Below are 121,896 nucleotides of genomic sequence, written 5' to 3' on the forward strand. Positions count from 1 at the left end.
GCCAGACTGGAAGTTTCAATTCAGTGACACATTAATCAACCCCAAATTAATTCATGTCAGTTGAAGCAGGGCAGGTGTGCTTGCTTTTTTTCACCCACATAATCTACAGTGATAAACCAACCAGAGGGTGGCAGTGATGTACCAGAGGGTGGCATGGGTGTACCAGAGGGTGGCAGTGGTGAAACAGAGGGTGCTGTGAACCTGTGATGATGAACCAGATGTAGAAACAACATAGTCGCGGCCGTTGCTAGCCGACAAGTAAGTTCGCAATTGCGAACTGGCACAGAACCCTCGCGAACTGGCAGAAATCCTTGCGAACACAAAAAAAAAAAGAAAATCCGCAAATTCGCGAGAGTTCGCGGATTTTGCGGATTGCGAATCCGTAAGTACGCAAGTTCGCGGATTGCCAATTCGCAAAATCCGCCCATGCTTAGTAACCACCCCCTTCCCAGGTCCCACCCATATGAGGGACCTAGCAGGTAATCTAGCCCCCAGATTTGGAATATAGGTGGGGGCAGTGCCAATGCACATCAGATTATCCTGACTGAAACTTATGAAACGAAACTCTGGACCCTTCGACATCCTACTCGATGTAGAAGACTGAAGAATCTCCCTTGTGGTCAAGGAGTGACCACCCTGTGCAAACAGGCACCATCCAGCGCCTCTATGTTTGCTTTGTTGCAGTTCCCGCCGGAACTCGAGCGACAGAGATCGACAAGACCCAGCGTGCCTGCCTGCTAACAGCCCGATCCACAGTCCCTGCAAAGCTGAGACCCGTGGAGGCGACCTGAAGCGTGGGAGCGGCCATCTTGGAGGAACAACGAAGCGCTGACCGTGCAGCTCCCGAGGCTCCCTCGAAGCTGTGCATTGGAGTTTGAGAAGCTCCAGCCCCGAGCAGCTTTTGCACCGAAGCTTACCACTCCACACTCCTCGAGTGCTGCGTGGGGCCCTTTTGCCTTTCCCTGCTCGACGGGTTGGTCCGGTCGCTTGCCCGTTGGCTTGCGCCCCAGTACAGACGAACCTTTGAATTTGCTCTGCTAGTCTGGTTGCTCCAGACTGGTCCTCGCTCCCCTGAAAAGGAGCACCCGATCTGACCTTCCTGGTCCGGTCAAGAACCGATCTTCGAATCCTGCGTGGGTTGCCTTTGCCAAGGCCTGTTGACTCCGATCTTGAAGCCGACACCGCCGACAGCGAGAGCCTTCGTGGGACAGCTCGTTATTCACTCCAGGACATCCTCGGTGCCCCAGAGTCCACGTGGCAGCGGAGTCAAGCTTCACGACATCAACCTGATTGCGCCCGACATCGCCTGGTTCCTTCCTGGTCACTGGCTAGTGACCCAGACTCTGTCCCCTCTGCTTTCAGGTACTCTACATCTTCGATCCACCCTTGGATCGCACCGGACACTTCTCTTCTGGACGCCTGCAGCATCTTCATCTCCAGGCACCATAGATCTTCGTGACGAAACCCGACACATCTTCGCACCTGTGCACCCGCTTCCTATGGGTGAGGTAACTCTTGAACGCCGGTGCTCCTGTAGTGGTTTACACCTCTAGTGTCTAAGTCTAAAGTTTTGTCCTTCTAGTCCAGTCGGAAGACTCTTAAAACTGTAACTCGATAACTTTTACGCACCATTGACTTTGCATTGGTGCATGCGTGTGCTTTCTGCACTGCACCCGAATCCCGCGGGCTACTCCCGTCCTAACTGCTGTTAGTCCAGTGTAGTCCCAGCGATTCCCAAGGCCCCAGGCCTTACCACTGATCGATTAGTGATTGTTATACCACTTTTTTGATATATGGTTTGAGTGGCCACCGGCCCTATCCATAACTGTGCAACTTTCATATGTTATATTGTGCTTTTGTTTAAACGCTTGTGCTTCATTGCTCATAAAGAGTAGTGGGGATTATTCTGAGAATAAATACATATATTTTTATAATATATAACTTGTGTGGTGTCCTTTCATTTGATATTACAGGATTGCATATGGTAAAACAGCTGGCTTCACATGCCCTCTTGAGTTAAGCCTTTAAGGCTGCTTAGTCCATGCTACCCCTAGGATAGCTTGTCTTTTTAAGGTTGACTTACAACCATCACCATAAGGGATTGTTTGGACTGATACAAGGTGCCCACAGAACTGTGGACATCATATAACAGGCCAACTTCTCACAGGTAGGAAATGTGAAATATGGCATTGATGAATGTAGATGTCGGCACTATTAGGTGGATATTTGGTCTGATTACATATTCTTTTATTTAAAAGAGGAATACAATATATCTGTGGACATTGACAGGTATTTTTTGGTGCTGTTATTGGGAACAACAATTGAGGTGTTAGATGCATGTTTTCTTAGGGAGTATACTTGAGAGATTTTTATGATGCCACGCTTTACAATGGATCGATAGTTTAGTAATTTGGCTGTATTTTTACTGGCCCCTAGTTGTGATCGGTAGCTGAATTGCGCATGACACAGTGACTCTAACCATTAACATCCTTTGCATTGTACTAGAGTCTTATTTGTATTCTGTACAGCACGGCTTGGTATGGGATGGTTACCTTGATATGCACGTAATTACATTTGAATATTCGGCATTATGTAATTTGATATGTATTGTTCTAATCATTTAGAAGCCAATATGCGTGGGTTTCCACTTGCATGCCACAATATAAGTTTCAATGTGATGCAAATGCACGTGTCACCATAACAGTGTTGTGTGACACTTATGTACCGTAGTTGTTCTTACAATAGAAATATTTTATGTCTTTTTACCCATGATGAAGTTGTAGGTAGGTCTGGTCAGAGTTTGAGGAGTTTTACTCAGCGAAACTCCATGAAGTGCCGGAGTTCCGCAGTGGCGGAGTCTATTAAGTTGCGCTGCTCACACTGATTTTTAGTACCAGGATTTTGTCCAACGCTGTAAAAAGTGCACGAACGGCACTAGGCCTCGCGCAAGAGGGCGCTGCTGCTTTCTGCTGCTCGAGTAGACATTCTACTCGAGCGGCAGCTTCCTCAACACGAGCAGCAGCTTTCGCAACGTGAGTGGATACAACCTGCCGCGACTGCCCTCATTGAGAAATCTCACTGGGGAGGGTCTAGCACCTAATCTTTTCTTGCAAGCCACTTAGGAGAAAAAACTTTGCTCCCCGTCACTTGGCGGAGTTTTTTAGAACTGCACACTCAGAGCGGAGTGGGCAAAATTCTGCGAACTCCTTCAACGGAGCGGAATTCTTCGCCCACACCTAGTTGAGCAATGAAACACGTGTAGGCTAAAAGAAGGTGGCCAGAAGGCTGAAAATAAAACCACTAAAGAAAATCTGATGTTTAAGGATTCTATATTCTACTGTCATTTACATTTTGTGTGTGCTTAAGGCTGTGTTAATATTGTCTGTTATATTGACTTAACAACAAAATAATAAACAGTGTTTTATTTTACAATAGACAGCCATGTAATACTTTTATAAATGGTGTGAGAAGTTGGCCTGATGTATGATGTTCACTATTCTAGTGAGCACCTTGTATCAGTCCAAACAATCCCTTATGGTGGTGGTTGTAAAGTCAACCTTATAGACAAGCTATCCCAATGGTAGCATGGACTAAGCAGTCTTAGGCTAAACTCAAGAGGGCATGTGAAGCCAGTTGTTTTACCATATGCAATCCTGTAATATCAAATGAAAGGACACCACACAAGTTATATATTATATAAAATATATGTATTTATTACTAGAATAATCCTCTGTACTCTTTATGAGGGCAGAGGCACAAGCGTTTAAACAAAAGCACAGTTAAACATACAAAAGTTGCACAATTATGGATAGGGCCGGTGGCCACTTAAACCATATACTAAATAAGTGGTATAAGAACCACTTCTCGAACAATGGTAAGGCCTAGGGCCTTGGGAATCGCTGGGACTACACTGGACTAACAGCAGTTAGCACGGGAGTAGCCCGCGGGATTCGGGTGCAGCGCTAAAAGCACACGCATGCACCAATGCAAAGTCAATGGTGCGTAAAAGTTACAAAGTTACTGTTTTAGAAGTCTTCCGACTGGACTAGAACTTAGCCACTTAAAACTAGGACACTAGAGGTGTAAACCACTACAGGAGCACCTGCGTTCAATCGTTACCCCACCCACAGGAAGCGGGTGCATAGGTTCCAAAGTGTGTTGGGTTTCGTCGTGGAGTTCTATGGAGCCTGGAGATGAAGATGCTGCAGGCAGCCAGTAGAGAAGAGTCCGGTTGGATCCAAGGGTGGATCGAAGATGTAGAGTACCTGAAAGCAGAGGGGACAGAGTCTGGGTCACTAGCCAGTGACCAGCATGGAACCAGGAAGGAACCAGGCGATGTTGGGCGCAATCAGGTGGTTGTCGAGAAGCTTGTCTCCGCTGCCACGTGGACTCTGGGGCACCGAGGATGACCAGGAGTGGATCACGAGCTGTCCCACGAAGGCTCTTGCTGTCGGCGGTGTCGGCTTCCGGATCGGAGTTAACAGGCCTTGGCAAATGCAACCCACGCACAATTTGAAGATCGCTTCTTACTCGGACCAGCAAGGTCAGAGAGATGGCTCCTTTTCAGGGTAGCGAGGGCTAGTCTGGAGCAACCATACTAGCAGAGTAGTTTCAAACATTCATCGTCGTAGAGGCCACTAGCCAACGGGCAAGTGACCGGACAGACGCGTCGAGCAGGAAAATGCAAAAGGGCCCCACGCAGCACTCGGTGAGTGTGGAGGGGTGGTCTTCGGTGCACAAGGGCTGGGGCTTCTCAAACCCCAATGCACAGCTTCGAGGGTGCCTCGGGAGCTGCACGGTCAGCACTTCGCGGTCTTTTCAAGATGGCCGGTCCCACGTCTCACGTCGCCTCCACGGGTCTCAGCTTCGCTGTGGCTGTGGATCGGGCTGTTGGATGTCTGGGAATCCGGTTCTTGTCGATCTCTGTCGCTCGAGCTCCGGCGGGAGCTGCAACAAAGCAAACCGTTGGGCGCTGGATGGTGCCTGTTTTCACAGGGTGGTCACTCCTTGACCACAAGGCAGATTCTTCAGTCTTCCACATCGAGTGGGATGTCGAAGGGTCCAGAGTTCTGTATCAAAGTTTCAGTCAGGATAACCTAATGTCTATGGACACAGCTCCTACCTTTATTCCAAATCAAGGGGCTGGATTACCTGCTAGGTCCCTCATATGGGTGGGACCCAGGAAGGGGGTGGTTACACCCCTTTCCCTTTGTCTAGTTTCGCGCCAGAGCTGGGGCTGGAGTGCCCCAGGACCGGTTTGAACTGGGCTATGCATGGGACACCTTGTGTGCCCCAGGCAGTGTCTAGTTTCACTCGCCCTGCCTGCCTCAATCCACTATCTCCTGTCTGGGGTGGTGTAACACCTCCCTGTGACAGGAAACCTTTTGTCCAAGCCTCCCCTGCCAAGTTTCGGTCAGCAGCAGGAGGCCAGCCTTGTGTCTGTGGCAGCAGCATCCATTTTGTGATGCTGAGGCTCTGGTTAGTTTAAACCTCATTTACTGTTACCCACATGTCTTATCTCTCTAGAAGATTGGAATGCTACCCCCTTCGCCAGAACTGGTGAGGGGGTAGTATTCCAAAGTGTATGACACCTTACACGACATGTTTTGATAAAGCCAAACCAAAGTTAGCAATAACCGCGAGGATTATAATGCACTTAAGAGTATATGGTATGGCAATATCCCAGAACAGCTATAAGGAAATGGATCCGAAAGCTGCAGACAGGCTCAGCTCATGCTAGAGCACCATCTCACATAAAACCAAGCACTCTGCCTCCAGGATTGTTAAGGCCTGCCATAGGAGTGACTTATAGGTGTATATGTGTCCAGATATAGGTTTAGATATAAGTATACTATATCTAAGCAAGGGGTGATTACACAACCTTGCCCCAGCTGAGTGATCAGCCAGTTGTGTCAGTTTGGATGGCCAGCCAGGGGTGGCAAAAGATATGCTGCAGCCCCTGGTAGGCCTTGGATGCACCTATGCCCTGGGTACCTATAGTACACTGTACAGGGGCTGATAAGGTGACCCAATGTCCAATTAGTTATGCACCTAGGGTACATGGAGTCCATTTTAAAGAGAGAGCAGATAGCCTGGGGCCCTGATTAGCAGGGTCCCAGGCCAACTAAGTCGAAAACCAGCTAAACACAAGGCAAAAAATCTGGGGTAACCATAGTCAGGTATCCACCCTCCTACAAATGGTCAGTTGCATGATTTACATGATACGTCTTTTGATGACCCAGCTCGTGTTTTAGCTCAAAGAGCCAAACCTTGCCTTGGGCTTGGCTCCACGTTCCCTACGAATTTGATAGATTGTTGGCTTCTATCAGGATGGCCACAGATTTTGAGGCATACTGTGTGGCAGCAAGTGTAGATTGAGTTGTTTTGTGGGCTGGAAGCAGATGTAGGGTGGCACTGCAAGGTACCACAATGAGGTTTAGGGGCACTGCCTGGCAGAAACATGTTTAAGGACACTGTGGCACTGCAGGTGGGAACAGAGCACTGAAGGGTGCTTTTTGCAGATGTGGGGACACTTTGGGGTAGCAAAAGAAGGTGTTGGGGCACTGAAGGGCAACAGCATATGTAGGGATGTGGTACTATGATAACACTAGCAACGCATTTGGGGTTACGGCAGTGCAGTACCAGATGTTTTGGTCCTGCTAAACTGCGTCAGGTTTGAATATACTGGAGAGGTAACAACAGATTTGGAGTTTTTTGTGCAGCAGCAAAAGGTAATGAGGAATGCACTGTGCTAAAGTAGCAGCATTAATGTATTTATATGGTATTTGTATAGCGCACACCTAGCCAAGAGGCAGCCGATGTGGTGGGTGAGAGTGCATGACAGAAGCAGATGTTGGAGAATGTGGGGCTCTGTCCTGGCAGGGGTGTAGCTTCCATCAGTGCAGCAGGTGCAGTGGTACCAAGGCCCAGAGCTTGATGGGCTTACTGAACCCTGAGTATTGCTATAATTGTCTGTTCAAATAGCAGCAGTGGACTTTCTTTTCCTTCCTTGGACTAGGGCCCAAGCCACGGCTCCTATGCCATTGTCCATGTTTTTTTCCCTTTTCATTCTTCAAGTAGTAGTTCTGATTTTATAATGGAATCTACAGGACTAAAAATCCCAGAATACAACGAAAACACCTGCACTGGGAGAACTACTCCCACGTGGAACTGGCAACCTTCAGAGTTCTGGGCTGCAGCATGTATGAGGGCGCTGGGGTTCACAATATGAGGAAGCTGGGGTTCACTATGCGGTGGGGACGCTATAGAGCAGCGGATGTTGACAACACTGAGGGCAGCAGGAGAGGTGAGGCAGTGTGTGGTAGCAGCAGGTATTGGGTACAACCGAGCAGAAAGCAGCTGTGGGAGCAGTGTGAGTGCAGGAGCAGATAAGGGGGCACTGTGGGGGTCACCCCGATGTACTGAACACTGAGGCGTCTCCCACCCGTCCCCTCTCACACTCAGTACCCCTCACCCACACACACGCAAAGCAGTCAGACCAATAAATAATGCAACAGCTCTCCGCATGATGGAGGAGGCAGCTGGTATGAATGCAAGGCCAGGATCTGGACAGGAGCTTCCTGTGTCTGACATGCTTTTCCCTAAATCCCTGATATTTCTGCAGATTATGAGGCGAGACGCATTTAAACAACTCCACCTGGGAATCAGACGAGGCAACAGAGCGGCAAGACATTTCCGTGACTGCCGTACATGCTTGGACGACTCTCTCTATCGTCTCCTCTGGGTTCTTCCATGTGTTTATCTACTCTCGGGGAGATAGCGGCACAAGCCCAGGATCATGTGTATTAGTAAAGTTAAAACAGTCTTGGCTGCGGCTTAACGAGTGAAGCGGCTTAGTTCAGGGCGCCCACGTAACGCACGCGCGCGCGGCCGTCAGAGGTGCGCGTGGCGCGTTGAAGGCAGCGCGTGCCAGCCCGAGGTCACGCGGGGGCGGGGCTGGACTGTAGATAACACAAGGGTACGAGTCAAACCATAGCAGACAGCTAGCAATGTGTCACGGGGACTACTTTTAGCCAGTGCTGAGTTTTAAGCCAACTGCGCTAGGTATTCTGGGACTTGTAGGCCCGTACTCAGAATGGAAAATAAGTATTGCTAGTCTCAGAATGCTTAGTGTAGTTGTTTGAAATACTAGACTGCCTGATAGCATGTTCAAGTGGTGACACCACAATTTACATAAATTATTCGTCCCAGCATGCACCTCCGTGGGGCTCCTCTTCTTGCTTGACATTGCGCCACTTCTTTTATTATGTGTGATCTATCATTCAGCGCAGGTGGCAGGGTTGCATGGGATATACTGACAAAGTAAATACCCCCCAATCAGCACACTCTCACCATAAATTAGGCGGGATTTAGATAAATACGGGCTTTAACTGTGCGGTCGGCTCGCTTCATGTCCAGTTCCATAATTTGCGGCGATTGATTGATAACCATTATTTGCTGTCTTCGAGGTGGCACAGGGACCGTGCCTTTCCTCGTGGATCTACAGGCGCGAGGGGCTGTTTTTCTACAAAGGATGTCGAAATCCCAACGCCCGATGAAGCCCGCACTACCAAAGGAGCCTGTGATCCAACTGGACTTGTAAGTACCAGCAAAACCGTTATGCGTGTGTGGGGGAGTGGGTGCGAGGGTAAGAAGTTAACGTGATATAAGGGGATGCCCACCCACGTTGTGGGTCCATGTGTCCTTGTTGGGTAAGGATGTGTGTTATGTTGGAAGTTATATGCAGGTGCGTTGTGGTGGTCAGGTTTATGCAGGAGTAAGTCGCAGTCCTAGTTTTTTTCTCCCATAGTGGGAATTGTAGTCCTGTTTATCTAATTATAAAATCAGACCTATAAGTGCCAGACTGCAGTGCAGGTTAAAAACACGCCTACCATGCTGCCTCATTCTAAGACTTTTGTAGGTTTTTAAAGAGGGGTGATAAAAGGCGGAGAAGGCCCTCAGTCAAGGCAAGGGTCATAATCATAAGTCTTCTGCTGGCCTTCGTCCTATTAAGGAAAGGAAAAAGTTCTCTGAAACCACATTGTTTTTCCTCTGGCAACTCTTACACAATGTTGCCAGAATTCTAGTGTCCTAAAAACGGTAATCTGGATAATTTCCCGATAACCTATGTAAGAAATGTAAATAATTCATTTTTTAAATTACATGTGCATCTCTTCACGATCTTCCTCCTACGCCCCGCAGTCGCATATAGCCCTGGTTGTATCCTTGGCTTTCTGATAATTTTGTTTTTGCCAATTTAAATGCTGGACTACAGACCCCAGAATGCACCTTCAACCAGACTGAATGAGCCGTTAATGTGACAATGGAGATCCACTATCTGTTGCTTAGGCTAGTCCACGCTTTCAGAAATGGCACAAAGTGTATCATTTAAGAAATGTTGGTCTTTTTTTGTGTTCTATCGGTTTAGCCTTGCAGAGGCTATGGGTGGGCGTGCCAAGGTTGCCCTGCCGTTGCAGGCGTTTGTGTCCACGGCGGTGTCAACATTAATCCTAGGTCTGTCTGTGGCTTGTTTTTGTTTTTGAATATCCGAACACCTCTGAGTTGGCAAAGAGGGGGGTGGGGGAGAGGAGTGAGGTCATGCGCTGGTGAGGGGGAATGCGAGGTGGGGTGGGCAGGCCTAGGCGCGGTTTGTTATAAAGCAACAATATTCGAGAAGCAGTATTGCGTATTTACAGCCTGTAGACGGGTTTAAAGTGCATGTTTTGAGCCCATCTGCCTTCATGGCGCGTGAAGCAGCGAGCAGACCAGTTCTGTGCCGAAAATGTGCCTGGAGGAAAAGGGCCTCTGGGTACTCAGGTGACGTGACAGGAAGGTGGTAAGCCACAGGGGCAGAACGCGAGGGGGTGAGTGGCTGCAGGTGAAGAGGGCAGAAACGGGCAAGGGAGAGGTTAAAAGGAGAATGGAATCTGTGGGAGTAGACCAAGCGGACGGGGGAAATGTGAGAATGGAAACTGTTGGGGGTGGGATAAGTTTGCAGGGGAAGAGGTGAGCAGTGGTGCTAGAACAATTTTCAAAGTGGAGGTGCTGGCCATCCGCCTCACCTCCGTAGTATCATCTTTATTTGGATTATGACAAAACCATGAAAGTATGATTAAATATAAAACCGAATACATATTACCATTTTAGATAGTATAAAAATTATATTTAAAAAAAAATGGAGAATCCTGCTCACATAAATATGTTCCCATAATAAGAACGATCTGTACAAGGGGTGATATTGGATAGTGCACTTTGGGGGATATTCTCAAGAACTTGTGATAACTAGCGCAAAAGTAACAACGCAACACTCAACATCGCAGTCTATCGTGGAAATGTTTTGCTGTGTTAACTAAGTATTCACAACATGGCGGTAACATGCGATAGTCTCCAGATAACGCGGCAAATGACCGCGTTAAAATCAATGCCACGCCGCAAATATGCGAAACACAAAAAAAGCTGCAATGAGGCCAATCGCGATACAAAAAGCAGCGAAAACCAGCGGCAGGCCTGCAAATCCCACGCATCTGGCGGGAAAATGCACTATAAAAGCAACCAAAAATACACACCAAAAACATTCCAAAGTGCGTAGCAACATGGATGCACCCTGACAGAGTGCAGAGGTGAACGCGAACCCCACAGACCACCATCAAGGAACGGGGTCAGGGAAGGCCAAGGAGAAGAGGGAGAAGAAGACTGGGTGCAGTCCGCAGGAAAAATAGATCTGCGTCACAGAGGCGACAGAACACTACCATCGACTGACCCACAATTGGACTACCTTGAATGCAGTCGGAGTTTCGGAGGTCAATGGAAGAGGCCAAGAGGCGCAGGCATGATGTTAAAAGCCAAGCCAAACCAAGCACAAACCCGCTGCCAACAGGAAGGCAGCAACGGCGATAGGAGGTGGGAGTCCTGCGCCACAGGAAGAGCTGAAGGAAATGGAGGCTACAGTCATTAGGAGACGGTGCAAGGAGGTTGGAGTACGAACATATCTCGAGAGGACCTGACACAACATCAACAGGGTGAGCAACTACCAGGGACTGGGGGGATGGGGTAAGATGGGCACCATGACACATATGCACAACGATGTGTAGCACACTGCACACCCACAATTACCAGGATCGTATCCCTGATCTCCGTGGCACACTGCAGCACACACATAGCAATCACATCACATCCCACGACAATGTGGCACAAAGTGAACACCGACACAGCAGAACAGGGGACACAACTGGGTCCCCTCATGCGCAGAAACAGGCCATTCACATTGAACAGAGCAGGAATCTGTGAGATGCATATGTACATGTACAACCTCCCATCCGTCACGTAGTCCAAATGTCCACTGTCCCCCCTCAAATTGCCCGCACAGCCAAACAGTCACAATGTACATTGTCACACAGTCTGCATGTCAACAATAACAATGCACCAACATAAATGTCAACACAATGTCAACATGCATCTCCCCTTCACATTGCAGTCGGACAAACACCTCCAACAGGGCAGACCAGACAACCCATCAGTGATGTTGGAGACGACCACCACACCTTCGACACCGACGCCCTACAACAGCTCATGGTCATCTCAGGCAACCTACCCACTGGAGCAGGGCAGCCAAGTAACATAGAGGAGACCCCAGACCCTGCACAGACCACACAGCAGGAATCACCCGCCACCACGGCTGTCTCCCAACACTTCACTGAGGCACACATCGCATTCCAATGCCAGGTGTCGAATGCCAAAAGGAGGTGTCCGAACAGGTGCGAGTGGGGTCAGACCTTATGGAAGCTGAACTACATCACATACGGGGTGTCCAGTCCCATCAGGGACCACTTACACCCCACAAATGAGACCCACAATGTGACAGAGACACATGCATTTGCACATTTCCTGTACTGAACTACGCCCAGTGCCCCGGAATTACCATCCACACACCCACGCTGGTACTCCATGCAACGGCCCAGCACACCCCTCTTACGTATCGAGTGGCTGATGACAAAGCTACATCTCCAAGCGCTAACCCGCTGCCTGCGATGACATGGTTCGTGTCCGTTGTACACAGCACAAAGTAATGTTGTAGGGCCCGGGGCCCTCATGCACACATCACGACCACACAGACACACACAGATAGTTTTTGGAACTGGCTACGTGCACGTGCACCCGGCCCCTTTATTGGCAGGGTCACATGTACAGTGACGCCTGTGTGGAGTGAGTGTAAGCCAGACCTCAGGGAGTTGTTGGTGCTGGCAACAAATACAACAGTGAACACTATGAATGCGGAAACAGAAAACACTAGCATTACAGAGACAACTGCGGAACTTCATGGAGGTAGCCGGAGCAAGTACAGAGGTCACACAATGGGCAAACAGAAGTGTCCGTGAGTTGCAGTGCACTGAGAATGGGGCACCAGAGCTGAGCGCGCTCATGTGACTAAAATGTCTACGATTGTGTCCCTTTGGGACATTCCTGATGCAGCTGTAATGGGGGGTGTCACACCTGCATCATCTGACTCATCATCGTCCCAGGTCTCCCACACTGCCTGTGATGACATTGCTGCGTAACTTCTCCACAGCACAAAACTCAATCAGTAACTATCTTTGGGTTTTGGCGCACTGAGTTAGTGGCATCTGGAGTGCTGAGCAGGGGATCATGCAGAAGATGGCATCCACGACAGGTGTGAGCAACTCTGCCAGTACAACAGTTTCGACACTGGCAGTTGGTGGTTGAAGTTGGTCCTGGCGGTGGTGGCGGCGTGTGTCTCCTGCGGTGATGCTAAGTCCGGGCCGGTCAGGACTTGATTTGATGTGTGAGCCCTGGTGGACCGCAGTTGAGGCCAGAGTCAGCAGACAGCGCAGGGCCACAAACACATGGCGTTGACGACCCAAGGCCATAGTCTTAGGCCATCCAATATTTCAGAAGAGAGGGTCCCTGACTTGAGCTGCACTGAGTTAGTGGCCCTGGATGCACACCAGCCGGCACATGCACCCCGCCACGGGACAGTGACTTACGGTGCACTGAGGTAGGGCCACACGGACTGAGACATCAATGTCCGAGGTGAATATGTGCGGAAGGCTGTGGGGGACAGTGGAGGGTGTCCTCGAGGGCATGATACAGAGGGCAGAAGCAGCAAATGGAGGAGTGGAATGCTGCAGCCTTGTTTTCACCACCATTTAGGTATCCGCTATATGAGGATGATAACAACCCCAAGTCCATAGACTCAGCTACCACCAAAGTTCAAACAGCGAGTGTCCATGAATGACGGTGAACAGACTTTATGGCACCAGGGCTGAGAGGGGATGCAGTCTGCAATGGGGCTGGTACAATGTTATGAACACGGCCATTGCTAAATCAAGACTCCGTTCCAACTGTGTGACCCACTCGACCGCAGTATGGGCCGAAGGCATTGCCAGCAAGGGGCCACAGTTACGTGTGGTTGTAATGCTATGCACAGTCGGTGTCCCTACATTGAAGGGAGTATAGTTTTTTAAACTCCGCATTAACATGTGTACTCGGCCATTGCATGATCAAGACTCTGTCCCAAATGTGTGACCTACTCGACCGCAGTGTGGGCCGGAGGCAGCGGTCCGCAGTGGCCCACAGCCACGTATCGTTGGCTCGCGATGCACAGAGTAAGTGACACCAGGGCAGTTGTCGGTAGTGTCTAATCGCCTCCGTATCGATGATCATTTTTCCCTCCTGACTGCAACGCGTCATAATCTTACACCTCTCCTTGCGTGCAATGATATGTACTTTGCCATTGAAGCATCGATGCTCAGTTCCAATTGTGTGACCTACTCGAGCGCAGCGTAGGCCGAGTGCAATAGTCCGCATGGGCCCACATACATGTGTGGTTGTAATGCTATGCACAGACTTGGTGGCCCCACATCGAAAGGAGTATAGTGACACAAAATCTACCATAAATGATGATCTCTGCCATAGTGTAATCAAGACTCAGTTCCAAATGTGTGACCAACTAGTCCGCTGTGTATGCCGGTAGGGTACGTCAACGAGAAAGGAGTACTGCGGGCCTTGCTCACGGACGCCGTGATGGTCGTAGCAGGTTGCCAGGGTTGCGGGCCTCGAGCTTGCACCGGCACGTGATGGGCCCTCTTCGACACACACCGATGTCGGCAGGTGAGCAGTGAGGCCTGGGTGCCCAGGGGAAGGTAAGTCTGGTTCGGGAACCAGCGTCCTGGGGTGCTGCAGGCGCACAGGATCACGGGCAACACCACTCACAGTGTCGGCCTCGTGGCGGGCTGAGGAGCGCCGCCCTGGCAGAGACATTGGGCATTCCGGAAGAGGACCACGCCCTGAGCTACGTACTTTTTATTCACAACCCTAAGCTGGCCTGGCATACGCCGGGCCAGCCCACTCCTGCTCATGCTTATATGGGGGGGGGGGGTGGGGGGGGGGACATAACAAGCTACATTTCTGCGAGCTTCCCCAGTGGCTGGGGTGACATGGTTGCGTCCTCTGTCCACTACACTCAATACACCAGCGGTGTACGTCGACATGGATATGTTTGTGGTCTGCATACTGCAGTCTGGCCTTCACATCCACGCCACACTTGGCAATGGGTACATTCTCATTCATGGCTCACTTGCCTCCTTCGCACATGCCTGGTTCCCACATCTCCCCACATTCAGCTATTGTGGGCCTGCGGTGCTATGATGTTGACGGCTCATGTACATGGCTGGGCCAGGTCCCCACAGTAAGATGGGCTGTCGTTTCTGGTGGGTGGGCATGTTATTTGGCATGTTGTATGTGAGTTTATAACGTGCATTCCCAGTGTTGTGTGTTGCATGATTGTGGAGTTGAGGTGTGTGTTGTGTTCATTTGATACTTGTCAATGAGCAGTGCATTTCCTTAGGTGCCATCCTGGTAGTGCTGGTTGCTGATGGACTGTCTGGAGATGTAGGAATCCTGCACACTGCCTGGGTTGTTGTCGTCGACATTGGTGGAGATTTCCTGGGGGACCGCTATTGCCTGCACATTGATGGGATGCGTGTGCTTTCTGTTGCAGTTATTGTGTGCAGTGTTGCCAGGGGGCACCAGTAGGAAACGTGCAGTCAATTGCACCCAAAACGTGCAGGAAGCCAGCTGTGGCATAGATGCTTGCTTGGTCTCCAGCTGTTCCTGCGCAGTGTGTGGGAAGTATAGTAACTGGGGTACAAAGCTAATGATGGCATCCATGACAGGTTTGATGAACTTTGATTGGGCTGGCTGTGAGACTCCTCCGACTCTGGCAGTTGTTGGTTGGAAGGTGCCAGAGGCCAACTGGTGCAGCACCGCCAGGAGGTTTGTCTGAGGTGGTATGTTGGTTGTCCCTTTGAGCCTGTGGTGTGTAATGTCATTCTCTGGTGTTGGGTCTGTGAGGTTGGTGCATTTTCAGGGAGTCGCTGTCTTTGCCTGCACTACCTCCGTGTTCCGGGGGAGGCGGGGCGGTGGGGATCCGGGGGGTGGGAGTGGTCCTGGTGGTGGCGGTGGTTTTTGGGGCCCTGTTGGGTGTCCAGGCTGCATGAAAAGTGGCTCCATGGCATCTGTTGTACTTCTGGTGTGGCTGTGGGCTGGGCTCTCTTTTCTGGTGCAGGCTGTGGTCCGACTTTACCCCAGGTCAAAGCAGGTGTTAATTCCCTGCTGCTAACGCATCTTATCGCATGTTTTGTGGTCTTCTCGCCGATCTGGCTGGTCGTTGAGAATGTTGTGATGTGGTGTTGTCGCAGCGTTTTGCACGGGAACGCCTACTCTGCATCTCATTAGCGATAGTTGCGGGGGTCATCTGTGGCGATGATTTTTGTGGCTGCTTTCGCAGGTGAACTGGTGCTATGGGCTGTTAGCACCGGCTTGTGAATGGGGTGATAGGTTTATTGCGACTTTGGCTGCGATAAAGTGACAATAACTTGGCGATAACTACTTGAGAATATGTCCCATTGTGTTCATGATAAAACCAAGCACAGTATACAAAAATTCACAAGCTATCTGGAAGTCACCAGGGAATGTAACTTTGGAAAAAAAAAAGGTTTTTATAGTGAAAACTCTACTGCAAGGTATCCGAGCGCTTTACACGAGCTTCGTTATAGACGGACACATTCATTTTGTTGAGCTTCAGCACAGAGATTAAGTGATTTGCCTAGAATCACAGGATGTAGAGTCCCTACCGAGACTCGAACCGTTAATCAATTAATGAAAAAAAGCACCTTATTGGCACTCCTTTCAGGCTCTTGCACATAAGATCACTAACTCATAGGGCTGAATTTTTACTATCACACCGTGGCATGTTCTGCATCTAAGTCACTATGCAAATAACAAATTGCAAAAAATCAGCCATGCAGTTGTCGCTTCTAAAGATTCGAATGGTGGGCCTCATTTGTCTTCTGGACAACATGCAACAAATTGGAACTCATCACCTCAGTAATTCGTGGGGATGAGAAAGAGCCAATTGTGTTTTTAAAAATGTGAATTAGGAGGATATTAAAGACTTATAGCCCGCCGTAGTGGGCTATACCGGCTATTATAGGCCCGCGCCCGCGCCAGCGTTAAAGGCCCGAGCCAAAGGCGAGGGACTTTAACAAGGGAGCAGGACTTTAATAGCCAGTATTGCCCAGCTACGAAGGGCTATAGGAACATTGTGCCACTAGAGGGCAGAATGTTCCAACAAATAAAACAAAGACCTCTCTGAGTTTGAGGGGTTTGAATTCCCTCGGGCTCTGAGAGGCCTTTGAAAATAACATTGGAATGTTGCTTTGGGGGCCTTTACCAGCCAGTAAAAGCATGGAGCACTCCATTGTCGTCAATGGAGCTCCCAACATTCCAATGTTCTAATAAATGTTATAGACCTCATATTCTCCAGAAACGTCATAACGGCAAGCTACAGCGCTAGAAACAACCACTGAAACCGCAAATCAGTGTAAATAGGAAAGAAAGCATTTTTTTTTAAGTGTGGCTTAAATGCCTTTTTTAAAGGCAGAGCAGGAGAGTTATGGTGCCTCAACACAAATTGGCACCGTGATGTGGATCAATAATATCCCAGTGTCCTTTGCTGATTGCTCGATGTAAATATTAGAAATATGGGAAGTTTTTAGTTTTTTTTGCCAGTGAATTTCGTGTATTGTGCCTTAAGGTTGTGAAGTGTCCCCATTTAACTTCTTTGTGCCTGAACAATGTGTTAAGATTTTCCTTCTCACTAAATGCTATGAAGCTGGAAAAGCTTAGAAGTATATTGTTCTGCAAGTTACCTTTTGCATAGCTTTTCTATGGGCAATGGAAAAGGTTAGCTGAATTTGTCTATGCAAGTTAATCTTTTGCTGGCTTTCTTAACGCATTGTGCAGGAATATAACACTATCCTTTTTCTGGGAAGTATTTTCGGCAGACCCCATTGTTAGTTACAAAAGTATACCTGTGAGATTAGTGGTAAAATTGAGGATTTTCATGCATAAGGTGGCCAACCGGAAAAACTTTAAGAATGCTGTGTATTTCATAGAATTTAGCAAAGGCTCCAAAATCAAATGTTTTGCACCCCTAGAAAATATGTAAAATAATTGAGGTTATCAGTTTCACTTATGTTTGTCTTGCTGGTTTGTTAATTAGAGCAGTGGTTCTTAACCTGTGGTCCGGGGACCCAGGGGGTCTGCAAAGCCTACGAAGGGGGGCTGCAAATGCTTAGAAAATGAAATAACAGATTTGTAAAGTGTATATAATTAAAGAAGTAAAATGTACAATTCAATACTTTAAAACTTTTTGTAAATTTGAGGGACTTAAAACTGTGAGCGTAAAATGTAATTTATTTCCTCCAGGTAAAACTTGGGAGCAGTGGAAGTGCATTAAACAAACTGTGGATGGTCAGTGGTGTCTTTGAATTTAGAAAAGCTTCAAATTTCCTTTTTAAAATGACAATTTTGATTACAAAAAATAAATATATGTATCATTTGTCTTTGTTTGATTAATGCTTGCTGCTGTATTTGTAATGCTAACAAAGGGGATTGATTCAGTTAAGGAAAGTACAGAGGCTGGAATCCAAATACATATGTGCAAACACAAATTGTCTGAGACCATGAATTAAACAAACGTATCTTTTCCCATACGGTTTTTTAATTAACGTTGGGATGTATACATCTATATTTTTCGTATTTAATTTGCAAAACAACCATACCCATCATCGGCAAGTTAGACCCAAATCTTCTCAATATGTACAATTAAACATTGAAAAACTTTTTGTTTCTAAGGGACAATGTGTCTAACAATTATATACAGTGAACAACTTAAACATATAGTGCTTTGTACATTCAAAAAAAGTGCATCAAACACATACAAATTCTTCAGAGGTACATATACAAAATTGAACTTTGCGTCCAAAAAACAGTCCTATTAAATTATAGACAAAGGCCAGGGCAGGGTGCTATATTCTACTGTCCTCAAGCTTTTACTGCTTTTCTCGCCAGGGGAGAGGTCCGAGAAGTTTCTCGGAACACGAGAAAAGACCCTAGGTTAGGGGCTGGTTTAGTCTAATTTTGGGACCTGATTTCAACTCGGTTCAGCCGGGAACCTCTCTCAAAGGGGGCCAATGCGTTTCGACCTTCTATGTGGCACTTCTTTTAATAGGGCCACATGGAATCCAGTTATAGAATCCTTGTGCTTCTTGACTGTGGCGTGGGCTCATTTTCTCTTTTCTCTTCACGGGTCTTTTCTCGTGTTCCAAGAAACTTCTCTGACCTCTCCCCTGGCGAAAAAAGCAGTAAAAGCTTGAGGACAGTAGAATATAGCACCCTACCTTGGCCTTTGTCTATAATTTAATAGGACTGTTTTTTGGACGCAAAGTTCAATTTTGTATATGTACCTCTGAAGAATGTATATGTGTTTGATGCACTTTTTTCGAATGTACAAAGCACTATATGTTAAATTTTTTCACTGTATATAATTGTTAGACACATTGTCCCTTGGAAACAAAAAGTTTTTCAATGTTGAATTGTACATATTGAGAAGATTTGGGTCGAACTTGCCCGATAATAGGTATGGTTGTTTTGCAAATTAAATAAAAAAAAAATGAGAAAAATATAGATGTATACATCCCAACGTTAATTAAAAAACCGTATGGGAAAATATACGTTTGTTTAATTTATGGTGTCAGAGGCAATTTGCGTTTGCACATATGTTGCTGTATTTGTTGCACATTGTTTTGTGGTTCAAATCATTGAAAATACTTAAGCTGGGGTCCCAGGCTTTCATTAATGACTCTATGATGGGGTCCCAGATTCCAATAATTCAGTGTGGAGGGGGGGTCCCTGTGTTCCACTATTGATCAAATGAGGGTCCACTGAAGTCAAAAGGTTAAGAACCACTGTATTAGAGCAACCACAAAACCACTTGAGTGCTTTGGCACAGCCAGAAAATCAATTGTGTGCCCCAGAGGAGGAACTATGGAGCATTGAGGAGCCTAAAGTTTCTTCTCACTCTCTGTTCTGTGTGTAAATCCAACAATCCCTATGCCTCCAGTGCAAACCAGCATTAGCAAAGCCAATAGGTCTTGTCTTAATAATGCAGGTGATGAGCTGTTGGTTTTACCAATGTTTGCAAGCATTGTTTAAACAAGCATTTACAATGCAATGGTCTCGGCATTATTAAAGGTAGAGCTATTGGCATTGATCCTGATTTAAAAAAAAAAAAATCATAAATAAATGGCATTGTCATTTACATTGCCAATAGCTTAATCGTTTGCATATGCGAGACCTATTGCATTAGCACCCACACACAGAGTAAGTAGTAGAGTGAGTAGTTGATAGTGAGTAGGAGAGAGTTATTAGCAAAGAGAGTATTAGAGAGCGAGTAGTAAAACGTGAAAGAGTGAGTATTATATAGTGAGAGAGTGAGGCAGGATATAAGTCCCTTGTAGGTTTATATTAAACACAATCGTTTTCTCAAGCACAGTGCAAGTGCTATACAGGTGAAACCTAAAATGAGTACCAGGCATTAGCAAACGATCACCTCAATGGAAATGTACAGATTTGTTTAATCCTGCACTTTGGCCCTGACAAATTTGGTGGAAACCGGATACTGTAAAATATTTGTTCACAAACCGATGCACTTTCTGCCCTCTGCCCTCTGCCCTCAACACTCTGCCTGACTCTGTCATAAGAGCTGTATGAATAATAACAGCTGTGAGCCCGTGCCTGAGGTGCATCATCAGAGCTGTGTGAATAATAACTGCGTCAGCCCATGCCTGAGGTGCATCATCAGAGCTGTGTGAATAATAACAGCGTCAGCCCCATGCCTGAGGTGCATCATCAGAGCTGTGTGAATAATCACTGCTGTGAGCCCCGTGCCTGAGGTGCATCATCAGAGCTGTGTGAATAATAACAGCTGTGAGCCCGTGCCTGAGGTGCATCATCAGAGGCAGAGACCATGTATCGGGCGGGGTAAAGAAGGAAAGGGGAGCCTGCAAGAGGATAAGCGGAACAGACGCACAACGAGGGGGGGGGGGGGCATGACATGACCATCTTTCTCAGAGGCGAGGCAGAAATGCCTCGGAGAAACGTGCTGCCATTTTGCGACTGGGGGGCGTGTTTTTTAGGTTTGAGTGACGGATGACGTCACAGATAGAAAGAACCTAAACACGCCCACGAATCGCAAAAAGACGGGGCTTAAAGGGAGTGACGCCCCTCTCCTCCAATGGCTGGCCAGCATTTACTAGGCCAGCCAATGAAGAAGAGGGGCGGGTTGCAAGCCCCCTCTAAGTAACATAAAATCGCCGGCTCCGCCCACTGCTACGCAGTGCGACGGTCCTCGACCTAAAAAGGAAATTTCTAGTCTATAATAAAGTCATTTGCTGAACTCTATTACGGCCGAGAGACTACCTTGTCCCAAGATCTGGGACAATTGAAAACTGGTGTGGAACAATGCTTATCAACAGTATCTGGGGCATTACACTCTACACAGTGGAAAATGACCATAAAGTTCTTGGAAGACCACCGCAGCCGGGGGCACTGCCACTGCCGATCATAGCCAGACTACTTAATTTTAGAGACTGAGATTATATGCTGCAGAATAGATCACAAGAGCAACATGGGCCCGGGACAGTCGAGGGAAGCAAGGTGAATGTCTACCCATTTTTCATCAGAGCGGTACGACCACATTAGACTTTAATGCCAGTGAAAAGACATTTGCGCAGCCTCACTCTGAACTACGCTCTGCTCTTTCCGGCAAAGAGGAATGTCTACACCGGAGGCATATTTTTTTTTTGTCTCCGCACTAGTGGTCTGGGACTGGCTAGAGGCAGCGGGCCTGCATTGGAGAGAGGATTCCAAAACAGTGCAAGTGTCAAAGAACCAGGACCACCTGTCGAAAGATCAAGCTCTTTAGGAGAGAGCCAGGTATGACCGTATGTCCAAAAGGGTCCCCCTTGATCAGCAAGCAACAAAGGCCTAGTCTTGGTGGCAGATTCAGGAGTCGGTGACAGGATTGAGACCTTGACTGAGGAGGCAGATGACCTCACATTGCTGGTGGTTACCCTCATGACAGCTGACGGAATAGCTGAAAGAACCAAACTGGGCTAAATGGTTAACATTCCCAAAGACTGAGTACCACTCATGCTGGGCGATGAACCGCCACAGGAGAATCAGTTGGACTATTGGCCTGTGGGGCTGAGTCCCCCATGCCAAATGACACATCTACTGTTCTAGTTGAGAGACGTACAGCAGGTTTATGGGAGGGCGGCTGGAGGGGTAGTTGCAAACTCGCTGCAAGAGATGACTGAGTAGGAAGGGACGTTGAGGGGGGATTTAGGTGAGCACACACTGACAAAAATAGGGAAAATCAAGAAGTGTCCTTCGAGAAGGAACTGGGCAACCCTCCACACAAGGAAGCGGAGTCCGCACAACGAGACTGTAATATCGTTTAAAATTCTATCCTATAATATGAATGGGCCGGGCAATAAGCTGAAGAGGGGAGTAGTATTGAAATACCTGGCCTGACGTACCCCTGACATTATCATACTGCAAGAAACCAACCTGTTCAGCAATAACTGCATCTTTTTAGGGTGGGGCAAATAGTGTAGTCACATGAAGGCTTTTCTATTGGTTCCAGAGACATTTGCATACTGGCCAACGAATGTCTTCAATTCCTGTGTTTAAGAGCTGGGTGGATCCCGAGGGTTGCTGGGTGGCAGTGGGGACATATGGCAAGGGAAAGAGCTATGTGGCATCAGGCCTGCAGTCGGTCAGATTAGTTATTAGATTTCTAAAACACAACATTTAAATGAACTGTGACATGATTTCAGAAATGGCAAATCCCAAATGAAGCTTATTTTTTAACTCTGAAGTGTGCAGGAAACTAATACTTTAATGTGATCACAACAAATCAATACTCTGTCAGAGGTCTTCAAACTTTTTGATGCCGAGACCCCCTAGTAAAAAATGTTTAAGCAAAAGGACCCCCTTCTGACAAAAATTTCTAGAACTTGGTACTCCTCATCAGCAACCATAAACACCCCTTATTCCCACAGCAAATAACTGTTACAGTGGTGAAATAATATTAAACCGTGTAGGAAACCAAAGGTCAGTGAGCGTGGGGGTTTAGTCAAAGTTGTAGCTAAAAACAAAGGGCCTAATTTATGAGGAATTGGCGTAGGGCAGCACCGTAAGTCATCTTGCTGCGCTGCCCTACACCAGTGTGAAAGGGCAGGAATGCGCTGTATTTATAAAATACGATGCATTCCTGTCCTTTTCCCTTGTGTTGGCACACAACTTGCTGCCTAGCACCAACAGAGCAGGATTACTTTTGTACAGGAAGGGGCACCTTCCTTCACAAAACAATCCTGAGATGTGTTTTCCTCTTTCTATGTGAGCTGCAGAATCCAGCACACATGGAAAGGGAACAAACGACGTGTCCTCGGCCCTATCCAACCCCCACCGGATGGTATTGTTTAGTTTGCCTTGACTTTGCATAGAGCGTGCAGTTGGGGTGGTTTGGATTGGTTTCACTGTTAGTGCCTGTTCTTGGGGGGGTGGGCAGCGCAGTGGGTGGAGGGGGACGGTTTGGGGTTGGGGGTTGTTTGCTTTGGGGAAGTTGTCTGCTGATGGGCCTAATTGTTATAATGGGACTACCAAATGTTGCTGTTTTGAATGTGGCTGACCCTGCTTGGCGGCTGGGGGAGGTGGGCTGCTTTGAGCGGGATTTTGCAATGTTACTATGGGTCCGGCTCCTGACGTGAAATGTATAACCTGGAATGTTCGGGGATTGCACTCTATGCAGCGTAGGTATAAGATCCACTCCTATTTGGTTCGTAGGGGAATACAGATCGCCTTCCTACAGGAGACGCACCTCACCAAATCCGAGGGGCAGGCGCTACAGCGTAGGTGGCGTGGGCAGCTTTATTATACCACTTACTCAGCCTTTGCGTGGGGGGGCGTTGATTTGGGTTAGGGCCGGGGTTCCATTCCAAATGATAGACCTCTTAGTAGACCCTGGAGGCCGTTATGTTGCGGTACGTGGCCGTTTGTATGGCCGGGAGGTGAGCCTCTGCAGCATCTATGCTCCTAACGTGGAGCAGGCGTCCTGCTTGGAGACTTTGTCCTCCGCCCTCGCCGATTATCTCACGCTGCCGGTCTTGATGGGGGGCGACTTTAACTCTGTTGCTGATGTGACCATTGATAGATCTCATCCTCCGCTGCCTTCGTCCCTGATTAATAAACTGGCCGAGGTTCGCGCCCAATGGCAAGACAATTGGGGAATTATCGACGTTTAGTGGGCGCAACACCCGACAGATAGGGATTACTCCTATTATTCGGCCCTGCACGACCTCCATGTTCGGTTAGACGTTGTCTTTTGTAGTGCTGGCCTGGCTTCTCTGGCGCTTAGCAGTGTGTACTTGACACGCACCATATCTGACCATAATCCCCTTTTGGTGAATTTCTGCTGGATGGCGGAACGCCCCAGAATCCCTCACTAGAGGCTGCGCCCCGAGATGTTGGAGGACCCGGTATTCCGGGCGGAGCTTGGCGAAGGGGTAGAGCACTACTTTGCCGAAAATGCGGGCACTGCCTCGACGGTGGCCCTAGAGTGGGATACCTTTAAGGTGGTGGTCCGGGGGGGTTTGTATCGCTAAATGGGTGGGGGTTAGGAAGTTGCTCCTTCAGGAGATCAAGACGGCTGAGCTGGCCCTGCGCGAGGCTGAGAGGGCTCATTCCTATGGCTCTGGGACGCGTGATGACGTTCTGGCTCAAAAGGAGGTGGTGGCGGGGGGGGTGGAGCAGCTTAGATGCTTTGATTATAAGGCGTTTGTGGCCCGCACGCGGAGCGGGACAAGGTGGGCACCTTGTTGGCTTGGCTTGCGGACACCGCCCCTAGGTGCGTGCCTATTCTGGCGCTGGCCTCCCCCGCAGGTCGGTTGGAGCATGATCAGCAGCGCATCAATGAGTTGTTCCGCTCCTTCTATGCGGACCTTTACACCAGCCGCTTACGGACTAATGAGCCATAGTCCCAGGCATTCCTTGAGGGTTTGGAATTACCTACATTAGAGGAGGAAGAGGCAGAGGCTCTTGGGCAGGAAATTACGTTGGCCGAGATCCGCTGTGCCATTAAGCAATTTGCGCGCAATAAAACCCTTGGGAGCGATGGCTTGCCTATCAAATTCTATTTGACGTACGTTGACCTACTGGCTCCGAGACTATTGATGATGTACCGGGAGGCTCGGAAGGCGGGGAGGTTACCGGGGTCGACTAGGGAGGCCATCATTGTACCGCTTCTCAAGCCTGGGAAGCCGCCAACCGACCCTGCTGCGTATAGGCCTCTCTCCATGCTCACTATGGACTACAAAATACTGAGCCGGGTGCTCGCCATTATGCTCCTTCCATTAATGACGCGGCTGGTGCATGCAGACCAGGCGGGTTTTATCCCGACGCGCAATACTGCCAGTAGCGTCCGTATGCTGATCGGGATCCTGGACGAGGGGTGCGAGGGGCGGGGCGAAGCACTGGTTCTCTCGGTTGACATCGCTAAGGCGTTGGATAGCCTGGAATGCCCCTATCTGTTCTCTGTGATGACGGCGTTCGGGCTTGGGACCGGGTATATTGGTTGGACTAAAATACTGTGTTCGTCGGCAACTGCTAGAGTTAGGGTGGGGAGAGCTGTTTCTTCCTCCTATCCTGTGGGGCGGGGCACTAGAAAGCGCTCTGATATCTGCAAGGATCTTGTTCGCGCTATATAAAACTTTCAAAATAAATAGACAGGGCTGCCCGCTCTCCCCACTGTTGTTCGCTCTCGCGATAGAGCCGTTAGCTGCCCGCGGCTGGGAGATGCATACCGGGGTCTTCAGCTCAGAGGCCGTGAACACCATATTTCGCTCTATGCGGATGACCTCCTTATGTTTTTGGAGGATGCCGGGGACACCCTGAGCGGGGCGTGGAGTCTTATTGATCGCTTCGGGGACATTTCGGGCCTGCGGGTTAACTGGGCAAAGACCTGTGTTTTCCCAGTATCTAGTACATGCGGCCCGCCGGCGTTACCACCCGGTCTAGCGTGGGAACCATGGTGCCTTCCTTATTTAGGAACACGGGTGTATCACTGTGGAGCTGGGTGACGGGCGGACCGGAATAACAGGCGGGGAGGCCGGATATAGTGAGCTATAACAGGTGTTTTTATTCAGCAGAAGGACAAAGTCACAATGAGGGAGGGAGGCAGTGTAGAATCCAAGGGGTGGTGGGCTGATAGAAACGGCTGTGGACCAGGCTCGGCGAGGTTGTTGGGGATCAGGTCCTGCTTCTCCTTGTTCCGCCAGTAGTCTCCTCGGTGTGGTACTGGGGCTCCTTGGAGGCTTGAAAAAAGGAGAGAAGCGTAGGGCTTTAATCTGAGTACTCAATCAGAATACCCCCACCTACACCGGGGAGTGAAAGGGTACTGAGAAAGGCCAGTGAGGAGGGGACGGTAAGGGGGGAATGGAACAGGCAAGGAAGAGGTGGGAGGGATGAAGGCGGTCAGGTGCTGGGCAGTGCTCGGTCTTTGTACAGTGCGCGTGAGAAAACGGTAGATACACTCTATCCCTGTGCTCGTGCAGTCTAAGGAATATATACAAGGATATTTACAATTACAGCTATATACAGGAGGGGACACGGAGAAAGGGTAACGGGTACTCACGTGCCCCGCCGCAACTCTCGTCCGAGTTGCGGCCGCTCTCCAGCTTCCTCCTGAGGACGCCACCAGTCCTCCGTCCAGACGTCCTCTTCCTCGCTTCGGTCTCGCAGTGCTGCTCCTCTCACTCTCTGGGGTCCGTCGCTGTCCGCTGCCTCCTGCCACGCGTCGGTTGCTCCGAACGCCTCTCCTTCGTCCTCGGGGCTTTTTCTACCTTCCGGGTGCTGGTCTGGCTGTCCACTTCCGGGGTCAAGGTCGATCGCTTCCGGGTCGCTAGGGGTCGTCCCACTGTCACTTCCGGGGTTACTGGCGAGTGTTTCCGGTCCTTCGAGCTCCGGTGTCGGTACCTGCAGGGGACGAGAAAGAGAAGGTGTCCTGGGTGTCCGGGACGTTAAGTGACCGGGCGCGGGGGACAGGACCCCCGCGCTCGGACTTTGTTACGCCGAGGTAGGTGCCGCTGCCGCTCCACATCCCCTTTCCCTAGCTGTCTTTTTTGTAGGGGAACCAGGAGGTGGGTATCGGGACAGATAATCAGCGTTGCCCTGTTGCAGTCCTTTCCTGTGTAATGTTTTGAACCTAAAGGGCTGTAGGGAGAGGAACCACCGGAGTACTCGGTCATTGTGGCCCCTATTGCGGGCCATCCACTCCAGAGGGGCATGATCAGTGTAGAGTTCGAATTCCCGCCCCTCCAGATAGTACCGAAGGCTTTCCACTGCCCATTTGATGGCTAGGGCCTCTTTCTCTACCACAGCGTAGTTTACTTCACGGGGAAACAGTTTCCTGCTGAGGTAGAGGATAGGCCGTTCGACCCCTGTGGAATCCCTCTGTGAGAGCACCGCCCCTAAGCCCTGATCAGAGGCATCAGTCTGCAGTATGAATGTTCGGGTATAGTCTGGACTGACTAACACTGGTTCGGTTATCAGGGACTGTTTCAGTTGCTCAAAGGCGTGGACCACCAGGGTTGTGGGATGTCTGAGTAGTTCTTCTGTGTTCGTGGTTTTCTTCAACAGGTCGGTCAAAGGGGCCGCCGTTTGGGAGAAACTTGGGATAAACCTCCTATAGTACCCTAATAATCCAAGAAAGGCACGGAGTTCCTTCCGGGTTTGTGGGAAAGGGATGGCCTGAATGGCCTTGATCTTATTGTCCTGAGGCCGGATGAGCCCTTCCCCTAACAGGTAACCGAGGTATTTCACACTCTGGGCCGCTAAGGTGGTCTTGGAGGGGTTGATGGTGAAACCATTGTTCCCTAGAGAGGTGACAACGGCTCTTAGATGTCGTAGATGCTGTTCCCAACTATCGCTATAAATAACGATATCGTCAAGGTAGGCCCCGGCGTACTTGATATGTGGTTGTAGCACCAAGTTCATGGCCCTTTGAAATGTAGCCGGGGCTCCGTGAAGTCCGAAGGGCATCACTTTAAACTGAAACAAGCCCTCAGGTGTGGAGAAGGCGGTCTTGGGTTTGTCGGCTGCTTTGAGGGGGATCTGCCAGTACCCCTTGCAGAGATCAAGGGTACTTATATACTTGGCTTTGCCTATTCGTTCCACCATTTCATCTACGCGGGGTAGGGGGTAGGTGTCGAAGGCCGATATCTTGTTCACTTCCCTAAAGTCTATACAAAATCTAGTGGAGCCATCTGGCTTGGGGACTAGAACAATTGGGGAGTTCCAGCTGCTACTGGAGGGTTCTATGATGCCCATTTTCAGCATTTGGTTCGTCTCCTCTTTGATGATGGCTCTACGAGCTTCGGGGATGCGGTAAGGCCTTTGCCTCACTGTCTTTCCTGGTTCCGTGTGGATGGCATGTTCCACCACCGTGGAGTGTCCGGGTAGGGAGGAAAATACGGGTTGCACAGAGAACAAGGTCCGTCTGAGTTCCCGTTTGTTCTGTTCTGGAAGGTCAGGATCTATGCACTCTTCGAAGGGAGGGGATGTTGCACTAGACAGTACAGGACGGGGTCCCTCCCACTTCTTTAGGAGGTTCACGTGATAGATTTGGGTTATTCCTCTGGTGGGTTCGGTTTCTACTTCATACGTAACAGGGGTCACGGCTCTTAGAACAGGGAAGGGGCCCTGCCACTGCCCTAGCAGCTTATGGTCGGAAGAAGGTAGTAACAACAACACTAGATCCCCAGGATTAAATTTCCGGGCCTTGGTTCCCTTATCGTATTGGTGTTTCTGGGTGTTTTGAGCGGCCACCAGGTTCTGCCTCACGATGACCCTTATCTGTTCTAAGTGGGTCTTTAGATTGTCCACGTATTCAGGAAGGGGTCGTGTTCTGTCAGGTTCGGCTTCCCACGCTTCCCTAGCCATATCCAAGAGTGTCCGTGGGGCTCGGCCATACAACAACTCATAAGGAGAGTAACCAGTACTGCTTTGCGGCTTGCACCTGATGGCAAACAGCGCCAGGGGAAGCATCTCCTCCCACCTTTTGCTTTCGAGGCCTAGGAGTTTCTTCAACGTCGTTTTGAGGGTGGCGTTGTAGCGCTCCACCAACCCATCTGTCTGGGGGTGGTAGGCCGAGGTCCTGATCTGCTTGATGCCTAAGTGGGAGCAGACCTGGCGCATAAGGGAGGATACGAAGGGTGTCCCCTGATCGGTGAGTATTTCGCGGGGGAAACCCACCCTCGAGAAGATGGATATGAGGGCCTTGGATATGTTTTGCGTTGTGGGATGGCGTAGGGGTACCGCTTCAGGGAAGCGGGTGGTATAATCTACCAACACAAGAGCATACCGACAACCGGTTCGTGAGGGCAACAATGGTCCGATAATGTCCATGCCTACTCTTGTGAAAGGGACATCAATGAGGGGGAGGGGTTGTAGAGGAACCCTGGGGGGACGGTAGTGGCTGTTTCGCTGGCATACTGGGCATTCCCGGCAATACTGTTTGATTTGTCCGTGAACCCCGGGCCAATAAAACTTATCTAGGATCGTGCGTCCGGTTTTCTCATCGCTGAAATGACCTCCCAGCAAGTGGCTATGGGCCAGGAACAGTACTTTATCCCGGAATAACCCGGGGATAACCAGCTGGGTTGGCTGTTGGGGTCCCCCTTTCCTGTAGAGGAGCCCATTTTTACGGAAGAAATAAGGACCTACATGCAGCGGGTCCTCAGCGTCCAGAGCACGGGCCCAGGCTTCCTGCAACACCGGGTCTTCCTGTTGCGTGGCGCGGAATTCCCGGTTGGTTTCCCAGGCATGCACATCTACTTGAGCAGGAAAGGCCATCGCAAACTCTCTTTTTTCCTTTTTCTTCTGTCTTCGGGTCTTGGTAGGTCTGGTCATCGGATTCACAGGAGAAAGTTCATGGGAGAAAGGGGCCTCGGCCCACCATTTCCTCAGGGAATCGGTTGTGTCTTGGAGCAGACAGGGAAGTCCGCTATAATCGCTGCCCAATATCGCTTGTTCAGGGAGATTGGGAATCAGGCCCACCGTTAGCAGACTGCCCGCGTCTGTGGGGTGTTGTACATGGACTCGGGTGGTCGGATAGTTCTTGGTGTCGCCATGTACACACGTGATAGCCACGTTACCGGTCATTGGACCGACAGGATGGGGCAACTCCTGGGGTCTTAGAACGCTTTGTCGGCATCCCGTGTCGGCCAGGGCCATCATTCCGTGTCCGTCTATCCGCACCGGGCACCGAAATGGAGGAGGGGTGGTGTCCGCGGTGAGACATGCATAGTTTCTTGCCAACCCTATGTCCATGGGTTCCTCCTTTTGGGGGCAGACGCGAGCAATATGCCCGTACCCACCACAGTGGTAACATTGAGGTCCCGGTGGGTGGGGTCGAGGCAGGATAGGGTATGGCATCAGGGGAGCGGGGTCAGGTTTCCTGACCACCTGAGGGGGTCGTGGGACCCGGGGATGGCTTCCTGGAGTTAGGCGGGAAGGGTGTTCCTCCTTTGGTCGCTGGGTTTCCTGGGCTCGGCTGTAGGCGCTGGCAATTTCTACAGCGCTGTCGAGCGTTAGGCGAGCATGTTGGCGTACCCACTTTTGGGTGGCAGGATGCAGGGAAGCCAAATACTGTTCCAAATATATTTTGGCCAGAATGTCCTCCTTGGTGGCCGTAGCAGGTTTCAACCACCGATTTGCCAGATCCTGTATACGGAAGGACAAGGCCCGAGGCGTTTCTTGGGGCCCTTCCCTGGCTTGACGCAGCCTAACCCTATAAGTCTCGTCATCTATTCCCAGTCGTTCCAGGATGCAGGTCTTGATGTCGGCATAGGGGGTTTGTCCCTGGATGTTGGCTTGCTGGTAGGCAGCTTGCAGCTCACCTGTCAACAGGGGACCCAGGTAGTGGCCCCACCGATCAGCGGGCCAGGCCGCCGCCTGGGCTAGGCGCTCAAAGTTTGTGAAGAAGTAGTCGGGGTCCTCTCCGGGTACGTACTTCTGTAGAACGACTGAGGGTAGGGAGGTGGCTCGTCTTTGTTGCCCCATGACTGTAGTGAGTTTCTCGAGGGCTTGGTCCTGTGCGCTTCCCTGTCCCTTCAGCACGTCATGTAGTTGGCCCCGATCATCTTCGGCCGTCTTGAGGAACTTCTCCATCATTTTTCCCAGTTGTTCCTGGCTTTGCGCCAGTTGCTTGACAGCGGCCTCCATGCCTCCGGGGAATCCCACTTCTGACACCACTTGTGGAGCTGGGTGACGGGCGGACCGGAATAACAGGCGGGCAGGCCGGATATAGTGAGCAATGACAGGTGTTTTTATTCAGCAGAAGGACAAAGTCACAATGAGGGAGGGAGGCAGTGTAGAATCCAAGGGGTGGTGGGCTGATAGAAACGGCTGTGGACCAGGCTCGGCGAGGTTGTTGGGGATCAGGTCCTGCTTCTCCTTGTTCCGCCAGTAGTCTCCTCGGTGTGGTACTGGGGCTCCTTGGAGGCTTGAAAAAAGGAAAGCGTAGGGCTTTAATCTGAGTACTCAATCAGAATACCCCCACCTACACCGGGGAGTGAAAGGGTACTGAGAAAGGCCAGTGAGGAGGGGACGGTAAGGGGGGAATGGAACGGGCAAGGAAGAGGTGGGAGGGATGAAGGCGGTCAGGTGCTGGGCAGTGCTCGGTCTTTGTACAGTGCGCGTGAGAAAACGGTTAATATACTCTATCCCTGTGCTCGTGCAGTCTAAGGAATATATACAAGGATATTTACAATTACAGCTATATACAGGAGGGGACACGGAGAAAGGGTAACGGGTACTCACGTGCCCCGCCGCAACTCTCGTCCGAGTTGCGGCCGCTCTCCAGCTTCCTCCTGAGGACGCCACCAGTCCTCCGTCCAGACGTCCTCGTCCTCGCTTCGGTCTCGCAGTGCTGCTCCTCTCTCTCTCTGGGGTCCGTCGCTGTCCGCTGCCTCCTGCCACGAGTCGGTTGCTCCGAACGCCTCTCCTTCGTCCTCGGGGCTTTTTCTACCTTCCGGGTGCTGGTCTGGCTGTCCACTTCCGGGGTCAAGGTCGATCGCTTCCGGGTCGCTAGGGGTCGTCCCACTGTCACTTCCGGGGTTACTGGCGAGTGTTTCCGGTCCTTCGAGCTCCGGTGTCGGTACCTGCAGGGGACGAGAAAGAGAAGGTGTCCTGGGTGTCCGGGACGTTAAGTGACCGGGCGCGGGGGACAGGACCCCCGCGCTCGGACTTTGTTGCGCCGAGGTAGGTGCCGCTGCCGCTCCACAATCACACACAGGCGGATCTCTTCGAAGGCAATATTGAGAGGGCAATGAGGGGCTTGAGAGGTAGCATGCAGTTCTGGGGGTCTCTGCCTTTGTCGGTAATGGGTCGGGTCGCGCTCCTGAAAATGGTGGCGCTTCCTCGTCTTTTATACTTTTTCAGGACTTTACCGATACAGATACCGGCGGCATTTTTCCGACAACTCCGCTCGGCAGTGAGTAGTTTTATTTGGGGTGCAGGACGGCATAGAGTAGCGTTGGAAACGCTGATGAGGTCGCGAGAGGAGGGGGGCCTTGCCTCTCCAGAGTTTGAATTCTACTATCTGGCCGCGCAGTTCCAGGTTCTCACCCAGGCGGTGGCACTGGAGTTTCGGGGACCGGCGAGGGAGTCCATGCCTGACGTACCAAGACACGTCTTGTCCTTTGTGATATTGCAGCAGAGACTGAGAATGGTTGACTTGTCCATGGTGGAGAGTACCCTGCGATATTGCTGGAAATGGTATCATAGCAGAATTGGGGTGCTGCGACCGTATGCGCCCGAGATACCGCTGGGCATGTGCACAGCGCTACCGCACGGCGGCGACTGGTCTGGCGGACTGGGAGGAGCCGGGCCTGCAGATGGTGGGCAAACTGTATGCAGATGGCGCACTGTTGCCGTATTGTGAGTTACAGGAGTCTTTTGGTCTTCCGTGCGGTCACTTCCTATTGCATGCGGCTTTGAGTGCCGCGCTGCAAAAACATTGGGGTGTTGGCCTCTCTGAACCCCCAGTAAACGGAACATGTCAATACGTAGTGATGGCGGCGGGCACGCACAAGGCGATTACATGTTTGTACAAACGAATGTCGGGGGACGGACTTGCCCCGTTGCAGAGATTGCAGGAGCGGTGGGCGGCGGACTTAGAGGATATCCCGGATGCGGCCTGGTCACAAATTCTTCGAAGGGCATGGAAGGGAACCAGGAATGCCAGGTTTCAGTTGATCCAATTCTTCGTGTTACACAGGGCGTATCTTACTCCCGCTAAAATTAATCAATACTTCCACATTACTACAGCGATCTGCCCCCGATGCCGAGCTGAAGGAGCGGATCTGGTCCACATGCTGTGGACTTGCCCACAGCTGGGCACATATTGGGTGGAGGTGACGGGATCACTTTGCAGGATAACTGAGCGGCAGATTGATATGGACAAGGGGGCTTGTCTCTTACACTGGTTCCCGCATACTAGTAAAAATAAGATAACTAGTAAGTTCCTGGACTTAGGACTCATCTTGGCCAAGAGGGAAATAACGTCGCATTGGAAGGCAGCGGTCGGCCCTAGCTATGTTGGGTGGAAGGCTGCACTATTACTGTGGGCGGGCAGTGAGAGCTCAATCAGGATGCAACAGGCGCATAGGTCCCATAGTGATAGAGTGTTAGAGGCGGCAAGGGAGTGGGAGTCCCTGGTGGCGGAACTCCGGATGTTGGATGCGGATGCTGATTCGGATTCTGTGACATCGGCGGGGGAGAGGCAGGCGTGAGTGGCACTTCCTGGGCTGGGAGGAATTAGCGCAGTGGTGGATTCCTGTGGCATGAAAGGTTTTGGGGAATTTTAGGATAGAACATGTGGTGACCCATAGATCTATCGCACACGAGAGTAGTCCGTTCATAATACTTTTTCCTGATGTAGTAGCGCCAGCAGCAGGGGTGGGGGGGATGGGAGTTGCGGTTCATCAAGAGGGAACACGAAGGGGGCTTGATTAGGAACTCAGTCAGACTTCCAGCCGGAATGCCGGGGATTGTGGGGTATGACATTACGGTGTCAGGTTGCGGAAGGATTCTATGTTGTGGTACTGGGTGCATAATTGTCGAAGTTTATTCTGACAAGGAATGTGGAATGCTTTGTATTTGTATAGGTCCCCCTTTGTGTTTTGTTTGTGTTTTATGTTTAAAATATTTTATTTGGTGCAACATAAAGGGACAAACATACAAAATGTATGAGGTATCATGCTAGTGCGGACCAGGCCATGCCTATAGCGGTATATCTGCAAAGGACAGTTCGATCACGGGCCAGTCCGCCTCAGCACTGACGGATATTCATTGTTGCAATGATAAAAGAACCTTCCCTCCTTAAACCCCCCCCCCCAACCCCAACACCCGGATCCCCAACACCCCTACCCCCCCTTCCCACCCCCCCTTCGTCCAGTGCGCAGGTCATCTCCCAGCTGTCCACCTTGTTCGCCCTTAGCGAGGAAGGAGGGTCCCTTATTTGCTCAGGAGGTCGGTGCTGCAGGACTCGTGAGCCTCAAGAGGCGGAGGTATTTAGGACAGGTGAGTTCCTTGAATTCAGTGAGCAGTAAAGAGTGGAACGGTTGCCAAAGATCGTTAAATTGCTCTGTATCCCCCGCTACTGTGAGCGACAACTTCTCCATGCCCAGTACATGCCATAATCTATGTAGCCAGCCCGTGAGAGAGGGTAGTGTGGTAGTGCGCCAGTGTGATAAAATGTTCTGAACTGCCGAACCCAATGCAATGGCTATTTGTCTGCCCCTGCGTGATCTGAGGGGATACATCAACCCATTTGGAAGCCCTAACAGGGTATATGCGGGGAAGCGCGGCAGTTCTGTGTCAAAGTGTAAATCAATTTCATCTAGCACTTCCTTCCAGTAGGGTCCTAGGAGCGGACAATCCCATAGAATGTGTGTCCGTGTGCCCCGGTGTCCGCACCCTCTCCAACAGGTGTCGTCCCTGCTACGGTCCATTTCATGGAGCCGCTCCGGCGTATAGTACCAGTAGGTGGAGACCTTCGTCATCGTTTCAGTGAGGCCCATGTGGTATGCCGAGTGTCTCGCCCTGTAGGATATCTGCTCCCATTCTTTGTGGCTCAGTGACCTGCCCAATTCTCGCTCCCAGCGCTCCCTACCCGGGTTGTATAGGTGCGAAGAGAGTGGTTGCAGTAGCCGATAGAGATCCGTGATCAATTTCGTGTCTGATGTACGTGTCATAAGCCATTTCTCATATGGGAGTAGTTGTCTATCAGCCGAGTCCCGTACCTGCGGGTGTAATGCCCAGTGACGAGCCTGCATATAGCGGAGTCTCTCGGATTCAGGGAGTGAAAACTCCTGTTGAAAGTGCTGGAAGGGGATGATTCCTTCTGGGCTATACATATGACACAGGGCTCGACATCCGGCCGCTCGCCAGTGAGTAAAGGCCCCTTTTTCCATCCCTGGAGTAAAATCCGGGTTATCCACCAACGGTGTGAGTGGTGACGGGAACGTAGTAAGGTTATTTGCAAGGTTGGTGGCGTCCCAGACCCGCAGGGGCACTCTGGTGACAAAGGAGGCATACAAATTCGCGGGCCGGTGAGGCCGGCGTAGAAACGGGACTTCCTGCAGGGGTCGGCCTGCCACTGCCTGATCCTGGAAGAGCCAGTGCTTATCTGATTCCCACCTGCTCCATTCATACAAGATAACGCAACTGTGCTGCTTGGAAGTACTTGCGCAGGTCCGGTATTCCCAATCCACCCGCCTCTGGGGCTAGCATGGAGAGTCCTGCGCATCCTGGGCTTCTTGCCTTGCCAAATAAAGCGCGAGAGATCTGCCTGTAACTGTGGGATCCACCCGACCGGTGGCTGGAGCGGTAAGGCCCGAAACCGGTACAGAACCTGGGGTAGGTCCGTCATTTTGACAGCAGCAATTCTGCCTAACCAGGACAGAGTGCTGCAGTTCCATCGCTCTAGTTCCTCCCGGATTTTCGTGCCCAGTGCAGTGTAATTAGCCGTCACCATGGCCGGTAAGGTAGGGGTTAGTTGTATCCCCCAGATAAGGCACCAGCTCCGACTTCCAGAGCCTGGGGTATCGGCCCCGCAGATAAGATTTAGTGGCTGGGGTAAGGGAGATGTCCAGAGCCATCTATTTCTCCATATTCATTTTAAAACCCACGACCGCTGCAAAGGAGTCCAGCTCCGTAATGCATGCCGGAAGGGCCGTCCGGGGCTCGTCTAGCGAAAGTATAACGTCATCCGCGCAGAGCCTTACAGCGTGAGTAAAGCCCCCGAACCGCACCCCTGTCACCGCCGGATTGGTACGCACCCGTTGAGCGAATGGTTCCATATATAGGGCGAATAGCAGTGGTGAAGCGGGCATCCCTGCCTGGTACCTCTCTCGATGTTGAAGCTCCCAGAACTGTAACCATTCACTCGTACCACCGCAGTCGGTAATCTGTAGCAATTAAGGATCATGGAGCGAAACTTGTCACCTATGCCCGCCTTCATTAGGACCCGTTCGAGATAAGGCCAATGCACTCGGTCAAACGCCTTCTCGGCGTCTACCGCTAGCATCATCCTCTCCCCAGGGATCCGGGAGGCCTTCTCCAAGAGGTGAACGATCCTCTTGGTGTTGTCCACTGTCTGCCTCCCGGAGACAAACCCCGCCTGGTCCGGATCTATAAGTCCCGGTAGATGGGGGGGCTAGACGTGCCGCAAGGATCCCTGTGTACAATTTAAGATCCACATTCAAGAGGGATATCGGCCTGTATGAGCCACAGTGCATCCGATCCTTCCCAGGTTTGGGGATAACCGTGACCGAGGCCCGCAGTAGGTCAGGTGGAATGGCCCCGGGAGCAGCGAACGAATTAAAAAGGCGGGTGAGGATTGGGGCCAATGTCGTGCAGAACGTTTTATAAAAAAGCGAGGTGTACCCGTCCGGTCCCGGTGCCTTGCCATGTTTGAGTCTGGCGATGGCGGAGATGACTTCCTCTATCCTAATTGTCCTATCTAGGTGCTCTGCCTGTGAGGAGTCCAGGGAGGGCAGGGTGACAGAGTCCAAATATGTGGACATTGCCAGTTCATCCGGCGAATCTCCGGCATATAGATCAGCGTAGAATCTGCGGAACGTTTCAGCTATGTGGGCGTCTTCCGTTACAACCGTCCCTGAGTAGTCAGAGATCCCTTTCACTTGCTGACTCTGATGCGCCACCCGGAGCCTATTAGCCAGCAGTCTGCCACAGCGGCCCCCCCCCCCCCCCCCCCGGTGTAGTATGCATGGCGTAGGCGCAGCGCAGCGTACTCCGCGCGCTCCAAATCTAGGGCCGACATGAGTTTTCTCGCCTCCTTAAGCTGCCTCCATATTCGGGGGGCTCCCGTCTTGCGGTGTATCTGTTCGAGCTCACAGACCCGTTGGGTAAGTTCATCCCTCTTGGTCTGACGTTCCCTATTTTCAGCAGAGGAAATCGCCAAAAATTCCCCCCTAAGGACTGCCTTCAAGGCCGCCCATTGCGTCGCTAGGGTGGTGTCAGGGTTATCGTTGTGGGACAGGTACTCTCGGATCGCTCCCTCGATTCGGTCAACCACAAGCTTCCTGTGTAGCAGAGTGTCGCGGAGGCACCATGTTCTGGGAGGATTAACCACCGGCGGTAGAGACAAAGTGGTGGAGACCGGGGCATGGTCCGCTAGAGACAGCACTCCCAATTCCGACGCAGAGACCAAAGCCCGTACCGGAGTCGTGACCAGGAGATGGTCTAGCCTCGCATACGTTTTGTGGGCATGGGAGTAATACGAATACCCCCTATCAGTGGGATGCATATGGCGCCAGAGGTCGTGTAGGTCTACCTCCGCCAACTGTGCCTTACACCCAGCTGAGAATTCCCCGACCTGCGGGGAGCGTTGCGCTGATCTATCCATGGCCGAGTCAAAGACCATATTAAAGTCTCCTCCTATGATAATGTGCCTATCCTGCGAAGCAGTAATGTCCACAAGCACTGATTGCAAGAAGCGTTCCTGCTGGTCATTAGGGCTATACAAGGACCCAATTGTGTAGGCGATACCTCCAATTTAAAACCGATATGCCAACAGTCGACCTTTGTGTTCTGCATGTTTGTGGAGGATTTCCCCCCCTAAAGTGTCTGGCCACCAGGATTGCCGCCCCCGCCGTCTTAGTGGTGCAAGAAGAGAAAAATTGTGTCGGGAACTTATGTGAGTGCAGTCTGTGAGTGTCTCGGGATAGTAGGTGTGTCTCTTGAAAGAGACAAGCCTCAGCCTGGGTGCTTTCTAGGAGAGACAGGATCGCCCGCCTTCTGACCGGGTTGTTAAGGCCCCTAACATTAAGGGTCACCACCTTAAAATTGCCGGGAGGCATAGGAGAAAGTGTAGGTGAAAGCGTAGTATCCCCGCCTGAGCGAGGCAAGGTATATGAATGTCACCAAAGCGCGTAGGACCTGCATAGTGCACTGGACGACCCACCCCCTTCCTTCCAACCCCCTAGCCCCTACCCAAAACTTCCCCTCCCCACCCCTCCACCCCCCTCTCCCCAACCAAACACCAGAAACTCCCCACCACCCCTCCCCGCTTTCTCTGCGGCTTCCAACAAATCCCAGAGCATCATAAACCACCCCAACATTCCCCACCTCCTCCCTCCTCCTCCTCCCCGCAACAAGTCCCAAGTTCTCATAGTCCCAGTCCGGTCCCTCAAGGACAAGGCTGTGGTTGGTTACTGAAGTGGACATCCCGCCACTGCACTCCCGTCCGCACCCCCCCCAAACCTGCGTTATAGAAAGGCTGCGTCGATCTCCCCCCGGAGTCATCTTAAGCTGTCAACGCGACATCATTAGTGGCCGTGTCCCTGGCTGCCTCCTGCACCGCTCTGTCCATGCCGGACCGGATAGTAGGCGAATCTGGGCGGGCGGATGAGGCAGAAGACCGGCGGTCTGGGACCCGCTGCCAGCCGTCCCAGGTGGTGCGTCTGCGACGCGGTGTGTGTGGATCTTCGTCCGACACGGTGATGCCCAGTACCTCGCATGTGTCCTGGAGGGAACGGAGCTGGTGCAGGGTGCCGTTCCATCGGAAGATAAGCCTGAAAGGGTGTCCCCATGAGTACTGTGTTCCATGGCTTCTCAGAAAGTCAGTCGCAATCTTAAATGTCCTACGTTTTTGGAGCGTAATCACTGATAAGTCCTGGAAGAGTGCGACCGGGTGCACTCGGAAGTGCAACGACTGCTGCCTCCTAGCTTCACGGAGGATTCGCTCCTAAAGCGGGTAGTCCGGCAGGAAGGCTAGGATGTCTGGTGGCGTTGCCGAGGTCCGGCGCGCCAGGCCCACTCTGTGCGCTCGGTCTATTCTGATGGGAAAGTCCTCCGATTCCCCCAGTATTTCCCTGAATATGCTCTGTAGATAAGTGGCAACGTCCTCCCCTTCTTCCTTGGATGGCACTCCCCGGACCCGGATATTGTTCCGATGAGACCGGTTCTCGAGGTCTTCATTGTGCGCCTGGAGGTCCAGTTGTTGATCACGCAAGCGGAGCACTTCCAGCTGCAATTGTTCGATCTCTTCATCTCTGGAATGTCCAGCTCCTTCCATGGTAGCCACTCTCTCGCCCAGGCTATCTACTTCTCTCCGCACTTCTCTGACTTCTCCGGCTACCTCCTGCTTCAGCGTCTGGAAGTCTTCTCGTAGGGAACTGAAGAGAGATTCCAGGAAGGATCTGGTGACTGGTGGTTCCCTTCCCTCCGCTTCCAGCGGGTTTCTCGAGGGGCCCGGCGAGTGTTGCCCTTTGTCAGGTTTCGGTGGCCCTCTGTTCAACATTTCGGGCAGTGTCCGTTCCCCTGTCTTAGTCCCTCTGTTGCTAGCCATCGCTGAGGTTGGTGGTGCGTGGGCGGAGCTGCCTGGGTGGCAAGGCCGTTGCGAGGAGCGGCGGTGTGCAGGCTAGTGTCTGACCGGGGGGGGGGGTCGCCTCTTCGGACTCCGCTATGCAGCCCACCTCCCCTGGCCGAGGTTGTAGACCGACATTTCCTTCTGTAGTTTCACCAATCCTCCCCAGGTGCAGTTCGTCGTTTTGGGAGGCTGTGTTGGTGCAATCGGGACCTCGGAGTCTCCCGTCCCTGAGGACCGAGACCTCTGGCCGGTGCTCTGCGTCTCCTTCACGTCCCAGCTGCACCCTCTTAACAATGCGCAGTCGGGTCCCCTTCAGTGCTGAGGCCGTATCAGCAGGCCGCCATCAGTCCCTGCTCGTTGAGCCCTTCCAAATGTCCTCGTCGGTGTCAGCCTTGTGCCCCTGTTGTCCCTGTGGAGTGTTGATAATGTCACCCCGGGCGCCCGCTGTGTTTCGTCTTCTACCGGTACTCAGGCCGGTCTTACGCCTGGCTGCGCCCTAGCGAGGCCTAGATCTCCGGGTGGCCCTGATCTTGAGCTCCCTCCCCTCGCCGGCCGCTGTACATCAATGTCCCATGAGGCGCGTTCTCCGTAGCTCTCCCAACCGTTGCAGGCTCCTCACCTGTCCTCCCCTGGTGGCCGGGTCGATATACGCTTAGGTCGTGGCGGAGGGATCGGCCCGTTTCAGCTGTAGGCCGCGTCCCCGGCCTCGCGTGATAGCCTCACGCCGGTTGCGTCACTTCGGTGCTCCCGCCGGCCCTCTCCGGTCACCCCTCGGGCCCAGGGACCCTCAGCTCGCTGCACACCACTGCCACCGGGGGCCTAATTGGGACCGCAGGGGCCCGTTGTGCTCCGTCTGCCACTGGCACTCAGGTAGGTCTAGCGCCCGGCCACGCCCCAGCGAGGCCTCGAGCTCCGGGCGGGCCTGATCCTGGGTCTACTCCCCCTTCCAGCAGCTGTGTGCCAATGTCCAGGACGCTCGATCTCCGTAGCTCTCCCCACCGGTGCCGACTCCTCACCTGTCCTCCCCAGGTGGCTGGGTCGATATACGCTCAGGCCGCGGCGGAGGGATCAGCCCTTGCCGCCTGCAGGCCGCGACCCCGGCCTCGCGTGTCAGCCTCGCGTTGGCTGCGTCGCTCCGGTGCTTCCGCCAGCCTTCTCCGGTCGTCCCTCGGACCCAAGGTCACGCCCGAGGCTCCACCAGCACCACGTTCTCCAGTCGATAAGGCCGCTGCACTCCGGGCTACCGCAGTCGGGGTTGGAGGACCTTCCCGACCACCACCAAGCCTCCGCGGCAGGCCTCTCCCCCGCTCCGGCCCTCGTCCAGTCGGCGCTCTGCTATCGTGGTCCCGATGCCAGGTTCAGATTTAAGGTGAGCAGAGGGTGCTTCTCCGTCCCAGCAGCAAATGACCAACAGATCGGGGGGAGATCTGCGCTATTTCGTGGCTTAGGGGTTCAGGGTCGGGAGAGCTCGCAGAGAGTGCGACCGCTCACTCCGCCATCTTGGCCACGCCTTGTTTGTGTTTTAAAACAATAAAAAGATTTACAAAAAAGAAAAAAATGGAAAGGGAACAAACGAGGTGAAATTTAAACATTTCTCCCCATTACGGCTACACTGGGGAGACGTCTGTTTTTTGGAGCTGCCTCAGGTTTACGTGATTTTGTAAATCTGGGGCAGCATCAAAATTGATGGGTGTTGCGTGGGAACTGTAGGTAGTGGCTGTGCACTGCGAGGTCTATATGGTCAATTTAAGGCGTGTGCTGTGCTCCTTGGGATTACTCCCCGCTCAGGAGTATGACAATAAAAGTGGACAGCACTAGCACGAAATGTGTAAGTGTCTCCTAGGGCACTGGTAAGTTATGGCTAGAAAAAACAGCTAATGTTGTTCAAAGATTTTTGTCAAAGTTTTTTCATATTTTTTGTCTTCAAAAGTATTTTATTCATACTTGTAGAATTCGTTCGATATCATTCCATGATCACATTCATTGTAATCCAACGAGGACAATATATATCCACCATTCTTGTATTTCTTATATCCAAGTTAACGTTCCTTCCAATGCATTTCGGCCATAGGGCCTTCATCCGGGAAGTCTGTGAAACAGAAAATATATCTGTCACTCCTTTATACCACGCACAAAAAATATATCAAACGTGTATATAACTCTCATGTATATATCCGCTTATATTTCATTTGACAACACAAGCGTATTTTGAATAAACAAACAAAAATAACTGTTGCAGTTTAATAGCATAGACGGTCAAAATGCTACCCAATAGTTCATGGAACTGTTTATGAATAATAAAATTCACGTATATCACTAAGAGGTCTTTAAACGATCAACATAACGGGAAAACGCTCGGTTAGTTAGGACGTTGTCAAGACTTACGCGCTTCTATATCTACGTTGTTTCGCTCCACATCGGCTGCAATGTGAAATGTTTTCCGGGAGAATATTTCTCGTAGCGTCTTATGGCACTGTCTTGGATTCCACCATCGGCTCGGAAAAGTTCGCGTGTGACGCGTTGGGGGTGTGGTATAACGTCAGTTACGCGAGTGTTCCTTAAAGTGACCGTGCAGTGAGGTTTGAATGTTCTAACACGGCAATTAAATAAAGCATTTCAAAGTGTGCAACATTGTGTTAATAATAGGATACCTTAATACTGTAAAGGGTAACCATAATCATGCGTTAAATACAACCACTTTGTGAACAAGTACTATCTAAGCACCTTAAACTATAATGAAATAAAAACCAGACCGTTAGATATCGGTTACTTAGCTCAGCACAAACCGAAATTTAACACTCTGTCATATAGTTCATAAATAACAACTAAATTCTGTCCGTTCATTAATCCCATTCGGGCTCATGGTCTGTAAATGGTATATCCAGTAATTTTCGCGTTTCAAAAGGTCTTTTTTTATTGTCTCTTTCTTCATTTCTCTCCACAACTTCCAGTATACAAGCCTTGATTTGGTTCACTTGGTGATTATATTCAATAAAGTGGGTTGCCACTGCTGATTTTAGGACTTTAGTTCTGATATTACTTTTGTGCTCTGTGAGCCTTATTTTAAATTTACGTTCGGTCTGTCCAACGTACGCTTTCCCACATGGGCACTTCATCATGTATATTATGTTTTTCGTGTCACAAGTAGCATTAACATGTAACTTGATTTTATTTCCTCTCATGAGATGCGTAATAGTACTGCCTTCCATTATATTATTGCAGTTACTGCAATTTCTGCAAGGAATAGTACCTTTGTATTTGATGTTGGACTTTGTCATAGTGGGGCATGTGGTGATTTCTCCTAGGTTTCTCGCTAGAGTGTATGCGAATAATGGTTCATCAGCAAAGCTATTGTTAAAGTCTGTTCAGTCTGTAATAATCGCCAGTGTTTTTTAAACAATGGGCTCACCATGGAGAATTTGCTCACGCAAGTTATTTTGGCTTCCTTTCTAGTTGTGAATGCTGCAAGTAATGTTCTTCTTTCTTTGAGTTGAGCTTTCTAGTGCTGATTTCAATACTGTTTCTGGATAACCTCTTTTTCTGAATCGTTGTAACATGATTAGTGGGAAAGCGTACGTTGGACAGACCGAACGTAAATTTAAAATAAGGCTCCCAGAGCACAAAAGTAATATCAGAACTAAAGTCCTAAAATCAGCAGTGGCAACCCACTTTATTGAATATAATCACCAAGTGAACCAAATCAAGGCTTGTATACTGGAAGTTGTGGAGAGAAATGAAGAAAGAGACCATAAAAAAGCCCTTTTGAAACGCGAAAATTACTGGATATACCATTTACAGACCATGAGCCCGAATGGGATTAATGAACGGACAGAATTTAGTTGTTATTTATGAACTATATGACATAGTGTTAAATTTCGGTTTGTGCTGAGCTAAGTAACCGATATCTAACTGTCTGGTTTTTATTTCATTATAGTTTAAGGTGCTTAGATAGTACTTGTTCACAAAGTGGTTGTATTTAACGCATGATTATGGTTACCCTTTACAGTGTTAAGGTATCCTATCATTAACACAATGTTGCACACTTTGAAATGCTTTATTTAATTGCCGCGTTAGAGCATTCAAACCTCACTGCACGGTCACTTTAAGGAACACGCGCGTAACTGACGTTATAACGCACCCCCAACGCGTCACACGCGAACTTTTCCGAGCCGATGGTGGAATCCAAGACCGCGCCATAAGACGCTACGAGAAATATTCTCCCATAAAACATTTCACATTGCAGCCGATGTGGAGCGAAACAACGTAGATATAGAAGCGCGTAAGTCTTGACAACGTCCTAACTAACCGAGCGTTTTCCCGTAATGTTGATCATTTAAAGACCTCTTAGTGATATACGTGAACTTTATTATTCATAAACAGTTCCATGAACTATTGGGTAGCATTTTGACCGTCTATGCTATTAAACTGCAACAGTTATTTTTGTTTGTTCATTCAAAATACACTTGTGTTGTCAAATGAAATATAAGCTGATATATACATGAGTTATATACACGTTTGATATATTTTTTGTGTGTGGTATAAAGGAGTGACAGATATATTTTCTGTTTCACAGACTTACCTGATGAAGGCCCTATGGCCGAAATGCATTGGAAGGAATGTTAACTTTGATATATGAAATACAAAAATGTTGGATATATATTGTCCTCGTTGGATTACAATGAATGTGATCATGGAATGATATCGAATGAATTCTACAAGTATGAATAAAATACTTTTGAAGACAAAAAATATGAAAAAACGTTATTGACAAAAATCTTTGAACAACATTAGCTGGTTTTTCTAGCCATAACTTACCAGGGCCCTAGGAGACACTTACACATTTCGTGCTAGTGCTGTCCACTTTTGTTGCGTGGGAACCCCATGCAAAGCCCATGTAACCCCTAGTTGACGCAGAGTAAGGGCGCGCAGTGACTTGCGCTGTTATGTCTTATATCTATGAGGCCATGCAAAGACATGCAGGTGGCTTTGCACTGCCTCATAGTTATGGTTGAGATGCTTGCGCTGCCGGAGCCTCAAAAAAAAGTGATGCTCTGGCGATGCAACCCTTTCATAAATAAGCCCCAAAATATTCTGCACTTTTTACAAAAAAAAAAAAATATTCTGCACAGTTCTTTAGGTCTTTTTACATATAAAATAATGGGCAGCCTAAATGAAAAATACATTTTTAAAAGTGATAAATGCACTGTAGTATATTATGAAACCTCTATTTGGTAATGCACTGTAGAGATCTGTGTAACCAGAGAGACACCGAATGAAATCTTGATTGGTTTGGAGCAGTGGAGGATAGTGATGTGTATTTTTAGTGCTACGAGGTCTCAGCCGGTGACAAATAACTGTGAATATGTAAGTCATTATTTTATACTTGCATTACACACCGTGTAAGACTGCTACAAAATGCGCAAAAAGGTTTACTATAAAACGGTGCTTCCAAAATATTGATTTTAGTAATACCAGTCCGTATGTAATGCAAAATTATTTTTACCTAGCTGTCACTTAAGCACCTCCTTAGTGGTACTAAGGGCTGTGTAAATGCAGTTAAAATTAAAAGCACGCACATCACAGCCCAGTTAACTCTTTGCACTACTACTCAGAAAGACCCAAATCTTTGTCATCCTAAAACTTGGAGTGATTGCATCAATTAAAGTCCGAACTGGCTCCTAAGTACCCTTTACACTTGCAGTTTAACTATTAGCGCACATTTGCATTTCATTCAAGCAAGCAGGCATCCTGGCAAGAAGGCTTTTTACACACAAGACTCATTTGATGAAACTTCAGCTGATAACGATCTAAATTAGCTGCCCCCTGACGGCTGTCTTTTTCCAAATGAAAGCAAACCTTTTGAATTAGCAGGCACAAGTGAAGCTGGGGAATGCGGGACCCCCTTCCCTGGACTCCACAGCCCCCCTGGGGGTTGCACCCCACAGATTGAAGACCTCTGCTCTAGGTGATGCCATTTCCACACATCGTTTGTACCCTGCATAGTTTTAGTAAAACTGTAGGTCTGGAAATGTAGTGGTCATTTCAATTGGAAATGTGTTGTCTGTAAAGGCAGTGTGCTACCACTTGATGCATTCTCCACTCTACCCCACTCCACCCTGCACCACTTCACTGCACTCAATTCTGCAGTACTCCACTTTATACAACACCATTCCACTGCACTCTGCCCTACTTTACTCTATGCCACTCTACTTCTTGCCAATGCACTCTACGCCACACTGCACCCCTCTAATCTACACCACTCCAGTTAAGGCCCCTTAACTTTGCTCAACTCTGCGCCACTGCACTTTATGCCAATACACTATGTCAATGCACTCTACGCGCCTGCACTCTATGCCAATACACTGTACGCCTCTCTAATCTACTTTTTCTATTACTCTACCCTGCACCACTCTGCCCCACTTCACTCTACCTTGCACCACTATGCCACTCAGTGCTACACCACTTCACGTCACTCGACTCTATGCCACTGCACTTTGACACTTTACTCTGCAACACTACACTCTATGCCACTCTACTCTACGCCAATGAACTCTACACCACTGCACTCTACAACACTACCCCACTCTACTCTACTCTGTAGCACTCTGCTCTATGCCACTGCTCTCTACAGGACTACAACTCTATGCCACTGCACACTATGCCACTCTACATCACGCCACTCTCTGCCACTTTACTTTACTTTGCACCACTACACTCTGCCACTGCGCTCTACTATGCAGCACTCTAATTTATGCACCTGCATTATATAAATCTGCGTTGTACACTGATTAATTCTACGCCACAAAACTCTATACCACTATACTCTACAACTCTCTACACCAATGTACTCTACTCCAGCCCACTCTACTCCCCTGTATGCCCCTCTACGGTATTTCACACTGCCCCTCCAATACTAGACACTCTATGCCACAACACTTTACTCTACTCCCCTCTACGCCACTAACCTTCAGCCATGCTGAACAGCAGCCACGCTGGTGTACAACATGGCTACAACACATTGTGCTTCCTGTTGCATTTTGTTACTAATGCTGTGAGAAGGTGGCAGAGTTGTTTTCCAAAAACGAGAATGGTATTCTGTACGAAGTGTGTTTTCAAGAGCTGATCTCAAACATGAACGATAGGTGGCAGTGTAAGCCAAAAATGCATTCGAATTGCGTTTTGTCACTCCAAATATTCCTTTTGGTGTTTGCTCTTGAGTTCATTTCAAAGGGAGAAATAATAAATCGGCTTTCCGCATTGGTGCTTCCTACACTGCTTATAGATTTTGAAGCACTTGTTACGGTTGGGTTGAAAACGTATCGAATGAGAAGAAGAAACTTTTATTGTATAGTTAATTAAAACCATTACAAAAATACAGATATGATAATATACTAAAACACACTGATGTGAGAATAATAGAATTTAAAATTGGTAGTAAAAACAAATGTCTTTCTGGGGTAAAGAATAACAATGTCCATGGTCAAGATTTTGCCAATGATCTTTGCTTTTTCTCAAAATGTTCGATAAATTTGATTGATCTGCAAATTAATTGGGGGTCTGTGGTACATAATGTTTGTATAATCGCAGACCTACAGGTACGTGTTCCAAACTGCTTGAACTTGGCTTTCAACCAATTCCGACGTTCCTGTATGAGAGCCGGGCAGATGCAAATCAGGTGGGTAAAGTCTTGCCTTGCTGCACCCCATAGCTCGCACCCTTCACTTTCTTAGGACTTCCACTCGAATGCTTTTGTTTACTTACCACTCTTCCGTACTATAGCGAACAAAGACATGTCACACAACACCCTTAAACTGTAACCAGAGCAAGGAAATGTAAACATGTGAAGCCCTTTGAGCCTTTTAAGCCCAATCGGCGTTGCGCGCCTGGTGTGGCTTGTCCCGATTTTGTGTAGCCCTGTAAAAAAACAAATACACACATGTACATGCGCACACAGATAAATAGTAACTGTCTGTCACACATTTGGAAGCTACGCATAAATAACATTAGCTATGTGGCACGACCTCTACGCTAAGCCCCCATCCCCACTCTGTCTCCCTATCTAGTGCACCATACAAGCAGTCGAACTCCTCCTACGCTGCCTGGAAGAAAAACACTGTACTTAGAAAGAGCACACCTTCCAATTCTCCTTTCAGTATGAACTGACCTTTGTTCCAAAAACATGGACATTTGTTTAAAATTAAGGAAAGCCTCGAACACCAGGACAGTCCTCTGAAACCGGACTATCCGTGGAAATCCGGGACGTCTGGTTACCCTACTGTGAATGCAAACTGGAGGTGGAGAGGGTGAGCCAGCTGTTGGGGCGCGAGGATGAAGTATGACTCAGTGGAAGGTCAGAAGGAGAGTCGCTGCAGGGGAGTCCATATGAGGGGCAGTGGCCTATCACCGGCCCCCGCAGTGCTGGGGCCACCGAGCTGCAGCGCAGTACTCGGGACTGAGAGCTCCGTATAAATCCTCTCCATGTACATTGCAGTGGAGCCCCTTCAACTTTCGTTACACCACTGGTGAGGTGGGAGAGGCAGAAGGTGGAGGGTTGGAAGGGACATGTAAGGCTGCAGGCAGAGAAGCAGGACAAAAGTCAAGGACAACAGACCACTGCAAGTATTGAGGTCAGAGAAAAGATGTAGCTTCAGGCAACAGTTACTTTGTTAAATGCAAAAGTTCTTGGCCTCACGGCATGAGGCCACTGCAGCTAACGTCACCCTTTGCCCCTGCCACCGCTGCCAGTGGCAGTACAAACACGCCTACAAACCATGACACACCGACAAGTGACAATTCAGACTATTCCAGGCCCAACTAAAGCAAGAAGAATGGCTTGGGTGGCAAGTTTATAGTCTTTTTAATGTATATTGAATTAATAAACACTGTGCAACCACCAGCTCAAAATAAGCACCCAGTTTAGTGGGTAAAATGGAGAGGGCCGTTCCACTGAAGAAATATTAGATGATTAAAAGAAGTGCGTATCCTTCTCCCTTGAACCCTACAAAAGATACAAGCAACCTTCTGAGTCTGCAGTTGTAACCCTGAGGCGAAGCAGCACATGAATCACTGAGCACAGTGTCATCTTAAGGATTTTAGGGGTCCTCTGTAAAATATTTTGAGGGCCCTTGTTTGGGACAACTTAAAATTGTATTACCCGTTTTTGCGAATTCAAGCCCTATGTTGCCTAACAATATTGGATTCTACATTAGAAACACAGATTAAATACAGATTAAATACAAAATACATTGAAGTGAGCTAGAAAAAGTTTACTTTCCCAGGGGGCCCTGGGCAATTGTCCACTCTGCTGCTACATGAATCATCTCTGACTTAGTGGTCCGGTTGCAAGACGTGCATAGTCTCTTTGCATCAATCTCTTCTAGTGTAGGAAAAATTTACCCAAACGCTTTCATCTTGAAGTATCTCGTCTGATGTACATCGAGCAAGGTAAAATATTCCCTCCCCTTTTTAGGTCTCGCCTGCGACGCAGCGCATGCGCTGCTTCACCTTGGCGAGATCTATTGTGGTTGGTTTTGTGTCCGGCTTCTGTGGAAGCGGGGTTGATGTCCGCCCTGTTGGCATTAGGCCCCGCCCACCTGGACTGGAGATTTAGCTTGTGCACGGCGTCTTTTGTTCGCGCACGGCATCTCTTCCAGACACGCGTGTTTGTTTGCATCGTGCTTTCACTGAAAGTGCGATGCAAATATAAACAAGCAGCTTTCATTAGAGGCAGCATCATGGCCGCGCAGTGGCATGATCCGAGGCGCGCATGATGATCGGGCACTGCGGGGAGACTGCACACAGTGCTGCACAGCTGTGCGCCTGCCGGACCCCCTGCCCTCTTCATACCGACTAAGCTACCGTCTCCCGGTTTCATTGTAAAAATCTCCCTCTTTTCAAAATTGTCATGTATGAGATAGTAACCCGCCGAGGTATTTTGATCCCTCAAACGCCGAGTACCGTCTTTGTTTTTACTGATTTCTTTTCCACCGCCGACCTGCTAAGGGCGTGGTGGCCAGGAAGCGTGCTTTCTCCCAGGTTCGCTACCATGTCGGCTGTGCTGCTCGTCAGTCCGGGGCTCAAAGCCCTCCCACTGCTACCTGCTGAGACATTTCTGTGCCAACTTCACCCTTCCCTCTGCCATTTAATTCTCTGCTGGTGCCATACAATTCTTTAGTGCCTCGAAGACCTGCGCCAGGGATGTGAAAGTACAGTGCGAAGTCTGCTGCACCCAGACCCTGCATGAGGACTTTAACATTAGGTGACCAGCTCATTGACCATATGTCGGCAGAAACTACGTCCTATAGGGTAAGGGAAGGGGTAAAATATTTATCCTGTAAAAGAGGGCTTGAATAAGTTTACATTCAGGAGTTACGAGGCAAACGCACTAGCAAAATGTAGAAAGTCTGTGAACATGCCTAATGCGGGAATCCCAGTGTAACTAAAAGAATAGACAAACCTAGATGTTAAGCCGGCAGTGGGCACTGAAAAAGTACATTCTGTCCTCCATTGGTGTGAAATCTTGAGGTAACTCCGACTCCTGTTTGGAACTGTCTGGAAAGGCACCTCCGTGTCATTGTCTTCTCTTAAAGTGTACTTAGCGGTATAACCGCTTGGGTTGTTATAGGAAGTTGGTACGCCCCAAAGCGGTGCCGTGCTACACTAATTGCAAAAGGCGCTGCACAATTTGTGATAAAACAGACAAGACCTACTCTGCCAGGTTTCTCACCCAAGCACTTTGAATTGTTGCTGGAAGGTGCCAACCCCGATTCTTCCACTAGGAGTCCCTATGACTGAGATCTGGCCACAGACCTGTCATGGTACAGAAGGAATCTTACTGAGCCCATGTCCCACCGCGCCCTCACAAGTAAAACGCTTCTGTTTGTAATACGGCACTAAAACACATAAGCGCACCAGGAAATTGTCTGTGAGCACATGAAGTGGCCACCCATGGATTCCGGTCACTGCATTCGAAAGTGGTGCATTTCACAACAGCACAAATGTTTAATTATTCTGCCTTGGGGTCTCGCATACGGGAAGTGCAGCATGTGCTGGGGGTGTGGGTTGGGGTGGAGAAGAATTCCAGGATTGCACTGAGCAGCGCCACCTGCCAGCGCGTTCCGCAACTGCTAAAGGCAGGCTTTTTAAGTCTCATCAGAGCCAGCGCATGCGCTGGTCTGGCGAGACATTTAGTGAGTGGGCTTTAGAAATCCGACCACAAGCTTTTGCTTGTGGCCTAAACCTTGCGGTTACGTGCGTGGGCACGCACACAGCTGCCATATGCCTTTCATATCTCTTCCTCATTAAGCGAATTGCTCAAGCGCATCGCTCGTGGACTTCAAGGCTCAAGCCTGCCCAGCTGCAAGAGTTGTCTTCTGTGTGTGCGCGTGTGCACTCCCCTCACCCCTCGCATTTGCTTTGCAACCTCAGTCTGCTTTGTTCAGCCTATTCCTCTGTGTGGTGAGCAGGGCCGGCTAAATGCATTTTTGTGATAAATTGCGCCCACACAATTCCCGGGCTTGTTTTCACAAGCATCTGTTGTGAATTCTTTGCAGACCGCTTCCCTCCGTCTGCTTTGTTCAGCCTATTCCTCTGTGTGGCAAGCAGGGCCGGCTGAATACGTGTGTTTTAGCGCTTGTTTTTGTGGCTATTGAGTACTCCATACTAGTGTATCTGCTGGCAGTCTTCTCCCTGGCATGTTAATCGACCACCCGCCGCCGTTGTTTATAACGAACCCCCTGCTGCTGCTTTTAAGAAACCCCCCTGCCGCTGCTTTTAAGAACCCCCCCCACACTGCTGCTTTTAACCTACCATGTCTTCCTCCCTGCTCTCTAATGTTTTACCCACCCCCTGTGTCAGCATCTCCCATGCCCTCACTCCAGTCCCTGAAGGCGCCCCTCCCCCTCCCCCACCACAGAGCACGTCTCATATGTTGGTACCTTCTACTCCACTCTGCTGGCTGCCTTGTCTGTCCTTTCTCCCTCTCACACTCAGTGCCTGCACTTTTCTTTTACAAGTCATCACTGTCGCTGTGTTAGTTCAGTGAAAAATGCATATTTATGGCCAATGACAGTCAGATCTGAACCCACCCACTGCCCTTACGGGAACTTCTTTCTTTTGACCTTCACATACATTTTGATCTGACCATATTTCATGTTTTCAGAGATGCATATTGCTGCAAAGGACCCAAGTACAGCAGCGTACTTGGGAAAACGATGTGGCTTATAGGCATGAGCTGCCAACTTTTAAAGTGGGGAACCAGGTTCCTGTCTGGCATCAGCTCACCATCTTGTGATTCTGGGCAAATCACTTAATCTTCCCATTACTAAAAAAAAGCTGACCCTGTGTAATGTAATCTGGAGCTCCTGTAAAGTGCTCCAATGCCCTCAGGCCAAAATTGCACTATATAAAACTGCAAAAAATACATTCTCTTGTATTGATTTCCCATCTTCTGGCTTCCTTGAGTACAATTTTTATCTTTCCATTAGAGTTTTGACTTTCCTTTCATACAACATGTATTTGACTGCATAATCCAATACATATAATTCTCCCAGCGGATACAAAGGTACCTGAATCTTTTTAAGTCATTCACAGCCATGGCTTTCATAGAGAACTTTCTCTGATTAAAATACCTTTCACCCTCTCATACTGCCACATGAGCTAGGAAAACCTCAAACAACATACTCCTCTCTATGGGATGGTCACGATAGATGGTAGACATATAGGAAGAATGTTGGACATATTTAAGGGTGTCGGCATAGAATCCTCTTAAGAGCAGGTATCCAAGTGATAGAACTAAATGTAATCCGTCGTGTTTGGTCGTGACGTATGCACAATCATAGTTCACTCACCAGCTCTGTTCTTTTGTAGTAATTCGGGTCTGCCACTAGGTAGCGCCTTAAGGTTGCGCCTTGTTTCCTATTACGGAAGTGCCAGTGTTTTATCTGAAACGCTCCCTGGGAACAGCTGCACCTGGCTCTAAAGGAACTTTAACCGTTCACCTTTCACCATACCTCTGGCTTCTGCACTGTCTGGCCACACTACAGAGTGCGTGCCCCGAGCACAAGCTGTTTTCTTCCACAGCAGCACCTGCACATTCCAGGAGGTGTATTCCCTCATCTGCAATGGATTGATCCTCTCTGTGCTGGCACAGAGCGTGCATAAGTCAGTGCCAGGGCACTACAATAGCCAGCATTGGCATTGCCAATAGGTCTCGCTTTTCTGGCCTTATATTTAGTTATGCAGCACAATATCCTTGGTGCAACATAAACTGTTGCATGGCTAAACACTTCTAAGGTACAAGGTTTAGCCATGCAACAGCTGATGTTGTTGCACCAAGGATATTGTGCTGCAAAACTAATTACTTATAAGGTCACAAAAGCGAGACCTATTGGCTATGCCAATGCTTGTTTTTCACTTATCTCAGGAAACAACGTAACAAAAAAAAAAACACATCTTAAGAATGCTGAGCCGTTCACACGTTTGTATGTCCAGGAGCAACGAAGAATTTGAAACAAACCAAGGCCCTGTGAATAATCAGATCGATTAATATTTTAGCTACAGCGACCTAGCCACAGCGGGCTAGCAAGGGGCTCTTTTTAGGTCTCGCCTTTTCCATTCCGAAGGAATGGGAAATGGCGAGAATTCAAGTGCTCAAAATACTCGTGAAACCACGGGTTTTTTCGTGCGGTTTTCTTCGAGTTCACGTGGCCACAGGCACGCGCTTTTGGGCCATAAACTTTCATGGCCATCTGTTCCCCAGCTCCAGCACCTCCCCTCTCTCTCCCTGCGCACACCCTTTACTTGCATTTCTCCTCCCCCTCCCCAGCCAGCTTCCCCCAGGCCATGTTCCCTCCCACCTTTCCTCCTCTCCCAGCCCTTTGATGCTTCCGCCGCACTCCAATTGCTCCCCTCTCCCGTGGCGTTTGTAATCCTGCCCCCTGCGTTGCCCCCTCACTCTCACACTGTGCTCGCATCTTTTTCTTCTTTTCATGTGCCGGGGTTTTTATTAATGTATGGGCTTTTTTTATTTGAGGACGCATCTTTGACAGAGGAAACGGATACTCCACTCGGACATACTCTCGTTTATAACATTACTAGATCCCACCAGATTTTTCGAGCTGATTTACCCGTGACCGGGATCTTACAGTCTTGCAGTCTGAAACTTCCAGGGTCGACCAGCTCTCTTAACTGTCCATATCCAGGCTGCCACCAGCTGAGAAGGTGCAGCTTTCATTTTACAGACAGGATCCCGATTAACTCAACATTGGTTCACCCACCACATTAAATTAGTGTTGCTCTAGAACAGGGTTTGTATTCATCAGTCATTTGCTTTCTGCAGCCAATAAATGCTTCGCTATTCTGACCGACACACTTTGTTTGGCTGAGATGCCGACACTGCTCCAATGCTACCTGGTCTTACATATTACGCCTTCCTCTACAATGTGTTCGGCCAGTCGGTGAGCTGCCAGGCGATCCGGAAGTATAGACATCATAGAGGCGAACGTCTTCCGTAACAAAAACAATAACGGGAAAAGAACCTTGGGTTGAATTTTCCAACTGTCCGCGTAGGCAGTGGACAACCGGGGCCAGCTAATAATGGGCTGGCTGTACCTATGTCTGGGCGCTGACAACAGACCCGTAATGATGTTACACTGCCACGAGCCACGACCTGAGACTTTTTTTTATCTCATGTCCCTACGTCACAGCCACAACCATTCCCCATCCTGACTGGGAGGGACCACTCATAAAACACCCCTTTGATTATTTAACAGGGTGAAGTGAACCCAGCAACACAAAACATAACAGCATCTATGGTCATGCGATACCACTTCCGGTTAAGTCATGTCAGTGGTTATGTGATGTCACTTCCTGCTGCATCATCACTGTTCAAGGATCTGGAGCCTGACTCGCATTCCCAAGCGGTTGTGAACGTTTGAGAGCTATGAAGTCGTTTTAATATCAGTTCCGCTCATTTGCAGGTTGGGTTGAGCATTCCCCGCTTGCATAATAACTCTGTGCAGATAACCTGCAGAAACTTTGTATAATTCAATTAACTTGTTTTCCAACATGCTGGATATCAAAAATAAATCAAATACAGTGATTTTTCAGTTTAATGTATCATCATTTTTTAAATTGGTCTACTAAACACTAGTGATTCTTCACCATCATTTCCTTATATTTTAATATTTCCTCAGATCTTCACGTCATTGCCCATGTTTAGATGGCGTCTCCCCTTGCCTCCGAGAGCTTCAAAGGGATCTGCTTCCCCGCCCACTGCTTCACACTTCACGGCCTGGCGGCCGTGACTCGCATCAGGTCTGCAAAGCTACGGCCAGCTGCTGGGCAGTAAGGTTGCCCCCCCCCCCCAACCATGGGAAGTCCCTCCAGTAAAAGGGCAAAGGCATTTAGGGGGTCAGCCCCTGATTTTCAACACTGTTCTCTATCAAAACGCCAATACTTATTGTGGGTTTTATTAACCTGCCTTTAAAATATTTGTTTTGGTAAAAGTTTCCATAACAATTATGCTGAGATTTAGTTTGTTATGCAAACGCCAGATATGAATTTCTGCCCTGTTTTCTGTGCCACAGTTTTTCAATTTTTCCACTATTTTATCTACTTCGGACCACTGCCATTATAAATTACAATCACTTTTATTTAAGTATTAATTATTTAAAAAAATTAAAAGCCATTGTTATTTGTAATATCGATACATCTAAGTCACGTCAATACAAAACATGTGGCATTACAAATGCTAAAAGTGTCACATTTGCTAAAGTTAAAAGTATTGGCATTGTATATCACAAAACATAAATATAAAATGCCATTTACAAAACCAATAGCTCCAACTTTCCTACTGCGAGACCTATTGGCAACGCCAGTGCTTGTTAACGTTACCATTGCTGGGGAGGGCTTGCCGCCATTGGACTGCCTAGCGCCTAACATCGTCATTGGGGCCCTGACAAGAAATGGCTTAGTGTGCTACGGCTACAAGCTTCTGAAGGAGTTGGAGGATTCTGTGGATGGATTGTAGAGCACTACTGTTGCCAACAGTGTTGCACAAGGATAAAATGCAGTAGTACTATCGCGACATCCAGTAAGGAACGTGCTTAAAATCATGCACACGCCTTGATGCTGGCATCCGTGCGCGCTGCCTGTGTGGACGTTTAGGTGTGCGTGATAACACAGACACAGGATATGTCAGTTATAAATAAGTATGCACACGAGCTCTCGTATACATTACGGTACAGTCAGAGAAGCTAAGTCTGCAGTTATGGAGTCACGGCTGAAATAAATTGCCAATAGGAAACGACTCCCTTAGTTACTATGAACATACTTGTAGTTACCCAACTGGGTCACTGAAATTGTGCGGCAGTGGAATACCAAATTATGTGGCAGGGATGACCACTTTATTCAGCGAGAACATATATTATACAGCACAATCTGCAGCAGTGGATATTTGGTTCTTTTTGCTATTTTAGAAATGAGTTCAGAGTGTGGTACATTGCTCCACATTAGTGTCCGTTTAGCATCTGAATACAGCAGTCAGCAAGTTAAAGGGCATTAGTTCAATTTTGCAGAGGCCTGCTCCTACACAGAAGCACAGCGGGCGCTTTTTTCTTTAGCAACTTTTCATCTATTTGAGAAATAAACGTTTTAGTAAAACTGCAAGATGTTCAAGTGGTCTATTGTATTTCAAATTCATAATTGTGTGCGGGGGTAAAAGCAGCGGCCACAAAATCTCATATGTCCTGTTCCCCAGCCTAACACACATTTAAACATTTCGCGGGTCTAGTAAACAATGGATGAGAAAGTTTGTTTACCTGGACATCACACTGGTATTTGTGTGTTTCTCATAGGTGCACAAACACGTAATTAGGCTGACAAAAACATGTATATGCAAGCTTTCAAGAAGACCCACACTTCTGTGGTCGAGCTCCAAATTCAATCATTCAGAGCTGCAGCAGAAATGATATGCACTTAGCGTCTGCTTGACATTGATTTGCAGGATGTAGCAGCATCTGGGGCGAGTACACAGAGGTGGACTGTTGTACTGTTGTACAGGGAAGCTGTTTGGGGTCGCAATTGTTGAGTGAGGTGCATACCAGCTGGGATTCACACGTAGTTAATGTTGTGGACAGTATGGGTGGGTGCATAGAGAAGGGGTGTTGTACTTGCATGCATAAAATGGTTTAACCTAAATGCTGGCCTGGGTACACAGGGGGGGTGATGTACGCAGCAACTGGTGCGGTTGTTCAGAGTTGGAATATTGTACATATCAGCTGGGGTTGCTTTTTAGAGACCGCAAATTGTATATAGCTCTTGCAGTGTAATCATGGAATTAGTGTTGTACGTAGCAGCCAGGGTGATCTGTAGCGATAGAGTATTATACATAGGTGCTGGGATCTAGACATACAGGTAGTGTATTGTACTTTGTACCTGGGGCGATACATAGAGCTAGAGTGTCGTCTATAGCAGCTGGAGTGGGTACATAGAGCTAGAGTGTTGTACATAGCAGCTCCGGTGGGTATACAGAGCTAATTGCTTTACATAGTAGCTTGGGCGAGCATGTAAAGGTAAAGTGTCGTCCATAGCAGCTGGGGCATGTATGCAGAGCAAGACTGTCGTCCATAGCAGCAGGAGTGAATGGGTAGAGCTTGAGTGTCGTACATAGCAGCTGCGCAGGTTCATCTCAGGTCTCTCTGTTCCTCCCACTGTCTGCAAAAAAAATTCTAATCAATAAAAAATCGCAGTGCACAAGTCTGGTGAGGTGACTCGGGGAGGCGGGGGTGAATAGGCCTGCTATTGAAATGCGTGCATATCAGGGCTTACTGCGCCAGCGAAGTTTTACAAAATCCTCGAATATTGGCCTTCCTACGCAGCGTTGCTACTCTCACGTCGAGTTCGCCCATCAAAAGCAAGAGTTACGTTTATCCTAAAGCTGCAGTTGAGCAGGTATTCTCAAGCGTATAACGTGAAACTCTGCTTTTCGTCCATTTAAAGTGAGACATAATGTGTCATGGACTTTGGTTTCTAAGCGCCAGGGACCATGTTATGCAAGATGTAACACAGCACACCAGCCCACCTTGCAATGGAATGAACAAACTGTGTTATTGCACCTGCTCCTGTCACAGAGGCGTGCATGCGGAGACCATGCCCCTGTAGGAAGGAATCCTTTGCATTACACCATTTAATTAATGCTTCACAAAGGGGAAAAAAACAATAACATTTACAATGCTAATAGCTCAAAACAATGTAATTGCGAGACCTATTGCATTGTAAATGCTGGTTTCCTGTGTTCCTGGGTGGAATTGGGTCCAACTGACATTAAACTACTAGAGTAACTTTCTAGTTTATCCGGTCGTGCACGGCAGCTGGACATGGCCACCCAATAAGGTCGATGTAGTCATTTGCATCATCCTCCATCTTTGATAGGTACAAAGGCTTACTGTATCCCAGAGTGCATAGGCGAGAGACTCTAATGGACAAACTTGTAAACCAGTGTAGAAATGGTCTATTCTCATTAAGCGTACCTTCCAAATGCTCATGTAGAAGTACACATGCCATGAATACATGCACAAAAAATTACTTTGAGTTAAATTGTTCATGTTTTCCCTTAACAACATGAAAACTTCAAACTACTTCTGAACATGTACTGCTTCAGTTTATGAATGGGTTGGATTTCTTCCATTCCGGAGATCCACCCAGGAGCACAGTCCGTCTCGGTTTCAAATCACTTTGGGCGTCAGATGTCAGCAAGGGATAGGGGCAGGGCTCTCTTTGGTGCCCGGTTCACCCAGGTCATTAATGGGTTTCCCTCAATCCACCACATGAGGGATAAGGGTGTTTGGCTAAACAATGGTAAGTTTCTGGTGCTGGGTGACTGCGGTTTGCCACTCCCTCCCCTTCTGGACAAAACTACCCTTGCCCCCTATGGGCAAAGTCGCCATTAGCAAAATGTTGGTCCTACCAAGACTTCTATATTTCTCTATGGCTCTACCATTTATTATTTGCAAGGCCTTCTTGATAGACCTACAACAGGTGTTGACAAACTTTATTTGGGGCAATGGCAGGAGATGGGTTGCTCTTCAACTATTTGCCCCTTTAGTTGAAGGTAGCCTCTGTGCCTCTGATTATGAATTCTACTATGCTGCAGCACAACTGCTGTGGCCCATGCGGTGGCTTGCAGGAAAGCCATCTCCGAAATGCCCTGGCATTCTGGATGAGTTGGGAGTAAGGCCGTTGTTACATAGGCTCTTTGACACCATACCCCCTCAGGAAACAGATAGTGTGCTGCTGCGGAAGGCGTTCTGTCTGGAAATCTTTCTCCAGATATGGGCACGCGCTGTACACACCGTGTGCCCAGTCTCCTGATTTGAGCCGTACCAGAATGTGCAGGCTTGAGAACCGCGCAACAAGTCCATGACTGGACAGCAGTGGGACTCCTAACTTGGGCAGATGTAGTGGCTGAGGAGGGTTTCTGTGCCTTTGATGATTTGGCGTTAGATCATGGGCTGGGACCGGAGCTGTTTTTACTGAAATCAGTCCTACAGAATGTAATGCGCAAGACTTTGGGATTTGACCTGGACCAGCTTCTCATGAGGGCACCTCTTGAGATGACCTAGGGGAGGGAGGGGGAGGGGGGGGGCGGAGGGGGGAGTTTAACATCATGAGGGCCATCACACACTTATACTCTGCATTGTGGAGCAGACCGGCTGCGGAATGTGCGCAGCTACAGGATTGGTGGAAGTTGACACTCTGACAACACAGACAAATAGCAGGACTAAAGCTTGCAATCGGTCAAGCAGGGAACACGGAACGCATGGTTTCGCTTTATACAATTTAATTTCCTGCACCATGTAAATCTCACCCCACAGAGGATAAGCAGGATGTCCCCGGTGCTAAAAACATGTCCAAGATGCAAGTCTGCTGATGCTGACTTCTTCACATGGTGTGGTTCTGCACTCTGATTCATCTCTTTTGGGAACAAGTGTCACAAGTGGTATCAGAGGTGAAGAGTAGTTTGCTTCTGCTAGACCCACTCAGGTACTTGTTTTGATACTGGTCACATAAACAAACCAGCATTAAAAACGCAATAGGTCTCTCCTTTGATTAAGTTAAAGCCATTTGCTTTGCAAATGGTATTGTATAGCAAAGCAAATGGCTATAATGTAATATAAGGCGAGACCTATTTCATTTTCAATGCTTTTTTAACCGAGCCATGTCTAAAGAAAGGTCTGCGGCCGCTATTAAAGTGAAATCGTGGTATGGGGCGCTTTTACCCAAAAAGCATTTGTTGATCAAGTTGACAGATGCTTTTTTTTGTGTAAGTGCCCCGTAAAAGCAAGCATGGCGCACTGAATGTTGCAGGAACGCATGTCCTGCCTGCAGTAAGAGAAACACATGAAAGAAAATAGTGCGTATAGAGTAAATAAGACTTACTGTGCAACAACAAAAGTAAGAGGGCCTGTCCTCATGGGAGGCTACAAATGAAGACAAGGCGGTACTAAGGAGGTACTAACAAGCCTATTAACCAATCAGAAGCCAGCAATTAGGAAGGACAATGACAGAAGTCAATGACAAATACAGTTGGAGAGTGGGTGGGGCTTCAAGTACATACTCCAATACAGCATGCTTCGTAGATCAGCGCATGCGCTGCCCAGTCTCGACCTAATAAATGAAAATAGAAGAGAAGTAATTTGAGAGGTTAGGAGTAGATCACAAAGGAGTAAACCGGAAAAAAGGTGGCAGAAAGAATGAGTTCTTGAAAAGGAGGGCAAGATAATAATTCGAAATTCAAAGTATGGAGGACATGGGATGTGGGGGTAATAGCTGGAAGAAATGAGAGGAAAGGTAGAGGTGTCACTTCTTTTTAAATAACTTTTCAAGCTGTGGATAGAAGCATCACAGAATTTGAGAGCGGCGCGAATATTGTCGGGGTTGGGAACTTCATTTGCCTATACACAAGTGGGGGCACTGCGAGCATAGACAATTGCTCGTGAGTCAGGTTTGCGGGGTGCCTCTCATGGCACCCGAAAGGCTCCCAAGCTTCGCGCCGAACCACTGGAGGATTGCAACACACTGGAGGTGTAGGCAAAGTGATGGGGAAACACCGTGCAGGACCAGCGCAGCCGCCGTGCCCGGAGCAGGCATGCTCAAAGTTTGTGGGAGGAGAGGGCTCTGAACACGCTGGTCTGAAGATGGTGGCGATCTGTGCTCCATGCGGGAGACGGGCGCTATTTATCACTGCTGCGCCACTCTCGGACTGATGGTAGAAAAAGACCTGCATGCTTTAGTAAAGAAAGGAGCAACTGTCTGTCCGTCGCCATCATATGAAACTGTTCAGCGTGGGGTAGTCACAAGCCAACGCTTTAAAAACAATTGCGTAATATGTGAGGGCAGAAAACAGGCAGAATGCGCTAGTGTCTAGGAGGGCATCCTTATAGCGCCCACTTGATTAATTAAGTGCCGGGTGGTTGTCATCCCATTACCAAACTGTCAGACACAAGTATAAATACTTGTAGAGCTTACATAGATACACAACACAAAGGCAGAAGTGGGGCGCATGCAGCTGAGCGGCAACAGGTGCCACACCAGGGAGACGGCGCTACTCCGAGGACCAACGCCGCTCACAACACTGGACATAGTGACCACAGAAAAAAACACTCCGGCAAAGGAGAGCGGTCGGGGCTCACAGTCGGTCACCCCGAACCAGCAGGCTCATACCGGAGTGACCTCGCGCTTGGATTGGAGACCCTCAGCGCATTGTCGGTGTGCACAAGAGAGGAGCCTGGAGGCTCTTATTGTTTGAGAACTCGTGGCGCTACATACAGTGATAGGGACTGCACAAGAGAAGACGTGAGGTCTGAATTGGGAAGAAACTTGGCAGAGGGAACAGCCAGTGCATTTCCACACCTGCAATTCTTCGTCCTGGACTGTACTCCCAAGCAGGCAGACAACAGAAAGCTACCCCAATACGCCGGTCCAGCGGGTGGAAGCTGCCGGGTCGCTAGGGCGGTGCTTCTTTCTACACAATCTGCTACAGGTGGCGCCTTGAATTGCTGCCCAGCCTAGTGGTATCTCAATACTGCCAGAACCTGTGGTGCCCACCACCTTACCACCCTCTACTGGCTGTGGTACAACACCACCCACCAACAGTGGAGACATGGAGGCAAAATTGGATACTAGGTATGGAGGGGGGCGGGCGCTGCGGGTTGGCGATCTTAACGTGCTCTGTAATTAAAATGGGTCCATTCCAGAATTATGCTTGAAGGAATGCAGAAACGTTGTGAATTGATGAATGTATTGCTCTGAAAAAGGGGGGATTTTTTCGGGGGTGGGTTTGTTCTCCTCTTAAGTGTGCCTTCCTCTCCAGCCCTTGCTTTACTCTCACAATGAGGGCCGGACTGGCCATATTGCCAGCTGACATTTCCCAATAGGCTGCAGACCAACGGCTGCTTTCAGAGTATGGTGGAACACCGTGACTCCACCATGCTCCAGAACCCATGCCTGTCTGCAGCCTTCGGCCCTGCGTGGTTAATTTAAGTTTCCGGTCCAGCTGCATACAAGTTACCAATCATTGTTCCCAGGTGCCTTAGGTTTATTGGTTCGATTGAAAGGAACCGGCTTCATGGCTCAGAAAACGCACCGGGTTGTCGCCTCAAATCCCAGGACACAGCGCGCTCCCATTCAAGATGCTGTTAATAGCCGGTGAGAATGAATGCCTTGGGTGGGCCCTGCGATGTTGAGGCGGGGTGCCTGACCGAGGGGGGGTGCCTGACCGTGAGTGGAATTCCCCAGGCCATTCTAACCCTGCTCCAAGGAACTAACGCTCAAGATAATACACTGCGTCTGCAGCGTAGATAGCAACATTTTCATCAATTTGCAGTGGATGGGGTAGGGCAGGTTAAATTAATTTCTCCTGGTAAGGGGATTATTTTACGACTGTTCTTCCTGCTCAATGTTTTTCCCGTTCATCTATAATGGCGAAGATTTTGCCGGATTTGTTTAATTTAGAGCATGCATATAGTTTCGTTCCCCTGGCATGGTCTCATGGACTTGCCCTGGCCTCAACCCTTCACTAGGTCAGTTGCATCCAATTTATCAGACCGCGCTAATCCCATAATCCGGCTGTCTCATTTCAATTAGAGGTGAGGGGTACACAGGGATTATCTACTCCTAGGCCGAATTAGCGAATCTGCTGATGAGATTGCTCCGTGGGTTAATGTGTGTGTTGCACAGATCTCTCTGTAACCAAAAGACCACGGGATTGTATACGGACCACGCCTTCTGCTGACTAAGAATGAGATGTATGCAAAATCTGCAGGTTATGGGGTGGGAACCCGGCCAGTCAAACTTCTGACATTGATAAAATGAGCTGTGCTGGTCTGCAGGTTGCACGGACAATTCTTAAATTTGACATTTATCCGCGCCGAGCTGTTTACCGGTATATTTCTCAGGCCCAGCACGAGGTCGGCTCCGGAAAGAGGAAAGTGACTCCGCTCAGATTAGCGAGTTTGAGGTCAGTTGAAAGGTCGTGCGCAAGCTGGGTTAGATTGCTAGTGGGCGGGATGTGAAGCGATGGAATCGGATGAGATCACATGGAGAGTCGGCAAAGTAGGAGCTGGGCTCCGGAGGAGCCCCAATTCAGCTCTGTACCGTCAACTGTAGATACTAGACTCCCTCAGAATTCTGAGAAAATTAGAAGGATCCCAGCAGGTACGTTTAGTCCTTTTTAATTCTTCTAGGATTGCTAGTGTAGCTAGGACTTAATGTGAAGACTGAAATAGATAACCAACAAACCGGCAACATCTAGAAAAGAAGCGCTCGACATGACGTTGACTTTTCTCTTCTCTGCCGTCCCACTTGGACGGCCTGGCCTGCTTTCCTTCTGGCCAAACACATGGCCCCATAAAGATAAGAAACCTTTTACGCTAGAAGGAAAGCAGGCCAGGACGTCCAAGTGGGACGGCAGAAATAGAGAAAAGTCTACGTCACAGAATGCTCTTTCCCAATTGCTGGCCACCGTTTAACATAAATGGTGACGTCGGCCAATGGGAAAGAGGGGCAGGGCTTAAAGCCCGAGACTCCAAGTTCCTCTAAATCATAAAATCTCGCCAGCGAGGCTGCGCATGCGCAGCCTACGCAGGCGAGACCTAAAAACAAGGTTCTGTTGAGATTTCAGAATATAGCACTAATTTTGGATAAAAGGTGCAACACTATAGCCTGGAAGTCAGCCGCACCACTCCCACCTAAACCGCGTTCGGGCATGCTCTGCTGAGAACCTGCCAAGCTACTAGTGCACAAACAGCTGCGCATGAGGGGGGATGGGCTGGATCCATTGGAATGTTGGGACACTTAACTGGAACAACTTGAGGCAAGGGATGACAATTGTCCCCCTTGTGCGCCTAGCCTCTAACCCTGGGAGGCGGAATGCAGGTGGGTTTCCCCTTCTTGGCCGAGCCACCAGACCCCTCACTTCAGTTGGCATGTTGGGTAGCCAGGTGTTTGATCCCCTTCCGAGACCTCTTTGGGGGAGCGTTTGGGTTGAACTCTCAATTTGTTGTAAAGCATTGTCGTGAGTACTGAAATATTCGATGGAGCTGGTGTACTACTGGATTGTGCACTGAACACACACATCGGTGAGGTGTTTATTGTAGTTGATAAAGTTATATACAAATGTGCATACACTTGTGACATCTGGTAAACTGTTTGCAGAAATAATATACAAAAGCAAACATTGTGCTCTTGAGCCTCTGCTGGCACTGTTCTATCTTTACTGGGCCAGGCATTTCTAGCCCATCCTCATGTGCCTGTCGGGAGGTGGGGGGTGGAGATCCCTAGTAGCCATGTATCCGGTGGCTGATGCGACTGTACTGTCAGACTGCCTTCCTCTGCCACAATGTGAAGTTACTGTATGCCATATGTGTACATTTGTTGATTGCATCAACAAAGCGTAAAATGCAATAAAGATATTTACTAAAAAAGTTTCCGTTGCTGGCTCCAGAAGGATCTACTAAAAGGAGGTCCTGCCACCCAGTCATTTAGATAGCTGCCTGTGTATGTTTACTCGTAGGTCACTTGCTAAGCTTTGTGACTCCACCACCATGGGAGGCGGCTGAAATGAGAAATATGAAGATGAGGTCATTAAATGCAAGTGTTTTAGGCGGCATGACTGAATAAAAAGGCCGACTTGCTCGTGACTGGGCAACCTCTGAATAAGCATCACCGGATGGTGTTTAGATTACTTCTCTTCCGGGTCCAATCACCATGTCTGTCGTTTTGTTTGGCAGGAAAGAAGAGGATGATGTCTTACACACACTTACGGCCCTGGAGAAGCAGATGCTGGAGCTGATGCTCGAGAACTTGGAACTGAGGCAGGACCGGGATCGAATGCTAGTTGAGGTGGAGAGCCTGTACCGTCGGCTCAGTCCAAGCCGCCACACCATCAGCCAGGATTCCCAATGCTACAGCCTCAGCATGAGTCACGACAGTCGAGGAGTAAGTTGTGTAGGTCTTCCCTAGCTAGGGCACACTAGGTCTCGCATAATATTGGGTACACATGCACCTTAAAGAGTGCATGTGGCTCCTAACTTCCTGTGACCTGTAATATGCTGCATCTCCTCATCTCATGTCTTATTGAGGCCCCTCTTACCATGTCTTCTCCTTGGTGCCATGCCTCCTACATTGTTCGACTACTTCATACCTTGTATCATCTCAATATTCACTCCGGTCTTGTCCCACTTTCCTATAAACGGCATCTCCGAAGGCAGAAACTAGATCCTTCTCTCTCCTCAGGTTTCCTTGGACCTCAGCAGTCAAAAAGCACAAGCTGAAGATAAGACGACTGAGTGTGTTCAGGAGCAGGCAACAAGCGGCATCAAAAGCCAATGGCGCCAACTGAGGAGACACATTGAAAAGCTACGTGGACAAGGTAGGAGCATCAACGCGTTCGTACCTCTGTGCATTATCCCTCCCTATCTCTTCAGTTGGTGTATGCTTTTCTCAAAATATTCTCTTGGGTGTGTCCCAGCATCGCTGTGTCCTTTGAGACCCTATTCTTTTGGTCCAGAACCAATCTGAGTTTAATGGACCATATTAGTAAATACATTCATTTACCACTGGAAAGCAAGAGCCACCAAAGCTATTTTAAGGTTGGAGAAACTAGACTCTTCTCCACGTATGTCCTTCATGTCACAGATCAGAACTGAATTAGGCCTAGAGATTGTATTGAGGTGAGGCTCAAAGATCCTGTCCTAGCTGATAATCTTACGTCCTTGAAATTTCGTACCTCTGCTTCTGACCATTCTTCTATCCAAATCAGACACATGCCTGTCTGGGTAGAAGCCGGCTGCCTGGGAAGAAAGGTCTTAGGGACCAAGGAGGGGGGGGGGGAGGGGGGAGGGGGGGGGGGGGGGGTCAGGTCTGAATAGGGTTGACTGACTAGTGTCCCGCGATGGGGAGTCCAGTTTCGAACAGGTAACATCTCCGAACCCAAGAGCTGAAAATGCATTAGCAGCACCAGATAGCCCGGGCACTGTTGGGGGGGCCACTGTCCTGTTCCAGAATGCCCCCTGGCAGGACAGGGCTTCTCCAACCAGAAGGGTGATCCAACTTTTAACAGAACTAATGTAGCAAGCTTGAACATTCTGTCATGGAATGTAGCGGGTTTAGAGAGGAAATTGAAACTCCCAGAATGGCATAACTTCGTGGATAAATTCGAAGTGTGCATATTCCAGGAGACATGGAGCTTAGCCCCACTCCATAAATCAGGCTATACTTCCTATTGTATCCCCGCTATTAGCTCAGGCAAAGGCCGTCCGTCGGGAGGCCTACAAATTTGGATAAGAACAGCCCTTAATTGGGTGGTCAGACCACACACTGGAGTTTCTCCCGACTTACTTCACCTGACCATCAAAGGGCAAGGCAGGGGCCCGACAATTGAGCTATTTAATGTCTATGCTAGAGGGTGACCTGGTGCCCAAACCTCTCCGATCATCTCCACCATCGAGAAAAGCTTGGAAACCATATTGCCCCCAACAAACATAATTGTAGCTGGGGACTTCAATGTAACCTTCGAACCTTTGAGTTCGGGTGACCAAGCTGGAATTATAGAAGAGGATTGTAAATGGGGCATCCCGTCCCTCAACCTGGACCCAATTAAGAAATGGTCACAGCGTGCGATACAAATTAACGCTCTCAATCTGGAATATGATTTGAGAGCTGTTAATGGCAGATCAAGCTCTGACCAAAATGGAGCTTTTACTTTTAATAGACTCTGGTCCCCCTCCAGGATAGATTACATCCTTTTGGACGTTTGGTTATGACAGGATCTGATAGATATGGAAGTTGTGCCCACATTGGATAGCGACCATAACCCACTTTGCCTTAAAATGAACAATATTTTGCAGTGTGGGGGGGGGGCAAAGAAACCCAACCGCCCCGATATGGTAAGCAGAGAGGTAATACCATCAAACTGTAAAAGACGCCTCAAGTGGAACAAAGTCTCACATCAGGTAGGGCTATTAGCAAGTGTGAGGGAGGAAGTTGTGTCCAAAAGCAGCGAGCTAATGGCATTGTATAATGGCCTGGGGGAACCTAATGATTTTAATTTTAAAAGGTTTTATCAAAAGACAATAGATAAGCTGAGTTCGTTCTTTATCACCGAAGGCAAACCAGCCAGGAAACATGATCATTTAAAGACTTGTAATCCCTGGTACACTAAGGATTGCAGGGACAAAAGGGCGGCCATCGCACGTAGTATTAAGTCGAAAGATCCAGCTGCTGTCAGAATTGCCAGGAAAGAGTATGCAAGGGCTTTGGTGGTGGCCAAAAGATGTTGGGAAGAGGCGCACTGGCAGGAACTGAAGACCGCTGCAGTGCAGAGAGATCCCATTGTATTCTGGGATTTAATTAATCGTAAGGACAGGATATCAATGGACCCCATGCCCAATCATATCACCGGTGCACAATGGCAGAACCACTTTGCCAATTTATATTTGGGCGAAGCAATATCCGACCCTCTCTCCACTGAGACCAGCCTGAGCACCAGGGAAGCCAACGGAACTACAGATAGGTTTGACCTCCTGGAAGTGGAGCAAGCAATTCATAGCATCTCTCCTGGGAAGGCAGCAGGCCCAGATGGACTGCCTGGAGACCTGCTCCTACACGATCCCATGCCCTGGGCCCAGCTTATTCTCCACATCAGGAATTTGATAGTTAGAGGGTTCGCCATCCCGGACTCCTGGAAGGGAGTCGAGGTGGTCCCAATATTCAAAAAAGGGAATAGAGAGGACCCTACCAACTACCGGCCAATCAGTCTTATAGATGTGATTCAGAAGGTTGTTGGCAGGGTTCTTCTCTTGAGGATCAGAACCTGGTTGGAGGATGGCAACATCCTATCGCACTTTCAAGCAGGGTTCCGGCAAAAGGTGGGAACAATGGACCAGGTCCTCAGATTCTTCATGATCTATTGGAAGTCAGTCCTCCTGGGCAAAGGGAGTTTGTATCTGGCTTTCATAGATCTGAAGACTGCTTTCGACCTGGTCCCCCGGGGTAAGCTCTGGCAGGTACTTGGACATCTGGGCATGCCACCATACATTTTAGATTTTTTACAAAGGATGCACATTGACAATTTTGCAAGAATCAGGTGTGGGGCCCAAGGGGAGCTGACAGAGGATCGCGGTAGATAGGGGGTACGCCAAGGCTGTGTGTTGGCCCCCACCCTATTCTCAATATTTATTAATGGGGTGGTGGCCCACCTTAACCAGGAGCCGTCTGACGCTCCAGTCTTGGCAGGAGAGAAGACACCCACCCTCCTATTTGCTGACGACACTCTCTCCAAGTCTCATGTGGCCTACAGAAATTACTGAAGAGTTTTGACTCCTTTTGTAAAGAACAGGGGCTGATCATCAACACTAGCAAAACCAAGCTGATGGCTATCAACCCCTCAAAACGTTTCAGGAACAACATCACCCTTGACGAAGTCCCACTAGAGATGGTTGAGTCTTTTGACTATCTGGGGATTAGAGTCTCAAAAAACATGAAGTGGTCCTCACACTTTGATAAAATGCTTTTAAATCACAAGCGGGTGTCTGGTGCAATCGCCAGAGAACAGTATCTCTCGAGTAGCAGACCGGTTGCACCAGCCCTCGCAATTTATGATGGGAAAGCCCTGCCCTCGGCCTTTTACGGGGCAGAGCTTTGGGGTATGGAGAATATCACCGAATTAACCAGGTCAGAAAATAGATTTTTAAGAAACCTTGTATTACTTCCCACCTCCACCCCTCTGAAGCCTCTGTTTTATGACACTGGGAGGAGGCACATTCAGGACATTGCCAGGCTTCGTCCTTTGCTTTTCTGGGCCCGGCTTAAGAGGACGGAGGAGCTTTGCATGTATGCTGCGGGGTTCGACGAACTAGTGGCGGCAGACAAGGGAGGCAGGATAAAATGGCTGGCTGACTTGAATCACCTTTTGGGCCTCATCGGCCTAAGCGAGGCATGGGCGACCCAGATCCCCCCTTTTAAGTCGGACTTGAAGCGGGCATATTGGGACTGGGTGTCAAAATGCGAGCAATCTTGCCAGCAGACAGGGTAACTCACGGAGGGATTCTTTGAATTTAAAAGCATTTGCAGACTAGAGCCCTATCTCGACTTTATACAGGTCCCTAGGGACAGGACTCTGTATATGAAGCTGAGATTTGGCACCCTACAGGTTAACTCAGTGGTATCCTCATGGAAGGGGTCGTACTCGGTCCCTGCACCCTGTCCTAGCTGCGGCCATCCCGATGAGTCCATTTCCCACTTTCTCCTGGCGTGTCCTGCCTACACAAAGGCCAGAGAAAAGTGGCTTAAGCCAGTTTGCAAAACACTAGGCCTCATGAGCCATGTAGCTGCCCTACGCATCATGAAAACAGACACCTCTTCATTGACACTGATCTGCGGACTAGCAAAATTCCTAGGGTGGGCCTGGTTACTCAGACTAAAGGCGGTAGGCAAGAGTCTGGCAGGCTTCCAAATGGAGGTTATGGGATGAATGATTGACCTGTTCCAATAGCACAAGGACTGACCTGATCTAACTGCACAATGCAGGGGGCAATAGGCGGGTGTCGCCCCCTGACCATATGAAATGGTGATTAATACCCATGAATGAAATTCTTTTAAAACTGTATATTCTATGCTGATTTTATTGGATCTAATGGATTAACTTTTTGATATCTGTATTGTGCTTCCTTTTTAAACCATGGTTATACACTGTATATTTGCAATGCTTTTATGATAATTTTTTTATCGAATAAAGCTTATCAATCAATCGAATTAGGCCTTGTGAACTTGATCGAGGAATTTCATATCTTCCGATTAAATGGGAAGTCCTCATTTACTAGAATACTTGTTTCATGATTTTTCTTGTCTTAGTGACCTGTGAATTCACTCTTTGGAGACCTGACATTTGGATTTTCTCACTGCCTACTTACCTTTTTTTTCCAGTGCCAGGGGCAGTTTCTGTTCTGTAACGAAGTTACACTTCAAGTCCTATTGGTCGCTTTACAAAAATATCCAACAGACCACTATCTTTACAGCCTCGTTGACCACTTTTAACTAATTCTACACTTGAAGGCCATCCTGTTGGCAATAGTTCAGCACCAACTAGTGTTTTTACATTGGGAGACTGCTCCTTCCCGAGCAGAAGGCTGATATTAATTTAAAGCATTAAACAAATACCTTCAATAGTTTTCATAGTCTCTTCTCTTTAATTGTAACTTAATATTTATGGCCAACATTTCCTTCATAGTTGTTTTGTGTCCATACTTTCTTTTCTATGAATTTCGAGCATTATGCTTTTTAGATACAAATCACATTTTTATGGCTATCTACTAAATAAATTAAAACCATGTTTAATCAGATCTCATTGAGCACCTTTCTTTGATATGAATTCATAAGATATTCATAGGTTTCTATCCACAAATAAAACCTTGTAAATCAGAACAAATGCACGGGTGTTTCTGCGAACAGTGGAAAATCTCACCTTCTGTAGCGGTGCTCTTCCATTAGGAATACAAACCGTTGTTACAGGAAACGGAAACCATTTTCTAACACCCCCCCCCCCCCCCCGGGTCGATTCAGTCTTTTTCTAATGTTCTGTGTAGTTTCTGCTGCTTTCAATGTTGACCGTACTTTTGCAAAACAAGTAAAGTAAATATCTTCGTTGGGAGTCCGAGTCCTTGTTTGCTGGTTCTCATTCTAATATTTGATTTATGTTCAAACCAATAAATCCCTTTCAGTTTTGATGACCCTTGTGGGCAAATAATTGTCTACATGGCCTCTGTGTAGCAAGTTGTAAAGCCTCTTGCAGCATATGTTTTCTTGTATGTGGATGATGCACGTATGGACCAGTCATCGTTTTATTCCAGTTGACACCCGGTCAGTAAAGTTTCCTTCTGTTGGTTCAATTGGTTCAGTTTGTTCCACTGTCTTAAGAGGATTGAGGTGGCATTCCTAACTCTTTCAAGTTCATCTATTTTTATGCAAACCTAGTTTTCTTTACAAAATAACCAACTTAAGGTAACTGAGTCAAGCGCCAATGGTTCATGTTGTTGAGTCAGTCTCCTTGCTCAATTCTGAATACTTAGCACCTTATCCCTAAGATTCAACTGGCCAGTCTCATTGGTTGGCTTGAGGTTGGGGGCTTGGGGCGAGGAGTCTTTGTTCCTAGACAATGCAACCAGTGCAGCCGCACCTGACGCTGTGTTTAAAAATATCTCATTGGTTTAAAAGCAACCACTGCAAAGTTCCTTTTATGTTGGACAGTTTTCAGGCAACAATAAAATGTCAAAATAACTCTGGTAATTAAAGGTCCTGCTGGAGAGAGACTGGAGTTTGTCTAGTGGCAGTTCTCAATCATCATAAAGTAGCAGAGCGGATTAATATGCCTGCTGCAAAGAACGTGTACCATGCAGTTCACGGAACTGTATTTTCTGTGGATAGCTCAGTGGGGTTACTACTTTTGTCTCCTAGATTCCATTTTTACTTGCAGTTCATAAGTTACAATCCTAATATAGCACAGTGACCTATGGACTGCCATCAAAGAGCTGCAAGCAAACTGCATGGCATAGGTTGGACGATAATGTTTTTCCCCCAGTCTTTCATTATCTTAATGCTGTTAATAGTTCGATTGAGCAGAAATAAATTCTTGTTAGTAAGCCAACCCCAACGGTACATTTTAACCTGTTCCGTGCTGCCGTCGGCCACTCCCCAGTGCTGCCGTCGGCCAATGGCCGACGCGGCCCCGCCCGTTTTGCGGAAGTGCCACACTTCCGCAAAATTGCATCCGCCGTTAAGGCGTTCAATACAGAGTTTGTGCTTCTCCAGACCAAACATTCTTAAAACATACTCCCGACCAGTATCTGACACGTGATTCCTACACCTTGTACTCTTCGTTGTCTTATGACGTTTCTTATAGACTAATTTATACACTTGATGATTCATTGTCTCTGTATAATGTGTATGTGATGTAAAGTGTTCTGACACCATACACTGGTATGATTAGCGCTGTGAAACGAATGAAATGCATGAGAGGGGCTATGGAGAGAAGGGTACTGTTGGAGGGATAGAAGAAGGAAGAACACCAGAAGTGTTAATTGGGAGCTCTTAGTAAGGGATGAGTAAAGGAGAAATGGAGGAGGGAAGAGCTTGTAGAAAGGGATTGGGAATAAAGAGAATCAGAGTAGAGAAATGAGGGTTAGGATGAGCCAAGAGAGAGATGACATGAGGGAGCATTTAGTAGGGTTGTTTGGGAGATCATCGTGGCAAACTGATGTTTGAGGTGAGCCAGGAGGTGTAGAGGAGGGAGTCTAGGAAGGGTTATTTTGGAGATAGTAGTAGAAAGGGTTTGGGATGAGAGAGAGAGTAAAGCGTTCAAGAGTCATTTTTTTTCCTTTTCGTGTACAATAGGACTACAATAATGAATATATAGATGATTCCATAGTACAGGAATATTTTTGAAAGGAATAATATATTGAGATGTGTTTTGTTTTTGTGGAGTAATGAGAGGAGGTATTGATGTAGTGGTTTTCTGTGAAGGATTTAGATGTGCAGTACTGCTGGTGAGTGGTATTTGAATAGTACAGAGGGTGTGGTGTGTTTTGGAAAAGAGTTTGTAGTGTGTAAGAGGGGATGGACAAGTGGTAGGAGTTCTTGTGTTCGATTTGATCCTAGGAATAAGTAATGTGTGTGGTGGAGTGACGTGCAAGGATTGTATGGTTGTGTGTAATTGGTAAAGAGAGAAGGAGGGTGTTGGACCAGGGGTCACCGGTCCGACTAGGGTAGCCTAGCACAAAGTGGAAAGGCCCAGCCCCAAGGCATCTGTGTTGTACTTGCGTCACACTCAACACAGCAACCCAGCGCACGTCCACTCAAAAATGACACCACACCGTTTTTAGAAAAGGTAGAAAAGCTTTCTTTCCTTCCACTTTAGTTTCTAATTTGCATCTCAGATAGAACCATCAAACACAGTTTTCTCACCATTAAATTACCTACTTTTATAAATACATGACATAGCAATTCTTTGATATCTTATCAACTGTACTTAGTCCTCTCAATAATAGCAGAATAGTTATAGTGATACATTACCATTGAGGACTCGTTCAGTTCAGTTCTTTATTTCGATGATTAAAAACCATCATAAAAATACATAATACAAATCCACACTTGACATATTACATAGTATTTCTGAACTTTACAATATTAAAATTTAAAATTGTTATTCATATAAATCAAGGATAAAAACATTTAATTCATTTCATCCTAGATCAGCCCCTGGTGTTTCGTAATTTGACAGCAATTTTTAAAAAGCTCATGATAGAACACAGGGTACGCGTGTCAGTTGCTTTTTGCAAGAATAATAAAGCAGATTTAGCATGAACGATTTTAGTCTCTTAAAATATCCACAAGGAACCTTTGGCGAGGAGTTCTATAAAAAGTACATAGTAATACAAAATGAAGGGTGTCCTGCGGAGACCTATTGTCGCAGCCACCCTTCTGCTCAATTGTTAAAGTAAAACCAGACGGATAAGCTAAAATATTCGATAACAAATTGAGCCTAAAACGACACATTAAAAACCTCTCATGTTGACTGTGCATTAAAAAAAGATATGGTTCCATACCCATTCATTACACACAAGAGAATGTGCTACTACAGATGTTTTAGTGGAATCAAGTTGTTTCCTACTACAATCATATTTGTCAAGTAGCTGCTTGTGGATACTATGTTTACAAGAGATGTCAATCATTGCCGGGTCAGTAAATATTTGCTGGTCTATACCCTCTAAGGTTTCTTTAATGTATTTAAGCCATGGGATTTGTAGACACCTGTCTCTCCGGAGGCAATCTTTAATTATTTGTCTCGAGAGTTCGGCATTTGGATTTACCCAAATTCGAAGCCAAGTCAAAATTGGTCTCACTTTAATAAGATCAGAAATATACGGGGTGCCAAGCTCTTTGAGTAATTGCTGCTGGGGTGCTCTGTGATAACCTTAGCAATTTCTTTAGGAATTTATCTTCCTCTGCTTGTATCTGGTGCGCTTCCCTAAAACCCCACACCTCTGCCCTGTACATGGCCTTGGTGGTACTGACCGCTCTGTACAGCGTCAGAACTTGTTCAGGAGACCAACGGCCCAGCCTACGCGCAAAGTTTAAAATGGCACCATTTGCTTGAACAAGTTTCCTGCACCTTTCCTCCATCAGTGGAGCAAACCCGATATTTACGTCAAACAAGAGACCCAGATATGAAAAGGTGTTTACAGTGTCTAGGGTGTGTGTTCCTATTTTGAACACAAATCTCTTGGACGGTTTCTTCCCTGCCAGCATGACAAATGACTTGGTCAGGTTTACCGAGAGATCTAAATTCTCCATAAACCTGACAAAGCCACTAATTAGCTGCTGCAGGCCCACCGCTGTTCGTGCGAGCAGGACCGCGTCATCCGCGTACAGAAGTACCGGTATATGACGCGATCCTACTCTTGGGCAATCAGTCCCCAACGACATCAGTGAGCTCTCCAGGTCATTTATGTAAAGGGAGAATAGGAAAGGGGCCAGGATACACCCCTGCCTCACCCCGCCAGAGCACGGGAAGGGATCAGTACTCACCCCTCCCGCGCTATAGCAGACTTTGGCAGTGGTGTTCCAATGAAGTTCCTTTAAGATGTTAATTAGGTCCGGGTCAATTCCCAATCTAAACATAAGTGCCCAGAGTTTAGTTCTGTTTACATTGTCGAATGCAGCTGCCAAGTCCATAAATCCCATATATAGTGGTCCTTTATCCGATTTGGTGTATTTGGCAGCTAAGAGATATAGATTGAGACATTGGTCACTAGTTGACTTGCCTACTCTAAATCCATACTGGGTGTCTGCTATGGTGTTATGCACTTCCGTCCACTCCACGAGGCGATTTAAAATTGCCCTGCCTAATAATTTGGCTGAGACATCAATCAGTGAGATTGGTCTGTAGCATTGAGGATTATCCCTACAGCCTTTCTTGTATATAGGAACAATCAATGCAGTTGACCAGGATCGTGGGAGACCAGATTTAATTGCAGCGTTGAGTACTCTGGTCATGATTGGTGCCCATAAGTCAAGGTTGCTTAGAAAGAGGTCTGGGGGAGTGCCATCTGGGCCAGGCGCCTTATTACGCGTCAACCCTTGCATTGCCTTTGAGACTTCCAGTAAAGAGTTCTAATTTGGTTGCTCTGGGGCCATCCCACACTCCATCCCCGACTTCTACCTCCTGTTGATTATAAAGACCTTTGAAGTGGTTGATCCATTGTTCGGGGAGAATGTTGGTGCTAATTACAGGGGAGCTAGAGTCTTGGTAACAGGGTCTATTTATAATTCTCCAGAATTGGGTATAGTCCCTGTTTTCTCCTGCTTCTCTTAAGTCTGCCCAAACTTCCTTTTGGAGTGTGCTCTTTCTTTGCTTAACCTGCATTTTGTAATTTCGTCTGCAGCGGGCAATTTCGTTCTTTTCTCTCGGGGACTTCTTAAGACTCTGTTTAAGTTCTCTCAGTGCCCGTGAACAGTTGGAGTCACACCATCTTGGGGTTGGTAGTTCCTTTATGGGCCGCTTAGTTTTTAGTAATCCCTCAATTACCCTAGTTAAGGACTCAAACGCCAGGACCACTTCTCTACCCTCTATTGCAAGGTCAAGGCAAATTTCTATATGTTCTTTCCCTCTTTCCACTAGGGTGCTATAGAAGTCTTGTGGATTGATCTTTGTCCATCTTATGCGCCTCCCCTGATCAGTTGGACGAATTACAATATCATCCCCATGATGTTCTGCTGGTGGATCATTGTATACTATTTCTAGGGTTAGGGGGTTATGGTCGCTAAAAGGGCTCCACACCGTTCTAACCTCTTTAATCTGTTCTTTGGCAAATGCAGATATTACTATAAAATCTATAATAGAAGAACAGCCTCTTCCTTTGAATGTGGGTGTTAGGGTCTCTCCTGTTTTCATTGGCATTAGATCCATTGTATGGGTGAGGGCGAAGCTCTCTAAGAGCTTCATTAAGAGTGTACCTTCTCTATTATGTTCGAAGTGCGGTCTCAATACATTTATGAGGAAACAAAGATTCAGCAGACAGATCCACAGTATGTACACTTTTATATGAGTTCAAGCAGCTGAATGTCTAAGGGGAAACATGTAGGTTAATTCAACACCTCATATAACCATTGGATTCGTTCTACAACCACATTTGACTGGCAGGTTATCACAGGGAATCTTCTAGGCCCTGAACAGTTTGCGTAAAATATTCCCATCAATCAGTCAGGCCTTGTTCCTAGGCCAGCATTATTACCCCGACTTCCATCAGTTGAGCCCTTCCTCAAGCTGTAGCCTGAAGATCCTTATTCTCAAGATGACTCTACCCAGGCGGTAGAAGTACCTTAACAAGCAAGTCTATTAGTCAGGGACTTCTGTCTGTGGGTAGTTCTGCTGGTTCAAATTACCAAAGGCCACAATACACTTCCTTAGTCTGGGCCGGAATCACTGTCAAGTTATGACCTATCAGTGGTCTTCCCTCCCCGCCAGCCTAAGTTCCCAGCTTACTTCTTGTTGAGCAGTCCTGTCAGGCATCCCAGCCCAGAATTAGGTTTTCTCATTTTGGCCCGATCTCCAGCTGATGTTTGCTTCAGCGTGGGTCGGCCCCACCCCGAGGCTGGATTCTGGCTGACGTCCTGACAGGGGTTGAAGCAGACGCTCCTCGGCTCTTCCGTATTCTTTCCCCTTTCCGGCTTCACACGGGAAGGATTTCACCCGAGCCTGGCCTCCTTCAACTCCTCCCCTCCCCTTCCGACCTCACGATGAACTTGCCGGGCGGAGTTTCACTCAATCTCCTCCGTCCGGCAGCTTCGCTTAGCAGCTCCCGCTTCACCACTGCAGCGGGGGATCCAGTGTCAGTCACTTGCGGGAAGGGGGAAAAAGCAGACCGCAGAAGGCGCATACCCCTTGGCACACCAGGGCGATCACGGTAAGCTTGGATGAATGCTTGAAGCGCCAAAGCCCCCTTAGACTGTGGCGGTTAGCCCTCAATACCCAATGACAGTCCGGGCTCAACGCAGTTGAATTAGGGCCTCACAGCGCCGATTGTGATAGCGCTCTAGGCGGCGACAGGGAGAAGGCAGATGTTACCACAGTTTTAGCCCCTTTTTGGAGACAGTTACCCACGCTTCCTGGCTCCCAGTCCAATTACCTTCAGCTCATCAGAGGTACCGCAGGATTCTTTTATAAGGAGCGCTAGAAGGGGGGGGGGTGAGGGAGCTAACAAATATACGATGGCAGCAGGGTTTGGTCAACAGGCAGGGGGTCGCGTCAGTGGAGAAGAGTAGCCGGCCCGAGGGACGATCAACCCCTACTCAGTGCACCTTCCTCCCCACGTTATTGCCTCAACTCCTGACCAGGCTCTCCTCCACCTTCCTGCCACACACCAAAATGGCCGCCCCGCATTCCACCTATATATAGCCTAAGCCCAGAGTGCCCAGAAAGGTCCATAAAGTTCTGGAACCCCTCATGTCACCCTATGGCTCCAGGCCATGAGGTAAAACTTGGCAGTTGGTAGGCCACCCTTTTGTAGATGATCTTCTGCTCCGCCTCCATTTTAGAGGAGCACCTGCACCTCATTGCCAATTAGTAGCAATGGAGCGCCCAGAGACCTAGGGTCAACACTAAAAAAAAAAAAATGTAGTGGACACACAAAAAAAATTAGAAGGCAAATAGGAGAAACCTAAGGAGGGACCACCCAAAGGGCTGACCGGTCTAACAGAGGGTATTGGTGGATGGTATGATGGCAGGCTGACCATAGGGTTTTTTCATGATAAAGGGGGATCTTTTAGGAGCAAGTAGAGGATAAATCTGGTGTTTTGATTGAACAGGGAGTGTGTGTCTGGATGCTTTAAAGTTGCATGTAATGTGGCTTTGTGTTGTGTTGATGTGTTAGTTGTATAGGACAGAGTTGTTTTGTGACAATGAAGGGGCCATAGTGTTATTGGGGTAGAATTGGGAGTAGGTATGGTTTGTGGTGTTTTGTAGTGATTCAATACACATTGAAATCTGTATAAGGTTTGTTTGTGGTACATCAGTAGAATGCCTTTGCTGATATTGTGTTTGGATTTTGGCAGATGTGGAGCGCTTAAGTTGGTAGCTCATAAGTGAAACATGGGCAGCATCTCTGGCTCTGGGCCCAAACAGGCAACTGCCCTTGTCCTCTCTGCCCTTAGCCTTGACGTCCAGGGTGAGATGCCCTGAGCCCTATGCTTAATATTGCCTTACTGGCTAGTGGAAGCCTAGCTCTAATCAATCAGAACCCTAAACTCTAGAGCCAATAGGAGATATGATTCTAGTAACCAATCTGAGCCCTACCCCTGACAGCCAATCGAAGCCAAAGCCCTAATCCCCCAGGCCAATAGAAAACCCTAGCAGCAAAAAGCCAATCAGAACTTCAACCCTAGGCCCTTAGTCCTATAGAAGTACTAGTCCTATCAATAAATCAATCACAGCAACTGATTCAACAACCCATAGAAAACATATGAGCCAAGTGACTTTAAGCCCAGACTGCTGGGGCAGGGAGGTGCGCTTCTATTCGGAATTTCCTTGGATACAGATGGGGATAATTCACACTTCCTAGATTCCGGATTCTACTTTTCGGGTAAGGGACAATTTTGAAGCCTCTAAAATACTAATTTTTGTGCATTTAAACTAATCCCTTTTCAAGGCCAAAAACGAGCGCTGCATACTTTTTAAGCACAGTTTAAACCCACAGAGTAGATTAAGCAGTCTTATAAGCACACTCTGGTTACTCATTGATGTGTATTTGTGGTGAAGCTTAATACAGTCTGTGGAAAAAATTGGACGGAAATGCATCTTAGCTTCCTATGAAGAATCAGTCGTGTTAGTCAAAATGAACTTGAAAATGCACTGGATGTGGTTTATACATTTGAAAGACTCCTTATGCAGCAACACGTTGCATTCTGGGACTTGACGTTTTTTCTTTAACCTATTTGACAAAAAAATTACTGCATGCAAAGCCCTCATTTTGCTCCACCCCAATAGCGGCTGTGTGCTGTGGTCCGCTCGGAGTCATAAATTCCTCATCGCAGTAGGCCCTTCACATTTATGACCCAAAGTTAAAAGGGGGTTTGAGGGTCCGCCCATATCTTTTTATTCAAACTGGTCCAGTCAACCATCAAAAAATGCTTTCCCCAAAACCAGCTACACACCAGCAACAATAGTCCCAGAACATCAAGACGTCCTTACCCCTCCGCCCTCATGGGCCCACCAGAGCCACCACAGAGTACCTAAACCTGGAACACAACTAGAGTTGGGTGAAAAACAAAGCTCTACCCTGTGCGGTTCCCGGGGGCTCAAATCAAACAAAAAAGAAGGGAGGGCTGTGGCTGTGGCTGCAGAGTTGTGGCAGCAGGGCAGCTTGTCATTCCAGGAGACACGAGAACGGGGGGGGGGGGGGAGGTTCTGCCTCTTGAAGTATTAGGGTGCTAAAGCATGTAAACACAGGCATGCAAAACATGCTCTGTGCAACTAGACTCTTTCTCTTTCTTCTGTCTGTGACCTCCTTATGCCCCAAATCAAGCAGCAGGTTACAAAGACACCTGGTATAAGTATTCTTTGCACATTTTGTGCATGCCTGTTGCATATTAAAGCCAGTTTTTTTTCCTACTGGGTTTTATTACTGCTCTCAATTGCACGTAAACATATCCTTTTGAGTTCACCCACTTTCTCCAGTACTCTGTCACTATCCGCTCCTCTAGTTTTATGTTTGAATTTCCCCATTACGTTTATACTCCCCCTTTTAGGCTTCTCCTAATGTCTGTCTGATGTTCTAGGATCCACTTTCTAGTGTTTACCTCACCTCGTTTGTATTTATGGCCTTTTTCTTAACCCCTCCAATGCTCGTGACGGAACCATTCCGTCACGAGCCTCGGGTGGGCTGTGCTGGTGACGGAACGGTTCCGTCACGGCCCGCCGCCGCGCCTGCGCGGCGCGTTCTATTGAGCGGGCGGGGCCGTGACGGAACCGTTCCGTCACAAGCACAGCTCACCCGCGTGCCGTGACGGAGCGGTTCTGTCACGAGCACAGAACCGCCGCGCCGCCCCGCCCCCTTAGCGCTGCGGCGGAATAGCTGCCTCAGCGAAGGGGTTAATGAGGTTGAGCTTACAGGAATATATCTCTACTAGCAGCCCGTACCGACGTTGTCCGGGTTCGAAAAGTAAATTGTGTAATCTTGTTGGCGAAAGGTCCCTCTAGTTAATGTTACTCGTGTTTCCTTGTTTGTCCTTGCCCCCCCCCCCCCCCCCCGTGAGAATTTTGTTGCTTCTGCCAAGACGATATTTTATGTAGCACTTGGTGATGTTGGCAAATGAAATATTTGTTTAAGCCCTGAAGTCAAGTTTTCTCCTTAGCGCCGCAATAAGTGGGAGTGTTACAGTGGTAACACAGATAGCGGCAAGTGAATCCGTAGCTTTGTTCTTAGGTTTAGAACGCAAGTACTGTGGTGAACGCTGACTCGCTTAAGGGCCATGCGAAAGCCTGTTTTTTTTATGTATGATATCTCCGTGCGATAAATATTGCAGCTTTAGAACGGCAGAATGCTTACTCGCCTAAGCCGTGAAACGCCGTGTAAGCTGCACCTCTTTTTCTTGAGGTCATCCCCCGTGACAAACGGGAGCGTGACCAATGGTGAAATAGTTTATTCCTCGCAAGGCTTGCTTGTGTTATGTGAGTTATGTGGCGTGATTGGTCGGCTGTGAATGCAAGCCGCGCCCTGTCCCTGATGTCAGCATACAACGGTAACGCCTAGGTCAATGAATCTGCCTACCCGAAGATGTGTGTGTGAGTGAATATTTCGTGTTTGCAGTATGCTGCACTGTGATTATTGCGCGTTTGAAATTCGCTGCATTGTGAGCACGAAGGGTTGAAATACTCTGCACTGTGAGTGCGAATGGTGTGTTTGGTTTTGCACCGTGACATCTCCTCGCATCTCAATGTTCTCCTCGCCATCTAACGCCCACAACTTGCCTCTCTGAATGTTAACGCCCACATCTCACGCCCACATCTCACGCCCACATCTCCTCACTGTTTGGTTTTGCACCGTGAACTACAATGTTAACGCCTACATGTAACGCCCACAACTTGCCTCTCTGAATGTTAACTCCCACATCTAACGCCCATAAGGGACTACTTACCACTGAAGGTGCCCCCCCTTTTTAGTGTATATGGTGTCCATTTATATAGCATATGTCCATCTCCTAGACCTCCCCTTTCCAACGCTGTATTGGGTGTTGTGATTGGTGGTGTACTTTTCGAGTTTACCTGGCTCAAAGTACACAGTTCTCTCTTTATAATAGTAGAATAGATTGTCCCTTACACTTCCCAAGGTCCAGTTTCCGTCAGTTTTTGTAGGGTCATTGGGGGTTAGAGACGCATAGAACAAATGGCACTGACCAGGAACAGAACATAGGCTATGTTATATGCTCCTCTTCCTGTCATTATGTGCTTAACTGCTTTGCTGCAGCGGACATTCTGCCTCAGTGCGAGCAGATTTGAAGCATTTGCGGATCGGGCGGCCCCCAGCCGTCCGACGCGCATGCCCACCGTGACGTGGCATGGAAGGAGTTAATAATGGTATGCTCTTTAGTTCTCGGATTGCTTTAGTGTCCTCTGTTGAAGGTTTGGTATTCTATTAGTATGTCCTCCGCTCTAAGCTTCACATTTTGTTTGTAAGACCAATGGTTTATGATCATTGGGTTAGTAAAATTGTTATTTGTTCCTTCTTATTAACGGCTCAAGTTCTACTCTGGTCTTTCTTGTAGGTGTCCCATTCCAGGCTCCTCCTCTTATGTTCTCGTATCTCTCTCCTATATCCTTCTATTAAAGCCTATTCCTTTGTTTTTATTGGGCAGGTTCTCGCTCAGCGGGGCACAAGCGTGAGCGGGACCTGGTGAACAGTGTCACAGACCATGATAAGGAACTTGCAAAACTCAAGGAGGAGCTGCGGGAGATGAAGCTGAAGAAGGGTGGCCGGTGGCGAAGCAGCAAGAGTCCGGACCAAGAGCTGCAGGAGCTTCGACGGGAGGTTGCAGAGAGCAAGAAGCTGGCTGAGATTCACGACCGGGAGCTGGAGAAGCTGAGGCAAGAGGTTGCAGAGGGCCGTCATATTGTAAAGCTGCGGACATTTGAGCTGGAAGATCTGAGGCGGGAGATGGAGAAGAACCGACTGACAGGAGAGAGCCAGGACCAAGAATTGGGTACATTGAGGCATGCGATCGAGGAGAGCCGAAGGAAGGTGATGGAGAGTCCAGAGATGGAAGCCCTGAGGCAGGAGATTGCTGCTAGTCGGGAGCTCATATGCCAACAGCAACAGCTACTGCAGGTGAGTGGGGACTCCCATTGTGAAGTTATGAAAGGTATTCAGCAATGAAAGGTGAGCATGCATGGGTATGACTGCAGAATTCAAAGGAATATTTGATCTGAGCCTTCCTCCAGTACAAACCCATCTACATTTATCATGATTGAGAGACCAATATTGCAATCCTAGAGCTTCGCCTACCTGCATCTCCCACTGTACGATTGCTCAAGGGTTTTTATGGCTTAACAGCTTCTTCTGTTTCCAGCAATATATTCAAGTGAAATGTCTTGATAACGTTGTTGGTAGTCCTAGGTATGTGCGTTCTGTCATCCTCTGGTGTAATGACTCCACACCATCCACTGTTTCATCATCCTTACACCGCAGTAGCAATACCAACTACTTTTGGTTGTAGTCATGGTTATCGGACATTGTTGTGTGCAAGCTCAACTTAAATTGTTTTTATTTATATAAAAAGCAAACGCCTACTTATTATTTAGGACTTTTATAGCACTCAAACTGCTGCTGTTATGGCATTGCAGTACTAACGGTAGTCCATGATTGACTTTCCAAACTGTTCTGTGGCTTCCGTCGTAGACCTAGTCTTATGTTTTTGTTTAACCGGAGTATTTTCCCACTATTAGTTGCCTGGTTTGTTTCCAGCGCAAAACATTTTTGCAAGAGTATTATTATTATGTTTTTACCCTGCATTTTGTTTTTAAACAGCCATACTACCCAAATGTGCACATCCGGTAGATGTTGTTTCCAGAAGCATGCAACGATTCCGCTGGCTAGTCATCTTGATTCCCTACATGTTGTGTCTGCCTGGCAAGGGCTTAGAGTAGATCCCTAAATCCATGCCATTGTGGAAACTGTTCCCAGCCCTGATCTTTCGCATGACAACTTAATGCATTTTAAAAACTGCAGTCTTGATTTACTTCCATTGACCCAACTCCGGTAACACACATAATAGAAATGAATTGTAGGTGAAAAGCTCAGGACTGGACACTCTGACCTGGAGTAACCATTTGCAGTCGCTCTACAATGGCGGCTCGTGTTCATCTGCCCATGTAGGTGAGTAACGAGTAACTTTATACACTGTTTAATGAGAGGGAAGAGGTGGATTAGCTTGGGGGTGGGGTGGGGTGGGCACCAGCTTTCCTGGCTGCAGGGATGATTGACCGATCTTTGCCCCCATAGTTGTACCTCTAATCTGAGCTGCCTTGTAACCCAGATTAGGTTACATTATCAAAGGATGAATTAAGGAAGGTGTATTTGATCACCTTACATACTTTAACATTTGTTTGCTACCTAAGTGGCCCAGTAAAATCACTTTTTTCAAGAAAGGCCCGGTGTCTTGCTTTTCTTTCCAGGACCACATCACTGAGGTTTGTGTACTCATTTTTTTTTTTAACAGAATTTTTTTAATTAAATGATAATTAGCTGATTAGTGATATCATAACAATAATGCTATAATTGCAGTTCGGATCCAGCGTTCAGTTTTACGATCCTACATATTAACCGCAGGTTGGCGTCCCTCCAAGAGAAATTGGCCTTGTGCCAACACAAGAAAACAATGAGATCTAATAGAGGTTTGTGTACTCATGTGGTTCAAGAAAGTAAGTGACTTCACTTTTTATCCATTCTCAAAAATATTTCTACTGGAGAACACAGGCCTTCTCAATGTCTCCTTTGAGTGGCTCTTAAAACCTATTTTATAGAGGCACGTTGTTGTAAGTACCGTAAACACTTTACTAGTACCTTATTTAATGGTACTCAATTTACTGACCTCAAAGGATGAAAGTTGGCTGGACCTTGCCAGTAGCAAACTTGTAACCCTTAGATCAATGGAGGTCCTCAGTGACCACTTAACTCACTTAATCACGTTGTATTATCCATTTTAGTTCCGTATTTTAGTTTTACTTAAACCATGTTTATTAAACTGACCAGTTTGTGTTCTGCATCCTAAGTGCAGTTTGCACTTGCATCCCACCTTGCGCCTCCCTCATGGGAAGGCAGACCCAATAGCTTATGCCCCATGCTTTCATTCAGGGAATAGAGGTGGGAGACCTAGAAATGTTAGGATTCCACTGTTTGGCCACGCTCAACACCACCTGGGTTTGCAGACGTTACAAATGAAGGAAATGCATGGGCTTCCAAACACTGAAATCCTTCTAGTGTTCATCTGTTTTGTCTTGAGTTTTCGGGGAGTGAGACTACAGCTGTAACTTGCACACACTGGCGATTGCTTTAGCCTGGGTTATGTTTATCTAATGGGATGATTCTACTAATCTCACCATGGATATCCAGTTCCTATATGAACCACATCAAATCTATCTATGACTTTCACAACCCTTACACACGTTAGTAGAACCACAAAGGCAATGATGAATTAATGAATTATTTTCTCATTTTTATTAAAAAGAATTTTAAAAAAAATTAAAAACACAAGTTCACTCAATAAATTCAATACGTTCATTCTCTTCTCCGTTCCAGATAAAAAATATATCCTCTATAAAGCGTGACCAATTGGTCACGCTTTCATAGAACGGTGCCGCTTCATTATATATATGCTTATCTTCAAAGGTACAAACATAGAGGCAGGCCAGACTGGGAGCACAGGTAGCCCCCATGCTGGTACCTTTGATTTGGCAGTATAGATCCTCCTCAAATAAAAAAATGTTATTTTTCAATATTATTTCTGTCAATTCGATAATAAAGTATGAATGCTCTGACAGATCACCATTTTCATACTTAAGGAGCTCTCTTACAGTTTCTACTGTGGCTGACTGGGGTATGTTAGTGTAGAGCGCTTCGATGTCAAGCAATACTAACCATTGTTTGCGCCCATCAAATTTTAGACCTTCTACCTTTTTAATCATGTCGGTCGTATCTTTGATATATGATTTTTGTTTAGATACCAGAGGTCTCAAGAATTTGTCGATGTAGATACTAAGGGTTCGGTGAGTGAATTTAAACTAGAAACTATAGGTCTCATGGGAGGATTGGTAAGGCATTTATGGACTTTTGGTAACCCATATATTGCGGGAAGGCTTAATAGAGGTATGCAACCTACAGAAGTGCATGTGTAGAATGAGTGAAGGAATGAACATGTGTAAATGAAGGGAACCTACTTGAATAAAAGATGGGTGTGTAAGTGTAACGGTATGAATTAGTCACTTTGATAGTGGGACCACAAACAGCATAGGTGCATAATGTAATGACTTAATTTTAAAAAAAGTGATATGTAAATAAAAACTGTACCTCCGGATGTATTTTTACTTTGGATTTTTATATTTACAGATTGTTGTGTGTAATAAATTCTTCCTGAAGAAGGTGGGGCTTACTGCCGAATCCACCGAATCGCGTCGACAAAACAAACCTTGTTGGGATAAATATAATTAACTTTTATTGTTGTTTATATAAAGTGATTGTGATAAAATTGTTGATGGGCATTAGGCACTGTATTAAGAAGAACTTGTGTTTTAAATTTTTTTTAAATTCTTTTTAATAAAAATGAGAAAATAATTCATTAATTCATCATTGCCTTTGTGGTTCTACTAACGTGTGGAAGGGTTGTGAAAGTCATAGATAGATTTGATGTGGTTCATATAGGAACTGGATATCCATGGTGAGATTAGTAGAATCATCCCATTAGATAAACCTAACCCAGGGAACACTTTCTCTTTATTGTATTATACCCAGTTCCTGTGGGTTCAAGGGGTACTCTCTTTCTTTTACAAGTAGATTGCTTTAGCATGCCTCTTTGCTTTCGTTAATTCTGTGTCCCTGTGACGGTCTTGCTCCTACTCACTGAGGGTTCCTGTAGGCCAGTGTTGTGGTTGTGTTGGCTGGGAGTGCTGTTCTAGTCCTGTGTCTTGCATAGATTTGATGTGGTGATCATGTCTATGGTGTTGCAAGAAGCCCTTGGTAGGCCCATGCAGTTTTACCGCAAGCATACTTTGGCAGAAATCCTGATTACGGGTTTCTCTTAGGTCCTGTAATTTTCGCATACTGGTGATAAAATAATATCGCAAACTGTGACGGTCTCAGGTGTGCTGCGGCTGCATGAAGCGCACCTGCAACTCTAACTACTGTAAGACTTCAGAAACTATGCGGAAAAAACACATTGAGCAGGCATCTCGCATAATGTCCGTGCACAAAGGCATAACTAACATAACATTTTATTCAACTGCCTAAGTGCAAATTTCACAGAAATTGGGTTTCGGGGGAAAAACTACACAACTGAGCATGCCCCGTGCTGCGCGTGTTAATGCGATTAGGGAAAATAGGTACCTGTCTGGATTAAAAGACATTTATAATTGGACAATAGTAGGCCTCTCCTACACCCAGCAACAAAACAATGAAAATGCCAGTACTGATTGTTCTTTCTAAAGAGGTTATACCATGGCACATGACCACTTATCGCTGACAGACGGAACTATTAAATAGTTTTTATTTCAGATACTTTTTTCTTTTTCACTATCTTTTTGGGGAGTCACATTTGAACAATGACATACAAAAATTACAACAACACGACCACACTTCTTAAAGAAACATGCAAATAAACAAAAGTCCAACAGTCTGGACTCGTCTCATCAAACTCATATGCACCAATTTAATCACCCACACGTTTCCTACCACACTGGTATCATACCACACATACACACAACTCAAACCACCACCCTTGGTCTCCTACCACCTTTATCACTTTCTTAGACCAAAGTGCCACACTTAAACAAACAATTTTGACTGCTAGTCTTTGTGCATTAACACAAATTGCAAAACTTTCAATTTCAACAAGAACTTTACAAAAATGCACAACAACAGTGACATTAAGCAGAATGTTTGTTTGGGAATCAACAACGTCCATTTCAAACCCTCTTCAATGTGGGGTTCTCTTCAGGACCAAACCGTACATTTCTTTACAACTCAAGATCTTCAAATCTCTAATGAACAACTGATGCAGTTTCTTTCTATAGAACATAGCTGGGTTGTGTCTCAAAGGTCCGCAAGGCTGAAAAATGGCAACGTTTCTGAATCCATAGTGTGGATAAATGAGGTAGTTTGTCTCATGACCTCTTAACTTGGAGAGCTCTCATATTTTTGTCTTAAATCCCGCTTCGTCTCAGGGTGGGAATCGGTGGAGTCCAAATCACTCCATTGGTTCATCTATAATTGGAATCTGAAATCCTGGCAAGTCATTGCCAAACGGCTTCTCCTGTGTCTCTTCCTTCAAACAGCCTTGCGGTCTCCTACACCGAGGGCTCAATGGCACTCTGCCGACTACACCAATGAGTGCATGCTCTGCATATCGCTCAGTCCTTAAACTCGTTGCATGTGTTCTGCTTTCAGAGATAGGTGAGCCTCGAAAAGCACAAGTCTGGTTCAGAGTGTCTGCCCTCTCAGTGGTGTGCTTCTGGGCAGGAAGCAACTCTCGCGCTCCTGGACCCTAACCTTTGCGCTGCTGGCAGCAAGTGCAGGGTTCGGCTTCGGTTCATACCGCTGACTCTGTTCCCATTGGGAGGTCAGAGCTGTGCCAAACTTGGCTTCATTGGTCCTGTCTGGGGCTTCTTCTGGACTCTGCGTTGCTGGTACTCTCTACCCTTCCACCCCAACTGTTCGGCTGGTGTCATCGGGACCTGATGGTCCATCTCCCTCTCATCCGCTCTTCTGCTGGGTGCTTGGTTGTGTGGGTACCACAAGATGTTCCTCATTGTGTGATCCTGGTTCCATTCACTGTCACTTGTCCACGCTCCTGTTTCAAATGGGGAATCAAATTTCCACCCTGGGTGGCGATCGCTCACCAGGACAGTCGCCCACCTCCAGGCGTGTCTCCACTGCACATCTGGCTCGTTCATTTATCTTTCGCCTTCTCTGTTGAACTTCCCTCTCTTGGAGAGGTTCAGGCTGCCTTCCTTGACTGGTAGGCATGATGTCTTTGACCTTTTTTGGAGCATGAGGTGCATTGGAGCGCATCTCAGCGTACAGTTGGGTGTGCTCTCAGGAATCTGTGAAGTTGCCACTCAGTAGTGGTTCTGATGGACAGCTGGCCGCAGTGCCTTGTTCAGCATTTGTATGAACCCCTCAATGGTGCTGTTCGCCTGGGAGCATTAAGGGGTTAACTTCTGATGCCAGTTTCCCAGTGTCACCAGGTACTCTCCAAAGTCTGCCCCTTGAAAAGGGGGACCGTTGTCAGTCTTGATCTCTGGGAGGCCATAGTTTGCAAATGTTTTTTCTAGCAGAGGAATGTGGTTGAACACCATTGTGGTGACCATTTCTACAACAGAATACTTCTACCACCCATCAACCAGGACCATGGTTAGCCTACAGTCTGGAAGCTTCCAAAATAATATTCACTCTCCCATGTAGTTGTTGGAGCATCCTCAGTGGCCACTGGGAGAGACTTCACAGGGCTCCCCATGATCGGACATGTTTGACAGAGCCAAACAGTTTCCTCCACCTTTCCGTCCATGACGGGGAACCATACTATGTCTCTCTTTATGGCTTAAGTTTTCGCCACCCCTTGATGCCCTTCATGGGTGAGGGCAATGGTCTATCCCTCCGGTGTCTTGGGAATCACTTTTCGGTTGCCTCTCATGATGTCCTCTGCCAAGAAGCTCAAATCATCCTTCACTGTTCCATAGTTTGGATAGTCTTGTCTTCGGGATGCCATTGGTTCGTGTCTCTAGAAATAGCCTCTACATATTCCCACTGATGGCTTCTTTGACCTGCTGGAGGCCATTGTCTGCGGCTCACCTGATGCCCTTCAGGGTCATTGCCTTTGGGCATGAGGCAATTGTAACCATGCAGGCGAACTCCTAGTCATCACAGTCAACACTTGATGTGCCCCCTGGTTTCAGTAGATGTCTGGAGAGGTCATCTGGGTTGCCTGCCCCAGGCCTGTACGTCGCGCTGAACCAGTACGGTAGCAGTTTGCAGTTGCACCGCCCAGTGCTCAATTCAAGGGGGTGGGTGAGTTGCTGTTCCAGTAAAGAGGTTTACCAACAGCTTGTGATCCATGATAACTTTAAACTTTCATCCGTAGATGCAGAGATGAAAATGGTGACAAGCCCACTTAATGGCCAAGGCTTCCTGTTCAGTTTGCACATAGTGCACCTCCGTGTTTGTGGAGGCACAACTTGAGTGCCAGTGGAATCCATACTACTGGTTCTTGCTCCTGTGTAAGGACCGCTCCTAGTTCAAGTGGGTTCACATCTCCAACTAGCTCAGTCTTTTTGTCAGGGTATGCCATTGGGGCATCTGCTTAGAGTTTTCTTTATTTTGTCAAGTTCTTCTTTCTCAACGGGGCCCCACTCCCATCGGACTCCTGTCTTTATAAGCCTTCTGAGTGGTTCAGAGGCTGGCCAGATTTGGGAGGAACTTGCCACAGTACATCACAATGCCCAGAAAACTGGACTTCTGTAGTGTTCTGCTGTGCTGGGGTTTCTTTTATTACTGCTGACTTTCTGGGGGTCAACTTGCAGGCCTTCATGGGAGACTACCAACCCAAAACTCCACCTTGGGTTTGAAAAAGGAGCACTTGTCTTAGTGCAGCGTTATACCACAGTCTCTTAATCATTGAAGGGCAGCCTTGAGGGGCTTGTGGTGATCCGCAATGTGAATAAAAAGATCAAAATATCGCTAATATTTAGTACTCCAAGTCCTGACCGGGTTTCTCTGATAGCATTCTGGAATACTTCTGTTGCCGTAGATATTCTGAACTTCTGTTGCTTACTGCCACAAGCGCATTGAAAATGTGATTATCTACCGGCTACCCGGCTGGTGGTAGCTGGCATTAAGGTTTAACTTAGAAAACAATTTTACCCTATTAAGGTCTGATAGCCTCCATCATTGACGTGATGTGACGCTCCATTCGGATTGCACAGTTGATTGACTTCGGTCAATTCAAACCCTGATGGCTCTAGGCTGTTTGGGTTTTTCAGTGATCACCATTGGTGACACCCATGGGGTGGCCCCGAAATCTTTTTGATTATGTCCTTTTTCTTTCGAGTTCGGTCTCCACCTTTTGGCGTAGATGAAACAATACCCACATGTCTCAAGGCAGTGGGTAGTATGTTCTTGTCTATGTGAAGCTTGGGGGGGGAGGGGAGGGGAGGGGTTGCTCTTACCTGCACCCAAGCCCACTGAACAGCTCTGGGAACTGCTCCAAGATGTTGCCCACCTGGAGGGCGTGGAGCTCCTTGGCAAAAAAAAGACAAACATCAGGTCTTCCGGCATAGTGGTTCTGATTGCCACATGCAGAGCACGTGAAGCCCATGGCCAGAGATTTCTCCATGGGGTGATACAGTACCTACAGTACCTACACAGTACCTACATTACGCCTCTGCATTTGGGCTCATTGTGCCTCTTCAGGATGAGGGGTGCCCGCTGCGGACTGCGTCCACTGCCTCTACCTTGACGACTGTCATTCTGTGTGCTACCACCTCCTGAACCGCTGTTGAGTGCCATTTCTATTTTGTCTGCCCTGTCGATGGAGGGATCGTAGATTCGAGCCATTATCAGTATGTCCTCCACTGTTATCCCTGGTTGTAGTGGCGTAGCAAGGGGAGGAGTGGTGGGGGCGCGAGCACTAGGGAGTTGGGAAAACCACTCCTGCCCTGTGACCAGAGAAGGCCCGTCCCGCCCTACCTGAACAAGGACGTAAAAATAAAAAGTTAACAGTGATTTTATTATCATTTTATTTTACCCTTTGATCTTCTGAGTGGGGCAACGCTTTTCTGCCTTAGCGCAGGAGCTGCCACTGACTGTCCCAACAAACAGTGGTATCAGCAGCTTGTGGTCCGCGATTATGTTGAAGGTGTCCGTACAAACGTAGATGAAAGTGGTAGCAAACACGCTTGATTAGCAAGTGCCTCCAGCTCGATTTAAGCTGATCTTTTCTTTGTGTTTGTTAGGGCCCTACCTAGACATTCGAGAGTCTAGAGTTGTCATAGTACTCGTTCATGCTCCTGGATTAGGACAGTGTCCACTCCTACTAGGCTAATGTCTGCCCCAGTTCAGTGATTTTTTTTTTTTTTTTTTGGGGTGGGATCAAAGTATGCCATTTTTGTGTAATGCAGACTGGGTATCTTGACGTTGGTAAATGCCTCTTCCTCCTAGGCATTCCACACCCACTTGGCATTGGTTATGGCCCTCAAGGGTTCAGAAAGGGCATCCAGATTAGGGACAAATGTGCTGCAGAATGTAAAAATGCCAATAAAGTTCTTTGACTCTGGTGCTAGTGGGCACAGGAGCTACCTGGCTGGCATTTGACTAGCGTTGGGCAACCTTCAGCATCATTGTGAAAACGCATAAACTCATTTTGTCTAATTGGTGGGGGGGGGGGCGGGGGCTGGGAAGGGGGGGGCTAATGGATGTAAACATTTGTCTGTGAAGTCAGATCAGCGTGTCTTTAAAACAGCCCAATCCTCCAAAAAGGGTGACAGTCTTTGGGAAAATAACACTAGGCCCCAGCCCTGCAGTGTAGCATCCTAATATTGCCCCTTTCCCTTCTGTGGTCACCTGAAAGCATGCTTGCATTTCAGCAGCTCCATTACAAACGGTTACATTTAAGACTCTAGCCAAAATGAAGGGCTGTTCCTAAAGCTGTAGATCTTGGAGTGCAACGAGGCCAAAGGGGGATGAAAATACAGGTCCCGATACAGTTTTATGTCCATCACATTTACAGGTGCTCGTGTGTCAATTAACGCCCTCACTAGCATGCCTGAGATAAAGTTGTAGATGGGCTGGGGCCGTAGTCCAGTCTCTCCTTTGTGTGTGAGACTTGGAAGACCTCTTCATTGCCTCGCCCGGAGTCTACTTCCCCAGTCTTCGCTCCTGCATATTCCAGCAAAGTTGTTTAATATTCCACATTTGGAGCCCCCTAGGCGGGCCACTTCTCTATTGCATGAGCATCTAGCCCACAGTTTTGACATTTCTATTTGTGACTCAGCCATTTGGTGTTTGAATGAGGCTTCTTACTGCATCGACTTTTCCCTCGTTGACCAATGTAGCGTCTCCATAGCAGTTCGTCTCTGCGCCTCATTTCAGAGCTGCCTCAATTTCATCTGCCTGGCTGTAGCAGAGTTAACCAGTATATACTACACAAAAGAGGCCCAGAGGAAATTTAAAGACCGACGGGGGCCGATTCCCCACTCATCGTTCTAAGAAAGGGATACTCCAGTACTCCAATAACTTACTAGACCTAGGGGCCCCCTATTGTGTTGGATAGTTCACAAGACCTGGCCAATATCAATCTCTTCCAATATAATCCCTGGTTGGCTTAATAGAGGCCATCTTAACACAGACTATCTGCTTAACTGTTACGATCTGAGTTCAGACTTCCTTCTATTGGTGTAGGTGCTGGCGAACTCCCGTAGTTGGTGTATGAAATCCATTTTTTTGTCTCCATCAGCTTGCAGCACCTTGAATCATTCATCATCCAGGTTGAGCTGTGGCTCGTGCAGTCATCTATGCATTGTAATCCTGCCCCAGGGAGGTTCTCAAAGATTATTTCTTCTCCCACAAAGTGTAGCAGTAAGAACCTCCTTGTCACTGTGCTATCTGTCTGTTTCAAGGCTATGAAGCCATTGTCCAGGAGGCTGACCGTGTCTTCAATCGCGGGACTGCTGTGGTTGGGTAGTCAATTCATTGATTGGTGATAGTGCCATCATTTATGTGTGTGGCAGCCCCCAACTTGCAGTGTGCTGCACATGGTGCTGCTGGATGCTTTATATAAATGTAATTATGTATGTTTCTGCCTCCCTGTGGGCCGATCTTCAATCCTGATGGACTTCATCCTCGTCACTCCTTTTTTTTTTTTTTCTTTTCTTCCTCTGTGCTTTTCTTCAGTACTCCCGATCTGTTTTACTGAGGTCAGACAGATGCGTTGGCGGTCTTTGACCACACTGGGCTCACATCCTAATTGACCGGGTGTCCAACACTTTCCTACAGCTGCTGCAAGCAAGTGTGGCGGCAGACCGCTGCTCTTCCTCCTACCCGAGGGCACACTCGCTGATATGAGGGGGTGAAAGCCCCTGCTTCCAACTGGCACCTTGAACAAGCCAGCTTCTAAGGCTGCACGCCTGCACCAGCCTTCTGGTAGGTCTTCCTAGGGTGGCTGGGACCATGGCTCAGTGGGTGGGTGCAGGCGGTGTTGCTATGCCTCCCCCTTTCATTTCTTAGAATGGGTGGCTCCCCTTCATTCTGGTCTTCAGTCAACACTGTAGTATTGGCATTTGCAGGTGGACCAGAATGCAAAGCATCTCTGCGGGGGTCTTGCTTGCTTCTCCTGTGCAGACACGTCACTGTTTTTTTAGTATAGCTGAGCTAACTGGAGCACCAGTGGCTGCAGGCGGACTAGGACGCAAAGTGCAATGCACAAACGAAACAGGACACTGCATATATAGTACAGGAGCAAGCACTGAGCAGCCACGCTCCTTACAAGGCCACCATGGTGCATGCAACATCCTACGCATGATGTAGGGTGCTGGATGGCTCCCTACAATAAGGTGTATAGCCACTAGAGATAGATATGTGTATATATATATATATATATATGTGTGTGTGTGTATATATTTATTATTTTTGCATTACCCTGATTTACCGGAAGGAGTTGCATGAAAAAAGGAGAGATCAATTGGCACAGTGAGATCAAACCGAGAGGGAGAAAGGGCAGGAAAATGACAGAAAAGAAGAGCACGATACCCAGACTGGCAGTCAGATTGGTAGAGGGGGGGGCTAAGAGAAAGTAAATGTAAGACAAAGCGAGACACCGGGATAGACTGAAACGTATAGTGATTTAATGTGAATGAAGCGGTGCGTAAGAGTGCAAGTATGTATGGGGCTAAATGTATGTGGGTAAAAGGCAATCTTGGAGCCAGTCCTGCACCATGGAAAACTGAAGCTTTTCCGTTTTGTCTGCTCGTATTTGGGCTCTTCGAGCCAAGCCAGAGCTTGGACTTGGTGCTCCATGAGTTCCTTGGAATACCCACCTACATCTGCTCTCAATAACGGTTTCCGTGCTTTGGATATGGTCTACTTCACTACGCTTAAAACTCAAAGTACTGCTCCCCCTTAAGTTAAATGCACACACATTGTGCTTTCAGTATGTTGACTGCTCCCGGTCTTAATTGCCAACCCCTTGCAGGAGCAGCTTGCCTCCTCCCTCGGGAACGACCTCCCCACTCCGATCCGGGGCTCCTACTTTCTGGAGGAGCAGCTCCGCCTGCAGGAGGACCGGGCGGCCTTTGAGGAGCAGAAGCGCATCTTCCAGGAGGAGAGGAGGAACTTCACGGAGGCCGCCATCCGTCTGGGACGAGAGGTGAGGCAGATGGGAAGGAGATGTTACGAGGAAGCTGGAGTGTCCGGTCTGAGGACTGGAGTAAAATAAGAAGGCTTGAGATGGGTGAATGAGGTGGAGTAGTAGGGGCAGTGTAAGGTGAAAAGATAGACTGGTGAGTTAGGAAGGCTGTGTGCTCTACGGTGAGATTGAAGGAACTTGGGACAATGAGGGTCACATGAGGTGAGCAAATGTGTCTAAGAAGGCTGCAGCACCCTATGCTGGACTAGACTGGGACAAGGAGGCCGAGGCTTGAACTGTGGGATGCGGAGGCTGGTGCGTGAGCTTGAGGCTTATAAGGCAGACTGGTATATGGATGGCAGGGACTGGCTCCGGTCTGCTGTGGAGAATTGAGTGAGGCTGGTACGACCTGGCTGCAGGAAGGAGGCTGAGGTGAGGTGTGAGGATGAGCAGAATGACATCGAAGCTCAAGTCGGATTGAAGTGTGATGTAGGAGGACAAGAAGTGGGCCCACAATCTTGACACTGCCCTATCATACACCGTCCCAATCCTCAAACACTGAACTTTAATGTAACTACTTGGGTTGAAGCTGCAACCATTTTGGTAGCCCAGTTACCTCAAGCCATCACCATCCTCCGTTGCATGAAGTTTGTTTGCCTTCAAAATTATCTATCCGCCAGAAATGTTGTGACCCTCTCTCCTTTTCTATCACTCCTTCTTGGTCCCTTTCTCTTCCATCAAACGTGGTCTCCTTTCCTCCACTCCCTCCTGACTTCCATGTGCTCCCTTCTTTCACCATCTGAATTGCACAACATACTTTTTCTTCCATTACTCTTTTTCTCCTCCCACCCATCTCTCAATCTTCCCTCATCTGTTTCAGAGGAAGAGGTTTGACGAGGAGCGAGGACTGCTGGCTAAACACTGCTTCCTGAACTCCACTTCGGAGGTGGTAGATGCATATACCCCACCCTGGACCAGGGGCTCCTCACAGGCTACGTATAGTGAGTGTTCTGTAATGGGATCAGAGCTGGGACACTTAGGGTGGATGATTGCTCTGATGTCGCTGGTATGCACAAGAGTGAGCTGACCAGCCCCACACCTGGGGTACCAGTCTCACAAACCCCTGTTCTTTACCCACCTATGTTAGGGACTTGTATATTGCTGTATTGGCATTACTATGTCTCGCAATGCTGTCAGATTCTATGAGTAGGTATTGTAGCTGTATTTACAAAGTGCTTCATACTACTGACCGGGAATCGAAGAGCATTTGCAAAGAGATAGTGCTGCTACAGTGTGGTTGTACTTTGAAGAGAAGAGTGCATGTCAAGTGGTCAACACGGGGAGTGTTTCAATGTTGTGCCCGAGGACCACCGTAGATTAGTGTTTGGGGCTAGAACAGGGGGCCTGGCCAAATGTTTAATCTTTAGCATTACTGCACTGCCTACTGAGTATTGTGTGACCTGAGGGCTGTTTTTTGCTATCTGCTGTCAGTTGTGAGATTCAAGAATCTTGAAGGTCCGTGCTGTACAAGGCAGATTAAGGCTAGCTATGTCCGGATGAAGCGTGAACAGTCTGTGCCTTGAGGTTTAACGCAGTCTACATTGAGCTTCCATGATTAGTGTAAATCAAGTGGTGGCTCTGTCTTCATGGAGTCTGCAAGCTCTGTCCATGCTAAAGTGTGGTGCTGCAGTCAAAGGTTAGCATGCCATGATGGATAGTTCTGCTTCCCAAGTTGATATTGTAGATATGTTTGCCTTGAGGTAGCTGTCTGCAGTGAGATTGCAATGTTACTCAAGTGGGCCCACTGCTACTACCATGTCATTTTACCATGAGGAATAACACATCAAATATTGATCTACTAAGCAGGTTACCTTTGCTTTCTACCCTAGCCATTGAGGCGCCGACCCGTCCAGACACCACGGTAGTGATCAAGCCATCTTCTACCTCCTTCTCGAGGCACAACGCCGCTGGTTCCTCCACTCCTAAATGTGTGTATGAACGTCGACCACTAGCACGTTCTATGAGCACCCCCAGTACCACCGAGGCTTACAGACGGCCGAGATTCAGTCTGGACCAAAGGTAAAGGGTGGGGTTACAGTGACACAAAACATTTATGGGGAGAGCGGGAGGTCCCTCTAGAGCTTCAGTGAACAGCATTCTTGTTAAACCTGAAGGTTGTGGGCAAGAATTTGGCTAAAACCTGTTTTTAACTGTTTTTACTTATGGATGTATGTTATTTATTGCTAACTAAATCATGAGATCTCATGACTTTTTTTAGGAAGGAAACTTGTGAGTTGACATACTGCTTCCTCCCTTCTACAGAGAGGCAATTTAAAGTTTTTCTATCTTTTTAGATTGTTTATTTTAAAAGTTTTGTATTGCAATGGTTTTAAGTAACTATGCAAACTAATAAAAAATTCAAAAATTCCCTCTAGAGCTTACAGTAACGAGTCTTAAAGTAATGGGTTAGATGGCGCTACTGCAGAGCTCGTAGTCAAACAGGTCTTGAGGCACAGAGTGCAAGTTAAGGTAGAGCTCTATCCAGTACATAATGTGCAGTACTGTGTAGCAATGTCTTACTGATTATACCTGTTATTTACAGGCTTTTGGCCTCAGTGGGGTCTGACAGACCTGAACGGTGCAGTGGTTGCAGCCCACGCATGGAGTACAAAAAGACTCCCGCATGGAACAGAGGAGCACCTATGGAGGTCTTAAGTAAGTGTTGCATTACTACTTTAACACTGTAGTAACCAGGGGACCCATGTCTCCTCCTGCCTTAAGTTCAACATTGGAAGTTGGGCGACGGTTGCTGCTTGATCACATGGCTCTATACAGCGATACGTAGTCACACTGGCATTTCATTAGGGCCCCCCAGCACAAAATCGGTAGATGACTTAAAGTTGCTCCACAACAAAGAATGGGCCCAGGCGCTGGCATTCCCGCATGCTGTCTTGAGAAACGCGAGATTTAAAAACCTACAGTTCCACATACTTTACCTAGCGCCGACACAACCAAACGAGACTTTCCTACTGCACATCTAACATGACCCTGCTGCTGGTCGGATGAGGCTGACCTTTGTCATATGCTGTGGGCCTGTCCTGCCCTCCACACCTTTTGGCTATATGTATGTACCACATTGCATGACGTCACCAAACTCATTGACCTCAGTTCCTGGGAGGCATGCACCCTTGGTGTTTTTTAAACGCCGAAAATGTCATGCAGTCCACATCTGATAAGCGAGCCTAGCTTTACTGCTAGCCAAACAAACACTTACAATGCATTGGAAAGCGCCCACTCCCCGACCCTTAGCAGCCTGGCGCGGCGCTGAAGTGGGGAACTGCAGAGGGAGCAGCCCTGTTGTGAGGAGGCATGCCGCATTTACAGGCACCCCATCTCTCCTAAATGGACACTACTTTTCCAATTCCTGCATCCTAGTATCCCAAAGGACCCTGCCTCTGACTCCCCACACATGAGCCACTTAGATACATGCTCCCGCTCTCATAAGATACTCTGAGTTTCACTGAGGTAGCACTCTGCGTCCCGGCTGCCTGCGAAAAGTACACAGGACACATGTTCATTATGTTTTCATCCATTGACTGCGCCACTCCAACATCTTGCACTATCCACCTCTATCCCAATCATCCACAAATACTTATAGCACTCACTAGAAGTGCCTCCGACCCTGCCCCTTTCCCCAGTTCTTCGACTTGGTTCTTGTTGTTGTTGCATTTTGTGTTATGGCTCGACGTTCTAGTGGGACTCCAACCAACCAACACCCGTCGTGCATGGAACACTTAACTTCAACAGCAATTGTTGTTATCCAAGGCTGTGTATAACTATTCCATGCTGTATTACGGACTTTACCATAATATGGAAAATCCCAATAAAAAGAATATATATATTTTTTAAAGTTCACCATAGTAAGTTCTATAGATTTGTTTTAGTTTTTTGCCTTTGTACACAAGAAGAGTGCTCACTAAGAGCGTGCCGTAAGAGTGAATGCGAACTAAAGCGGGCTCTCATCTGGAAGGGCACACCACGTACACCCTCCTGCTGAGGACTGTCCACTCACCAGGCTGCTGTACATGAACAGTGGTTGCAGCCACACATAGTGGCAGTGCAGTCACCTGCCAGAGACTGTCCACTGCTGGCTTCTCCTTATTTTTTTAAGTTTGTCTGCTAGTCAGCCAAATTGTATCATTTGCGTCAACCATGTGACGCATGCTGTTTGGGTGGGTAACTTTACTGTGTAGATGTCTCGCATGTCTGTTACATATGGTTATGGCTACTCATGAATGCTTTTAGATTTTTTCTGACACCCAAAAGTAACAAGCATTTACAATGCAATGGTTTTGCCTTTGTTAAAGTTAGAGCTATTGGCATTGCTCTTGACATTATTTTTATTTATGTTTTTTTAAACATAAATAAATGGCATTGTCATTTACAATGCCAATAGCTTAATCTCTCGCAAATGTGAGACCTATTGTACCCTATGGACGAGCTCAGCAGACAGCAATTACTACCACACACACACACCCAGAGCCACACACACACACCCAGAGCCACACATACACACACCCAGAGCCAGCCACACACACCCACCCAGAGCCACACACACCCACCCAGAGCCACACACACACACACACACACCCAGAGCCACACCCACACACACCCAGAGCCACACACACACACCCAGAGCCATACACACCCACCCAGAGCCATACACACCCACCCAGAGCCACACATACACACACCCAGAGCCAGCCACACACACCCACCCAGAGCCACACACACCCACCCAGAGCCACACACACACACACACACCCACACACCCAGAGCCACACACACCCACCCAGAGCCACACACACCCACCCAGAGCCACACACACCCACCCAGAGCCACACACACTCACCCAGAGGCACACACACCCACCCAGAGCCACACACCTGTCTGGCTACGGCCAAAGGAGATATGCAATCTGACACATCAATCAGTTCTATGACCCCACAATTTATCAACTACTCAAGTTCCTTGGAAACGTCCTCCCTCACCATAAAATGAATACTCCGTACTTTGTGAACTATGAGCTTTGCATCAGTTACCAAGATAATCTTGTGCTTGAATCCTTTAAAATGTCCTAGCTTACAACGGAAAACATTTAGAAACTTTGTAGTCAACTCATTACTCATTTGTATCCCTTCATCAATCACCAGGACTTGTTCCTGGCTGGTTGGATCAAGCATGATGTGTAAATTACATTGGTCAAACGAACCGAGCGCAGGTGATCCATGCTTAGCAACATAAAATTTGCCTCTAGCCTGTCTAGTCCTAAAATCTAAAGGTTAACCACCTAAACCCTATGATGTCAATCCTGCCCCAGCTATATACTTCTGGGTTCATGCCTGACTTCAATAGTTTTTCACCCACTTTCTTTACAAAATAGTCCCTCCCAAGTTCCTTATTGATGTTTGGACAATAATACAGCACGACTCGCCCACTGAGATGGCAGCGGGAGATGCACGCCAAGCTGGGTTGCTATAGATCTGCGCACAGGCGCTACAACCCAGAAGCCGGCCACAGAGGCACGAAAACCGAGGCACAAGCAGGGAACAGCAGAAACAGCTGCCCCACTCACCAGCTTCTCCTGCTGTTGCGGTTCCGGCAGGATGCGGGGCCCTCCTCAGCGCATGGAGGTCCCGTGGCTGGACAGGCGGACGGCTCCTTTCTCCTGGGCGGCGGGGTTCTACTCCTCACAACGGAGCCCCGCCTACACCATCCGCTGCCTCTCTTCTTCCGGGTGAGTGCACCGGGGCGCAGAGTAGGCTCCTGCCTGCCCCGGTGCCCAATGCAGCCGCGATTTTTCCGGGGGAGGCGGGGTAGGCTCCCGCCCTCCTACTTCCGGTTCCGGGTGTCCCGGAGGCCCGCCCCCGGCCTGCCTGACTTCCTGGTCGGGCGACGGGCGGCGGCAGGGACGATTTCATGGGCAATGAATTTTTGGCTTTTGGCTGACGTAGCCTGACGTAGCCAAAAGCCAAAAATTCTCGGGAACGCCCCCGAATCTGGTCCGGCCATGACGGACGCCTCTCTGTTCCAATGGCTAGCTTCCATTTATGGAGCTAGCCAATGGAACAGAGGGCGGATTCCCGAGCAACATACTGTACTCATTAGCTTTCTCCTGCGCAAAAGCTGCTTGCGCAGCTTTTTTGCAGTCGAAACCTAAAAACGAATAGTGCTGCATGCCTTTTGACGTTTCGTAGCACTGTAAACATGCGTGAGCGCACTTTGTTTTACTGCCTTTGAAGTATAAATGCAGATCTCTGCAGCCGAGAGGAAGTTTAAACTGGTAAACCGAAATAGTACTCCCTGCACTGCTGATCACACCGAGCTCTCGAGGTGCTTTTGTAGTTATGCATTTGCGCTGTCATTTGCGGTAAGTTTTTACGTTCACTGGTAAGACAGCGCAGAGGGTTAATGCACCTGCTACAAAGAGCGGAAGGCAACAGGCTCAGGTGTCACCTAACACTTCTCGTTCTGTGACCAGTACATGAAGAGAACCATTAAGTAGAACCTGGCAGCACTGTACTTGCAGACTCTGATAACATTTAAATGCCCATCCCTGAGAATCACACAGGTGTAATAGTGGCAGTGGGAGGGGAGTGGCGTAGCTTCCATTGGTGCAGCAGGTGCAGTGACGCCGCGCCCAGAGGCCTGAGGGGCACGTGAACCCCGATTATTGCTTTTATTTATGTGGCCGACAGCATCCAGTGGGCCCGTGTCCTTTCTTGCACTAGCGCAGTGTCACACTGGCTACGCTACAGTGCTGGATAATGTGGTCTTCTGTGAGGGTTACCATTACAGCCTCCACCACAGCGTGCTCGAAATTGCTCTAAATGTGAGCTCTCGAAAATAAACACACTGATCCCACGCTGGACATCCATGTGTGCAGGGAATTCAGCAACGGCGCGAAAAAGAAATCTTGTATGAACTTCAGTCAGCTTAAGGATTCGACAGAACATTTGAATTTTGGCCAAACGAAGTAATTCCAGACATTTCCCTGTATGTTTACCTATTGGAAGCTTTACTTGGGTGAGTGACTCCATAACCCCCAGGCTTGTTTCTCCTAGACTGAAAGTAGCTGCCCCGTTCACGGACCCTCGGGGCACTCCGGTCGCCAGGCCATAGATAAACCCTCCGGGCACCCCCAGCACATGCTGCAGCCCCCGGCACTGTTCTCTTCACCTATGCAGAGCTGGACTGTGTCCCTCCGTCTCCTGGCAACCGGCTCCTGAGCCGCCATGTCATTTCCTGAAGAGGATCCGCTGACAGGGCTGAACCTGGCAGCCAGGAGCATCGGAGCCACCGGCGCTGGGGAGGGCGCCCGAGGAGAAGAGGAGGGCAGCCGGCACTTTCCGCAGAGCGCTGCAGCCTGAAGAAGCACCCCACGTGTGACCCTGGGCACCGGGGGGCACCTGCTGCCCTGTCCATGGACCTGCGCGGGGAGAAGTGACTTCTTCAGAGGCAGCAGGTGTGGGGGAGTTGGAGCAGCTTCTCGGAGCGCATCATTAGCACTGCCGGAGATGAGGGGTCCCCTTCCCGGGGAGCTCCGCAGCGCGCAGCACACGCGGGATACTGAGCCGAGGAGAACAAACTAACTAAAAAATAAAACTTTGACAGCAGAAAGGATCGAGCCGGGGATGCTCAGCGCGCGTTCGGATCATACAGGGATCCGAGAGCGCAGAGAAGAGACGGAAACAGCTGGGGTTCCGCTTCTTGTCAGAGTGAGGGACAGCAAACTGCCGGAGGGGGTTCTGGATGCTCGGCCGCCTGGCTGCCGGGCTCCCTGCACACCACACCGTGCGCTGCGCCAACTGACAGGCGGGCACTGCGCGCAGCGCATGCACCTATACGGCATCAACAGGCGGGCAAGCACCGTGCGCTGACACTGCATCGGACGGAGCACCGACCCGCAGAGCAGCACCGACAGGCAGGAACTGTGCACGCTCCCAAAAGGCAGCCGATCGCTGTCATACCACACCAACAGGCAGCAAGTAACAGCGAGCACTCGCACGAGACGGCAGCCAGGGGACGTGCGTGGCACCAACAGGCACTCGGGAACTGAGCATACTGCACAGTACTATAAACCAGCTAACCTCCGCGTACAGAATCAATTAAAGAACCAAGCACCGTGTAGGAAACCAGGCAGCTAAACACTGTGTGAACCCCGTCGGAGAACACATCATAGTGGCGAGCACAACAGGCATCTGGATTGTCACCCATACTAAATACACACAAAAAACAAGCACGGCCCGGCCGGACCAGATTCGGGGGCGTTCCCGGCTTTCGGCTGACGTCGCGTGACGTCGGCAAAAGCCAAAGAATCTCGGGAACGCCCCCGAATCTGGTCCGGCATTGACGGACAGGCCCCTCGTCCAATGGCTAGGCTCCATTTATGGAGCCAGCCAATGAATGACGAGGGCCGACCCAAAGCCACACTACAGTTCTCATCAGGTTTTCGCCTGCGCGAAAAAGATGCGCAGAGCGCATCTTTTCGCCAGGCAAAACCTAAAAATGGAGGTCAATGTCCAAGACAGCAGTGTAAATTGTAGTGTTCCTCCAGGACATTCCTTTGTATTGGCGACAGTAGTTTGTGAAGAAGGAGACATTGGGATCTTTTGTGTATCTGGAAATATCACTGTCCTTTCCTGCTCCATTGTCCTATGGAAGGGCTACCTCCCCCTCTGGTAGGTTAACTAGTATTTAAGTGGGGCAGCCTCTTCCTCTTCTGGCCCCTTGATTTGAGTCCCTCCTGACAAGGCTCCCATCTCCAGCCTCCCTTCCTGAGGACACCAGAAGACAGACTTTGGCTAGATCAGTCTGTGTTGAATATGTAAAAGGTCAGACTGTTGCTGGCTCAGTCTTGGAGGAATAAGCAAATGGCAGGAACTGTCTGAAATTGATCAGAGAACTGGACTTTTGGAATACACAAACCCTGTCTCAATACTAACATTCAAGAAGGGACAACCTTCCCGCCAGTGTGCCAAGATTTCTCTACCAAATTCCTCCCATCCATGGTGACCGACAACTCTTCTGTGTGAAAGTTGGAATGCTGACTGCAAACTCCCCTCTGCCAGTTTCCAGATCCAAAACTTGAGGGGCTGCTAGGGAGGGGCTGTAGTAAGGAGCTCACGGGCTCCTTGGGAGGGGCATTGGGTGTGCTCTGCACGTGGGAGTCTATTTAGAATAGGAGGGCAGTGAAAGAGCCAAGGCAATAATAAACTGAAACTGCCAATGCAACTCGAGGCCTGCCTCGCTTAAGCTAGAGTATGAGCTCTGGGAGAGCCCAGACTAGTCACCGCAACCTGTCCTGTAGCTAGAGTTCCCATGGCTGGGATTGCTCACATGTTTTGCAGGTTTCCCATTGAAGAGCCCATGTGCTTGTAACTGTGAGGCACTGGAAACATCTTAACCTGTTCTGTAAATCAGTGCACCTGAGCATAGCTGCCAAGGTTTCAGATTGCTTATGTGACATTTTCATAATTTCAGTGTATTTATGAGTGACACTTTCTCGCTAACCATATGTCACCCAGACTTGGTAGTAGCGCAGCACAGCCCAGGTTGTACACCTGTTTGAGAAACAAATTAAACTGAGATTCCCTGCCTAAGCCAGCCTGTACCTTCCAGGCGGGCCACCAATCAAATTAATGGCATGCTCAGATCATGATCAATTGAGTCTGTCCAGGCCCTCTGCCATGTGGGACCCGAGGCCCTCTGCCATGTGGGACTCGAGGCCGACTACACGGTGCGAGAGGGGCCCAAGCAAGGATCTTCTCCCTGAACAGTTATCCAATTAGGCCTCTTTTACTGCAGTATAAACGGACCTCGTTTTTGGTATGTGTTTAGAAGCTTCGTTTTGCGGCTGGACAACCACACCCGTTTGATACTATGGTACTTTAAGCAGGGGGTGCTTTTTTAAATTAATTGGTAGGGTGTGATTTTTTTTTTGTTCTGGTCTTCAAATCGCAGAAGTTCATTTGGTTTGCATATGAGTTTCAGTGATAGCAGAATCTTATATATATATATATATATATATATATATATATATATATATATATATATATATATATATATATATATATTACTCCGCACTCCCCCAGCTCCAGGAAGAACAACACGGACACCTTACTCGGTTTGCAGTATATTTAATCGGACTGCACAGCAACGCGTTTCACCTTTCGGCTTGGTCACGGTGAAACGCGTTGCTGTGCAGTCCGATTAAATATACTGCAAACCGAGTAAGGTGTCCGTGTTGTTCTTCCTGGAGCTGGGGGAGTGCGGAGTAATAGTACACAGGGCTACCGGTGCCCTGAACACGGACCGCCCCGCTAGACGACTTCCTTCCATACCGGGGCTTGCGGCTTTTCATATATATATATATATATATATATATATATATATATATATATATATATATATATATATATATATATATATTATACCTATTCTTCCCGCTGTACACTAGCGCCATCTTGTGGTCTTTGAAAAACAAGTTGTTTTTATGCGCCTGTCCCACCAAAGTGGGAAACGCGAACTACACTCTTTTATCGTACTTAAGGACACCTTTCTTTTGCATGACAATCTTGGGCATTGCGGGAAAATTAGCGCAAATGCGTTATTCTAACGCAAGATGCATGGCACTTGGCAGGACTGCCGAAGACAGCATCTCCCACCTCCAAATTCCTTGATCTGTGTTTGTCACCACTTTGACCAGGGTGGGCTGTCAGAATTTTGGTATGGTGGGCTTGGTTTTGGGCCACAGGAAGATCACATGGAGATGGATCTACCACATCACAAGTAGCAGATCTGAGCTTTTTCAACATGCTTCTGGTATTCATGCTGCTGACATTCACCTTGCGGACATTCAAAAACTCACTCCGTGCATACCGTACTACGTTAGCTAGGCTGGGGCAGAGTCAAGGCAATCTTTGCTCGGTGGGCTGATAAAAGATGCATTCCATCTGGAGCGATGCGGTCTCCACCCATCGCGGTCACTTGCAGGTAGGGCCTGTGTCTCACAAACACTAAAAAGGCATGAAAGGTACAGTACAATTGACTCCAGAGGAGCATCTCTTCCTGGCGACTGTATAGATCTAACTCTTGAACAAAGTTCAACCACATCGCAGGAGCTCACAGTTCTCCCAAAAATTCCTATGTGAAGGCTGCGGTCCGATTTGCACAAAGTTACTGCGGAATACTTGTCCCACAGGAAGAGCCAAGGTTGTTTCACAAAATGTCTGTGATAAATACTTGAAATACCAGTGTAGTCACTGAATTGCCTCCTGACAAATGTAATGTGCTGCATGCAAAAGCAGGACTGGATGTTTATTTACCAATATTGGATGGTATAAGTGCTCAATCTCCAACCCCGCTCCCACTCCCAAGTATGCCTTGGATTGCTAGATTTCAGTTGGGACGAGAATGTCTCCTGCATAGTGTATAGTTTTACTCACATGCCCTGCGTACCTGACCGCGAGTATCTTGTAGCCTGGTTATTTTCTTTTTTTTTTAATATACCTTGGTCCCAGCTTCACACTTATGGAGAGAGCAAGCCTAGGCTTGTCCCTTGACATGAGTGCGGTCCTGGACCTAGAGGGATGCACCAAGCATGGAGTCATTTTTTTGGAGTGTCCATGTTCTGGGTTTGCATGTAGGACGTCCGTGATAGTGTTTTGTTTTTGTATATTAATACTTTTGACCAGACCTGTTTATCCATCATATGCGTGGTGGCCTACTGGCTCTCTCCTGAAGAGTTGTGCTAACCCATGTCCTAGTTCTAACTTCACATTGCATGTTGTGTGTAGCTTGTCTGCTGCACGTACAGCACATATGAGTGAACCAATGTAATGGAAGTCTGTGGTTTGAAAGCTCCTGGATTCTGTGCTTACAATCAAGGCGAGGTTGTTTTGCCAGACAGTGGAAGTGTATTGCTGACATTACTAAGCTGGTGGGAGAGAATCTAGACCTACAAGTAGGGACAAAGGAAACCAGGTTCGCTTTAGAAATTCAGTTAGGTGCTTTTTCTGAGCGCAACTTCTGATCAGTCTTCCTGAGTGCTGCTGTGTGGGGGGGCTGAGAGAAGGGTTGGCCTGTAGCAATGCCAGCTCCTCCGCTAGGTCAGAGGAGTGTCCCCCAGTGCTTTGTAGCAGTGAAATAAAGGAAAAATAAAATAACTTGACGTTATAATTTTATGTGTTCCTGCTGCCACCGCATTGCAGAGTGGGGTGGGGCTGCTCGGACTACAGGAGCAGGGGGGAGTGGAGAGCACACTTAGTGCATCTCCGGCCGGCCAAACATTCATGTGCAGTTTGCATGTTCTCTACCCAGACTGTATTGCATCCTGGGAAGCGAACATGCCACTGTCTTAGCGCCGAACCATGGTGCTCATATCAATCACAATGCTGCACTGCAACGTTGATTAGCTATGGGGGGCCTGGGTGTGCCTCCTGGTCTGAACGGAGGAGAGATGTGGCAAAGAAGGGCCAAGAAGATTTTTTTTTTTTATATACATTTTCCCCTCCCAGTATTTGAAATTAAACCAAAAGAACCACTGGATTTGATACATATTATCGGAACAAGTGTTGGGGGTCAACTTACTTTGCCTGAGAAACTAGATGCTCCCTACCAAGAGCACTCCACGTTAAGGTCAAGGGCTGTGGTTTCCAATCCAAATCAGAAACCTTTGTTCTATTATCACAAACATCTGTTTGTTCTTAGATCATCCTGAGATGGGCGAAAAAAGGCCTAGTGGGGTGTGATCAGACTTAATGGGAGGTGACAATTGTTTCTACCCAGGTGCGCTGAACCACAGGAAAATGGAGCTCAAGAAAAAAACAAGCATTTGCAATGCAATAGGTCTTGCATTTGCGAGGGTTTGAGCTATTGGCATTGTAAATGACAATGCCTTTTATTTATGTTTTGAAAACCAACACAGAAATAAAGGCATTACCATTTACAATGCCAATAGCTCAGACTCTCACAACTGCGAGACCTGTTGCATTGCAAATGCTTGTTAGTCCGCTTTCCGAATCACTAGGCAAAAGCACTTAGTCTTTAGGGTGCACCATTCCGAGTCCATTTTATTGTGATCTCGTAAGTTAGCTGCTTGCAGTTGCCAAATTCTTGTACAACTTTGCTCAGGGCCATGTTTGTAATCGTTTTGAATATGTGCTGAATATCTAGCGAATACGTTTGCATCCTTTACCATAGGAAACGGGTGAAAGGGTTTTGCTTCATATTATATGTATCGCCAGCATAGGTAACGAAGCCGTCGTCTACACAGTATTTTGCTGCGTTCACGTGAAAAGAAATGGAACAGATTTGTTTTTGTCAGCATTTCAAAGATGAAAACGCAGGAAGAAGCAAAAGATGTGTGCTTTAAAAACAAGTAAAACCAATTTAAAAAAAAAAAAACACTGGGGGGAGGGGGAGGAGAAACACGAGAGACGGCCTGCAGCCGTCAAAGTGAAAGTACGGACGGCGGAGGGCATTGCTGTGGGGAGGGGGGAGGAGAAATGCGACAGTGTGAAGCAGCAGGGGCCTTTGAAGTTTAGCTTCATTTCAAAGGTGTGGGAGGAGTGTGGCTCGGCTGAGCCAGAGCGCACGCTGGGGGAAGCTTGTGGGGCGGAGCGGGAAGAGCTGCAGGGGAACAGATGGCTGGCGATTTGATGCTGTGCACGCGCATTTTGGGTCAATGCGCTTGCACATTGACCTAAAATTGAACGGGCACAGCATCAAATCGCCAGTTAGTTAAAGTCTGTTTAAGCCCCTATAGTCTCGCTCCGCTCAATGCGCATGCGCATTGACAGGTCGCGAGACCTAATGAGTTCAAATTCAGAGGTTTTAATGCATAGAAACGGAGAATGTTTAAAATAGTTAAACCGGCTTCTGTGTTTATATCTTTTAGGTCCGGATGCCCTTCCTGATTATTTCTTGCATCCCACACCAAGCTTCTCTCCTTCCCACAGAGACTGCAACAGTGTGGACACATCGCCAGTATTTCTCTCCAAAAGTGGATCATCTCTGGAGGACACAGGCCCACCCAGCACAGCTGAGCTCTACAGAGTGCTGGGCCTCACTGCACGAAACCGGTAATCTTCTGCACCAGTGGGATATGGTTAACTACTCTTCATAGTTAGATCATGGGGTACACACAGATTTCCTCAGACACCTGACCTAGGAGTAGAGATGGTGTAGTTCTTTAGTGTGCAGTAAGTTCCGGCTCCCAAATTAAGATAGCCACATAATATACATTACATATATCTAAACAAAACTCCTTTACATAGTTGGTTATTTTGAAATTTTGTCTTTGATTAGTCCTTCTGGAACCACCGCTGAATACCCCCGAGCAACTTCTTTATAAGAGGATACACATGTGTCTGCAAAATTATCCCGATTCCCAAGGACCTAAGTTGGGAGAAAGTTTAACCTACTTAGTAGTAAATAATTTCATGCAAGGGAAAGCCATCCAGTCTAATTTCCTAAAATTAGGGCTGCATTTCTGTTTAACCTCATGGCCTTACCGGGCAGTGATTTGACTGCGTGGTAAAATAAAAAAATCTTATACAACAAAAGAATGCCAGAAAGCGTTAAGAGCAAATTACGATTGGCTGTATATTTGTTTGGCTTTCCAGGGATTGCTAAACTATTACTTAAGTTTCACATTTGTTCCTCTTCTGGTAAAATGGACTCCCTTCTGCAGCCAATGAGATTGGCCATTTCTGGGTCATTTTCAGCTCCCCCCTTAATCACAAAAGTACAGAGACTCTGTAGGCGTTGAGCCTCTGCACACCACTGCTGGTGATAAACAAGCCTTCTCATTTAACAGTGGTCAGTCTAGGTTTGCATGCATCGAAAGGGTTCCAATCTCAGTGGAAGGTGTCTGTGCCCTCAAAGCCTTATCCATTACCCCTTCTTTGGTGCTTTGTCCAAGTCAAATTTAGTTTCAGGTAGCTAACAGAGTTCCCCAGGAAAGCCCCAAGAGAACACGATCAAAACGTAACCCTAATTGTATTCTCTTTTCTATATGCAGCCAGCACAGTGACAATCAAAGCTTGGTAGAAGGCAGTGAGAGTGACGGCCTCGGAGAAACGCCCCAAGAAGAGACACGCCCTTGGATGTACAGCAACACACTGGCTGAAACAGAAAGGAAAATCCAGACCAGCTACAGGAAGAGCGGGAGCACGCCCCCTGCCCAGACAGAGCACTACTCTGAGATCTGTAGTAACCTCCTCAGTCGCTTCTTGGATGCCTCCTTCTAGGACTGTGATTAACAGCAGTTTCCAACCTGCTTCTGACGTACGGGTTTGGGATTGACACACATTTTACATGGGACAATCTGGCAACAGGCCAGGAACCAGTATTGGGTGATGAGAAAGGAGGGTGCATGGCAGAACTTCTACCCTCTCTCGGCGGGATGGTACCTATATTTATGGGGGTAGGTTACTGATGACAACTGTTTGCTTTATTTCAGAAACAGAAGTCTCCTCTGCACAGGGACCCTGGGGTCCTTCCATATTTTCGTGACTGTTGAAACATTTCCGCTTGGTTTTATTGCTGTGATCAACCTTTTAGTGCACATCATAAACAGTATTCCTTCACCACTACGATCACTGCTCAATCGATTTGGACAGCCTCCCAACGACCCCACAAAGAGAACGCTGACCGACAACTTGTGCCACCCCCAACTCTGTACAAAGTCTGAATTCTCTGTTCCCACTTAAAGGTTACCAGCTGTATCCCTTTGCATTTGTAATAAAAAGATTTACATTTCACATGTGCAAATTTTATTTTTGCTAATCTCTCTTAAACACTTCAGGTTCTAATACCGAAATTCTTGCCTGCAGTCTTTTGACTGCCACATTTATTGTTTATTTATACTAGAACCAATTCAACATCTCATTATATTTTTCCCCATTGTCACTTTGTGCTGAAGAGGACTGGAATACATTGAGACCTTAAGATGGAACAGGTGGTGGAAGGCCCCTCATGCCGCTTCCCAGTCGGGGGGTCCTAGCTCAGTTGTAGAAATGATCCATTCGTTTCTAAACCGAACAGCCCTTTCTTGGTGTTCCTAGATCTTGCAATCATTCCCATCCTTATCCGAATCTAGTTTTTGGCAGTTACTTTGAGGAAAAGCCACAAGTTTGTAAACCAACAGCAGGCTTTTCTGAAACTAGTGATTGCCTAAGGTTCCTTGCAGGACTCGCCAGGCACCGATGGCTCCTTCTGCACCAGCTCTGGTTCATCCTCGCCATCTTGTGGGGGATGTACCAAGACTTTGTCCAGGATTCCAAACTCCTGGGCTTCCATTGGGCTCATATAGCGGTCCCGCTCCATCATAGTTTCTAGGGAAACAAAGTGGAATGAATGTCTTGCTGGCAAAGCAAAGGTTACTTTGCATCACTCCTGAAGTCCTCAGAAGGGCTACATATCCACAGACACTATTACTCCAGGCACCTCCACCTCACCAGACACATCTTCCGAATCACTCCCAATACAGAGGTACCCAGCACAAGTACCAAACCACTCCAACACCACCAATTAGACCTTTGAGTCGAACTCCCACATCACCCTCTACCACAGCCTCCTCAGCCCCCTTCCCCCCCACCCTCCCAAAAAAGCTCTTCCTAGCAGGTGACAGATATTGTAAAGACTTCTGAATAAACATCTCCAACCACAAACACTGGAGTTGACAGCACCCCCCCCCCCCCATCTCCTCCTCATGACATCATCAATACCTCTCAAAACCAGACCTCATGAGTAGACAGTGCTCCTCCAATCAGTCCCCTTGAGGCAACACCAACTTATCCCATGCCGCCAAGAGATGCCGCAGCACAAATCAGAAGGTTTAAGCTTCCAGCACTTGCATAAGTACAGACAACCAAACACTGGCTTTACCAACACCTCTACATTCTCATGCAGGCAAAACTCCCCTTCAATTCAACTACTGGAACAGATCAAGCTCTCCCAGTAACTGTTCTCATTGGGTAGCTCTCAGCATTTAACAACTTTGAACCTCTCCAATTTCGCTTCATGCTTGTGGCACCCCATGGAAATCAATACTTGGAGAGAAAAAAACACCCTTCTTAATAAAGTGCACTCACCAATGACTGTGAGCGGCTGCTTGGTGTGCTTCGCATAAATGATATTGAGTTGCTTCTTGAGTTTGAGGATTTCCTCTGCCTGGATGGCGATGTCTGTGGCTTGGCCCTGCACGGAAAGATTACATTAGAAGCTCAAACTGTACAGGCTGCAAGTGATCACTGCCTGCGCAAAAGCCACATGCAGCATCTGTGATTGTAGGATAAATTGTTGGTTTGTGGCAGCAACCCTGGTAGCACTCTAGCTAAAAGAGCAGAGTTGTATTAGACCTTGGGCAGTAGCACCCCGTGTATATCTTGCACTAGCAGTTTGTCTTAACTGTTCTGGTCAGTCACTTTCACTCCTGTCTGCAATGCTTCACCAACCTTAATTTATTTGCCATTCTCAAATGGTATGGCCAGATGGTGCACTGCTCCCTACAGTTCTGTGTCCATCATGATTCATGCAACATGTTAAAGCATGTCTTCTATTTGGGAAATACTGTACAGATGACCCCTTTCCCTCACTGCTGTGTATGCCATTATACCATTTTGCATGCAGGGTCCTCACCCGTACTCCCCCAGATGGCTGGTGGATCATAATGCGAGAGTTTGGTAGGGAGTGTCTCATGCCCACAGAACCAGCAGCAAGAAGCAGGGATCCCATGCTAGCTGCCTGCCCCACACACCAAGTACAGATGGGGTTCAGAATGTACTGCATTGTGTCATAGATCGCTAGGCCCGAAGTCACAGAGCCACCTGAAAGTTGGAAAAAATAAAGAAATTCAAAAAGCTGGTACATTGCTGCATCTTCACACAGAGAAATGCGCCCCTCGTCTTATACAAACGGTTGAGTGGTAAAGTATCTAGATTGACAAAGAGTACTGGTGACGCTCAGGACTTACCTGGGCTGTTTATGTACATATGAATGGGCTTCTTGTTGCTTTCAGACTGCAAGAAGAGTAGCTGTGCAATCACCAGACTAGCCAAAGAATCATCAATCTGAAGTTGGGAGAGGGAAAATAAAAGAGGGGGTGGTTCAAGAATTCAGAGAAAGGCAGGTACAAAACAAAATGAACCAGTCTTCCCACTGAATTTTGCATTCAAAAACGCTGTCCTCTTTTTGTTAGGTTAATGGTCTCCCACCCACTAGGTTCTAAATATTACAAACCTCTTATTCCACCCCTTCGCTTTTCATATCAAATATTGTTTTATGTTCACACGCATCTTCATACTGCTATTTCTAATTCCTGGGTCACCACATTCACCCAGGTAAAATTGCATAGTCTAGGAATATTTAAGCAAAAAATATTGATATGCCAGCTGGGTTGGAAACACTTACAGGGCCCATCATGCATATTATCCGTTCCCTCAGCAATCTGGAGTAGATGTCGTATGCCCGCTCTCCACGGCCCTGCAAAAGGAAAAATCCCCAAGATCAGTACCCCTGTCAGACAGTGAACTGCAAGTACAGATGAGCTACTGACTTTAATAACGTTATAGGGAACAGAGATTCTGAAGCAGTCCTTTTGATGGAGCTTCGGAGGAATAGCGGTGGTGACAGGCTACTCTTGCAGAGGCTTAAACATCTGAATATTTTGGAACAAGTGGGGAGCCCTCCAGGATCCTGTGTGCACAAGGTTGATGAACTGTGGCCACCTTGAAGGGTTCTCAAACAGTGTTATCGGGGGAAGGAATTGAGGACACATCACCTCTCGGGGGCTCTCGCAGATGGATATCTGGGAAATAATTATATACATTTCAACTTTTGAGACCATCCTTTGCCAAAATATATATTTTTTCCATGCATACAACTATTATTTTTTTTAAAACTACTAGCGCAACACAAATAATTTTACTATGTAAAAAACAAAGACCATGTACCTTGGTCTATTGCTAAGTGATTTTCCAAGACTCTCTAGCTCTAGCACTGTAGTGAGAGGCTAAAAGGTGCAATGGCACCAGTTTTTTGCCCAACCTGTATGTCCGAGGATAATTCAGGTATCACTTGTCCTTGGAAATGGGAAACCCATTAGTTCAGTAAAATTCGAAAAGGCATCAGGACAAGTAGTGGTATTTATGAGAATTCAGTACGGTCCAGAGTGTGTCTAGTTTTATTTTAGGACTGGCAAGAATGAAGTTTTAAACTCTTAACTTCAAATGTATTTGTGGTCCTAGATGGCCCATGCCGACAGATTTGAACCAGGACGCTATTGAAGCTTGATCTTTCTTCTTTTCTCTTCAAAGTGACCTCGTCATATGAGCAATCCGTGCACACTCTACTATAGAAACACTGATCCTACGCTAGTTGTTTGACATCCTTCGATATTAACTTTTCTGGTTGATTATATGCCTTGAGAAAGCCCTGGCTTGTGGGCCGCAGGGGGCAAAACATGTATTGGCTGTGCCTCAAATATTTTCTTGCCAGGATCATCTATGACCACAAATAAATTTGGAGAAGCTATACGTTTCCAACTTCATTCTTGCCAGTCCTAAAATAAAACTAGACGCTGAATCTGGACCGTACTGATTTCTCATAAATACCACTATTTGTCCAGGTACTTTTTCGAATCTAGCACTGTAGTGTCTTCTCTAATAATAGACATAACATTAAATCGTCCAAAGTGTGGGCATTCTGGAATGGAAATATAAAAATTCTGTGTGGGAAGTTGGAGTGGTTAAAGGAGAGATTGATGTGTTGGTACAGAGTTGCTATATTTCATATGACTTTGTGCTGGGGCAGTTGTATTGTGGAAAAAAACTACACTGGATTACTCATGCTCTGCAGTCACTAAAAGCACCTTTTTTTTTGTTCCTCCTTTTTATCCTGCACATATCATTGCAGTCCTTTTTCCCGTTTTATATCACTGTGTAATTGTCAATTTGCCTTCTATGTCCAATTCTGCTCTCCTAGAATGCTCCTGTAGGGGGTTTTAACTTGTGCTACTGTTTCGTCATGAACTTATTCTGCTAATATTCTTTAAGCACACTGATCTAAGGGCTTGCCGATAAAGCAAGAGTCCACTCCACCTTCAGTTGCAGAAACACAGTAACCTGGGTAGAGGGCAAAAAAGGTTAGACCTCATGCATGAAAGGGTGGCTTTACCAAGTTGCAGGGGCAAAAAATAGCAAGTACTACTTTGGAAGAAAATTAACATTCATGAAACGGTGGTTTTAAATTTCTACCACGTTAGGATCACTGCTGTATGCACATTATGGATTGGTTAGACCTTTACGGCGCCCCCTAATGTCAACCTGCAGAGTCCCTAAAAAGGCGTCCATGTATTGTGTGTCCACATAAGCACAAACTGGCTGGAACTTATCTTACCGTCTGTTCCACCACAATGGGGATAAGCGGGCTGTGCCATGGTGGGGACTGGTGCAACTTCCTGCATGCTGATAGCAAGAGGCTCCCTTGCTTGACATTCCTCTGGAAAAAAAAGCACAATGGCTGATCACCCAATAGACAATTAAGACACTTCCTAGACGTAAACAAAGGGGCTAATCTTAAATTGACAAAGATACTGTGACAGAAAAATACAAAAAGTGTTTTATCTAAAATAAATGCGGTGTGAATTTAGAATTAAGTGATGGAGCTGGGGAAAAACGACTTTAAAAGGGAGGGAGGGATGGTGCGGTGGCTGGCAGGTTGTTTATATCGCCCAGACAAATTTCAAATTGATGGTCACGCTCAAATATTCTAAACACTACAGCGATGTTTCGTTTTTTCAAAATATTACTGCTTTGGAAAGACATGCAGCGGAAATAATTCTATGTCAGTCCACGGAGGCTCAGATTATGCTTCTCTTTGCTTTACTGTGTCCTTAATAGAATTGAAAATTCTTTGTTGTGACAGCTAGAAAATGTTTTATCCTCGCCAAATCCACTTGTCACCTAGATAACAAAAGTTTGAAGACCACACCCCCATATATCATTCCTAAAATGTCACGGATACTACGGGATATTAGACACTATAAACCCTAACCTGCTCTTCTCAGCCATGAATTCAAAAGTAACTTGTATTATGGTACGGGACGCTTGGCAGGCTAGCTATGCCGGTAAGGAATTGGACAAATGCAGACAACAGGGATCACCTGCCCGCTACTTACACTAACCGACCGTAAATTCAGCCACATGTCCGTCGTCTATACCCTGAGCTTTCAACGGCTTTCATTTGTCCGTCATTTTAGCACTTCCGGGTCCGGTAAGAGCCAATCCGGCAGCTAAACATAGTCTAGCCTGGGTGTGGGCGGTACTACTGTGTAAAGCGATCTAGTATTGAAGCATTGGGGGTCTACAGCCAATCCTAGTGCGCCATACAGGATTCAGCAGTGCTGATTGGCCGGGGAGTACGTAGGTACGTACCTTTGACCAACCCACCATCTACAGTTGGCAGGTGACTGAACTCCAGAGAACGTAGATTTTTCTTGAATTTCTCTCGCCTTTGACCGGGCGCCGCGGTGAGAAGTTGAACTTGACTCGGTCTGGGCAGGCCAGGAGAGGCTGCTGGCGCCTGCAGTTCTGGAAATAGAGGGGTGCGAAGCATGTGTTAGAATTGAACCATCCTTTCTTTATTTATGCATTTTTAGGTCGAGCCTGCGGGCGGCGCACGTGTGCTGTCTCTCGGCCATGACCTGCTGTATCTATAAAACAAATAGGTATCGCATTTGTGAAAGTTAGAGCAATTGGCCAGTGCTTGAAATGGAAAAGTAGAAGTGCTTGTCTCTGAGAAGTGCCGGTCTCTCCAATTAAACGTATAGCGTCACTCTTGATGTGCAGATAGTCTCCCTCTAAAAATAAAATTTAAAGCACTGCTATTGTCCATGTGAATGATAATATTTTGTAATAGAGACATCTACGCTGTGTGTGTGAGCAACTGCCGGCATTGCATGAGACCAGTGGTGGTGGGGGGGGGGGGGGGGGGAGTAGGGGAACTGTGGGCGGAGAATCAGGGGGAGGGAATAAACAGAGGATTGGATTAGTGGGCGGAGTCAGAGGTGTGGCTAGAAATAGCAAAACATACCAATGTTTTGTACGTTTGGCATTTCACTGACCAGTTACAACTTAAAACGTTATTTAATTCAAATAATCGATAAACATGTTTATTTGAGGTTTAACCCCTTGGCTGCGGTGGCAATTCTGCTGCAGCGCTAGGGGGGAGGGGGGCCACGCGGCGCTCACATGCTCGTGACTGAACCGCTCCGTCACGAGCCTGGGGTGGGCTGTGCTTGTGACGGAGCGGTTCCGTCGCGGCCCTGCCCGCTCAATAGAACGCGCCGCGCAGGCGCGCCAAGCAGGCCGTGACGGAACCGCTCCGTCACCAGCACAGCCCACCCGAGGCTCGTGACGGAGCGGTTCCGTCACGAGCATGGGAGGGGTTAATATAGAAGTTGTTTATATTTAATTCATTGACAATGTGGGACATGTTTCCAATCACAGAGTATTTCAAATATTTTTAGAAGTGGAATCATAAGCCATTTATCTCCGAGCCGTGCAGTTTCTTTTATTGGCACTTCTCCCTTTTTCTAACCATTTCTGAACATAAAATTCAGGTTTAAATTCTATGACAGGAGGCCCCACGATTTTTATGAACATAATAGAAGACAGACGATTGATTTATATTTTGTTCCGCAGTGGTGTGAGCACATCATTCATTACACTAAAGCCCCGTTCATATTCAGCAGTGGAGGTACAAAAGGTGTTTATAATGTGCACTAACGGTTTCTGGCTTTCAGTGATGCAATTGTTATTTTGTTTGTACTCTGAAACCAAAGATGTACTGCCTAGTATCAAATACATGCAACCTGCTACAACGGTTTTGTAATTCTCCCTCACCGTATAAGATGTCTACTGGATCTGGCCAATAAAATGGTTGTAGGAGTTTCATTTTATGTACTAACTCTTTGTATTCTATTTTGTCATTGTTTGTGGCTGTGCATCTAGAAACATTTGATGCATTAGACATTGTCATCCTTTTTCGCCGGTTATTTGCTAAGCTCCTAATGACCTTCTATTGCTGTGCCCTATTGATGCTAACACAGCCTTTGTTCTGTTGCAGTCCTACACCAGCAAACTGCATCCGTTCAGCAGCATTTAATGCAGTTGTAGCAAAGGACACGGGTGAATCAGCCATTGACTCAAACAATAAAATCTGCCTCTGTATTGAACGATCTGCCTCATATATGGTCATATCATGCTGCTGCAGCCTTCTGGATAGGTCACCCAATTCTGTGAGAGCATCATATAATATGCCTATATTTTCAACAAACACCAGCGAGGGTAATACTCTGTTTAAACCAGCATATTTCCTCTGCTCAATGTCACTCCTTGTTGAGTCTTTGGAAGATTCCATGAAATGTTTACTAAGTGCTTTGTAACTCTGCCGTATTTTTCCACATGATACATCTCTCGCATAATCGGATGATTTTAACAAAAAAAATGTTTGTAGCTCAAATGGATCAAAAGTTACTAAACAACATAAATTGTGTTGCTGTGAAGTGGAAGGCTGTGTGCAAAGGTTGACTGGTCACCTTTCTCACCGCTGCATTTGCATGTTACACTGGAATTATTGCGGCGAAAGCTTTGCAGAGACTGTTAGTATGTGTAAAAATGTCAAAATAATAAAGTATCAGAAAATGTACTACACAACACAGCAGTCTTTTTTTTGCTGCATAATTAAGTCAACACTGCAACATAATGCTGTCCTCCGTTGCTGCATAATTGCAGTGGCCCCAAAGCAAGCAGCACATGTTAAAAGTGCTCGTGTATGAAGCAGAGAGACAAGGAAGTTTGTGAGCTTAGGGACATATTTATGGGAATGGTCGCGCAGGGCAGCGCAGCAAGTTACTTTGCTGCACTACCCTGTACCACAGGGAAAGGGCAAGAATGCACGGTATTTATCCAATATGGTGCATTCCTGTCTTTTCCGCTGGCGCCATTTCGTCAGCCTAGCGTCAACACAGGCACACTTGCCCCCTGGTGCAAGTGGTGCCTCTTTTCCATGCAGGATTGTTTTTGTGCAGGGAGGGGCACCTTCCTGAACAAAAACAATCCTGAGAGGCTTTTTCCTCTTTGTATGTGTGATGCAGAAAAAAGCACACTTTGAAAGAGGAAAAAACAAGGAGAAATAAAGATATTTCTCCTAATTTTGCCTACCCTGGGGAGGCGCAAGATTCTGACGCATTCCCAGGATTACAAGTCCTTGTAAATCTGTGAATGTGTCAGAAACCGTGGGAGTTGTGTGGGAGACTTTCATTGTTGAAGGAAAACTCCTGGGTTTACAAGAAACACTTCAATGATTTATGCATTTTTAAGAATGAGTCATTATACTGCACAGTTCTGCTGGTTTTGTTACTGGGGGCCGATTTTGCAGCATTGCTACAAAACCAGTCCCCAGTTACAAAACCAGTCTCCCATGCAGCACCTACCGCAACACCTCCCTTGCACACAGCATGGCTTTTAAAATATGACTTGGAGCTTTGCATTGTGCATGTACCTCATTGCAAGGTGCAGGCATGATGAAAGGCCCTTGAAAACATGCCCCTTAGTCTGGTGTGCATGCAAATCATGCATTGCCAATCCCTGGTGAGTTGCATTAGTACTACTGGAACAAGGCCAATGGAGGCACCAATGGATGAGGTGGACTGGCCCCATGGGGTCCTGTGACCTCAGTGACAAAGTCACTGCTGCTTTGTAGACCTGCCCTCAAGACTGGAGGTGAACTTCAGTTTGGTTTGTGGTGGAGATGCCTTCAAGGTTAACCTACACTGGCCACCGGTAGGGTCCTCCTGCTGGTGCTCAGACACCAGGGCTTCGAAGGTCTATCATGGGAATTTGCTCCCTCAGGAGTGGTCTGATGGACTACGTATGATGGCTGAAACACGTTCCCCAGTTCCAAATTCGGTAGCTCTGGCCATAGTGCCACATCCTATCCCCACCAAACACCCTTCTGCCCCACTGTGGGAAACTGGCACTCTCTTCAGCTACAAATCAATTCTGCCCCCATGATACACACCTGGATGTGACTCATTTCAAATTATGCACTGCCTTAAAAAAAGTAACAACATTCTGGAAAAAGCAAACACTCATAGGGAATGCAGGATTATGTAAAGCATGCAAAATATAAGCAGGAACGACATGTTGCCTTAACTCTTTTACTCTCATAATTCAGAAATCAATGAGTATTTTTTGTCTCAAACATTGAGGACATGAATATAGGCTTCCTCCTGTACATGTGTTAAGCAGGGCTCAGAAGACAAAGGAAGCCTTCAAGGGAATCTGACCTGACTCACGGCAACCCACAAGGGCTCTTTCATATTCAATGTCAACCAGCTAGCTGCTCAAACATAGTATAGCACATATGTATTCAGGTGTCCTGCAAAGAAGAATGAGTGCGAGTAAGTAAATGTGGGTGCGAATGATTGAGTGCCTGAATGTAACAGCATGAGTGAAAGAGTGTATGCGGATGAAAGTGAGAGAAAGTGCGTGAGAATGAGTCCCGTGGAGTAAGTGAAACTGCAAATTAGAATTAGGTAGTCTGAGTAGGAAAAAGAGAGACTGAATGAGAGTTAGAATGTGATACTGAATTTTTAAGAGTGAGTGCAAGTGCGCAATTTTGAGTAAAAGGGAAAGTGAATGAGAATGAATAATGGAGGTAGTGAGCCTGAGTGTGAGGCTACCCAATTGGTGTCCTTTTCAACTGCCGACAACTGTTGTATGCAAATGAGCATACATTCTAGGTCTACTATGAAAAATTGGGGTATGTAGTTTTTACACTTACCTTCCAGTGTAGATAGTATGAAATTGATCCTGAAGCAGTGTCCTGTACTTTATTGAGTCTAGAGACACGAAACATGTTGATAATTTGAGAGTAGGGCCCTTACAACTAGACACCTCACGACTAGGTTAGGTCCCTCTCCACCTTTTAACTAGGGAGTTTACCTACAGAATAAAGTTTGGATAGGACTAACTGACCTATTTTAAACTCACCTTTCACTACATCTACACACACTTGGCCTCTCACCCCCACTGCACCCACCGGCAGGAACAAAAGATCGCCCACAAAGAGCCCTGGTTTCGGGTGCCCGTCAGGTATTGGAGCGCCGACCTGACGAGGGGCAGGCTCAAATGATGAAGCATGTCACCTAGCTTGCTGGGTGTGTGAGAGCCTAGTTCCTAAAGGAGAATCCTCCCTCCTACATGCATACACCAGTTGTCCATCTGTGACCCTACCATCAGTTTCTACTACCCGTTTTAAAATACCATAGAGTAACTTTGTACCATTTTTTGCAAATACAGCCTCTTGGGGCATGTACGCTGGACCTGGTTAAATTGGCCCCCAGTCCCTCTTTTTGTTGAACAAAATAAAAGCCTTGGCATAGTGGAGGTAAATATTTACTTATGGGAGGAACATATTGTGCATCTTGAAAAAAAATGTGGTCAACTCCTGAGGAGCATCAGGCTATGTTGGATTGGCATTGTACTGGCTTTTGAGAGAATTTGTGTAAAAATGGGGTGTTGAAAATAAAATGCAGTATTTGACGCTCTAGTTTGTTTTTCCAAAATTATCTTGGGAGTTGCAACACCCAGACTGCAAATCCTCCTAAAAAAGGCACGCTTACTCGCTGTGTACGCTCTAGTTCAGCTCTAGCATTACGCTACACTACTTGAGCATCACCAGCCATGGTGAGAAAGGTTATTGTGCAAAACCGACAGTTAACTAGTTTATACATGTAACTGTTCCATTGGCATAACACTCAGAAAAAGAAAACCTGTTGCAGTTCTTTATTGATCCTTCACTTCAAAGTGGATCCGAGAAACTACTAATCTCTCCTTACCAATACCAATAAAGTGATAATATATCTTTTGGGCTCTCACGACCGGTTTGACTTTATCTGCTTTTTATGGTGTCCTGTTTGAATAGGAATAAGACTTTCATCAACTGAAACAGCTCTAGCATTACTCGGGTGCTGAGAGAAACACGTGACTGACTAGCAGAATTTTCTGCTAGCACTTTCATGCTCCTCTGTCTTGGATGACAGGCCAAGTTTAAAAGAGGTCCTATTTTACTGTCATGCTTTCTGAGTTTATATTTCAGCGATAGCAGTAACGCGTGCAGCCCAGTCACTCTTACTATGTGTCCACCGAGATCTATCAGCTTGAACCACCCCTCCC

The 121,896-nt window shown here is 47.7% G+C and overlaps 2 protein-coding genes across 2 annotated transcripts; one reads left to right on the plus strand and one right to left on the minus strand.

Moving 5' to 3' along the window:
• Positions 1-8,289: 8,289 nt before the first annotated feature.
• On the plus strand, positions 8,290-110,415 carry LOC144827393 (uncharacterized). Its single transcript, XM_078685726.1, has 10 exons — positions 8,290-8,598; positions 64,669-64,876; positions 65,174-65,309; positions 81,842-82,311; positions 94,436-94,609; positions 95,469-95,589; positions 96,478-96,667; positions 97,191-97,303; positions 108,549-108,732; positions 109,674-110,415. The coding sequence occupies exons 1-10, from the start codon at positions 8,534-8,536 to the stop codon at positions 109,900-109,902; spliced, it is 1,890 nt and encodes a 629-aa protein (XP_078541852.1). The 5' UTR covers positions 8,290-8,533; the 3' UTR covers positions 109,903-110,415.
• Positions 110,411-115,973, minus strand: CLPP (caseinolytic mitochondrial matrix peptidase proteolytic subunit). The gene is made up of 7 exons (XM_078685733.1): positions 115,833-115,973; positions 115,052-115,153; positions 113,066-113,137; positions 112,629-112,725; positions 112,295-112,482; positions 111,748-111,853; positions 110,411-110,988 (listed from the first exon to the last, which is right to left on the minus strand). The coding sequence occupies exons 1-7, from the start codon at positions 115,857-115,859 to the stop codon at positions 110,828-110,830; spliced, it is 753 nt and encodes a 250-aa protein (XP_078541859.1). The 5' UTR covers positions 115,860-115,973; the 3' UTR covers positions 110,411-110,827.
• Between the last annotated feature and the right edge of the window lie 5,923 nt (positions 115,974-121,896).

The sequence above is a fragment of the Lissotriton helveticus genome, chromosome 1_1 (genome assembly GCF_964261635.1).
Source record: "Lissotriton helveticus chromosome 1_1, aLisHel1.1, whole genome shotgun sequence".
Taxonomy (NCBI): Eukaryota; Metazoa; Chordata; class Amphibia; order Caudata; family Salamandridae; genus Lissotriton; species Lissotriton helveticus.

What these genes read in the sequence shown, in the direction of transcription:
- LOC144827393 (XM_078685726.1), top strand. Translation starts at nt 8,534, where the DNA reads ATGTCGAAATCCCAACGCCCGATGAAGCCCGCACTACCAAAGGAGCCT. An exon ending in AACAGCAACAGCTACTGCAG is followed by an intron (nt 82,312 to 94,435) that starts GTGAGTGGGGAC and finishes AACCCCTTGCAG; the next exon opens with GAGCAGCTTGCCTCCTCCCT. An exon ending in GGCCTCACTGCACGAAACCG is followed by an intron (nt 108,733 to 109,673) that starts GTAATCTTCTGC and finishes TTCTATATGCAG; the next exon opens with CCAGCACAGTGACAATCAAA.
- CLPP (XM_078685733.1), bottom strand. Translation starts at nt 115,859, where the DNA reads ATGTGGCTGAATTTACGGTCGGTTAGT. An exon ending in TAATATGCATGATGGGCCCT is followed by an intron (nt 112,726 to 113,065) that starts GTAAGTGTTTCC and finishes TCCCAACTTCAG; the next exon opens with ATTGATGATTCTTTGGCTAG. An exon ending in GCAGCCGCTCACAGTCATTG is followed by an intron (nt 110,989 to 111,747) that starts GTGAGTGCACTT and finishes TTGTTTCCCTAG; the next exon opens with AAACTATGATGGAGCGGGAC.